At 37.3% G+C, this 144179-nt stretch overlaps 2 protein-coding genes across 3 annotated transcripts; one reads left to right on the top strand and one right to left on the bottom strand.

Moving 5' to 3' along the window:
- Window positions 1-10753: 10753 nt before the first annotated feature.
- Window positions 10754-17453, bottom strand: LOC109076573 (AP-1 complex-associated regulatory protein). 2 transcript variants are annotated; one of them, XM_042737993.1, is made up of 10 exons: window positions 17098-17446; window positions 16088-16136; window positions 15941-15967; window positions 15827-15852; window positions 15620-15716; window positions 15313-15411; window positions 14559-14626; window positions 12465-12538; window positions 12243-12350; window positions 10754-11113 (listed from the first exon to the last, which is right to left on the bottom strand). In XM_042737993.1, the coding sequence occupies exons 1-10, from the start codon at window positions 17178-17180 to the stop codon at window positions 10836-10838; spliced, it is 909 nt and encodes a 302-aa protein (XP_042593927.1). In that variant the 5' UTR covers window positions 17181-17446; the 3' UTR covers window positions 10754-10835. The 2 variants fall into 2 exon arrangements, with proteins under 2 accessions (XP_042593927.1, XP_042593928.1); XM_042737994.1 differs by lacking the exon at window positions 15313-15411 and having other exon boundaries at window positions 17098-17453.
- A 59567-nt stretch (window positions 17454-77020) lies between these two features.
- Window positions 77021-118476, top strand: LOC109096045 (gamma-aminobutyric acid receptor subunit alpha-6-like). The gene is made up of 9 exons (XM_019109718.2): window positions 77021-77668; window positions 77848-77966; window positions 81846-81913; window positions 84343-84563; window positions 84938-85020; window positions 93540-93683; window positions 97831-97983; window positions 105798-106069; window positions 116136-118476. The coding sequence occupies exons 1-9, from the start codon at window positions 77583-77585 to the stop codon at window positions 116667-116669; spliced, it is 1680 nt and encodes a 559-aa protein (XP_018965263.1). The 5' UTR covers window positions 77021-77582; the 3' UTR covers window positions 116670-118476.
- Window positions 118477-144179: the final 25703 nt, after the last annotated feature.

Here is a 144179-nt window from a genome sequence, read left to right as displayed (position 1 = left end):
CGTTCCTACTGGATCTGATCTCTCAGTCAAAGCTAAACCAGTGTGGATGGCTGGCATGTGGTAAAGCAATTAGATGTATTCAGTGCATACATGCATCTGCCAATATGTAAGGACACTTAGAATTTTTTATTTTATTGTTTCTCTCAGACAGGTGTTCTTTATTCCATCATTAGTGCTTGAAAAAGAAGCTTCTTTAAATCTAACAATTTGTGTAAAAATATAGTGTCTGCCAAATGCATAGAAATTTAAACGTAAGTAAGTATATATATATATATATATATATATATATATATATATATATATATATATATATATATCAATTTAATTCAAACATATAAAATACATAGGCTACATACAAAATTATATCATTATTTATTTTTATGTGATATTAGAGGTAGAGTATATTTAGTTATTAAGTTATTATTTAGTTATTAGAGTATCAGAACTCCAACAGTTGTTTCAGCATTTTTTAATCGTATCACTCCGCTTGCGGTACTTCTTACAGTGAGTGTCATGGCGGACGCCAAAATCCAGTATGATTTTATAAGTATTACTGTTTTTGTGTCACAGAATGTAGTTTTAAGAGGTTTTCAGGTGAGAACGTACTTGTCTGTAGTTCAAAAATGCAGTTTTTATAATAAATATAAAGAGTCGTTCTGAGCTCATGAAGCAGCCCTAGTGTGCCTCACCTTGGCTAGATCTTCTGGAATTTACAGCTGACTCTGATGTCTCTGTAGTGGTTACACATGAGATATAATTTGTTTTGGATAAATCTAATGGGCAGTCTTTGGTCTCATTAATCCAGCATTTCCCAATCCAGTCCTCATGCTGCATATTTCATATGTATCTCTTATCATGTATGACGTTTGTTCTATTCGACCGTGGTTTTCCTTTGCTTCGACCGTGCCCTGCAAAGTAGACATCACCGGATATTCCGCCATGATTCCAGTTCGAAGCGAGTGTGTATATGTTCCATTCAAAAGGCAAAGTGAATGAGACGTGAATTTAAATTGTATTTATTTACAGAGGTATATGATGTAACACTCTTGTTGCACGGAGACTGGGAACCGCTGCATCAATCTATTATTTTTTTCCAGACAAGATAGTTTTGGCAACATTTCATGTTTATGTAAATTCAGTGCTGTATATCAGAGCGCTGCCTTTGTACTTTTGACTGAATTGCCTAGCAACTTTTTTGATGGCTGTTGTTGTTGTTGTTGTTTATTAAATATTATTATTCAATAAATACTATTTTATATAAATAATAGTATTTAATAATACTGTTTAGTATTGAAAAACGTTTGTGATGGTGATTTTAGTTATATTGTTCCAACATTATATGGTGACAAGACACTGTTTTTATGAGTGAGTCAGCAGTAAAGACTTTCACTTAAAAATAAAAATAAAAATTGGATGAAAGGATATTACCATTATGACAAAGATAAGGCTTTCCTAAGCAGATATTCAAACTAATGTTTATTGTGATATGAGACTGATCTGAAGAATGAATGCTGTATCAGATGCAGATAATCACACTCGCTCAGTTCATCTCTCTCACAGTATCTACTATACATAATACACTGCTTTTAAAACAGTAATACAATAAGCTTTCAATGAAGCAGCTCAATGTTACTTTGTTACTAGTTCTAAAGTAACATTTTGGAATCAGTAACGGAGGCTTGGGCTCAGCTTTTTAACTGTCAAACTAAGATTTGGATTGGCGAAAGGAAGTAGTTCTGCACAAAAGAGGGCTTTTAAAGACACTCTGTTGTTATTTTGTTTACTTGTGCTGTCAAACTATTGTATAAATGCAATATCACACTCGTAGATGTGAGATATGGCTGTATATTGGCACACTGTGATTACCTACGGCTAAATAACAGCCATATCTCACATCTACAATGTTGCACAGTGAAAACCCAAACACTCAGTATTAACTGGAGCCAATCCAATGTCGCTGTGAGCAGGATTCGAACCTGCACAGGGAATCCCCATTGGATCTGAGTCCAAGGCCTTAACCTCTCGGCCATCACAGCTGTTCTACTCCAGCCTCATCCACATGGTTGGATTTTCAGAACCCATCAATATTTAATCCAACACAATAGAATGAAACTGAGGGAAGGACAATGAAGCTGAGAATGTCTGACTGCCGACATTATAATGGATCTTAGTTATTACAAGATCACAGACATCAGCAAAAACCCAAAGGCCCAAACACCACTCCTTTACTCTAGCATTACAGACCCTTTTACCTTCAGCAGCACATTTTAAGAGAAGGAACATAAATTCATTATCAATAGCGATTAATCTTTAAAAAGAGCTGAGGCAAGAATACAGCACCTGAATGTATGAGTCCTACAAGATCCGTTAAAGGGATAGTTCACCCCAAAATGAAAATTAATTACTCACCCTCATATCGTTCCAAACCCATAAGACCTTTGTTTATCTTCAGAACACAAATTAAGACATTTTTAATGAAACTGGAGAGCTATCTGACTCTCCATAGACAGCAACACAACTGAAATGTTCCCAGAAACTTAGTAAGGACATTGGTAAAATAGTCCATGTGACATCAATGGCTCAACTTCAATTTTGCATAGCTACGAGAATAAATTTTGTCCTCAAAGAAAAAGAACAAAGAAAAAAAAAAAAACATAATTTATTCAACAATTCTTCTCCTTGAGTTGCTGTCTTCCACCATTTCAAAGATTTCCACGATGTATTTACGCGCTTTCCCCAGAACGTAATCAACGTAATCAGCATTGTTTACGTTCAGGAGAAAGCATCCGCATGCTGAACATAAACAACAATGATTATGTCACATGAATGTTTTATCAAGGACTGTTAGGACTGTTTATTTAATGTCCTTATCACATTTCTGGATCTGGGAACATATCAGTTGTGTTGTTGTCTATGCAGGGTCAGAGAGCTCTCAGATTTCAAAAAAAATATCTTAATTTATGTTCTTATATTAAACCTTTTAAAGGGTTAGTTCACAAAAAAATATAACATTTATGAAAAATTATGATGATTTTTATTCATTTTAGTGGCATCCTATGCATCGTATGTTTGTATGACTTTCTTCTTTCAGACAAATCCAGTCAGAGTTATATAAAAAATTGTCTTTGATCTTTCAAGCTCTATCGTTGCAGTTAGTGGGTGTTGCATTGCTAACTGCAATGCGCCCTTCCATAAAAAAAAAAAAAAATTCTCACACGGCTCCGTTGGGTGAACAAAGGCCTCCTGTAACGAATTAATGTGTTTTTGTAAGAAAAATATCCATATTCAAAATGTAATAATCACTTGAATCTAGTTTGCACTCACTGTTGAAAACGAAAGCAGTTCCGGGGGTATTACGAATGAGGTCAGTTTTGCGCATGCACCACTCAGAAGTGACACGGAAATGCACCGGAGAGATCAAAACAACGATCACTAATCAGGAGCACAAAACGAGGATTTGTAAAGAAGAATGTCGGAGGATTTCGATATAAACCAAGAGGAGACTGGTTTTCCTTTGCTAAAGTAAGAAAACTTTTGCTTCTTTTGATCCTGCAAACAAACGTTGGTTTTCACGACACTTATCGGCGCAACGCTGACCTCGTACGTAATTCCCCCGGAACTACTTCCATTTTCAACAGTGAGCGCAAGCTAGATTCAAGTGATTATTATGTTTTGAATATGGATATTTTTCTTACAAAAATGCATCGATTCGCTACAGGAGGCCTTTGTTCACTGCCCCCTGAGCTGTGTGAGATACTTTTTTTTACGGAAGGGTGCTTTTTATTTCACGTCTTTTGGACTGAAGCAATGCAACACCCACTGATTACAATGATAGAGCTTGAAAGATCGAAGACCATTTTTAATATAACTCCAACTGGATTCCTCTGAAAGAAGAAAGTCATATACCCTTGGGGATTAGTAAAATGCAGCCTAATTTTCATTTTTGGGTGGACTAACCCTTTAAACAACATTAATTTACATACCGAGTGACTGATACCATCTTTGATATGGAATACACTCATTGGTTCAAGTGAGTTCACAATTTTTTAACATACATCTTTAATTTATTTTCAAGATCTGAGGTAAACGATCTGTTGTTGCTTTCAGGCTAAAAATGATATATAAACTCATATTAGACTTTAAAGACTTTAGAAATTTAACTTTAAATAAAGCAAATAATCACCTGAGATTATCACTGTCGTATAGTTTTGTGCTCTTGTTCCAGCCACTGCATTGGGGAAATATAAACCATTTCTAAAATAGAGATTTTGTGTGTCGCCTTGATTGTTATTTTTGGTTTGGACTAAAATTAAAATTGAAATTGTAAATTTTTGTTTTTTTGCGTCGTTTTGTGTCATCGCGTGTAGTTTGGTGTAGTTTGGACACGGTGTTAAGTTATGTTAAAAATAAGGTAAATATTGAAAAGGTGGATTCCAATGGCCTGACTTGTAATTAGATTAAATTACATTTTAAAATACTTGTAATCAGACTGCTGTTACTTTTTTTATTGTGTTGTGTCTATGTTGGTACCTATAAAAGGTGTAGAAAAACAATTGAATGTGTGCAGCCATGTGGCATGCTGGCATTGTTTGCTGCTGACCCTTCTGTAACCTGTACCTTATCCCATCCACGTCACCAAATTATTTTATTTTTATTTATTTTTTTGTTTGCTGCTGACCCTTCTATAACCTGTACCTTATCCCATCCACGTCACCTAATTTACAAAAGTCAATGCAATTTTTCCACTGCTCCGGGCATTTTTATGATTTAATTAATTATTAGCTTTTCATTAAACTCATGAGCCCCTACAGTTCATTTACAAACCCCAGTTTGGGAAACCTTAGTAACGTTACAAAAGTAATGCAATGTTTAATGCATTCATGTTATTAATTACAACGAATTCTGAATAGGTTATATACTTGGCTGTATACACGTCACTTTTTTTTTTTTTTTTTTTTTTTTTTTTTTTTTTTTTTTTTTTTTTTTATATCAGTTTTTTATGAGTTTTTTATTTTTAAAATTCAATGTGATAAATGTTATAGTTGACAAGTAAACTAAAAGACATAAAAAAGAAGTCTGATTGCATTACCTTAAATGTGTAATGTAATGGATTATGTTACTAACTACAATTTTTGTCATGTAATTTGGAATCAGTAATGGACTACAATTTCTAAGTAATCTACCCAGCTCTGACTGTATTGTTTAAGAATCAGTTATTGGGCACAAAAAGAGAAAAACACACAATCCAAAAGAAATATAATATTATTTTTGGATTAAATCTCATGTGTGTCCCCAAGCTATCTATTAAACAGATATGATCTTAATCTTAAAATCCATAACTGTTGTTGTTAGCTGGGTGATAATGCTTTAGGCCAGCACACTGTTCTGCTAGCTTATATATTGCATAGTAAATCGACCTAGACACTAAGGAAAGGCTGTCGTATACCAAACACCAAAACCTTCTTTAGTGGTTAAAAGCTAAATTGAATCCTGCTCACATTTAAGAAGGAATGGGATGGTGGTTATTATAAGGTGAAAATTGTTCTCAGGTTGTTCCTTGGTAGACTCTGATGTGTGACACTTGAGATAAAGGTTGTTTGAGAGAATTCGCTCAGAGTTTAGTTCTTTAGCCCAAATTTGACCTTTAACCCCACTTACCGCCACATTGAGGTTTAAATAACTAATGAATTGCCTATTAAACACCCCTAGATTCCTGTAAAATGAATTTAAGCATCACACATTGTAAGCATTCTTGTGACTCTGTGTCTGTTTAGATCTCTCATGGACAACTTTTATGCCACACCAAGCAGATCAGCTTCACATAAACCCATCAAAACATCTTTATTGATTTATTGTCTCCAAAGTGCGCTTTTGTATTCCAGCCAGCTTCTTTCAGTGATAGGTCAGTCGGTGGTTGTTATTTTCCTCTCCATATAATTGACGAAAGAACTCAGAGGAGGATCAAGAAAAGGGAATGTTTATTTTCAATTTACCAAACTTAACTGTAATATATTTATATTTTATACCAGGAATTGTAACAAGAGACAATTAAAGTGAAGAAGAGAAAGACATCAAAACACATGTTCGGCTTGTAAGTTAAAACTTTGAGTGTTTGTTGAAAATCCTAAATATCTTCTGCCTCACATCATTCGTGATGACTGAAAGGTTGTGTGTTTGGAATGACAAAATTGTGAGAAAATATTGTCTGAATGGCAGAATTTTCATTTTTGAGTACTATTAATAATTTGTAGTCTTCAACAAAGATGTCAAACCAAGCAAAGCAACTGAAGGTCTTCATTAAAGTTCCTTAGTTTTTTTCACATCACTATTAAATCATTAGTCATATTCAACAGAAGGAAATTATAAAACCGTAACACATTTTTATCTCTACCGGTACATTTCCCTTCCTCAAGCTCTGATCTTAGGCTGTACACTTTCATTAGGAAGAAATAAATAACAGATCATAAAGTATCTGTTACTGAAACTGGCGTTGGTTTCATTTCATTAGACCACAATGATGCTGTTGATCAAATAAGAGCATTAATGGCAATCTCTCTCTCTCTCTCTCTTTTTGCAAATTTGTGTGTGTGTGTGTGTGTGTGTGTGTCTGTGTGTGTGTGTGTGTGTGTGTGTGTTTGTGTGTGTGTGTGTGTGTGTGTGTCATATATCTTCATTTTGGTTTCCCTTCTGAGCGTGTGTTGTTGGAGCTGCAGACAGGAGAGAAAAAGAGCAATTTATTTTTACCTCAAGGCTCTTTCCCCTGGGCTAATGCTTTCGTCTTGTGAAAGAGACAAAAATCCATGTATCACTGCACTTGTAAGATAAGAGAAAACTCTATGACCTCCAACCGAGAACCCTCAATACCCTGCAGAAAAACTGCCTATAATTCATTTACACTGAGTTAGATACTATATTTTGAAGTATTGCACATCTGAATGAAATGCAGAAGAAAGTGTTGTTTTTGTGGTTAACCTAACTATATTATTTATATATTTGATTATTTACAATTATTTGCATTAGTTTTTATACCATAGCTACTCTAGGGATGTCCAGAGCTCTTGACATCCTGCAGGTGTGTTTGATTCATTGATTCGATTTGTGGAAGTACACCGCCACCTGCAGGTTAGTTTGTGCCATTACACTGAGTGTAGCTCCACTGGAGAAATGTTTCGGTTCACAAATTCAGATCACTGAGTATGAAATGTACAATTTATCATATTATGATAGAAATCAATGAGAGGACAAAATATTACTGCCAGATCGTAATTATGGCGCAAAATGAACAGGCATGAAATAAAATTATTATTTTTTTTTTCTTTTCTAAATGTATTTATTTTATTTTTTGTATTTTTTTAAATGTGAAAAATCATTTCCGTTTTATTTTCTTTATAAGATTTTGTATACGTAACTAATGCAATATGAGAATATGCAGGAAAAAAAAAATATATAATACAATACCTGGAATGTGAAATATAGTTAACAAGGCAAAGAAACGAGATGAATATGGATAAAATATGCAGGAAAAAACTCTAAAAATAACTGAAAGAAACTAGTTTGTCAAAGGTGTTATGCCAACACACACCCACTAGAGCCTGAAATTAAGACTAAACTAATAAAAAAAGCCAAATATAACAGAGTGAAAACAGAAACAGAAAAGGCATGAGATTAAAAGGAAATTAAATTACCATTTTTAACCGCAGGAGAAAAAAATACTTAAGAAATTTGAGAGAGAAAAAGAATATATAGTCTGTCCCCAAACTAAACAGATCAGCATATTACATCAAATAAATTTTCCCTCATATAACAGCAAACAGACAGGATGCAATGACGTTATTTGTTTATTAGCAGTCAGATCTAATCCAAGGTTTTATGTAATGTAGATTCGAATTATGAAAACTGTAGTTACATTCGGTTTATCTGAAATAAGACAGGTTCTTCACAAACACTCATGTTCAACAAAGCTCTGTTGAAGAGTTGGGAAGCGCTTTGGAAAAATTCCAGGCCCTTTCTTGGAATGTTCAGCATTATCCTTTTTATTTTCCTTAAATTGAGAACATCTACTGTATTACTGATCCATTCACACTTGCTCTAATATACCAAAAAAAAAAAAAAAAACCAAGGCCAGGTTATAGTACCAATAGTCCCAAATTTTAACTTGGGAATCTGTTAAAGCTGTTGCTAACCCTGCAGTAATTTAGATACACCAGCAAAAACAAATGTCATCATTTGCACACAATAGCTATACAAGATATTTATGGGCCTGTTTAACTGACCAGTGGACAAACATTCATGTATCTTTGCATACTGTATGTGCTCCCAAACTCTTCAAACAGGACAAGTTACATGGTCAACTCAAAATACAGAACGAAAAAAAAATCAAACACTGAATTGATCACACATACTTTACATTCAGATGACATGAATACATCTCTTTTGAGGTGTGCTGGTAGAATAAGAAAATAACGTGACGTGATTGTGCTGTACAGAAGCTCTTGTGCACTGATGTTCTAGACAACACTACTAGATTACAGACCTCGGCCTCGTCAAACACGAGTCTCCATTGCTCTTATAAAGGCCTTTAGTGTCTACTTTACAATCCATTACATACAGATCAGCATTCATTTAAAAGCATTAGGTTGAATTCAGACTCCAATCCGATGGAAATATGGGGATCAATGGATGAGGTTGTTCATTACGGCAGACAGGAAACAAGATGCAGACGAGTCAATTTGCATTCAGCATTCAGAGACTGACATAAAGCTAATTCCTTATTGAATGATGAATCATTCTATCATTCTAACAAAACAAATTTACATTAGCTAATACCATTAGCAATTAAGATTGTTGGGTGAACAGTGAAAACTGTCCAGATCATATGCAACCCCAAAATCAAATAGAAAAATAATTTAATACCATAAACCCCCCCCCACACCGCCACCCACCCATTTCATGTCCAGGTTATATTTCACCTCCACAATAAATGAAATAATAACAAGCATATACACATTTTTTAGATCTACTGTGATTATTTGTGTGTTATTGAAAGTGACAGTATTATTCTTTTTCACATTACTGGGGAAAAAAATAAAGATGTTTTGGAAATACAGTAATAAGACCTGGTGATCAAAATGTGCTTAATTTTTATAAAAATAATGTCAATCAATGGAAAAAAAAAATGCATTCATTCTTTTTTTAATATTACTGGGATGCTCATTAATTATTTTTTTGATTACAAAATGGAATTGCTGTTAATTTTTAGGAGTGTATTCATTTAATATCATTGGTATTTTCTAGGCATGAGTTCATTCAATTTAATATTTGTTCCACCATTTTCCCTCTTTTAAAGACCCATTTTGTTCAAAAATGCAGTTGTGAATGTGAAGAACAGGCTCATTCACTAAGAAGCATCCACCACAAACCCTTTAACCCACAGACTCATACAGGCAGACATACAGTGACCAATTTAAAAGCACTTATGGAACTTAAATGTGTTCCAACGCATTTTAGCCTTGAGGCAATACATTTTTAGAGAAAAGGTCTTCCCCTTAAAACTGTCAAATGTCTCATTCCCTGACAGTCACACATTAAATGAGAGATGGCCCATCTGATATGACTTATCAGAATAACCACACAAATAAAAACATATGATGGTTCTACAAAACATCTGTGGCTTTTGAGAAACTTCCTTAATCTTCTAAAATTGCACTTGATTCAGTTCCCCGATAAAAACTTCAGAAATAAGGCTGAAATATATATATTTTTTTAAATCACATGAAGTATTAACGCACGACATTTCCAGAGCTAATTTAAAAACTCAACCCAGTTACCCAACGGAAATTAATATAAATAACAGATGCATCTAATAACTCAAAAAAGGAGCAAATTAACCTGTAGAATACAAATCCTAATGAATCTGTGACCTAATGGAGTGAATCTCATGAAAAATGTCAAGAACATGACCAGGTCATATTTCATCCCAAATGAAATTAGATATTGCATAAAGAAAATGAAGCCTTTTGTTAGGTCCATTAAGATTTTACTTTTCTGGACCACTGATTTCATTTCCCACACAGTTCTCATTACTATAATGTCAACCTAATATGCCATTTTTAAAGACAAAAAAGGTTTACCCAAAAATGAAAATATTGTCATTATTTACGCACATCATGTCATTCCAAATCTGTAAGAATCGAACACATAAGATTATATTTTAAAATTTAATAATAGCCAAAAACTTGCTGGTAGCCTTTGACTTCCATAGTATTTGATCATATTATGGAGGTAAATGGCTACCAGCAACTGACAGGTTACCAACATCCTTCAAAATATCTTTTTTTTCCTGTTAAACAACATCAGGGTGAGTAAATGATAATTTTCGTTTTGGGGAGAACTAATTTATTAATTTATTTATTGTATTGATTTTTTTGCCCATTTAAAAAAAGTAAGAAATTCTTGTATTAAATTACTCAAAATTTGAATTATAAATCTCAAATTAAAACATTGACTTCATTACAGTAATGAGAATGTTAATGTAAGAAAAAAAAAATAAAGAATATGTTTTTATGAAAACACGTGTGTGTGTGTGTGTGTGTGTGTGTGTATATATATATATATATGTGTAATAATTTTGGGATCAGTCATAACTAGATTTTCATGACATTCACAAACATTCATGAACCCATAAAGTAGAAATCATATGAAGCATTTTAGCTCCTTGTTATGAATTATGAATTTAGTTTTCTGCATTAGGTTAACTGGACCGTCTGTAGTCATATTACACTGAATCTGAATGAGGCATTTGAAGTTGCTGTAGTCTCATTGTCTCTTGCTGTAGACTATCTCTCCTGTTGGTCAGAGCTGGACTTTTGCTCCGCCTCCTCACTGGGTGTGTCCAGTACTGGATTAACAAATCCCTCAAAGTCTTCATCACCGTGGTCACCGCTGTCTTCTGGATGTGCGCTGACAAAGTCGTTCTCCCACTCCAGAGCGTTGGAGTCCTCCGAGGTGGAGGTGGGGCCGCTGTCCAGCTGTTTCCCGCCGGGACGAAGGGCCGCGCGTAAAATGTCCTCCTCCGTTTTGGAACGCTCCCATGCAGGATCCATCCGATTCATTCCTGTATAATACCACGTATTAATTCAATTATTAATTACGTTAACCTCATAGGCTCTGCCAACATGCTACTGGTCAAAAGTTTTCAATAATTTTGATAATTATGAATTGCATATTAGAATGATTTTTGAAGGGTCATATGACACTGGAGTAATGATGCTGAAAATCCAGCTTAGCATCACAGGAATAAATTACACTTTAAAACATATTACAATAGAAAGTTTTTAATTGTAATAATACTTTAGAATATTACTGTTTTATATAATACAAAACTGCATAAAGGTTTTCTTTAAAATATCTGAGAACATTTGAAATGTCCACAAAGTCTCATGTGTAATATTTAATACAGTAGATAATAAACTAAGATGCATTGATGTTATAAGACAAATGCTGATTTCATAAGTGTATATACACTGTTTTTATTAATTATGTATTGGTTTAATTATTTTAATACTTCAGGTTAAAAAGAAAAAAAAAGTGAATGAAATATTGCCTTGGCAACTAGTTTTTTTTTATTATATATTTTATAATATTATTATTATTATTCCAAGCAAGGGTTTTACTTTTAGCTTTAGTTAACTATAATAACCCTGACATGAACTAAGATTAATAAATGCTGCATAAGTACCATTCATTTATGGTTCGTGTCAATAGAGATGCACCAATTGCAATTTTCTTGGCCGATTCCCCATTTTTTGTAAGTGCGACCTGCCGATACCGAATTTTGCTGATTCTGATTTTCTTTCTAAAAACTATTTAATGCTTTTTAATGCAACAACAACAACAAAAAATTATTTACATAATAAATTATTAAACATTACGAATCCCCCAGTCTGGACAAAGTAACAGATGTTCTCTCACCGGTCCGGGCCGCTCATGCGGAAAATCGGCTAATTCTAGTACCTGGCCAGTCAGTCGGTGCATCAACTAACTACATGTCAATTAATTTAGTTAACCAATCCCGACAAATGAAACCATAATGCAAAGTGTTACTGAAATGTCGAAAACAAATGCTTAGCCAGACCTGACTTGGAAGTGGCATTTAAAGCTCAACTAAACTGGCATGTTTTGACTTGACTCTTGCATATAATAAATGATTACTGAACGCAAGAAGGTTCAGTGAAGTGACTCACCCTCCTCATCCTCCCACTCCAGGTCCAGTGAGGTGGCATCAGTCTTACTGGTGAAGTCCCAGCTGCTCTCCGTGTTCGGAGTCACCACATTCGTCTCAGAGCTGAGTCCTAAACACACACACAGAAAAAAGATCTGATTTTACCATTTAGAGATGAATACTCTTTCATTTAAATTCATGTGTTCTGTAATATTTTAATTGAAACGTGTTAATGGGAACTCACTGTTACTGCGAAACGCTTCAGATTGAGCCTTCACACTCTGCAGGTACACCTCAAACTCTGCATCCGAAGCTTTGCTGCAGGAACACACACAGATTATCAAATCCCAAAAAGCTCATTAAAAATATGTAATGCAAGTTAAATTATTTTATTAATTTTCTTCTTAATTTTTTTTTTTTTTTATTTACAGTTAAATATTACAAGTCTGATATTTCTTATTTTGTCTTAGTATTTTATAGATTTATTAAAGGGGTCATATGATGCGATTTTAAGTTTTCCTTTCTCTTTGGAGTGTTACAAGCTCTTGGTGAATAAAGAAGATCTGTAAAGTTGCAAAGACTAAAGTCTCAAATTCAAAGAGATATTCTTTATCAAAGTTAAGGTTGACTAACCACGCCCTCCTAAAAACGCTTCATTCAAACACGCATAACGCCGCCTAAATGTTCACGCAAAAAAGGCGATACTTTATTGTTGCTGCCACCGCCATGTTGTGGAGAGGCTGTGTTTCGTTGCGAAAGTGAAAATGGTTTGTTTGGCCTTCCAAAAGAGGACATGACTAGAAATCAGTGGTTAAGTTGTATTTACAACACTGTTCTGGAACAGTTCAACCCAAATGGAGGACTGTTTCCTGATCCTGGGAGAGAAGACTACAATGCCGGCTGTTCTGACTCACAGTCTGGAAGTACTTTTTGAATTTGAAAGGATTTGCCACTGATGATTCAAACGAGTTTTGAGCAGTGTAGAGAGTAGTGCTTGTTTGTGGTTTCTCCGATCACAAATGCAGACACAGTTTTATATTTACGCGGTGCGATGCAACGCAATGCATAAAAAGACAGTACAAGTCATTATAATCAGTAATTATGTCCCCACTGAATACAACAAATGCCTCGTTTGTAATGGGCTTTCTTGGATTTGTGCTACCCGGTCAGATTTTGCTACCCCCCATTAAAACAGATGGTAACATAATTTGTAAGCAAAATCCTTTATTAACATATACACCCCTACCCCAGCGGTTCTCAATTCCAGTCGTCGCGCCCCCCAGCTCTGCATATTTTGCATGTCTCTCTTTGTTAACACACCTGATTCATATAACCAGCTCGTTAGAAGTTAGCTCCGTGCATGAACTGTATTCCCATTGACATGGTCCCTACACAGTGTTCATTTCTCCCTACTCCCTGAGCAGGGGAAATCTGTTGAAGTTTACTTCACTTTGGGTCAGACATTCACGGATTTGCACTGCGCAACGTCTTCACACACGGACAAGTGTGACATCATATACCTCTGTAAATAAATACAATTTAAATTCACGTCTCGCACACTTCAATGCACTTTGAAAGAAACATATACGTTCGCTTCGAACTGGAATCATGGTGGAATATCCTGTGATGTCCACTTCACAGGGTACTTATGTTAGAATAGAACATACGTCTGAAGCCATAAGAGAAACATACAAAATGTGCAGAGCAGATTCAGATTCTGGCCAATCAGAGCACACCTTGCTTTTCGGACCGATGAGCTTTGTAAAAAAACAATGTGTTTCAGAATGTGGGGCATAGAGGAGAAACAATAATGTACAGTATCTGGAAAATAATGTGGTTTTGAACCTTAAACCGCATAAACATTTCATTACACCAAATACACAAAATAATGTTCTTTTTAGCAGTATTTAACAGTATTATCAGTACAAATAATAATAAAAATAATAATAACAATAATAATAATTACTACTATTACTATCATTATTATTTTTATAATTTCATAGCAATATTGAAAATATAAATCACAAAAGTTTGGCCAAATTGTGTATCCCTACAAACAAGCACAGCTAAACTGGATGTATTTATTTTTAACTAGTATTTCAATCAGACTTTTTGTCAGAAAAATCGCAAGTAGATAATATAATACTTTTCAAAAGGTACTAAAATAAATGTTATAACAAACATAATATAAATTCTATATACGCTCAAAATAAAAAGGATGCTATTTTTAAAGAAAATTTCCAATTTCATTTGTTTGCAATGCAATGACACTCATACTTTTTTCTTTTTGGTGTCACTGAATATCATTTACATTTATTTCAGAGTAGAATGAACTCACGGTTTGTGCCGAGGGTCATTGCTCTCTGGTTCTGATCTGGGTTTGGTCCTCTGCAGCTGCTGTTTTCCCTGAAACCACAACATTTTTAAAATGACAACTGACTCACTTCCACTAATATTTCACCAAGAATTACACTATCTCTCTGATTTTCAAAAAAAAAAAAAACTGCATTGCTAAAATTATTTCTAACTGTTTGTGCCAAAGTTTAGTGCCCTACTGGGAAACAGACACCAAATGTAATATTAGCAGATGGTCAAACACACAAATCATGGTAGAAAGCAAAATAACAGGAAATAAAAATGAACATAGGACATGAGGGCAAATTAAGAAGAAAAATGCTAATAAAACAGGAAGTTAGAAACATGTTGTTTAGTTAGTTTTAAGTGGAGAAGGTTTTCTTGGAAGCAGATCGATTTTACTTTTATCTGCATTAAGTGCTGAGTTTATACACAAGGCGTTGATCAATATTTGACGATGGACCAATGTTAAGAGCCTTCAATCCTGTTTATAACTATTGATTGCAAGTCATAATCTATATATAGCACATTACAAAGATGAGTCTAATAAAAAAAAAAAAAAAAAAAAAAACATGATATACAATGCATAACTTACAAACTCAAGTAACTATTCCTGTTAAAATCAGAATTTGTTATTACACAGAGCTGAAGGCGTGTCATAAATGAAAGGGGTGCGGCTGAAGGTCAATGGGCGGGGTTAAGAGAAGGGCTGGGCGTGCTCAGTGCGAACGCCTCACCTCCTTTAGCATTTGTTCCTTAGCGAGCCGCGCTGCCTCGCGCTGGGCTGCAAAAACAGCCTCCTCTTCTAGCCTTAACTTCTCCTCTTCTGCCACTAACTGGGCAGAAATCACAACAGAAAGGGAAGGTTAACTAAACTCAGTAACAAAAGCAGGGGCGAAAAACCAAAGCAATGGAACACAACAAATGAAAGCATAAACTCAACATAAGCTCTAACTTAAAGGTAAACATTGTTTTGTGGCAACATGTTCTGAACTTGACCATTTAAAAGTCAACATGAAATTCACATATGATGATCTGCTGTACCTCTGCATTAAGCTTTTCATCGATCAGCGCCTGTTTGTCTGAGATGGCAGCGTAGCGATGCTCCTTCAAGTGATTAATCTCTTCTTCGCTCACAGGTCTGGACCAATGACAGGAGACAGAGTTGAGTTCACAGCCTCCATCGACCAATCAAAATGCTGATCTGAGAGGAATGTGACTAACAACAGATTAGATTAAATTATATCGTACCTGGGGCAGCTTTGTGAACTCTCACCCTGAAAAAGAATACAAAAGTCTTGATGTCTAAGCAAAAGAGGAATATTGTAAAAAATCGTGATTGTGGTTCTGTAAGTTTGTCCTCACCTCATCGCTCTCCACAAGGTTCTCAAACTGTAACCAAATGCATAGAAATCACTCAAACTGCACAGAGATTATTATTATTATTTATTTATTTATTTATTTTTTAATAAAAGATTATCTTCAGTTTTAAATTAATTATGGTGGCTGCACCTCAATGGTATAGTGTTCCCCAGCAGTGCTGTTTCTGAAGTACTTTGACCTAATGTTAAAAAAGGAATAGTCATTCATCAGGCCAGGCATGTTATATGTGAGGTAACATTCACTTCCTCCTGGCAGAGTGTATTAAAATACTTCAAAACACGATTTAAGTAACAGTACTGTCAAACATCATCATCACTTTTAGTTAATTACTGTAATGTTGTATTTAATTATCACTTTTAGTTAAAAAAATAAAAAAAATAAAAAAACGATTCTAAGATTCTATTCTGAGAATACATATGACTATTAAAAACTACTGAGTGTAAAATGTATCTGGTTCTATTTTAAATCTAATATATGAATTCGAATAGAGACAAGCATGATGACAAGACTGACGTCCCAGGGCGGATTCACAAAAGGACTCTGGGCGTGGTCCTGAGATCAGACATCATAATATCTGAACTATACAAGTAGCAATTGATGAAATCTGAATCATTTAAGCGAATCGGTTTCGTTCGGTTCGTTCGTTTCAAAAGGATTCGGAATCATCGCTCAAAATTGTGAAAATGAATTTATGCTATTTTTATATATTCATAAATTTGCAGTAGTCGTTATATATTCAGTAAATTTTGCAATAACTAAGTATGTGTAATTACATATTTGATCACAACAGGAGTCAATTAATTCTTCTAAAGAGTGAAGTGATTCTCAAACACAAGGCGAATCGACTCAAATGAATACTTAGAAAGAATCATTTCAAAAGAACAATTCGTTCTTGCTATGAACATCACTAATGGGACTGCTATCAGTTACTTTCTACTAATACAAACTCTGCGCATTTAATGTAACTGTAAAGTTGTATTAATTGTTTTGAGTCGATTGTTTTGCGTTTCTCAACTGTTCACTGGCTGTTCGATGGTTTTGTTATGTGGTTTTCCTGATGAGATGGAGATTAATGCTGGCGAATATTGCAGCATAACTTTTTTAGATACATTAAATAACACTCCCCATGAATGACTCACCCTCCTCCTCTTTTCACTGGCTGTTCTGGCTTCCCTTCTAAAAGAGCCCAAAAACATCGAGCCCAGCGTTCCCCCCATGGCATGCACGGATCAGGTGTATGTATCAGCTACTCTTCCATTCCGGATCCGTATCCTGCTTCTTTGCGCACTGCTCTGGACGCGAGGACTTTATTCTGCATGACTCGTTTGAGCGCTGGCACGCGACCGGTTCGCGCAGGTGGATCACCTGCGGACACTTCGCTCTCGCAGCGGCATCATTCATCGCCCATGGCTGGCATTCTCAGCTCTGGCCTAAAACCCTTTATTGTTTCTTCTTCCTGACAACTCATACATGTGATTAATGTTTAAACTACGGCAAGCCGCGAGGCTCAAGTGCTGTAATGACGCGACCGAAACACTGGGGGCCGACAGAGATCATCCGTGCTTAAAATTACACTGGTAACCAGAGTTTTCTTTAATAAATCATAGTTAGGATACTGCAGGTGGTGCTAATAATGAAGATCCTATGATAAAGCATATAACTATTACAAAGCGTATCTTTTTTTACATCAGACTAGCCTGTGTAGGCCTATATACATGCATGTTGTAATGATTTTATGCTAGCTGCCATAAAGTATGCCATATTTGTTTTGTGCCAAAATGAAAATTTCTTAAATTGTATGTCTCCCCCTTTTGTCAGTTCAAATTGCTGGCATGACTTTTTCCTTCTGGTTTTCTTTGTAGGATTTCTTTCTAGAAATCTACTGTCTGTCGTCCCCATTACCTTTGACTAATTTCATAGTATAGACTGGCGGTGTAAAATATCTGTGAAATAAATTGTGCGATCAAACTTCATGCTTCACTCTGTAGTTAAGATGTGTAGTTAAACAACCCTGAGGAGTTATGGATATTAAAAAAAATAAAAAACATAACAATGCTAATTTAAGTGACAGCATCTCTATAAATCATTAAAAATGTTCCTTACTGGCGTTCAGGAACAAATCCAGAAATTGAATAAAGTTATCAAAGACTAAATCCAAATTAAATATAAAGGAATCCTAATGACATGAATGTGTCTTTATCATAGTGAGGGACCGACAACAACTTGCAGATGACCAAAAACGCGAACATGACACACTAGAATCAAGCAAAAGCCAGTAGGCTGCCCAACTCATCGATTATTTGCTAATCGATTAATCGGTCAGATTCTTTGGACGATAATCGAATGAATCGGTTTATGTTACTTATATTTTAGTTTTGCAATTTTTTCCCAAAGGTAATTATTAACAAAGGGTCTTTATCCATTAAAATTAGACTTTTTAGAGATTTACACATTTTGCATTGTCATATCACTCATCAAAAACATACTGGAGGTTGTGTGCTGTGTTTGATGATGGTGATGGTTATCCTTTGTCAAACCTTCTGCAAATCAAAACAAATGACCATACATGACTATGCAAATTTCACAAGGAGGTTTACGTAATGTTTTCACCATGGCAGTCCTTAGGTGCTCTAAAGTCGTTTACAACATCCAAACAAAGCTTATTATTGAAATCTTTCAGAACAGATTTTACAAAGAATAAGAATAAAACAGAATAAAATTGAAAGTAACTGCATTTATTTTAGTTTTTCCCTGTAAACACACAGCGTATACCTGGGAAACAGCTTTATAGCTGCTGCTGTGAAATTGGAAACAATCCTTCGAATAAAGTGCCAATGGCATGAAACATGAATGGAACTAACATTTTAAAGAAAATTTAAAGTAAAAGACATCATAAGGTTGTCCAGAAAAAAAATGGGACACCACACAAAAAAAAAAAAACCATGCGTGTGAAAAGAGCAGTGATACTTAGAAAAAAAAGTGGATTTCAAATACATTTAAACATTAAATCTCATTCAGTCATGCGCCAGACTGAATATGACTGGTTACACGGACAAAGCTTTATGTTAATTGTTAAAACGCACGGTTATCAGCTTTACGACTAAAAATTTGCAAAAACATTGTACGCAGAATCTGCACTAAATAAAAGTCTTTGCACACTGTGCAATTTCTTCGGATTTTTTTAAATTGTAAGTGTTCCTTTTAACAGGCAAAATTCAAAACTGTAATAAAGCGATAAAATGTTAAAACAAAACAGCTTCGGCCTGACCGACAGGAATTCTACTACTGTGGGAAATGAAGGCAGAACACTATTCATCATGATTTGAGAAACACCTTTGCAATGCAGTGCAAAAAAGGTAAACCTGTAAATGTTCAGGGCTAGGCTGCTCGTTTTAGAGGATATTATGTTCCTGCCGCAGCAAACAGCGAAGTTACAGGTACTCTCTTTTTTGACGGCTCAACGTAAAGTGCTCCCACACTTGGCTGACTCGTTCGATTAGTTTTATCTTAGCTTTTTCTTTGTTCTTTCTCGAGCTTACCTCCACTGCCGCCTGGCCTCACCCATCACGCTGAAATGCGCAGAGCGGCAGAGAGCTGTGCGGGAGCACGGACCATAAAACGAGGCCAGCTATTGGCTATCGTGATATGTCTCTGCTGTACTGGCTGAGTACACCTCCGGTGGCTAATTACTGCCACACTTTGGTCACCGCAGATTTAAAAATATGCACGAAATGAGCGCTTACGGCAAATAAAAAACTTTAGCCACGAATCGATAATAAATAGTTGAAATATTTTAATAACTTTTTAATCGATTGTAAATCGATTAGTGGTTTCAGTCTAAAAGCCAGCATTATTAGTTCTGTGAAACAAAGCAAAAACCAATGTTTACCACTATTGAGGACGACACAAAGAAATCAGCATCCAATCGCAGGCCTTTCCGACTGATTCTCCAGCCAGGAGTAGACATTGCCCATTACTGTGAATTGGCTTCACGTGTATTTTGTACTCGGCAGCTGAAGAGCATGCACAATGAAAGTATTTTGCAGTGAAGAGCAGCACAACAAGCAGACAGTAAGGCAGCTGACAAGACAGGAAAATTTGGTTTTACTGAATGATGTGGTCGTAAAGACATTCTGCGTCTATATAAACCCAATTCTTGTCAAAATAAAAGAGAAGCAGCAGTTATGGGTGGGGTGGCCAATCCTAGCTCCGCCCTGCGTTAACTGCATTAAATATTATGAACACGTTAAACTGCTAAATTTGATTTTGACGCAACGAATACAATGTATAATATGCTATATTGGCTGTGTGTGTGTGTGTGATGTAAAGGTATCCATATATACATATGATATATATAATATATATATAGTATATATATATATATAGGGTCTAGTATATTATATATATATAAGAATCGAGAATACATCATATTTTAAATATATATTTGGACATGCAAATGAATATAATATATAATTAAACATAATAATATACATGTTAGTGCATTTACAATAAGCAAAAGTAGGCCTAGATATGCTTTTCCCCAAACTATGGTGCCTTGGCAGGTGTTTGGAGTTACCATGGTTTCATTTTTGTATGTTACATTGTTAATACTGTATGTAGGTGTCCAAGAGTTCTTTGGATTTCTTTGGATTATATGTGGAGTATATTTTGTGGGTCTCTTTTTATCTTTTGAATATTGGGGTATTGTGTATTTATTTATTAATTCTGAGGCCCTGCTGGTTTTTTAAGGTCAAGGAGGATTAAAATCATACTAGCCAACGTACTTCGATGCTTGATTTCAGGGAGTGCAAATTGCTCCTACCAGCAGGTAAAGCCGTGCGCCCAGATTGCACGCCAGGCACAGCAATCCCACCTTTACGGGCCGCCGGTCTGAAACCTTCACGTATGATTACGCTACACGTTTCCATGTGCATAACCATACAGATAAACCAACACATACTGTACCTGTACACCTGCTCCTGTCAGCAGGCCGGTGGGGCTCTTAATGAAAACTAGATTATACCAGTAGACAGACGACCGCTGTACTCGTGACACAGGTGGGATAACTGTTGTGATCCAAAAGCTTGGCAAAGGTGCTGGAAAAACAGTGTCAGAGTTTTACGGATGTATGTGGAGCTGGTTACCCGTGGTCATTTACCATGAAGGTTAACCTCTGAACACATAAAATGACTCATTGCTTTCTGCCGTATAGAGCTAATGCTCTCCATATGGCTGCGTATGGAAGCATTATGAGGCTTTTTGTTCAACTGGATTTGCTAAATGTCTCTAATTCTTCACAGACGCAAACTAAATGTGTCTGCAGGCATTAGAGCATGTGTGATACATTCTGCAATTGGTGAAACGTCCCGTGTCATTTAACCTGCAAAGACTAATGAGACCTTCCTCAGTTTTCCAGCCTGCAGCCGTAGCAGTTGCTTTTTCATCCTTTTGGATTCTGTGCACTAGCTCAAATCAGATTTAAGATTAAAAAAAAAAAAAAAATGCTAAAAATACTTTTTTTTAGGGAACCATTAAAATTTTTTAGGGGAGAAACTAATTAGGGTCGCAGCATCATGCCAGCACTGCGTAAAACAAGAACTGCTGTTTCTTTGGAAACTGGAGAGAGACTTAAGTGTTTCCTGCTGTGGGGCAAAAGGCATGCTGATGTTATTCATTTTTTTATTTTTTTTGACTGCATGGGATGGGTGTGTGTCAGGGATGGTTGATCTAGCTAGAAGAGAACAACTACTGTATTATGAGGAATAATTATCTTTTATTACACCATCGTTGGAATTCACTATGACTGGTCAATCGGGCATTAACATATCTTTGTATTATGAATGCTAAACTCTATAATCTTACATTCTAAAGAAACTTTTAAAAATAATTTGAAAGTAACAAGAATTCAAGGATTTTATTAATATTATTGTTGTGTTGTTGTTTTTATGTACATATATTACATTGTATACTATATTATATATACATATACCCTTCGATATCGCGGAGGTGCGTATATTATATATATATATATATATATATAATAGATTTATATATATATATACTATAAATACTTATATATTAAACATACACTGCCCATGAAAAAGTTTTTTAAATATATTTATTTATTTATTAAAAAAACTGAAAATTGTTTCACTGTTTCCACAAAATCATTTAGCTGCACAACACTGATAATAATAACAGTTTCTTTGTTAAATAAACTAATAATTGTTTGTTGATTAAATTTATAGTTACTTGTGAGCAAGTCAAATGATTAATCACGATTAATCACATCCAAAATAAAAGTCTTTTGTTTACATAATATATGGCGTGTATGCTGTGTAATATTTCATTATGTATATATAATTACAAACACATGCATTTATACATTTAAAGAAAATATGTTATGTTTATATATTAAATCATTATTTCTATATATAATTAAAATATAAGAATATAAATAGTAAGGATGTATATACATGTAAATATTTTCCAAATATTTACTGTAATGTGTATGTTATTTATATTATACATAATAAATATAAACAGTACACATACATATAGTATGGTAAACACAAACTTTTATTTTGTGATGCGATTAATCGCCGATAAATCATTTGACAGCACTAAGTTATAGCTCACCACGTCCTCCCTACCTTGTGAGCAAAATAGTTATAGTTATAGCTCAACACTCCTCAATAAATCATATAATTTTTATGGATGTGTTATTTTGTTTTTTTTATTGTTGTTTTATTTTCACTGAAATACCAATATAGTTTTTATTCAGTTAGCTTAAAATGCTTTAGTAATTTTTGTTAATTATTTTTTGTGTTTCAGTTTTAATTTTATACATCAACTTATATATTAATATATAGATATATATATATATATATATATATAATTATGTATATATATCGATATTATATATATATATATATATATATAAATATTATTATATATATATATATATATATATAAATATTAGCTGATTTAAAAACCCTAATGAAAATATATTTAAGACTGCAAAAAAGTTCAAATAATGATTCAAAAGATAGTGTATTGGTGCACTTTTTTTCATTTAAAGTTACTGAACTTATTCAACTTAAAACATTAATGTAATCAAATGTAATATAAAAACCAAGCTGGTTTTTGCCACTGCCAGGACATTAATGTTTTTATAGAAAAATATTTAATAGTTTTTGTTACAGAAAAACAAATGTTATGCTCAGAGTCCAGAGCCTTGATCATAACATTACTAGAAACAAGATCGATCATAACATTATAACAGGTGCCTTCAGAGTAGAGATCTGCATGATCACGGGACCCAACGCAACAGAGTGTGGCATGGGACAATCAATTAATGCATTAAAAGGATAATAACGTGTTAACTTCGATCATAAAAAATGAAAATAGAAAATGTAAAAAATATTAACTAATTCAAATATTAATAAAAACTATATTGGTATTGGATCTCCATGCTGCGGCCCCTAGGGGGCACATTGGGGATTAATTCTTTACAATTATACGCAGCCTGAATAACCGGTGTCTGAAGCATGTGAGAAGCAACGCCAATCTATTGGTCCACCTGGCCCATGACGTCATAGGCGAGGTGCCCAGGTATGAAAGGGCACCTGCTGAATACGCCATCCACTTAGCTGTCTGAAGGAGACGTAACCAGGCAGGTTGAAGGCATGGCAAGGGGGCGCAGCGTCTCGCTTTCCTCCTCTCGGAGAACCATGGTTACATGTGACAACAATAACCTGTTTTTTTTTTTTTTTTTTTACTTTTTAATAGTTCTTTTAGTTTACCTACTAACCCCCCATAACCCGGTTCATAGCACAATGCGAGATAAATTATGTACTGAAGGTTAATATGTGTGTTAGGAGTTACACACCAGTAACAAGGTCTTGTGGCATTTCCTAACTGAAGTGTTTTGGGTGATTTGACCTCAGGGAGATGACAGATGGAGAATGTGGTTAGACGTGGTGTGAAAATGTCGTTAACCCCGCTGAGACCCACGGCCCAGCTGATGTCTAATCCTGATGCACCAGCAGAGAGGCTTCTGAACTGCTGATTATAGTAAATCTCACAAAAGCCTCCAAGAACAGAGTGACGTGAAGTTTAAGTTTGCTCGTAATATTCTGCGGTCTGTTGCCATAGTTACTTAAATCGTTCCTCAAGCACACAGATCCTGATGTAATCAAAAAAGCTGACATCACAACGATCACAAGTATCTAACCGGAGCACAGGGGGTAATGAGGGTAATAAAGTTCAGGTTGCTCTTTTCATATTTCAGGAGATTTCACTGTTGTATAACTACTATTATAGTTTTATATATATATATATATTATATATATATATATATAATATAATATATATATAATAGATATATTTTATTTTATCCTAAATATATTTAAATTATTTATATATATATATATATATTGTTTTTATTTTTCTAAGTTTTAATATTTTTTTTTTTTCTATATTAGTTTTTATACATTTTTTTTTTATTTTTAAGTTTTAGTTTTATTTTTTTTTGTTCATTTTTTTTATTTATTTTTTTTTTGTTTATTTTAGTTATAGATAAAAAAAAAATTAATTGAGTGATTAGTTATGAATGTAGGTGAAACAAGATATATAAACTATAACACTAAATAAACACTAAATATATTTATTATATAAATATCATACAAAGGTCTGAGGTCAGAAAGATTTTTTTTTTCCTTTGAAATAAATTAATACTTTTATTTAGCTAGGATGAATTAATTTATTAAAAGTGACAGTAAAGACATTTATAATGTTACAAAAAGTCCCTGTTTCAAATAAATGCTGTTCTTTTAAACTTTCTATTTATTAAATAATAAAAAAATGCATGTCAGATCATTTGATTTGTTCATATTTAGATCTCTGATATGCAGTTGACCCCGAAATTAAAATTCTGTCATCATTAACTCATCCTCTTGTTGTTCCATGACTTTATTTATTCTGTAAAACAAGAAAGGAGAAATACTGTCACACATCCTGTTTTTTTTCCTGTGCAATTAAAAAGCAAAGTCTTTTGTGAAAATTCTCCCTCCTAAAAGTGAAAGATCATTGAGTTAGTTGAAATTTAAAACCTACTCAGTACTATTTCCATTTTCTGTTCATTTTGCTCTTGTTGCCTGTCCAAAAGTGAGAGAAAAACATTTTGGCTCAAGAAAACTTAAATATGTACCTATTCAATAACCCTCAGGACATGCAAACAGGATCAAACAACCATATTTGATGTAATTTCCAGTGTGCTGATGAGAGAAGGTTCTGATGTGAATTTGTAAAAAGAGAAACTCTGTGACACATATATGTTTAAAGTGTCCTTTCTCTTTCACTCCCTCATGGATCAGTATATGCTGAGGGGAGCATAGAGCAGATGTGACATATTTCAGCAGTCCTCCTGTGATCATTTTTCATGGCTTTTTATCACAGCATCCCACAGATCTGGGTTGGTCTCCTCCTCCTGTGCTACTCCATGCACTGATCCTCCTCCTCTGGTCCCTTTCACACACAAGCACACACACACCAGCTTGCATCATGGAAAAATATCCATATATCCAAGTTAGATTTCTCCACTGAACCTACAAAACATCTCGTAACTGCTCTCCTACTGTAATCTTCATCCTTGAATGGTTCTGTCAGAGGGAGATCGCAGCAGACAGCCGACGATTACAGTAAAAAAAAAAAATGATTAAAAAAAAGACTTTTTAACCAATTATTAGAGTCAGGGTTTGGTTGCAGGCTGTTAGTTCTTGTGCAATGGTTTGTTTTTCCTTTCTGATCATTTGATCATACTATTACTATTTTTTCTCCATCTTAGCTTCTAATATATAAACACATATATATATATATATATATATATATATACATATATATACTATATATATATTATATATATATATTATATAATAGAAGATCATTTCGCCATTTCCATGGCAACTAAATCCTCAGTTCAAAGGTAGCTGTGGGATAAAAGTGTTTTGGGTCTTTATGAAGCAGGATAAATACTGTGCTGCTACTGTACGCAGTCTGAATAACAGGGTCGTGGAAATGAATGGCTGGATGGTCATTAGTGAAAATGTATTTGTGCAAAGTTGCAATCTACCGGTCTGTATATCTATCAGCGACGTGTGTATAAACATCTGGTGCTGTAGAAGGGTATTTGTGAGGACACGGGGATGACACGGTCTGATGCCTGAAGGCACTGCTGGAGACTTGGACAGGAGGACAATCGCTCTGATAACTTCCGCAGCGAGCTGGCCCTCGACTCTATGAATAAATAGTGTACATTTCCTTACAGAGTTACACATATTTCTGATGATTGATTGACACATTTTGAGATGCTGCATTGAAAGCATATGAAGAATATGATGAAACTGTTCATATTCAGAGAAAGAAAGTACTTTAGGACAAGCATTACATTTATAACAAGCTCACACAGTACAAAAGGTTTGTTGAGAGAAAACATTATGCTTAGATTTGTGAGTGTACAACTGTCCTAATAACTGTCCTCAGTAACACTAAAGCACACAATTCTGAATTTGTTCAATGATTGCCCTTTCTCAGTTTGAATTTATTTCATGAATTAAATTAAAATGAATTGAGGAAGCAAACAGAAAGCAGAATTGTAACTGTAAATTGAAGCTGAATATAAGGAAGTACAATTGAATAAAATTCGAAGGAATTCATATAAATAATATTAAACTAAGATTTAGTAATATTTAATATCTAATAATATTTAACAAATATTTAAACATAGATAGATAGATAGATAGATAGATAGATAGATAGATAGATAGATAGATAGATAGATAGATAGATAGATAGATAGATAGATAGATAGATAGATAGATAGATAGTCATTGAATCAGACACTTGTACTCAGGTCGTTCAGAGGTTTCTTCCTGTAATAGTTAAATGCACTGTGAGTCACATTGGATAAAAGCATCTGCTAATTGACAAATCATTAATCTGTTGAACTTACTGTCCTTGTTTATTGTTATTCTGTTGATCCATTTTTAATGACACCACCACAGACTCAACATATCCACATCCTCATATTAGCGTCTCCTTCTGCTCCCTGTCTGGCAGTGGCAGACATGGTCACTGCAAGCCTTGTAAACAAATGACAATATAAACAACTCTCATTACCGCAGTCAGTGGCACATAACGGAAACCTGGAGAGATGCCACCACCCCACATCGGAACGACAAATCTGCGCAGAAGGCAATCCACATCTCCTCTCGTTTAGACAGGCCAAATATAACCCTGGCTCCCTCATTCCTCTCCTCTCCCTCACTGTCCCTGCTCACTCTATGCTTCTGTCCTAATCCATCAGGTGTACTCGGCTGCAGACCCCAGCGCACAGAGTTTAAATGTCTGGGTAAGTGGGCATGAGAGGTTTAATAACGCATGCTAGCCTGATTGATGACAAAAGAGAACTAAAACCAACTGTAAGTTTACTTAATCATCAGCCAGCAGTAGCAAAGTTTAGAAGCCCATTAGTATGTAGAAAACAGGATCAGTATTCTCTAAAAAATATAATGAAGTTTCAAAAAACTAAATATCTCCCATAGCGAATTCCAATCACTTTGTAATACATATTCTGTATTATTACATTTTCTAAAGACAATGTGAATAGTGCTTGCACCCTGTTGCAAATCTCACCACCAGGGTGTTCTGGGTGATTACCATTGGCGCCAAGGAAACGCTGCCAGGGTCATATTTTCACCACAAAATGAAAAGAAAGAAACAAGAACCATTATTATGCCTAAGAAAATGAAGTATTTTTTCCTCAAATTCATCTGTTAAAAAATTATTTCAAAAATAATTTTCAACAAAAGAAATTACCATTGATTAACAACCGTGAAAAAAAAAAGAACTCACCATAGTAGGTCATTTTTTTTACGTTTTCATTAAAAAATCAATTTCTGAAACATTGTTTTTTACTTACAGAAGCATTGCACTCTGTGAAGTCAGAGGAAGTCACATGGTCTGTCTCCTGTCAGCAGACAAAATTTCACAGATGAGACGTTAATATTACAGTGAGTGATTTCACTGTTCCATACATCATTTCAGCTCCACATCTAGCGTTATCATAAAAAAATGATGTATGGAAAAATGTCAGAAACCTTAAGCATCCTGAGTGAGTTTGATTCATGCATTGATAATAGTTCATCTTGTTCATGATAGGCCAAAAATATATTATGCGCTACAGCAATTTACATACAAACAATTTCCCTTACATGATGCTCATTTTTAGCAGCAATAAACCTGATTTATGGTTGAACTGAATAATGAATGTTTTAGTTTTACCAGGAGTAGCCATTTGTAATCAGATATCAAAAACTACATCCACATTAATGTAAAGGGGTCATGACATGGATTTTTGGATAAATAAATAAATATGTGGAAAAATTATTATTTTCAACCCTCGTTCTGACCCTCTGTCTAAAATGACTTGTTTTAAGGGTCATGTACTTTAAGGCTTGTCAAGAATCAGCCACTTTGTTTATGATTTTCTAACGCCATTGCAACATTGCACAACGTAGAACCCCCTCGCCAATTGCATGTGAGTGTGTTTGACAACATGATCAAAAAAATTAAAAATGGTAATGTCCAGACAAAGCATTATGAAAGCATTTACTTACTACCGCTTCATCTTTTAACAAACGGTCAGGGATAAAAATAAACTATCCATTTGTTCCTTACACTGGGATCCTTCTATACAACATCTGTATAAAAGATGCCAACGAGCTGTTTAAAAATCAAATGCGTCAAAGCAAACGTTCGTTCAACTCCATTTTGTCTTGACGACAGACGAATCGAGTGCGTGGACTGTGTTAGAAAGTGATTAATAATAACTATGAAGTGATATTTGCTTTAACAGGTACTAAAAAATGAATAAGTTACATAAGGACAGCAGATGGACTTCCTTCTATATTTTGTGCCCATAGAGGTCATCCTGTGAGCGTTTGGGGAAGGTACCAGACTGATTCATCGGCTCTGGTTTGTCCTCTCTGCTCTTTGCGGCCTGTTCAGGGAGAATGTGCGGAGTTATGATGTTACCTCCAGCACAGTTTAATGGGGGGTCTCAGGGGCGTCGCCACCAAAATTGAGCTGTCAGACTGTCGTCCCCTCCTCAAAAGAACAACCTCAGGAAATCTGTGAGGGAGGGGGAGCAGATTCAAACTTCAAAATTCACAATAATCGTAATTATGAAAGACAGAGTCACACACCTGCACACTGGTGAGGAGAAATTCTCACTTTACAACCTTTTTTCTTGTGAACCTGAGCACTTAGTAAAGAACTGGCAAACCTGATTTAGTCTGTCAGTATTTCTTCTGTTCTTCAAATATATTAGTAATGAATTATTTGAAATATTTAAATTTGCGCAATTTGGGTCTGAGCATAAAAACCAGCAGCCAAAACACCCGGATCACTTTGAAATGAGAGAGATAATATTTTCCTATAGTCAGACTTTGAAAGACATTAAACACTCTTTCTTGGCAAACAAATGAGTATTATGCCATCCCAGTGTCCCTCAACTCTACATCAAATGAGGTTTTCATGAGAAGTACATTTAAAATTCTAGCAAATGGTTTAACATACAAAATCCTATGTTTTGAAAAACGGATAAGGGCCTATTTAACAATTTGAGAATGAAATAGACTTATAGGTGAATCTCACAAACCTGTCAAGCATTTTCTCAGAAATAAAGAATAATAAGCTTAAGCTGAATATATACAGACCAATGTGTGCCATAGGAGAAATGAAGCCTAGGTCATTAATTAAGCATAGAATCAAAATAAAGAACCAGGAAATGTTATTTTGCTTTAGAAAAATTAAAAGTCTTTTTTCATGAATATTACAATTTTCATTGCATTGACTATGACCAAGTCTCAGTTAGCCTAACGCAGTAACCGTAACAATTGTTTTTTATTTTTTTTTTTATTATATTAATACATAAAAAGAAAACAGATAGAATAGCAAAATTGTTAGAGGCCTTTTTTTTTTTGCTTTTTTGTTAATTGGTAAATAAATAAAAAATAAACAAATATATAAAACCACAAAAAGAATAGCCAGTTGTTATTTTTTTTATTTATTTTTTTTGTTATTTTTTAGAAAACAAGCAGTTAGTAAATGAATAGAGTGTCTAAAGTCATAAAAGAAGAAGTTTTTTTTTTTTTTTTTTTTTTTTTTTTTTTTCAAAGTTTTTTTTCAAATAGATTAGAATAGAGAGTGCTAGAGTTAGAAGGTCCAATAAAGATGAAAGAGATGTGTTTGTTAGCCGATTCTTGAAGCTGCTCGGATTGAGTTGGGCAGTTCCCCCATTCATTTCACCAGGAGTGAACATTTAATATAAAAGTCAATGACGTATTGATTTTGGGCCTCTTTGGGATGCACAATAATGCACCGTTCACTTGCAGAATGCAAGTCACCCCCCCAGTTGCGTCATAGTTGCATAGTTGCATCTTTATCTGAGGGGTCTGGTTTGTGATCAGGGTTTGATCTATGATGGGGATTTTAGAAGCAGAAGTGTGGGTGCCTTACCTCTTTCTGCAGAAATTTGCCATCAGTTGAATTTCTGATGCGTTTGTGGTTTCATTCTGAACAGTAAAACAAAACAAAAACACTGTCCAAAAGAATACTTTCCTGCTTGGATATTGGACTTTATTAGCTCAATTTGAATATCAACTTTTAAGATTCTCTAAATAGATGCAAAGGTCAAAGTCAGTTTTATCAGGAGTTTTTATCTTAGGAGAAACATCTGAGAAGCAGGACATTTCTTCATATGATCTCCATTTAAACTCATTGCTCTTTAGGAGCAACTATTGTGATCAAATGCATGCTGCAGATGTGTGTGTGTGTCCCAGTTGGATTTTAGCTCTTTAAAACAGTCTTCACAGCTCTACCATGTCCAGTTTTCAAAAGATGTATGTTTGGTTTTATGAACCACCCAAAATTTTCCTGATTGGACGACCAAAAAGTGGGAAAATCTTTTCACACCCCCAACAACACACATACACACGCGCACAGAGTTTGGTTTTGAGAGGACTCCATGCTGCTGGTTTGGCTGTTCTGGGCTGCAAGAGCAGAAAATGAAATGTTTATTAGAATAACTGATGTCTGATAAAAACAGTGCCGTTTTTTTCTGGTGTGTCATTGCCAGTACAGTCATAGTAAATTTAGCGGCACAATTGGAGAAAATGCAAAGATTTTTGTCACTGTGCTGATGTTTTGCTGTGCAAATATATGTTTTAACTGTTCTTAAAGTCAACATGACATCAAAATCGACTCTTAAAGGAGTAGTTCACCCAAAAAATGAAAATTTGCCGAAAATGTACTCACCCACATGCCCATCCAGATGTACTGTTAGATGGATTTTTTTTTTTTGATTCTTTATGGGAAAGGATTTGGAGAGAATGTAGCATTACAGAACTTGCTCGCCAGTGGGATCCTCTGCAGTGAATGGGTCCTTGCCGTCAGAATGAGAGTCCAAACAGCTGATAAAAAACAGCAAACTACAATATATTATATCCACATAATAATGGTTCCTCCGTGAAAAAGTCCCATCCTAGTTGTCCCGTCCCCAGCAAAATCAAACCTCCATTTTACTTGTTTAGAAAGGGTTTTTTGGCTTTGTAAACAGGAGACAGTAACTGTAGACAGGTTGTGATACTTTTCCACTGAAAGGAAAGCAATATTATGGATTTAATGGACTTTATTTGGAAGAATTTTAGGTTTCTCTGGAAGGATTTGTTTCTTACAAAACACACATCTTTTCACTTTACAAACGTTAATGAACTGGAGCCTTGTGGGTTACTTGTACTTGTTTTTATAAGCTGTTTGGGCTTCTCGTTCTTACGGCACCCATTCACTTTGTGCAGAGGATCCACTGGCGAGCAAGTAATGTCAAAGAAGAGTTGCATGTTACTTCATGTTATTCTAAATTTTGTCTGATTGAAAATCCTGTTTACCTCAGAAATACATCACATTACAAAAGCAAAATGGATTGTGAACAGATTTTTATGTTGACTTAGAGCCCCAAATACATGTAGAATCAAGTTCTGGTGTTATTCTTTGCCTTTTTTATTTTTAGTATTGTACACACACACACTGCGTTTTTTGGGGTTGCGCTGTGATGATGTCATTCCTTAATTCTAGAGGGCACATATGTCTGAAGTAACTGAATTTAGTTAAAGGGGTTGCAGAGCCAGTGGTGGTTTTGTAGACAAACATTAATGCCTTGAGTTTTTATGTGAGCAGCTATTTGGTACCAGTCCAAATTGAATAAACAGAAGGGTGACGTGCATTCTTTTCAGCTCATTTCGGCTCATCGCGTTGTAGATAATTTGTAAAAAGTTTGATAGAAAACTGGGCTGGAAGACCTGCCACAAGAGAGCACTGCAAAAATAGTCCATTGAGATTTTTTATTTTATTTTCTTTTTTTATTTTGGTACTATATATTGTCTTTATTGTGGAGCACAGTAGAGAACCAACAGGTAAACAAGGGAGACAGAGGGGGAACTGGACTGGGACATGACCTAGAATGAAACTCAAAACTTACATGTCAGGTTTAACACATTACTATCCATGCCACAGCTCCGGCCTGGCCATTTTTTTTTTCAAGAAATTCACCTTGATACAGGTATGTCAGCATTTTCTTTCAATTATACCACCGCTAAATGTTTTTACAGACTGCAATAACAGCATCGGTGTAAAGTAAATCTGTGTCTGGTTGTGTGATGACACACATCCATCATAGTTCAATATCAGAGAAATTTAGGTTCCCTCTGTGTGAAAATATTCCAACCTGCACTGTTTGAGGATTTCCAGTGGCAACCTAATTTACACAGTTTAATTTTACCGCCTTGTGTCTATGTAAAGATCTGAAAGCCCCCCCTGGTGGCAGTGGTGACGTTTAATTTTAGCTGCGCACATAAGTGGAGCCACGCAGAGACATTTGAGACAGACACCGTTTTACTGAGTATATAGGTCATTTAACACGGGGACCTAATGTTCATGGGGAAACTCCATCCCTTTCAAGGTGCTCTTGAACCCCTAACATGCTCACAATGCAGTGTCTGCTGTTTTTATTTATCATTTGCATTCTGGCGTTTTATGGATATAATAAGCTGCAAAAGTGAATTCTGAGGGAATGTTCTCAATCTTGGGATTTCTTAAGATGCATTTGAAGACCTCCAGTCACTAGAAAAAATGCCAACTTTAGAAAAACAACATCTTCTCTGCTTCATTGTGGTTTCCATGGATACAATCAATGGTCTGAGGTATGTGGAGCATGAGATCTCTTCGTTTTGTTCCTTCCTTCTCTCCTCAGTCCTGCCCCGTCTTTATGGCAGATGATGAGATGGGGCGGCAGTGAAAGCCCCTCTGACGCAGACTGGAGATCGTTACACCCAGGTTCCCAGCGGTGCCGGTAGCCTACTTTGCGCAATACAGGGTCAATGTGAGTTGTTCTCTCAGTGCGAAGCAATACGCCCCTCACATTCAGGGTTTATATAACTCACACAGAGCACACATCTACTGTACTGCCCTTACTGATCACTAAACGGTTTAGTATAATTACATGCAAGCAGCCGGGGCGAATCTTTGCTTATGCCTTTTCGCTCTGACACTAATGACACTAAACAGCCTACAGCTAAACTGTAATGAACTACATTATGTGGCGTAAGAATTTGTGTTGTTTATTCCCATTATTAATGGATTTGGAAACTATTTCACAAACATCTATGACTTTCATCATCTTTATAGAAGCAATAAACCACCTGAGGCCTTGCATTACTGTGATTTTTAGGTATGTGCTTTCATATGTAAAAACACCATTTACTTTTGGTGGAAATCACAGTAATGCAAAATCTCTCATGTGGTTTATTGCTTTATTACATATCAATCGTTTCAGTGGGGGTAAGAAGAGTTAGTTTTAACTTGCATTTTTTTTTGCTCCAGGGGAGGAGGAGAAAGGAGACTGAGGTAAAACTAATTCACCCAATTATATTTCAGAATGTCTCCTATCAAATTAAATGATAAGGATCTAAATGAACAGGTCCAGAGAAATGTGACTTCTCGAAATATTCCAGCGCCTCAACTTGCCCTGAAGCATCTGGCTCACTTGCCAACACAATTCTGTAAAAAAATGAATATTAATCAGTATCAGAAAGTTTTAAATATAATATATATAATTTTTAAATATAATGACAGTATATATATATACCTTAAATTAAATATAATTATATTTAAAAATTAAATATTACATATTTATAGGTCTATATGTCCCATAAAATGGCATAATGGCCATAAAATGGCATACCATTTTACTTGCTTACTTGCAGATAGTTTCCTAAATAAATGGTCAGTAATGAGCAAATATTGTCCCTAAGATTGTTGATCAAAAGTTATAATAATGACATATATAAGATTATAAAATTATATTTCAAATCAATTGTTGTTGTTGTGTAACTTCCTATTCTACAACATAATTTAAAAAACAAGCAGCAGTTTCTATTAAAATATGAACCAACACTAGTGAAAGAAATCAAGAAATTCTCCAGCAAATCTGCATGTTAAATGATTTCTGAAGGGTCATGTGACACTGAAGACAAGAGTAATGATGCTGAAAATTCAGCTTTGTATTACAGGAATAAATTGCATTTTAAAATATATTGAAATAGATTTAAACAGCTTTTTTAAATCATAATAAATATTTCACAATGTCACTGTTTTACTGTATTTTGTCCAGACTTTAGTGAGCACAAGAGACTTGTATCAATATCATTAAAAAACTCCTAATGATTTCGAACTTTTGAATGGTAGCATGTATACACTGTCCACTGTCAGAAAATAATACTGCTGGTGAGAGTAAATTATACAGCCATTTTTCAGCCAGGCCTAACGACTTAATTACATCATCATATTGCTTTAAACACACGGCCTCTATCCAAAACCTGACCCTAAAAAAAGACAAATAAATGACAAGAATGGTGTCAGCCAGCCTGATGTCAACAACGTGCTAAATAAATTAACAGACTGTAAGCATTGATTGGCTAAAAAGGATGTGCTGTTTTCCCATATGCTTTTTTAGCTGTTTACAGAGCCTCGCGACAGGTGTGATTTCTCACGACACCTATTTCAGTGATATCTGTCATGTAGTTGGGATATTTTTTACGTACGTGGCATCTCAAAAAAAAAAGCATCCTAAAAGGTATTTAAATTGAATGGCAGATTTCTAATTTATGGTCCAAATCAGTCTATGTCTTCTTGTCTAAGCTGGACACTGATCCTTGCAAACAAACTCTATTATCTGTGCCACATGCTCTTTTTGAACCTGAGTGAAAGCTACACATTTCTTTACAGACTATCCTTAATATTATATAATAAGTCCAGGTTTTATTAAGAACCAAGAATCTCCTTCAGTCATAATTCTGTGCAGTTATGAGTGCCATTTATGAAAGAAAAAAATATTTTAGAACCATCAAAAACCACCCACATTGTGCTCTGTTCAACTCCATTAGCTTTAGCTACATCTCTCAATATGCTGCTGCTGAGTCTCCATAGATTGGTGTGTTCCCATGCTAGCACCGCTCACGGCATACATTTTTAAAGGAAATAGTTCACCTCCAGAATGAACATTCTGTCCAGAATTTACTCACCCCCTTGTTGTTTCAGACCTTTATGATGTTATTGTTTTCTGTGGAACATGAAGGGAGGGTTTTTGAAGAATCTTCATGTGGCTCTTTTCCAGATAATGAAAGTGTGACTATAACTGTGACTATAAACATTTTAATAATCATTCTTCTTTGATATGGAGGTTGTTAATGCCACAGGGATCTATATATGTATGTATGTATTCTGTCTTGTTCTTATAATTTCTGTCCCTTATGAAAATTAACCATGGTTTATTGTAAGAGTATGATGCATTTATGTAGTTTCCCCGTTTTCACTGTTGAGCCTGTTTCATCTTCAGGAACTCAAGCTGCGTCAGAGGACGCGTTTGGGAACGCCCTTCAGTGTGACCGGCCCTGGAATCATGTGTGTAATCAGTCCAATGGATGGTGTGAGGACATCATAGGCGGATGACGTCAGAGACCAGGAAGCCTAAAAAGCATGTGCGCCAAAGCCTGTGTCTTTCAGCAAGCGCTCTGTGTGTGTGTGTGTCAGTTGCTATCATATTTGGTGTCGTTTGTCCACTGATAAGGTCCATTATGTCAAAGCCTTCAGTCATGAGAAGTTTTTGGGCAAGAGCAGGCAGCATTCAGGCTGTGTGTTTTCCCTGCCCTGCAAAGAAAAAGATATTGGGGTAGGGACACACGCAGTATGTGTGTTGTCTGCAGTTGAGAGTGAAGCACGCAGAATCAGCTCTCGAGGGAGTTGATGGCTGCAATGCGAGTGTTTGTTACTGCTTTGCTTCACTCTTTCACTTTGAGGAGGGAGCCTTCACTGGCATTTCTCGCGGTGCCAGCCCCGCTTTCGCTGAGGCGGGAGTGGTGGTTGTGCTCATGGGTTTTTCGCTTTTTGGATCCGGTGGAAAGGAATGTAGACTGGCAAGTCCCTATCTTCTTCCTTAACCACCAGATCCGGCGCCTGCTCTCGGGGTTTCGGAAGCCCTCGTTGCGGTACTTTCATCCCGGTGAGAGGGCGCGACGCTCTGCTTTTCTTTCTCTGAGGAGATTGATGTGAAGGGTGTCGATAAGCTCGCCAGTTACACAAGCATCAGTTGCACAAGCACCAGTTGCACAAGCATATTATGCCTGATATTATAAAGAGCAGCATTAACGGGGAGTGGAGCTCGCACAGTCGGCACTCGGGGGGCTGAGTGTGCTTCTCCCGCTGTTAAGCGCTCCTCTCTAGCAGGGCACGCTGCGAGGAGTGTGTCCCGTGTGGGTGGTCTTTGCGATTGTGGTCCCGCTGCTGCTGAGGCACAGCATTGACCGAGATCACTGGGATTGCACATGATCTGGCGGACGGGTTGGAGATGGCTCTTCCTATCTCCACCCGTGTTCCCTAGATCTAGAGCTCGTTGTCGAGGCTTGGAAGCCCACGCTGCAGTTTCTTCCCCCTCTGAGTGAGAGCTCGCTGCAGCGGCAATCTTTCTCTGAGGAGACTGATGTTGTTTGTGTGACTGAGTGGCTCGGGCAATGCCTATATTACACCATTTCGGTTTTTAATGTGAATCTTTCTACTGATGTTTGTTTGACTACATTTAATTTGAGAAATAAAATGAAATATTTATCTGACTATGAGAAGTTAGATATACATGGGCTCTTGGGATAAAATTTACCTCTCTTCCTCTGAGAAGGTTGAGGCGGTCAGCAAGAGCTGCTGAGCGGGAGCAGTCACAACCCTACCGTGTTCCAGCCCCTCGTGCTGGGGGTATCACATCTCATACTCCGGAGAGTCTAGAGCCAGGGTGGCGCTCCCAGGCCGAAGGATTCTAGCGAAAGGCAGTTCTGTGGACTGTCATTCTCGCTGGATAGTCTTCGTCATAAATGTGCTGATGCCTAAGGCCTAGGACTTTTTGAGGGCCAGCTCCCTCTGGGAAAGAGCGGTGTACACCGCATTACATGGTGCCCGTCTCTCCTCCAGTGCCCCTCAGGAGATCGATCTGCCAACCCTGCCGTTGTTCCAGGGTACAGCGGTCTCCAGCAAGTGCTTGTCTCAGTTACTGCCCGGAAACATAGGAGTACTAAGAGGCTCGCTATCTCTATGGAGGTCTCTAGAGCAGTTAGTACGGTCGTCCCCTGCTGGTCTGCAGCTTCAGGGCACCTAGCTAGCTGCTCTAGGCACACCAGAGGCCGGTCTCGCGAGACTGGTTCCCTTAGGAGGTCACAAGGCAGTGTGGGAGCCCCTGCTAAGTGTGCTTCATTGGGTCCTGTCCCGAGCAGGCTCTGGTCTAGTCTTCCTAGCAGACGATGTGGGTCTGAGGGCCCTCATTTTTAATAGCAGACTAAAGCTTTGAGAGTTCTGATGCTGTGGCTCAGGACCTCAGAGGGCAGTTCCCTCTAGGGAAGAGCGGTGTACACCGCATTACACGGGGCCTGTCTCTCCTCAGTGCCCTCAGGAGATCGATCTGCCAACCATGCCGGTGTTCAAGGGGTGCAGCGGTTCTCAGACGAGCACTTCACTTACTGCCCGGAAACTACTGCCAAACGTGTCTCAGTGGGTCCTGCACACTGTAGTGAGAGGCCACAGAATCCAGTTTGGTTCTCCTCTGCGTCAATTCAACGGGGCCTTTCCCACACTGGTGGGCCCCGAGCAGGCTCTGGTAATGGAACAGAAGTAGACACTCTCTGAGGACGGAGGCCATCGAGGTGGTCCCCTCCTCGCGTTGTAGAGTCTGGGTCCTACAGCTGGTACTTCACCATTCCTCATCATAGGAAGTTCCTGAGGTTTGCTTTTGGGGGCAAAAGCCTACCATTACCAGTCATTCCTCTGCCCTTGCACTCTCACCCCACACTTTCACGACTCAACCACATCGATGATTGGTTGATATTAGCTCAATCAGAGTGGATGGCGGTTTGGCATCACGGTGTCGTTCTCGCTCACACGAAACAGCTGGGGTTAAGACTTAACGCCAAGAAAAGTGTGCTTTCTCCAGTACAGAGAACCACTTATCTGGGCGTGGTGTGGGATTTGATCATGATGCAGGCACGATTGTCACATGCTCGGATCAAGTCGATCCTCACTGCAGTCATGAGAGTGAGAGAAGGCTGGTCACTCACTGTCAAGCAGTTTCAGAGACTGCTGGGTTTGATGGCAGCTGCATCCAATGTGATACCTCTTGGTCTGCTGTACATGAGACCCCTACAGTGGTTGCTCAAAACCAAGGGGTTCTCCCTAAGGGAAACCCCACTTTGCATGATCAAGGGGCTGAGGCTGGTGGAATGGATGCTTCACCCTGAGGTGGTGAAGTAGATATGGAGAATTTTTGACCAGACTCAGGTGGACCTGTTTGTGACTCGAGAGACATCACACTGTCCCCTCTGGTTCTCTCTCTGACTCATCCAGCTCCATTGGGGCTGGATTCCATGGTACAGACGTGGCTAAGACTTCGCCTGTACGCCTTTCCCCAATTGCTCTGCTCCCAGGAGTTCTGGAGAGAATGCCCCGGGGCGGGGTCCTCCTGCTGTTAGTAGCCCCGCTCTGACCAGGCCAAGTATGGTTCTTGGACTTGATTTCCCTCCTAGATGGCTCTCCAGGGGAGATTCCTGTCAGAAGGGACCTCCTCTCACAGGCGGAGGGTACGCCCTGGCTCGGAGTCTCTCAACCGAGGTTGCTGAAACCATCCTCCAATCCAGAGCTCCTGTATGCCTGTAACTGTATGCCTTGAGGTGGAAACTTTTTCACCTCCTGGTGCAAAGACCGCCAGCTCGACCCAGTTAACCGGCTGGTTGGTACAGTTCTGGAGTTCCTGCAGGCCCTTCGGTGGCCAGTCAGTGGGCAGACACCCTCTGGTTACACGTTTCCTCTGTGGTGCGCTGAGGCCTCTGGCCAGAAGAAGCTTATGCTAAGCGGTGGATCAGGATGCTATCCTAAAGCTTTGAGTCCTCTGATCCCCCCTCTCTTGGAGGTGGATGAGTATGTTATTCTGAAGTTTTGCCATTGGGCGGGATGTCCTCGTTTACTTGTCAGGCTCCTGGCTCTTTCTCTCACTTTAGCTGTGCTCTTCCACACTATGCAGAGATTTGAAAGTCTGGCGGCGTGGGCATTCTCGTTCCCAAAGCGTCCTCCGACGCAGCCTGAGTTCCAGTTATACAAATGGCAATCAATATGCCAAAAAACTTATCAGGTTACGCATGTAACCATGGTTCCTCGAAGGAACAAGAAGCTGCGTCACAGTGCCACACTTCTGGCATCTCTGCTGCCACTTGCTTCATTCCTAGAGGCTAAATGCCTGATTTGCCGCACATGCTTTTTTAAGCTTCCTGGTCTCTGACGTCACCCGCCTATGACTCTCGCCCATCCATTGGACTGATTACACACATGATTCAGAGCCAGTCACGCTAAAGGGCGTTCCCAAAAGCGTCCTCCGACGCAGCGTCTTGTTCCTTTGAGTTACCATGGTTACATGCGGAACCCTGAGACATTTTTTGGCATATTGATTGCCATTTGTATAACCACAGTTTAACCTACAAATACCATGTTAAATATGCTTAGTGTATAGCAAAGCCATGGTTAATTTGTGGTTAACTTTTTTTTAATGATAAAACAGAATGTTATCCTCACCTGGTGTGGACACTAATACTTATCATTAAGATTATCCTCATAGTTATCTTTTGTGTGTGGGTGTAAACAGGCCTTTAGAACAACATGGGGCTGAGTAAATGATAGAACATTAATTTCTGGTGTACTTTTCCTTTAAAGAAACATTTTAAACATCTAGAGTTAATCCTATTTAAAGCAGTACAGGGGCTCATGGTCTGTCAGATAATGTTTTTTTTTTTTTTTTTTTTCATTTATGTTTACCTGTGAGATCACCTGAGTATCTCAGCTTAGTCTGAGTGACATCCTATAAACGTACAAATTTACATTAGCTGTATTCCTCAGCGGTTGTCATTCTCATGGCCTAATGTCATGCTGTCAGGGAACTGTTAGCTCGCAAGACTGTGTATTGCTCACAAGTTTATGGGAGTGTGGTGTAAAGGAATATTTGCAGTAAAATAAGTGGATTTTAAAAGTCTAAATAAAGTTTTGTTAATCACCTGTACACACTCATCATATGTCTACCTCTCATCTGATGGTAATAGAGCGCTTAATTTAGTACAGCTCACTAGCAATGCATAACAGACAACACTCAAATGCCTCCTTCCTACACACGGCTCTCGCATTGTCTTTTTTTTTTTTTCTTTTTAATTGGTGCTAAGTGAAATCTCGGTTGACATGCATTGTGTTTTCAGAATCTTGTCAGAAAAATTAAGCACTTTCTTTTCCATTTGCAGAAAGACAGATTGGCCCAAAGCTTTCATGATGGAAACGGGCCCTGAGATTCAAAAATGTGTTAGGAAACCTCTTCCTGTCAGCTGATGGCATGATGCTTATGAACAGATGGAGCCATCTGAACCAACAAAAATATGTACATGCAATTAATTTGGGGTACAATATTGCTTTAAATGAGGTTTGCCATTCAAATGTGATTATTAGAATACTTCATTTTGACATTTTCTGGTGATTCTGCATATGCAAAAGTGACCTACATGATGCCAGGGAGTTCTGGCTTGTTGCTAGGTGATCCAAGTGAAAAGAAACAACCTCAAATGAAATTTTGGTAGACTGGAATGGTAAATTATGACTTCCATCAATGTAAATTTCTGTGATTTTTGATTATTTGGATTTTAGTAACATGTTGATTCAGACTTGTGGAAAGTATAAATCTAAAATACGCTTGTTTTTTACAAGTGCAAATTGCAAGTGTTTATTATTGCATATTTATTATCTATTTCCATCTGTATTACACCTTAAAGGCTTTTTTCATGCACATGCACTCCTTACAAACACCAAACTTTACATTTTTATTCCCTTCTATTCTGATGATTTTCACAGAAGAGTTTGTTCATATATCCTTTGCCTTTTTTCATTTCTAAAAATATGGTGATTTTCTTTTTCTTTATTTCTTTTTTTTTTGTCTTTTTTTTCTGGCTGTTGACAGTATTTTCTGATTTATGGCGTGATAAAAAGACGAATCCAAAATCCACTCTAAACCTTTGTCTTCAAAATGTCAAAAAAAAGAAAAAAAAAAAGAAACTTTGAACATGGCTTTATTCAGTGTTCAGGTTTTTGTTCTGGAAAAGCATAAAAGTTAGTGCATACTTACTTAAACACTGACTCATTTGCATATTTAAACATAACTTTTCAGAATTTTTATTCTGAATATGGTGATATCTATTAGTTGAAGTTTGTACCTTGTTCACCTGTTAACCTAGCACACTCCCCATGACAAGACATGTAATGGGACATGTTAAACCCAAATTTACTCACCCTCAGGCCATCCAATATATAGATGAGTTTGTTTCTTTGTTGGAACAGATTTGGAGAAATGTATAATTACATCACTTGCTCATCAATGGATCATCTGCAGTGAATGGGTGCTGTCAGACTGAGAGTCCAAACAGCTGATTAAAAACATCACAATAATCCACAAGTAATCCACACCACATCAGTCTATCAATTAATGTCTTGTGAAGTAAAAAGCTGCATGTTTGTAAGAAAACAAATCCATCATTAAGATGGAATGGAGTTATGTGGATTACTTGGGTATGTTTTTTTATCGGCTATTTGAATTACATTTTCAACAAATTTTTATTTTGTGTGACCTTTGCTTTAAGTGTAACTGGGTTAGGTGTTTACCAATCTCTAACCCCAAGTATAGTATGTTTTCATCATATTCTTTCAACGCAGTATCTCAAAATGCACGTCAGTGTAACTCTGTAAGGGAATGTATGCTGTGTATTCATAGAGTCAAGGGCCAGCTCGCTGCGGCAGTTATCAGAGCGATTGTCGTCCTGTCCAAGGCTCCAGCAGTGCCTTCAGGCATCTGGCCGTGTCGTACCCGTGTCTTTCACAAATACCCTTCTACAGCGCCAGATGTTTCTACACACGTCGCCGTCCAATCGGAACACAAGTTTTCCCTCCCTGAATCGAGTCCACCAGGTGGCATTGCCAGATATTTGAGCGCGCTCCACATGTTACGTAAGTCTCCTAGTTTTCTCGAACAGGTTCTAAAAAAGTAATTTCCATGTCAATAGAGAGTAATTACTACTGATGCTTTAAATAACACAAATTATTTATTGATATGCTCATGCATATACAAGTATTTTTAAGGGAAAATAAGAAGATTCATCATAAACGCATCTACTCTCTCTCTCTCTTGCATAGCGAGTACAGTGCGGTAGGCAGAAACAGAGAGACAGATATATACTACCACCCACACATGCATGTATGACCCTGTACATATCACAGCAGCGAGTCGGCCCCCACATCCGTGCACACACCAGCGATTTTAACATCCAAGGGGTCAGAGTCACTCCCAGAAACACATGCATGGGCTGGCAGAGGGAGTCACACTGCTGTTTATCACATGGATGGAGGGCCGCTCCACAATCACGGAGATCAAAGTGTGAAAAAAAGGGTTCATACTCACAAAAACATGGCTATATGTAGGTTGGGAGAGAGGAAAAAAAAAAAATTGTGTGTGCTGTATTTAGCACACTGCCTGTTGAAGAGGTCTTTAAAGAGTCTTCTTGTACAGTGCGCTGTCAGTTGTGTTTAGAGAGCGCTGCTGTGTAGCTCTGCCTGGGATTATAACAAATCTGTCATGAATTTTAGATGCTACTAAACGAAGGGATTCAGCAGCCCAAGAGACGGCAGTTGGCTGTGAATTGTAATTAGCGGCTCCCTCCGAGGCTGCGAGTGGTGAAGCCGTACTGGCATTGAATGTTCTCTGGTGAGAATACTCACTTCCCCCTGCTGATCTGGGTCCATATGGATATCTAGAGTCTCAGATGTCTGTTTCAGGATCACTTCCATTCTGGATAAGGTGAAACTGACCCTAGATTAGCCCTCAGCGGATTTAGAGATGTGATGCAATTTACCCTTAAAAAAGAAAAAAAAAAAGATATGCTTAAGAACATTTCCATATTTTATAAACAAAATGTGAGTAGTGCTTACCTATGTAAAAGAGGATGTCACTATGCAGTTGCTAAGATGTTCTGGGTTGTTGCTAAGATGATATAGTTGATTGCAGCAGGGTTGTTAACTAATACTTAAGTGAAAACAAATATAATTATATTAGAATTTTATATTATATATATATATATATATATATATATATATATATATATATATATATATATATATATATATATATATATATATATGCCAAAGCAAATTTTTTCATTTTAATTTATTTTAACTTAATATACTAAAATAACTAAGAGTGAAATAAAAATGGAAAATAATAATAATAATGACAGAACACACAACAAAATTACTAAAAACTTTACTAAAACACTGATTGCTAAGTCAGGACCAGGGTTATTTTCATTTTCTAAAACTACTAAAACAACAAACTATTTTTGTTATAAAGATAAAGATAAAGATAAAGATAAAGATAAAGATAAAGATAAAGATAAAGATGAAAAATAAAATAATATAAAAATAAAATAAAATAAAATAAAATAAAATAAAATATGAGATGAAAATTTTAAATGTTCCTTGTCAGCTACAAAATGTTTAAACTGAACCACTAAAATTACTAACTAAACTGAAACTTAACAAAAAAATAAAACTGAATATAAAATAATTACACATACTGTAGTAAGAAACAGCACATAACCACAAAACTGCCACAAAAACATAATACAAAATTAAAATATAAATAAAATATATATAAAAATAAAAAGCCATAAGGTCCTTTCTTTAATGTAAATCAGTGTTGTTGTTGTTTTTTTTTTTTTTTGCTTGTTTGTTTGTTTGTTTGTTTGTTTTTTCCATTTCATTGTCATCAAGCCACATAATTTGATGTTTCATTTGTGTTTACACAAACATTGCAGGATGAATTATGCTTAAGAAAAATCCCTTACAGGAAGAAAAATTAATTGTAATACTGATTTTTGCCTCAGCAGCACCACTAAAAAGCAAGCATAAAGAACTTGTTGTAAACCAGTTAAATCTTTCTGTGAGCAGATGCTCTAATGGGCCTATTAACCCAGAACAGGCCTGTAAGGATTCCTGGAGTTTCTTCTCAGTAACTTTAATTCAGTTTTTCCTTTCACTTTTTTTTCTCCTCTACGCAGAGGGTCGAGAAAAAGCTTTGAGAAAATCCTTGTGAGGGTGTATTCATTCATAGATAGAAAGCTCAGATATATTAATTGATCTCCTAGGAGAATCGTAGTAATTATTGGCGGATTAGCTGAGAATCTGGAGTTCCTCTTCAGGAACTCGAGCTGCGTCGAGCGCTTTGGGGAACGCGTCTAGCGTGAGCGACTCTGAATATTGTGTGAAATCAGTCCAATGGAAGAGCGTGACGTCACGGGGGCGGGGGCGGGGTGACGTAAGCGACCAGGAAGCTATAAAAGCACATGCCGCGCAGCTGGCATCAGCTTCGCGTCCTTCAGCAAGCGCTCTGTGTGTGCATGTCATTTTGTCTTGTGAGTCTTATTTACTGTTGTCTGTCCAGTAGAGCTCCAAGCAATGTCCAAGTGCAAGGCGAAATCTAAACATTCTAAAGGCGAATCCAGATCGCGTTTCAGACTGTGTGTCCCCTCCCTGCCCGCGCTACATTACGAGCGGGGGATACACACATTCTGTGCGTGGTCTGCCTGGGTTCGATGCACGCCGAGTCGGCTCTCGAGGGGGCCGACTGTCCGCATTGTGAGAGGATGTCGGTGCGCGCTGCTTCGTTCCCGGAGGGCTCTCTTTGAGGAGGGAGCCTTCGCCAGCGTTCCCCGCGGTGCTGGCCCCGCTTCTGCCGAGGCAGAACGGCAGCTGCACTCGTGGGGTTCGCAAGTGGATCTGACAGAGGGAATGGAGACGGGCGAGTCCCTATCTCCTTCCACTTCTGCCAGATCCGGCGCCCAATCCCTGGAGTCGGAAGAATGCTCTGCGGTTCCTTCCACCCAGGGAGAGGGATCGACACTCCGCCTCTCTTCCTCCGAGGAGGTCGATGTGGAGTCTGTCGACAGGGATTCGCCACCCCACTCGCCTAGGTATGAGGAAGCTCTTGGAGGTGGTGACTCGTGCGGTGGCCAAGTTGAGTCTTGACTGGCCCGCCGAGAAAAAACAACCGAACCGCAGAAAAGCAAGCTCGACGAACGCTTTCTGCGGGCGAGTCAGCCACCTCCTTGCCGGGGCCTTCCTTTTTTTCCTGATCTACATGAGAAGAGATCGCTAGATCGTGGAAGAGAGGCCATTCTCAGCCCGCCTGTATATCCCCTCTTCAGATTACTACGGCAATGTAGTGGGGATTACAGAGCGCGGCTACAGAGCGATGCCCCGGGTGGAACAGACGCTCGCGAGCTTTCTGTCCCCCGGTACGGCATCGTCTCTGAAGGCCCCGGCATTGCCCTCCAAGCCGCTCAGAAAAACATCGGCTTTGGTGGGCAAAGGGTATGGTGCGGCAGCAGGTCAGGCTGGTGCGTGTCTGCACACCATGGCGGTGTTACAGGCGTACCAGGCTGACCTGCTGAAGGAGCTTGATGAGGGAGAGGAGATCAAGTCCGATGACATCACTGAGCTCAGAAGGACCGCTGATCTCTCCCTCCGCGCCACCAAGGAGACCGCCCGAGCGATTGGGCGGTCCATGGCAGCTATGGTGGCTGCGGAGAGGCATTTGTGGCTGACCCTGTCTGAAATGAAAGAGCGGGACAGGGTCTGCCTTATGGACGCCCCGATCCAGCCTTCTGGCCTGTTCGGCGACGCAGTCAAACACTGTCGTCGACAGGTTTCAGGAGGCTCGCAAACAGGCGGCGGCGGCGTTCCATAAATTCCTCCCTCGTCGCTCCCTCGGGGCATCTGGGCGGGAGATGCCCCAGCCGCACCCTAGCTCCTCATACCGAGAGGCTCAAAAGCAGAGCGTCGCCTCTCGTGCTCCCCCGCAAAGGGAACGGGAGCCTCAGCGACGCTCTCGGCCGAGGTCTTCGAGGCCCAAACAAGATTTGAGGGCAGTCATTGATGCTAAGAAGGCCTCGGCCAAGAAGCCCTGACGCCAGAGAGCCAGGGCGTCAGAGGGCATCCTCTGCTGGGGTAGAGCGGTGCACACCGCAGAACACACAACAAAATTACTAAAACTTTACTAAAACACTGATTGCTAAGTCAGGACCAGGGTTATTATCATTTTCTAAAACTACTAAAACAACAAACTATTTTTGTTTTATAAAGATAAATTAAGATAAAGATAAAGATAAAGATAAAGATGAAAAATAAAATAAAATAAAATAAAATAAAATAAAATAAAATAAAATAAAATAAAATAAAATATTAGATGAAAATTTTAAATGTTCCTTGTCAGCTACAAAATGTTTAAACTGAACCACTAAAATTACTAACTAAACTGAAACTTAACAAAAAATAAAACTGAATATAAAATAATTACACATACTGTAGTAAGAAACAGCACATAACACAAAACTGCCACAAAAACATAATACAAAATTAAAATATAAAATAAATATATATAAAAATAAAAAGCCATAAGGTCCTTTCTTTAATGTAAATCAGTGTTGTTGTTTTCAGTACTTTTTTTTGCTTGTTTTGTTTGTTTGTTTGTTTGTTTGTTTTTTTCCATTTCATTGTCATCAAGCCACATAATTTGATGTTTCATTTGTGTTTACACAAACATTGCAGGATGAATTATGCTTAAGAAAAATCCCTTACAGGAAGAAAAATTAATTGTAATACTGATTTTTGCCTCAGCAGCACCACTAAAAAGCAAGCATAAAGAACTTGTTGTAAACCAGTTAAATCTTTCTGTGAGCAGATGCTCTAATGGGCCTATTAACCCAGAACAGGCCTGTAAGGATTCCTGGAGTTTCTTCTCAGTAACTTTAATTCAGTTTTTCCTTTCACTTTTTTTTCTCCTCTACGCAGAGGGTCGAGAAAAAGCTTTGAGAAAATCCTTGTGAGGGTGTATTCATTCATAGATAGAAAGCTCAGATATATTAATTGATCTCCTAGGAGAATCGTAGTAATTATTGGCGGATTAGCTGAGAATCTGGTTTTCCTTTAAATTTTCTCGAGCTGCGTCGAGCGCTTTGGGGAACGCGTCTAGCGTGAGCGACTCTGAATATTTTGTGAAATCAGTCCCAATGGAAGAGCGTGACGTCACGGGCGGGGTGACGTAAGCGACCAGGAAGCTATAAAAGCACATGCCCGCGCAGCTGGCATCAGCTTCGCGTCTTCAGCAAGCGCTCTGTGTGTGCATGTCATTTTGTCTTGTGAGTCTTATTTACTGTTGTCTGTCCAGTAGAGCTCCAAGCAATGTCCAAGTGCAAGGCGAAATCTAAAAACATTCTAAAGGCGAATCCAGATCGCGTTTCAGACTGTGTGTCCCTCCCTGCCCGCGCTACATTACGAGCGGGGGGGGATACACACAGTCTGTGCGTGGTCTGCCTGGGTTCGAAGCACGCCGAGTCGGCTCTCGAGGGGGCCGACTGTCCGCATTGTGAGAGGATGTCGGTGCGGCTGCTTCGTTCCCGGAGGGCTCTCTTTGAGGAGGGAGCCTTCGCCAGCGTTCCCCGCGGTGCTGGCCCCGCTTCTTCTGCCGAGGCAGAACGGCAGCTGCACTCGTGGGGTTCGCAAGTGGATCTGACAGAGGGAATGGAGACGGGCGAGTCCCTATCTCCTTCCACTTCTGCCAGATCCGGCGCCCAATCTCTGGAGTCGGAAGCACGCTCTGCGGTTCCTTCCACCCAGGGAGAGGGATCGACACTCCGCCTCTCTTCCTCCGAGGAGGTCGATGTGGAGTCTGTCGACAGGGATTCACCACCCCACTCGCCTAGGGTATGAGGAGCTCTTGGAGGTGGTGACTCGTGTGGTGGCCAAGTTGAGTCTTGACTGGCCCGCCGAGAAAACAACCGAACCGCAGAAAAGCAAGCTCGACGAACGCTTTCTGCGGGCGAGTCAGCCACCTCCTTGCCGGGGCCTTCCTTTTTTTTTTTCCCGATCTACATGAAGAGATCGCTAGATCGTGGAAGAGGCCATTCTCAGCCCGCCTGTATATCCCCTCTTCAGATTACTACGGCAATGTAGTGGGGATTACAGAGCGCGGCTACAGAGCGATGCCCCGGTGAACAGACGCTCGCGAGCTATCTGTCCCCCGGTACGGCATCGTCTCTGAAGGCCCCGGCATTGCCCTCCAAGCCGCTCAGAACAAAATCGGCTTTGGTGGGCAAAGGGTATGCGGCAGCAGGTCAGGCTGGTGCGTGTCTGCACACCATGGCGGTGTTACAGGCGTACCAGGCTGACCTGCTGAAGGAGCTTGACGAGGGAGAGGAGATCAAGTCCGATGACATCACTGAGCTCAGAAGGACCGCTGATCTCTCCCTCCGCGCCACCAAGGAGACCGCCCGAGCGATTGGGCGGTCCATGGCAGCTATGGTGGCTGCGGAGAGGCATTTGTGGCTGACCCTGTCTGAAATGAAAGAGCGGGACAGGGTCTGCCTTATGGACGCCCCGATCCAGCCTTCTGGCCTGTTCGGCGACGCAGTCAACACTGTCGTCGACAGGTTTCAGGAGGCTCGCAAACAGGCGGCGGCGTTCCATAAATTCCTCCCCCTCGTCGCTCCCTCGGGGCATCTGGGCGGGAGATCCCCCAGCCGCACCCTAGCTCCTCATACCGAGAGGCTCAAAGCAGAGCGTCGCCTCTCGTGCTCCCCCGCAAAGGGAACGGGAGCCTCAGCGACGCTCTCTCGGCCGAGGTCTTCGAGGCCCAAACAAGATTTGAGGGCAGTCATTGATGCTAAGAAGGCCTCGGCCAAGAAGCCCTGACGCCAGAGAGCCAGGGCGTCAGAGGGCAGCCTCTGCTGGGGTAGAGCGGTGCACACCGCATTACACGGTGCCCGTCTCGCCTCAGCGCCCTCTGGGGGCCGGTCTGCCAACCCTGCCAGTGTTCCAGGGCGCAGTGGTCCCCAGCGAGCATCATTCTCAGTATCTTCCGCCCGTGCGCGTAGCGGGGCTGAGACGCTCTCCACCCCTGCGGGGGCCTCTTACACCAGAGGTCAGTCTCGAGAGACTGATTCCCTTAGTAGATTATTTGCCAGCGTGGAAACTACTGCCAAATGTATCTCAATGGGTCCTGCACACGGTAGAGAAAGGTTACCGTATTCAGTTCGGCTCTGCACCGCCGATGTTCAACGGGGGTTACTCCGACGATAGTCGGCCCCGAGCAGGGTCTGGTTTTGGAACAAGAAGTGAAAGCCCTATTAGAGAAGGAGGCCATCGAGGTGGTCCCTCCTCAAGACAGGGAATCCGGATTTTACAGCCGGTATTTCATAGTTCCAAAGAAGGATGGGGGGTTGCGTCCGATCATAGACCTGCGGGTCTTAAATCGATCAGTTTATGAGACTGAAGTTCAAGATGCTCACGATCAAGCATGTTGTAGCGCAGATCAGGTCCGAGGACTGGTTTGTCACAATAGATCTCAAAGATGCATACTTCCACATATCCATCCTTCCACAACACACAGGAAGTTTCTGAGGTTTGCTTTCGGGGGCGAAGCTTACCAATATCGAGTACTTCCCTTTGGCCTCGCACTCTCACCCCGCACGTTCACGAAATGTGTAGATGCGGCTCTGGGTCCCCCTGCGCATGCAGGGCATCCGCATTCTCAACTACATCGACGATTGGTTGATTTTAGCTCAGTCAGAGCAGGCTGCGGCTCGGCATCGAGATGTCGTTTCTCGCACATATGGGGGAGCTGGGTTTGAGACTGAACGCCAAGAAGAGTGTACTTTCTCCAGTTCAGAGAACCACCTATCTAGGCGTAGTATGGGATTCGACCACGATGCAGGCACGATTGTCCCCTGCTCGTATCGAGTCGATCCTCATCGCAGTCGAGAGAGTCAAATAAGGCCAGTCACTCACTGTCAAACAATTTCAGAGATTGTTGGGTCTGATGGCAGCTGCGTCCAACGTGATACCTTTTGGCCTGCTGTACATGAGACCCCTACAGTGGTGGCTCAAGACCAAGGGATTTTCCCCGAGGGGCAATCCACTTCGAACTATCAAGGTCACGCGGCGCTGCCTCCGTGCCTTAGACATGTGGAAGAAACCTTGGTTCTTGAATCAGGGCCCAGTGCTGGGAGCTCCTGGTCGCCGTGTAACACTAGCGACGGATGCTTCCCTCACTGGTTGGGGTGCGGTCATGAGTGGCCACCCTGCCCGTGGTCTGTGGAGTGGTCGCCATCTGACATGGCATATCAATTGTCTAGAAATGCTAGCAGTTTATCGTGCACTGAAGCACTTCCTCCCAGACCTAAGGGATCACCATGTGTTGGTGCGCACCGACAACACATCGGTGGTCTCTTACATCAACCACCAGGGAGGTCTGCGTTCGCGCCCCTTGTACAAGCTGGCACACCAGATCCTTGTGTGGTCCCAGGGCAAACTCCTCTCACTCAGAGCAGTATATATTCCTGGGAAATTGAATGTGGGAGCAGACATACTGTCGAGGCAGGGGCCGAGGCCCGGTGAATGGAAGCTTCACCCCCGAGGTGGTGGAGCAGATATGGAGAATTTTTCGGCAGAGCTCAAGTAGACCTCTTTGCAACTCAGGAGACAGCACAATGTCCCCTTTGGTTCTCTCTAGTTCATCCAGCTCCCCTGGGACTGGACGCTATGGTACAGACCTGGCCGAGGCTTCGTCTGTACGCATTTCCCCCTATTGCTCTGCTCCCGGGAGTTCTGGCGAGAGTACGCCGGGACGGGGTCCGTCTATTGTTAGTAGCCCCGTTCTGGCCGGGCCGAGTATGGTTCGCAGATCTGGTCTCGCTCCTCGACGGCTCTCCTTGGGAGATACCGATCAGGGCGGACCTACTCTCACAGGCGCAGGGCAAGATAATTCACCCTCGCCCGGAGCTGTGGGAAGCTGTGGGTGTGGCCCCTGACCGAGGTTGTTGAGACCCTCCTCCAATCCAGAGCTCCCTCAACGAGGAAACTGTACGCCCTGAGGTGGAAACTCTTCACCTCATGGTGCAGAGACCGCCAGCTAGACCCAGTAAACTGCCCAGTCGGTACAGTTCTGGAGTTCCTACAGGCCAGGTTCTCTGCAGGGTTGACCCACTCCACGTTGAAGGTCTACGTGGCGGCCATTGCGGCCTACCACGCCCTTCTCGATGGTCAGTCTTTGGGAAGACACCTATTAGTTACACGTTTCCTCCGCGGTGCGCTGAGGCTGAGACCTCCAGTACGGTCCCCGTATTCCCCCGTGGGACTTGGTTGTGGTGCTAGAGGCCTTGTGCAGACCTCCATTTGAGCCTATTCAAGATATTTCAGACAGACATCTGACACTCAAAACCGCCTTTCTGTTGGCCATTACCTCTCTGAGGAGAGTAGGAGATTTGCAGGCCCTCTCAGTGGCCCCTACATATCTGGACTTTGCACCTGGCATGACCAAAGCGTTCATATACCCTCGAGCGGGATATGTTCCTAAGGTCCCCTCTGTCACACCACAACCTGTAGTGCTGCAGGCTTTCTGTCCTCCTCCCTTTCGGGAGCCCGACCAAGAGAAGCTAAACTGTATGTGTCCAGTTCGAGCACTGGACGCATACGTCCACAGAGCTGCCCTGTGGAGAAAAACAGACCAATTGCTTGTATGCTATGGTCCCCCCCAAGAGGGGTTCTCCTGCTTCTAAACAGTCTATTAGTCGTTGGATAGTCGAGGCTATCAACGCCACCTATGAGTCCTCTGGTCGTCCCCCGCTGTTGGGAGCCAAGGCTCACTTCACACGGGGTATGGCGGCCTCCAAGGCCTTTTTGGCAGGTGTATCCATGCTGGACATCTGCAACGCTGCGGGGTGGTCCACGCCCTCTACATTTGCAAGATTTTACGGCCTAGACATGCCGGTCACTCCAGGCGCATCCGTCCTCTCGTCCTAAGCTGTGCTCTTCGGATACACACTAGGCAGGGGTTTGGGAGTCTGGCAGCGTTGGTACTCGTTCCCCAAAGCGCTCGACGCAGCTCGAGTTCCTGAAGAGGAACGTCTCTAGGTTACGTATGTAACCCTAGTTCCTCGAGGGAACGAGACGCTGCGTCTCGGAGCCATACCCCCCGGCACCCCTGCCGGCGCTTGCTGGTACTCGAAGCTGATGCCAGCTGCGCAGCATGTGCTTTTATAGCTTCCTGGTCGCTTACGTCACCCCGCCCGTGACGTCACGCTCTTCCATTGGACTGATTTCACACGATATTCAGAGTCGCTCACGCTAGACGCGTTCCCCAAAGCGCTCGACGCAGCGTCTCGTTCCCTCGAGGAACTAGGGTTACATACGTAACCTAGAGACGATTTTTACTTTTCAGGAATTTGGAAATCTGTTCTCTTAGAAACCTCATGGTCATTCCAGTTACTCCTTTTATCGCATCAAGAGACAATGCAACTTTTATGTGCATTTTTTAAACAAATGCTAGATCAATAACTCATTAGCAGGGTCATGTAGTTACAACTGCTATAGTTTAACACTACTACTGGATAAAGACAGAGTCAGTATTGATAAAGGAATCAGTACATCACCTGGTCAAAGTGTAAATGAACCCAGTGTGTGTGTTCACATTGATTCTGCTCTCATTATCCGCATGTACTGTCCTGTCTCATTGACTGTGTCCTATTGTTATAGTGGTCAAAATTATTACAATTACACTGTAATCTTGTCCTCTTACAAAGCTTTGTATAAGCATCTCCAGTTAGAACATCACAACATAATGTGTGCCATTGTCCAAGCTTGACTTACTTTCCAAAGCCCTTTAGCTGACAATCTGAGCATAAGACACTTCTATATAATTTCTATCTTCCATAACGCTCACATCATCTGCTTATTGGGTCTTGGCTGTCTGATTGTCCTTCTGCCTTACTGTCTAGAGACTAAGAGGATTCATAGTAGTGCAGGAAATCAAAAATCTGGTCTCTAAAATGGTTATCCTCAAGTCTTGTTTCTTCATAGGATCAGATTTGGAGAATTTGTATTTAGCATTTCATCGCTTGCTCACCAGTGGATCCTCTGCAGTGAATGGGTGCCATCAGAATGAGAGTCCAAACAGCTGATAAAAACATCACAATAATCCACAAGCAATCCACATGACTCCAATCCACCAATTCATGTCTTGTAAGCAAAAAGCTGTGTGTTCATAAAAACCAAATTCACCAGTAATTTGTTTCGCTTCTGGCCAAAATACTAGTCCATAATCCATAATAACCAGTGGTGGACGAAGTACACAAATCAAGTACTTGAGTAAAAGTACAGATACGTATATTACAATATTACTCCAGTAAAAGTAAAAGTACTCCTTTTTCAATTTGTGAAAGTATAAAAGTAATCGATCTTTTATGTACTTAAGTAAAAAAGTACCAAAAGATATATTTTGCAATTTTATATAGGCTACTTAATTCAATTTTATATTAACAAATATATATATATATATATATATATATAAAAAAAGTGCAAGTGACGTGACATACAGCCAAGTATGGTGACCCATACTCAGAATTCATGCTCTGCATTTAACTCATCCAAAGTGCACACACACAGCAGTGAACACACACACACCGTGATCACACACCTGGAGCAGTGGGCAGCCATTTATGCTGCGGCGCCCGGGGAGCAGTTGGGGGTTCGGTGCCTTGCTCAAGGGCACCTCAGTCATGGTATTGGCAGCTCGAGACTCTAACCCACAACCTTAGGGTTAGGAGTCAAACTTTCTAACCATTAGGCCAATAACCAGTACAGTATATGGAGTCAAGATATATTTTTGTTGTTGATATGGACTACATTTACATTTGGTCATTTAGCAGACACTTTTATCCAAAGCGACTTACAAATGAGGACAATGGAAGCAATCAAAATCAACAAAAGAGCAATGATATACAATTGCTATAACAAGTCTCAGTTAGCTTAAACGCAGTACACGTAGCAAGGGCTTTTAAATAATATAATAAATAAAAAGAAAACAGATAGAACAGAAAAAGAATAGAGCAAGCTAGTGTTAGAGGTCTTTTTTTCTTTTGTTAATTGTATAATAAATGAAAAGAAAACAGATAGAATACAAAAATATTAGAAAGCTAGTTAGATTTTTTTTTTTTTTTTTTTTAAGAATAAAATTAGAATAGTGATTGTGAAAGTAAGAGGGTCAAATAAAGATGGAAGAGATGTGTTTTAAGCCAATTCTTGAAGATGGCTAAGGACTCAGCTGCTCGGATTGAGTTGGGAAGGTCATTCCACCAGGAGGGAACATTTAATTTAAAAGTCCGTAAAAGTGACTTTGTGCTTCTTTGGGATGGCACAATCAAGCGACGTTCATTTGCAGAACGCAAGCTTCTAGAGGGCACATAAGTCTGAAGTAATACTCTGACTACGTTGACGAGAGTAATGTAGTAATGTTCATTGTGCAGCTTAAACTGCCATGTACCTGAGAGAAAACAGAGTTGATCATCTGATTTTCACCAGGAAGAAAAAGGTATTTAAAAGTTTGTTGTTTTGCAGAACATTCACAGTTATATATGATATGAGAATAAGGCCTGAAGTTAGGAAGAACATTTTAAGGAAAATATAATTATATTTTCCTTAAATATTTTTTTCTTCTCAAACCTTGTGTGTGGTGTAAAAACATCCCTGGCCAAATGCCCCCAGAGGGCATCACTCTCCACTTTGATAATTACTGTAGTTACCATGTTCTGAACATCACATGCTTTCTTTTCCCCCCAGATGTAAACTATCTAGATGATTGAATAAAAATATTTGAAAAAAAAAATCTAAAAAATCTTAAATCTAAAAATGACCTCAACTTAGCACCAGCAAGCTTGTTAGCTAGACAGTTAGCATAAGCTTACAATATACTTACTATGAATAAACATTCATATCTGTCTACTCGGCTAGTTAATCCAAACAATATAAAAAATGTATACTGTTGATTAACAATATATAAAAAGGACGTCACATACGGCTAAATGCGTAGCATTTTAATAAAACTGTTAACATCACTGCAGCGGGGAATTTGAACGTGCATGAGTTATTTTATTTAATCTGTGTTATTTTAATGTATCGTCAGCATCAGTCGCGCGCGCGCGCTCACAAGATCTCCCGGTTGTGAATTCAGTTCACTGGAGACTTGCACTAAACACTTCATTCTGCGTGTCGGAGCACGTGATATATTATAAGGAGTAACAATATGTTTTTTGAAATGTAGTGAAGTAAAAAGTACGATCTTATGCTTTGGAATGTACAGTAGTGAAGTAAAAGTTACTCAAAATAAAACTACTTCAGTAAAGTAATACTTGAATGTTTTGAATGTTGAATGTTCATTTTTTACTTAATTACAGTAACGAAATAAAGCTACTCCGTTACTGACCACCACTGATAATAACGCTTCCTCCTGTAAAAGTTATTCACCTATTGTCCTCTCAATTCAAAATCCACTAGCATATGTGTTTAGAACAGTTTTAGATTTTTTTTGCTAGTTTGATTGATCTGTGCATATTTCTCTCCTTCTCATCTTCAGATGAGATTAGTTTTTTAATGGAGAAAGTAATATTATGGATTATGGTCTCGAATTTTAGTTGGTAGCAGCAGTTGGAAGTTAAAAATGTCTTAATAATGAATTAGTTTTTACAAATATGCAGCTTTTCGCTTTACAAGATTTTAATTGATGTCGTTTGGATTAATTGTGGATTATTAGGATGTTTTTATCAGCTGTTAGGACTCTCATTCTGACGGTACCCATTCACTGCAGAGGATCCTTTGGTGAACAATGACATAATGCTAAGTTTCTCCAAATCTTTTCCAGTGAATAAAAATAATATTAATAATAATAATAATAATAATAAAAGCAATAAACATTTTGGATGGACTGAGGTTAAGCACATTTTCAGCAAATGTTCATATTGGTATAACTATTCCTTTAAACTAAGATTACAAAGACAAACATTTGTATGGTTCATTTGTATTTCTTGTTGACTTGGATCGTGGTGCACTTTATCCTGCAAAAAGATCCAGATTCCACCTGTACTGTGCCTTTGGTTTCCAACCTTCAAATTTATTTAGAGTGCCAGTCCACAGTATCCCACCTGACTGACTGCACTTCAAGCCTGTGCCAGATCCTGGTCATGCAACCTGTCTCTCCAGCTCAAATCCTGATCATTCCAACTACTCACTGCAGCCCACCTAATGCCCCACGATGCAACGGCCGCTACCCCATAGTCCCTGCAACCTCAAATACACCACAAATCTGGATAAACACACATATATTTGTAATAAAACATCCCCTTTAGGCTGTCAGATATGAATGTTCATTTTTACATAGATCAAATCCCATAGGAAAGAATTACAAATTAGACATCTTAATATAAAATAATATCTTGTTTCTCCTAGACAGCAATGAGTTTTTATTATTCCTGCATGAGAAAAGGAGCCAATTTAACTCACAGAGATCTCAGCAATGTTTTCTCAACAATGTGAGATTTGCCAAGACTCCAAATGTGCAATCAAAAGTCAAGAGATCTCCATATGAACTCTCATCAAATTCTTCAAAGACCAAATGTTCAATGTGAAGCTTTCCACGCTAAAAAGAAATGGGTGTCAAAAAAATATATTTTAAGAACTGCTAGTAAATTTCAAAATTATAAAGAAACAGCAAGTGACACACTGAATTAAATGTGAATTTTGAAGTATTTTCTTGTAAAACATACTTCAAGAAACGTTCACATCCACATTCATTTTATAGACTTAACAATATTTAGGAGTAAAATAACTTTGGGGTAAAATGCTATACTGTGCAAACAAATGCGAGAATGTTTGCATGTTGAAATTCACTGAATTTATTCACTACCTAAGACCCTAACATAAGTAGCACAACATTTTTCATGTAGGACATTTGCAGCATGTTATTAAATTCAAATGTTGTTTATAATCTCATAAGATTAAGAGTCATATAGTACCAATCTGCCAAAAAAAGAGTCTTAGTAGTTCTCATCTCCCAAACAAAACATAAGGGTTAACAGAAGCATTTTGACTATCCTCAGACTTCATAGAAATATGAGCTACATATTGAAAAATCAATTTTAAATATTGTGTAGTAAATAAAATGTAAATACATTTCATCAATATTAAATCAGCAGAGATGCAAAGAAAACAAATTCTTACCTCACTGGATAGACAATGATAATAAACCTCTGCTTGTTATTTTGGGCTTCTATTATAAGACCCTCCAAAATATGCACAGAAAATAGTGACAGGAGGTTAAACCGGCACAAGTGACTCATGGACGTCAAACTGATCAGGTTATTTTTAGAGGACATCACGTTTTTTATGGTTTTAACCTCATGTGACTGTGAGCTGAAATAATGGGATAATAATACAAGATAATAATAATAACAGAAAACAATGAGAGCTCATTTAATATTTGACCTTCCACAAATTGCCTAGTGCCTTACCGTGAAACTGAGTGCTGAAAATGGTTTTAAGTTGGAAACATTTAATAACACTCTGCGAGAAGATTAATTGCCATTGAAGCTTATTATGCCAAGAACCGCTCAATTTCCTCTGAGCTCGAACACAAATGAGACACACAAAAGAAGCTGTTCTTATTCACCTTGACATATTAAATGTCCGCACTGACAAGGACTCAGTCAAATGGCCGTGTCCTGGAGCTATGAGAGCTTTGTGCTGTATGAGTTTCAGCTTTGTACTGCGCTAAAGGTGACCTGCTGAATGATATAAAAAAGGCAATGACATAAAATGACATAAGAATAATAAAAACGAAATGTTAATTATTATAATAAAAGTAATTGAAATATTATAAAATATTATATATTATATAAAACATTATATATACAAGTATATTTATATTATTTAATTATAAAATATTCAATTATTCAATATTTTTTATTCAATAAGAAATCCTGATCAGGTTTATATATATATATATATATATATATATATATATATATATATATATATATATATATATATATATAAGATTGTAAGTTGCAGTAAGTTCATAAGCAGACGTTCAAAGTCCCATATGTGGTTTTAATACTGATTTAAAAATAGCACCCTATTTCATTAGGCTTCATGTAAATCTGTCCCACTTGAAGTGTGTTCAAACCCTGGAGACCAGGAGAAACAGGATACTGGAGCCGATCCCTCTCTCCTCATGGAAGCAAGCATTCTTCCTCTTTTTTATTTCTATATTATGCCTGATTTGCTGTCGTAAGCTATGACTCACCATCAAGCATATGAAATTTGAGTCAGCTGCCAATATATCACTGTAAAATGCCTTCATTTGGTTAATAGGAGAGCGTGGTTGTAGGTCAGATTGACAGGCTGCTAATGTGTCTTTACCATTCCAGACAGATTTGGGAATGGTAAAAGGGTCATGTTAGCAGATTTTTGAAATAAAAATATATATTGCCGTAATATTACCGTAAATATTACCATACAGACATCATCGAGGTTATGACGATATACACTGAGCCCAACAAAAAACTTCCAATTGGAAAATTCATTATTCATTCATTCTGTACATGCAATAAAGTTAGCAAATCATATTAGGTTTTTTTTTTTTTTTTTTTTTTTTTTTTGCGTACATTTATAGGTGCAGAAGCAAAAAGTTAAGAGGAATGTGAAAAACGGTAATGTAAAGCATTCTACCTCTCAGTCATTTCTGCACATTCACAGCAGGCAGTCCATATATGAAAAGCCATATATTTAAAAAAAATGCATCAATCTGTCAACAACTATTTACACAACCAAAGACTAGAAAGAAATAAGAAAATAAATAGACCATGGGACCAAAAAAAAAGATGCAAGACGAGAGTGAACACTAGAAACATCACTGGATAGAGCTAAGATTTTCAAAGCACTTGAAATTAACTGCTGAGCTTGCCTTGCTTTTGCTTGATAGGCTATAGAATATATGTCTAATTCATTGGCAGATGTTCTACAACACTTAACATTACTTACTACATTACTTGCTCCTTATGCAAGCACAAAAGCATTATTTGCTATGATTAAATCACAGCAGCCAGTTTACAAGATGAAGTTTAAATTAGAGATTCATTTTAGAGTATGCTGCCTTCAACGTCAAGTTCATGGGTTTGATTTCCAGAAAATGCATGAACTGATTAAAAAAAAATGCAATGTACTGTAAGTCGCTTTGGATAAATGCATCTGCCAAATGCATAATGTAAATGGTTACCTGGAAGATTTCTAAATTTGATCCAGCAAAGGCGTCAGTAGGCGGTAACCAGGTTGTGTGCAAGGAGGCCTGGAGAAAGCCATCCATTTGTATTCCTTTTTATCTCAATCGCGGCTGTTTGGCTGCCACAGGACATCTACTGAAACATAATGAAATATTAGTGATACATACAGTATGTTGCTTGCAGCCAGATAATGTAGTTACAGCATCTACCAGCAGGGGCTAATGGGTCCATGATTATTGTATTACTAGCCATGTTTTTGTAAATATTTGTGAAATTTCCTTAGTTGGAGGGACATTTGCATGAAAATGATAAAAAGTTATTTCCAATTTTGTTATGGCACATTTTAGAGTGTGAGCTGCTGTTGTATGTAGTTTTTGTCTAGAATTAAGATTTTAAAAAGCATTACTTATTTGCAATTCTGCTGCAATGTGTCCAGTTTATAACATTCAGTTTCACTCAAGTCATCCATGAGTGAATACTATTACTATTGCTTAAAACTTAATTAAATGCATGGTTGCAAGATAAAAATCTAATTTATTGATTTAATTAAACCATGATTAAACCAAGTTGCAGTAACTTAATGAAATTGTCTTGATAACTTAGGAAATTGGGCAGCGGAGATTTCCAGTTTCCAGCATGCTTTGCATAGGAATGGAAAGGGAGAGAAAATTATGTGTTATTTCATGGCCTGTTGGTGACATTTAAAAGACTTTCTGTTATGGTGAAAAAAAAAAAAAAAAAAAAGGTTTTGCGACCTATTTTTATTTCACATTTCTGACTGTTTTTCTCAGAGTTGCAGGTTTATATCTCACAATTCTGACTCTTTTTCTCAGAATTGTGAGTTTATATCAGAATTGTGGGGAAAAAGTCAAAATTGTGAGATAGAAATAAACATCTCTGAGAAAGAAGTCTAATTTTGTGAGATGTAAATTTATAATTATGAGGGAAATAAGCCAGAATTGTAATGCAAAAAATAATAAATAATAATAATTCTTAATAAAAAGTCACAGTTAATTTTTTTTAATCCCGTGGCAGAATCAAGCTTTCAGTTTTTAGGTTGCACAATAAATAGGGTACTTAAACAAATACATCGACACTGCTAATGTTTTAAACCATGAGAGATTTAGAGGTTAAGTTCAGCTGCCGCAGCCTCAATCACAGCCACACACACCTGCTCTCTTAACTGAGGTGTTTACCTCATCTGACCCTGTATTATATCGTTCATCTTTGCAGTTGTCTCCCTTGTCTCCCATCCCCTAACTGGGAAGGTGGCCTGCGTTGCCCACGGCGCTGCCGGTTGGTAATTATCAGTGTCCTTTGCCCCCATCTGGTCCTGCTGGCCGGACAGCCGGTCAGAGAGTAAGACAAATAGAGATAGACAGACAGACGAAGAGAATGAGAGTGAGACAGAAAGAGAGAAAGAGATATGTGGTCTAATATCAGATTACAGGGGCTCTGTAATGTCATGTCAAAACAAACACACTTAAAGTCAAAAAGTGTTCACAATTTGCAACCCATTTTACTTTCGCCATGTGACATAAAGTGTAACAGTGCAACCAGGTTTTCTGTAAGGGTTAGGTTTAGGGTTAGGTTTGGGTTAGGGGATAGAAAATATTGTTTGGTAAGTATAGAAGTAACAGAAGTCTATGGAAAGTCCCCACAATTCAAAGAAACAAACATGTGTGTGTGTGTTTGTGTTTAATTGTACTATAAAAAATCCTTTTTAACATCGACAGATGAATTATTCTCAATAAGGAGTCAATTTTGATTTTATGTTGACTTTTAAGGGATAGTTCACCCAAAATAAAATCTAATTTTATAACACTATACTTTGTTTATTGTTTTTTACCTTCAATCTAAATGAATACATAAAGAGATGTAAAACAGGAGGGGGGGGGGGGGGGGTAGTGTTTCAGGTTGTTCGTAAAATTGATGGATAATGTTTTTGCAGAAAATTTTACAGTGTTGGCATTATTTGCAGAAAACTGTGGCAAACTGACATTTTTCTCTTTCTCTTTTTTTATCAAAATGTGAAAGTAAAAGTTATATTTATTGTAGTTATGTTATATTATATTGTACAAATTATATTATTTATAGTTTTATATTTATTGTGGTTTATATTTATAGTCCATTTTACCACTATAGAAGTTTATCCAACAATGAGAACTTTTGCTTCTGAGAACCCTTGTAATATGAAAAGGGTCTATAAAGCCTTACCTAAACAAACCCTAAAGTCTCTACAAACAAACAGCAGATTTTATTTTCATTCAAGCTTTTTTCTTAGAGGCAGATTACATTTTTTATCAATCATAACAACCCTTTCTATTCATCCGTGGTGTGAAAAAGCTGCAAGTTTCCAACTAATCTGCTGAGATCATCACGACCTTCAATAGAAAAATAACGAAACACGGAAACTGAAAACACACCTATCTGGCAAGCACTTATGATAAATTGCTTGTGCTGTTCCTGATTTTTAAGTCACTTTGGATGAAAGCCTTTGCTAAAGGGCTAAAAGTAAATTCATATCATGTTTATGTGGATATTTTTTATGCAAATTGATTCCTGTCACTTTGTTGCATTGCATCTTCCTTTGTTGATTGTAATTTGGTGAGGGGGTGTGTGTGTGTGTGTGTGTGTGTGTGTGTGGGGGGGGGGGGGGGGGGGGGGGGGGGGTAGTAGAAGTTGATGTAAATTCATGTTATGCTTTATGTGAATGTTTTTGATACAAATTAGAAGAAACTGGCAATGATTTGCTGCATTGCTCTTGGTGTGAATAGACTTTTTGTGCGTAACCACACTAGCCTGTTACTAACACCATGGGCAAAAAAAAAAAAAAAATGTTTTGATTATTTTCCTTTTTTATCTTTTTTATCCATGAGCCTAGTGAACTAAAGCAGTCAAGATAAAACACTGTTGTCATTTATTAAATCAAATACGCAGCAAGTCAGGAAGTCTAAAGACCCTCCATTTCGGCTCTTAATGACTGAGATGCTTTTGCCTTTTCCTTTGTAATTATTAAATGAAAGTTGCTCCTGTATTTTCAAGGAGTTTCTAAGCAACAATAAAATGCATTTGTGTCTCCTGTGTTAGAAAAGCAGCAGCTAGTGGAAATGACAAGAAAATAACACAGCTAAATGTGTCTGTGTTAACATGCATGCGTGTTTAGAGGTTTACTGTACATTCATGTGTGTGTGTGTGTGTGTGTGTGTGTGTGTGTGTGTGTAGTTGCATATGTATGAATTTGTGCATATCATTGAGTTTTCTGAAGCTTTACATAATGGGGCCCAAATTAATTAATTTATACAGAAATTCGGGAATTAAATGATTAGATATACATTTGATTAGATTTCCTCATGTAATTTACATAAACTGAAACAAAACAGCAAAGGCCATTTAAATTATTTGATTAAATGATTAGATGTACATTTGATTAGATTTCCTCATGTATTAAACTGTAAAAATGATATACATTTGATTAGATTTCCTCATGTAATTTACATAAACTGAAACAAAACAGCAAAGGCCAATTTTCAAGGTTGTAAATTTATTTTGTGTACTTGGGTTATGATTTTTAAATAAAATAGTGAGGTTTCTAATAAAATTACCAGCAAAATGACCAATAAATGTATCTCAACAAAGTTCAATTTTACCAGCATTTGACGATAAATGCATGTTAATTTTGCAACATATTTACAACAAAAGTTTTAGTGCAAAGAGGCAGCATAAATGAACTTAAGAATAAATCACAATTATTTGGAGCTACAGTATGTACAACATGCTTGGAAAAGACATGAACTGATTGTCATGACAACGGCAAGGTTTATGACGCAGAGCGAGAAGTGTAGACTCACTAAATTATATATTAATTTGGTTGTAACTACAGTATTCTGTCCATAAAAACAATGATAATACAGTCATTTATTGGTTATATGCTCAAACAATAGCAACCCCAAACCCCACTTTTGATGCATGTGTGTGTGTGTTTATGAAGTGAGAGGAATATGAAGTGACATCAGTGTAAACATTCTCTCTTAACATATACATCAAACGCTATTCAGGCTCCATTAAAATAAACTGTTTTGCGGTTTCAGAGTGATTATCAGGGCAGGAGGGATCATCACATCTGTTTGGCAGGTTGTTTTTGCATGACTGTCCCCAATCATACTCAGTTCTCTTTTAATTTAGGAATGAACAGAAAGCAAACAGCTTTCTCTCCTTGATGTATGTTTTTATTGCTGCATTCGCCCTGCGGGGACAGCATGAAACAAGTGAGCTTTTTAAAAAGGCAACACTCATTGATATCATTTCAGCTTGTCCAGCTCAGTGAAACAATGAATCTATTGCTCACTTCAGCATTTTTGTTTGGAATGGGGTGAGAGCCTTTGGAAAGGGGTGACAAAAAGCTTTGAATAGACACAAATTGGAGCTCTAAACAGGGCTGAAGTGTTATGTGAACACATACAGAATTTTCTTGCAAATAGAGATGATAATTGAGAGTCACAGACTTGGACATATTGCACTGTAGTATATTACTGTAAAAAAAAAAAAAAAAAACATATACCGTGAAATTTATGGTAAAAAAACTGGCAGCTGTGGTTGCCAGAATTTTACCTTTAAAAATATGGTACCAACATTTTTGGGTTTATGAATTTAACTTGAATTTACAATTAAAAACTGTATTTCATTAACTGATATAACGTTAATATACCAACCTATTGAAGTTATTGTAGTTTTAACATGAAACTGAAATATGCATTAGATGTAACATGCAACCCTAATAAACATAACTGATAAGAAAAACAACTAAGAAACATAGTTATTTCAAAGAAACAACATCAAATTTGAAATGCAATGCAGGGAATTCTGGGAACGTCAATTTATGTTTTTTCACTGTAAATTATACATTCTTTTTCACTTCCAAACCGGTATTTTACTGTAAAATTGCCTGAAATGTCTATTATCGTTTGTTACTCTATCTATATACAGTACCATGGAAACTTGATAGGGGATCTTACCATTAACCATTTAACAGATTTTTACTGTAGCATTTTCACAGTTTTTACCGTTAAAATCATGGTAATTTTTTACAGTATTACAGGCCTGCACAATTAACACAAAAATACAATAAAATAGATTATGCTTTCGACCCCCATCAAATCTACATTTACAGTAAAACTGGAAAGATGGGCAAAGTACAGTATTGTATAAATTCATAAATAGCCATGAACATAAATAGAAATAAACAAAAATAAACATCAAAGTACCCTTTTTTTACTTGGGGGCTCGGGATTAAGGTCCCCCACAGAAAATTGCATTTGATTTAAGCATTTATAATAATAATTTTTGGAGCATAAACTTTTTATTTAGTTGCCTTTAAACATGTAAATAACTTTCAAACATGTAAAATACTTTAAAGTACCATGGTAAAGTGGCGGTATCTGAAGATAATACCATGTTACTTTGACCTATACCCTGTTATGTAATGATTACTGTATTCATGTATGTAAGTCATGTATACAAATGGAACGGGTTGGATCGCTGAACTGTTGTCACTGTTGTTCTCAGATCAGTATGTACGAAAATCTTCATCGCCAGAGAAGGATGTTGCATTGGGGTTCGTGACAGAATCACGAGAGGCACAATTTGTTGGACATAATATACTTTAATATGTTTAATTGGCTTGGTAAATCATTGCCCCAAAGATGGCACCCAATGATTAGCGGTACTGTGTTACTACTGTATGTCACAGAAGGGACTCATTTAAACAGCCTGCTATTTATAAAGGTAAAAACTCTGCCAGTGACATTCAACCATCATTCTATACAATGATCACCGGTCAGTACAATGAACCAGATAAATATCTTGTATGATTTTTAAACTATTTATAAGTGAATTTTAGGTGTTTCATGTTCAGTAAAGTTTTAAAGATTTACTTAATTAAAATGATAATCATGAAGGCATATTACATTTCAGCATTTATTTTAATATAATATTCCAAGATTCACAGTTATCCACAGGACTTACACAAAAGTCTCTGTTTGCTCTCGGTTCAATCTAATTGCTTTTGTACGAACTTACAAGTTCTCTCTTTTGTATAGGTCTCGTGTGTGTGTGTGTGTGTGTGTGTGTGTGTGTGTGTGTGTGTGTGTGTGTGTGTGTGTGTGTGTGTGTGTGTGTGTGTGTGTGTGTGTGTGTGTGTGTGTGTGTGTGTGTGACCTTTTTGGAAATTTGAGCGGCTGGTTGGGAACATGGCCATCCATGAGTCCATCTCCGGAGAGCTCCCTGGGAGAACTGATGCTTATTTTCGGAGCTCCTATTTATACTACAGGACCCTGAATGAAGAAGAGCTGGTAAAGGGGACCAGCGTCCCGACCGGAGAGATTATCAATGCGGCATGGTCCAGGGTTGATTTTCAAAGAGATGTCCACAAGTCAGTGTAGACTAACTACTGCAGACTCTGTTCCTCTAAATATTAATAATTCAGTAAGAATAAGTCAATAATTTAAAGATAAGAAAATTTAAGAAAAAGGAATAAGATAAAATATGTTTCCTACACAACACACTTGACAGATTTTTACAAGCTTTCTCCTTATATTTTTTCCTCACTTTGTTCTTTTTTTGTTTTCAGATATGGCACCACACATATATGCTATTAATACATTACTGTGTTTTTTTTGTATATTCTTTGATGTGCCTTGTAGTATCATGTACAGTAAATGCTATGGTACATAAATATGATATTTATGTACTTCTTTCAGTGAATTTTTTTATTTTTTGGGGGGGAAATGGTATAAGTTGTAGTCCAAAGTAAACTGATGTAAATACGTAAATCATGGAAATACCATGGTATATGATTATGGTAATCATTCAGTGCCATAGTATATAATGTAGTGCTATAGTTTTACCATCTAATAAGATCATAGTACTTGTTTTATAAGGGATGAAAATAATTTTTTTTCTGTGTGATTCATGGTTGCAGTGGTCCAATATTGTGTGCTGTTGTTAACTAACACAGGTTCTTGTTTGCTACTGCAGGCTCATTTGAAAGCCTACTGCTTCCTCTCTGTGAATGTGTTCTGCTTCAGTCCCCTCCGGGTGAACTTCCTAATCGCTCGCTTTTTGTAATGAGAGGTTTGGTCAGTTGGCTGCACAGTGCTGTAAATGAACACTTATTCCTCCCTCAGAAATTACAACAATCTTCCACAGTCGCAGAATGCAGGAAGAACCAGGTGTTGAGATCTCAGCAGGTGTGAGGACAAAGCCACCTGATGCAAAGGTGTTTATTTTGTCAGTTTGACTTCAGCTTTTAAAATTGTTATAGATAAATGTTTCAATTTCTATTTTTTTATTTTATTTTTGTTCTTATTTGTCTTTGTTTCCTATCCCTGTCATTATTTTGAATTAATTTGCCTTGAATTTTATTGTTTTATTTCAAATATAACCTATTCATTTCATACAAAGCATATACAGTGAGGTTTAAAATTCTTTTCATTTTATTTAAAGCATATACAGTGAGGTTTAAAATTTTGCAGTTGGGGGTTCGGTGCCGTACTAAGTTATTTTTCCATTAAAAAATTGTTTTATCAGCATAACAATTGATGAACACTTAATTATTGAAACAGAAGATTTTCCCTTTTACCACATTTTGCTTTAATGACGGCAGAACCCAAGCTGATGTGAAAAAAGCTTGAAGATCATGTTTTCCAGCATGATTTGAGAATGTTTTAAAGAGCATCTTGAGCTTTAAATGGGATTTGCAGTTCCAGATTTTCAGTGTGAACCCTTGAACCTCACTTTACGTTCTTTAGTTTTCATTATTCATATACTCAACATTTGTATTTCAGCTACTGTATCTGTGCACACCATTTTTTAAAAAGCACTTTTTATTATAAATTTAAAAATCCCTTCCGATCATGTTTTACAATGTACAATATGGCACTTTGTTTCCATAGGGATACTGATGAATGAGTGTTGATTTCCGAGCCTCCTGATAATGTAGTTACTAACATATTTCCTATTTTCATTTCCCCCTCTTCCCACAGAGATTAAAGCATCTTTTTAGCGGCGCAGAGCGGAGCAACATTGCACTTCCTCATACATCATGTGTGTCAACACTCAAATCTACTGCATTGAAAATTGCCCCACAAATCAGCAAGCAATAAAGGAAACAGAGCGTTGAAAAAACACATTTTTACAATTACGTGCAGCTGTTTGTGGATCTGTGTATTGAGCATAAAACAATTTAAGTTTGAATGTCTAATAGAGAAAAGAAAAAGCAAATCTACAGTTACTCAAATTCAGATGAATCCAAACCAACACTGAAAGCTGTTTAAAATATGTCTGTTAACCTTAGCGCAGGTTATCCCATCGCGTGTCTGGCCTGGTAACTATACAATGGATTTTCATTTGCTGTGTGATCCAGTGATTTACAGTACGCACAGTGTGTTTGACCTTAATACAAACATCTGGCCTCTGTGGATATTATATCAGGTGAGAAAGTTACCACACACACACACACACACACACACACAAGCACATTTAGTTAAGCCCATGCATTAAAGAGTACATTTAGATATGTGTAATAGCATTAAAGGAATATTCCAAATTATGTCATCATTATGTCATTCCAAACCCATGTGACTTTCTTTTTTTCATGGAACACAATCAAGAAAATAATGTACTTATCTGACTTTTCCGTGCAATTACAGTGAACAGAGGCTTGCAAAAAAGAATGCAAAAGCACCATTAAAGTATCATTAATGTAGGCAGTATGACTCGTGTGCTCTATTTCAAGTCCTCTGAAGTCATACAATAGCTTTTTGCGTGGATCAAAAATGTATGTTATTTTATGAAAATCTTTTTTCCAGTGACCTGTTAAAGGAATAGATCATACTAAAAGGAGAATTGGAAGAACTATCCAAGATTAAATGTGTTTCTTCATTGGAACAGATTTCGAGATATGTAGCATTACATCACTTGCTCAATGGATACTCTGCAGTGAATGGATACCGTCAGAATAAAACTCCAAACAATGGATAAAAACATCACAATAATCCAAAAGTAATCCACACGATTCTAGTCCATCAAATAATGCCTTGTGAAGTGAAAAGCTGTGCTTATTTTTATCAGCTATTTGGAATCTCATTCTAACGGCACCCATTCACTGCAGAGGATCCATTAGTGAGTGAGTACATTTTCAGCAATTTTTATTTTTTAGGTAAGTTATTCTTTTAACCACATCAATACATGTTGCTCTTGTTAACTGAAACAAAAACTATTAAAATAAATGCTTGTCATTAACTGAAATAAAGCTGAAATATAAATATCAGCTTAAAACTTAAACTTAAATGTAAGCAAACATATAAAATGTTGTCTTGTACACTAACTGGAATAAAATAAGTTTAAGATAAAGTACTGAACTGACTAAAACTAAAATAAAACTAAAGCTAAATAAATATGTTCAAAAGCAAGAACTAAAAAAAATGACAAAATCACATACATATTTTTTTAATTAAGCTAAAATTAAAATGAAAATAAATTATATAAACATAATTATCAAAATACTGTTATAATAGTATATAAATATTATTAAAATTAAACTGCTGCATCATTGACTGATTTGTGAACAAATTTTTCAGACCAAATCTGTAAAATGGTTAACCAATAGCCAAACAGGCATTTTTGCTACCTGGTCTGTCTCTGTTATGATATGGAACATCCCCTCTCAGTCTAATCAAATCCCGCTCTATATATATATTTTTTCCTCATTGAATATTCAGTTTCACTCAGAATACCATCAGATTATGTGAATATAAAATAGGTCACGAACACTATTTCAATATAAGGCGTTTTTAATCCAGAACATTCATTTAATTTTGATTGATCTGTGTAATACAACAATATCACAAAGTCTGTTACAGTCTGGTCCGACAACACATACTCAGCAGAGAATCTCTTGATATTTTTTGCTCATAACACAAATCACAAATGCTTTTTGCTTTTCTCTGTCTACCCCGAGTGTCAGGACAGAGCAAAGTCTACAGACAGCTGAATTTCAAGACGTAGTGTAAGAAGGGGGAAATAAGCTGGATATAATCCCAGTGCAGTGAAGTCTCTGGATCTGGTCAGAGTTGAGCTGTTACTCTGGATTTAGACTGACTGATGTGCACAGGGCGCTCAACACAGCGAGTGATCTTGCGTATGTTGCAGGGGCTGTGTAGGTGGCAGGTATTTATTGCTTTAACATGGGCGGAAATGAGGCGTCAACGAACACTGGCCGTTTACATACAGTGAACACTCTTGCCCCAGGCCAGAGAAAGAGAGATGGGGAGGTGGAAGAACACAAGGCTGAGATGATGCTGCTGGATGAAAGGGCAAGAGATATAAGTCTGGGGTTACACTTGTGTACAATAGGGATTCTTTCTGTCTTTTTTTTTTTTTTCTTCTTGTTTTCATCACTCTGTCTCCCTCCGCTTTTGTGTATTCGTACACAGAGTCTGAATATGGCAGCAGAAGACAGCTGGAAGCAGCCTCCTGTTGATTTGGGGTTATCGAGTTAAGTTCTGATGTTTGACAGTATCTTCATCACTACCGCTTTAATGCGCCCGCAGGGATGTACAGGTGTCAAGTGGGTCCATTTCTAGCCTTGTCCTGAGGCAGTTAGAGTTAATTGTTTAAACTGTAAAAAAACAAAGCAACACAACTCTAGACCAGAATTCGTCCTCTTTGACTTTTTGTTTGACATGCTCTCCTCTTCTTTTTTTAAACAGAATTAAATATTTAGTCTTGCAGGCTTTGCAGTTCTGTTGTAAATCATCCAGTAATCTCCACACACTCCTGCAGCACAATATCACAGCTTTACGTCTTGATTTCCGAGCAACTCTTTTTAATTAGGTGACATATTTAAGCACCCCTCCCCCCGGTTTTACATCCATGTCTTCCATGCCGTTTTTCTCTCATGCTGCGCTCTTTTCCTGAGGTTCCTGTGAGGAGAATCAACACCCCTAATGAGTTTCATCAGTGTAATTGATGCTGTAGGGTTGCTTTTACAACCATATAGACCACTTAGATCCCCAGGGTTCACAGTCTAAGATCTATCTGGGTCTGAAACCACTTCAAGCACGCACAGAACCATCTAATCTGTGAAATTACACACACTGGGCATGAGACACTGTATAGGAGAAATTGTAAACTTAGGCAAGTATGTATAAGTAGGCAAATACAGATGGGTCTTTATTTACTTATTTATTCTGATGAAGGTAATGTATGATTTAATTAGATTATTTAATGCTTCTTTAATATACATATTTATATGCTATATCATCCAAAAAGTGTAATTTTGTTAAATAGTATTACAATCTTAAATAACTCTTTTCTATATTAATATATTTTAAGATATGTGTTAAGATCCTGTGATGCAAAGCTGAAGTTTAGCATCATTATTCCAGTCTTCAGTGTCACTGATATGTTGCTACTGAGGGAGCATGGAGCAAAGAACAAGGAGACCAGGAGTACATCAACGCAGAAGGCTTTAATAGTATCATCCAAGGGTAAAAAAAAAAATTGTATTACATTGATTAAAAAAAAAAAAAAAACGGTAAAAAGCTCCCAAGACAGCTGTAATATGGCTGTTATATTATCTTCCAAAAATTCAAAGATGTTGAAACACCCATATTTAAAATAAGTTGAAAACAACTGATATTTAAAATGTGAAATTAACTGCAAAGAATCATATTCCTTTGATTAGTTATTTTATTCTATTAACAGCCCTAATTGCAGAAGTTGTTAAGACTTTTGTGTTTTGAGTGTGTCTCTCTCTGAAGGTTACTAATATCTATCATGCTTCATTTCAGGTGGGTGGTGTTTTCGATGCCCTTCAGTGTGGATATGTCTCTTCCTTAATTGTTCCCTGCGTGGCCATCTCTTTCTCTCCCTTTTTTAGAAATGAAAAAATACTTTTTTCCATTCCTTCATCCTCATGGAAAATTTTTCTCTGTGTGCTCCCACATCACTTCCTCAGCGTTCGCTATGGCGACACCACCCCCCGCCAACAGCAGCAGATGTAGCCCCAGCACTTTTCTGTGGCTTTTGCTGAGCCGAGAAAACAGCGCTGAACCCTATGGAGCAACATCACCCATCAGAAAAACCCTCAAAACAACATACAGGACAATGTCTGTATTCTGTTTTTGTTTTTTATGGTCTCTAAGAATTGTTTTGCAGGTTTCAGCTGAGCATATTGTCCTGCTGCTCGATCTTTGCCTCAGGCCAGATCACAGATTGTTGATGCAGTGTGTCCACAATCCCACCTTTTAGATGTTATGGAGAAATTCATAATACAACAGTGGCTCTCAGTGGGTTTTGCTTCAGGACCCAGATGCAGAGACCAACACAGCTCCAAAAAAGCAGACAAAAATACCCTTAAAGCCAATTGACAAGTGATGATTTTGGTTCCTAAATGTGTCTTGAATTTTAATGGTTTCATGCACTTGGCAGCCAGTAATTCACTACACAAAAGAGGTTGTGCTTGACACACACCATGTTTATCCTTGCTGCGATCTATTTTTAATATGGTCTGGGTTGTATTTTTGTAACTTGTGAAGTATTATTCATGGTTTTCAAGGATAAGGCTGTGTCACGCAACCTGTCCATGTTGGCATCTGTCTAGTTTGGCTGCTTCTAACTCTCAGATCAATCTGTGCCAAAATACTGTAGAGTTTGATTGGACATGCAGCCAGTGATGTCAACAACAAAACATATGGGAATCATTTTCTATTGCCTTTTAAAACTTGATAGGCTGGCTTTGTATAAGATTAGACTGGTTAGCATGACCTTGCTAGCCCCTGCTGTTACAGTAGATACCATAACTGTACCATCTGGCAAGAGCATCTTTTTCCACTGATGGTCATTCAATAGCCATGTATTCTCTTCTAAGCAACAAATGTTTGATTATAGTAGACGCTTCACCAGAGCATAAATTGTTCTGGAGGCTCTTAAAAGCGTGAAATAGATTTATATTTCTCACTGACGGCTGTTTTTGACAGCATAGAAGAGTTGTTTCCCATTAAGATCTTGGAGTTCTTATGGTGCCATCAGTCAATCAATGTTTTGATGATGTCATGTTCCTCTGTCTCCAGATTGAATAATCACGTTTATGCCCATTATGCCATAGATGATAGCTGAAAAATAAACCTGGTGAACTAAAGACCCATGAACAAAGATGCCATGTTTTCAAGGGCTCCTACGCCAGCTGAGACGAATGTGTTGCTCATGGACAGCTTTATCCAGGTATCTAATATGCACCTAATATGCACGATTACACCATTCTGCATAATTTTTGCTGAATGAAATCCAGTGCTTCTTTCAAACTAATGTTGGGCTGCTGATTCCAAAAATAGTGCATGTCACACTTTCTCACAAAATATGATGTTTTGATATGACGACCATTGTAACCACTGTATTATCCCGTAATCAACAGAAAAACTGCCACAAAGACATGATTTCTATCTTCCTCTGAGCCAGATTACAACAATTTGTTTAATCCCCAGCCAGTGTTTGAATGATTCTGATCACATGCCTATTGCTGATTTACACTTTTTCCACTCTTTTGCTGATTATAAGTTAAATTATGCATTTTTGCCATTTTACTGTACATGCATTAAAGCTGATACATACAGTATATGTGACCCTGGACAACAAAACCAGTCATAAGGGTAAGTTATTTGAAACTGATATTTATGCTTCATCTGAAAGCTGACTAAATAGCTAAACTAGCTATTAGACTAGACTAAAAGCTGACTAGCTTTCCATTGATGTATGGTTTGTTAGGATATTGTCCTTGGTATAGGACGATATTTGGCAGAGATACAATTATTTGAAAATCTGGTATCTGAGGGTGCAAAAAAATCTAAATATTGAGAAAACTGCATTTAAATTTGTCCAAATGAAGTTCTTAGCAATGCACATTACTAATTAAAAAAAAAAAAAAGTATTGATATATTTATGGTTGGACATTTACAAAATTTGTTCATGGAACTTGATCTTTACAACATGCTATTGCTACAAATATACCCATGGTAGCCTACTTATAACTGGTTTTGTGGTCCAGGGTCACATATATAATTTAAAAAATCCTCATTCTTATTTTGCTAAAGAAAATTTGCTTGATGGAAAGTTTGTATTCCTGTTTTTAAACTCAGCATCATGAAATTAGGTACTATTTTTCCAAATCAGCAGAATCAAGATGCAGGGCTGTGTTGTGTGGTTGCATTTTATGATTTACCTTTAGCATATTTTTTTTTTTTTTTTTCCTGTTCTAAATGACTTTATCATGACAGACCAGTGGTCTGTTTTTGGGTCACAACCCATCAGTTGAGAACCTCTGCAATAAAACACATTAAAACACAAAGTGGCTGGAATAAGCATCTGCCAAGAGCCAGAGCGCAAAACACCATGAATCTTACAAAATGAGCTGGACAAACTGATAACATGGTGATGGACGCCATGCCATGAGAACAGAGGTTGGGATAGGATGTCGGAAATGCAAGCAGGACAGCTGTGAAGCTGTGAAACGCTGGAGCGTGGCTGTAAGAGATTGTGTGTAGTGTGGGAGAACAATTGTGGGCAGCGGATGGGCTTTTTCAGCGCAATAATACAGGGATTTGTCAGGGGCAATGGTGATCACAAGAAAATGTGGCATGTTTTGTGTGTGAGCGTCTGCGTGCGTATGTTTGCTCATGTCAAGTGCTTTTCTGTGGATAGGATTTGATTACCAGACAGTTTGAGTCACAGTTCTGAGTCATTAGTTTCATTTGCCAGTCCTTCCATAAGAGCTCGGAAAACATGCAGTAAGAGGGCCCTCTCCTATCTCGGCCTCTCTCTTTTTCCCTGCTCTCGTTTCTCTCTCCTCTTCTATCCTCGCTCTCTCTGGCTCTCTACGCTCTCACACTTGCTAACACCTCTATGTGCCGTTCCCTAAATGTTCCCCCAATGTTCCTGCATGTTCCTGAGTGTTAATGCACATCATTTAACAGTGTATCTGTTATCTGCCAGCTAAAACTGAAGCAAATCAAATCACTTAACACAACATGATGTAAACTGTGGGGGAAAAAAAGTGGAAAATTCTATAATATTCTTACTGTTTATTTATAGTAGAACACCATCTAAGTTCCGCTTTTTTTGTTTGATTTTATCTTTCTCAGATTCTCAGTTTTATTAGAGTTTTCTGCAATGTATATTCCAACACAGTATAAGCCCAAAAAACATGAAAAGTTAATCAAAAAGAATCTGTGAATTGTATTTGACATGTTAATCTTAATTAACCATCTAAACAAATGAACTGAGTCACTAAAATCAGAGCTTTAAGAGTGATTATTGACTAAAGAAATGTTTGCACAATTCTATGGGACATAAACATCAATACAGTTTTATTTTTATTTATTTTTTTCATTATACCACTAATTGTTGGGAACATGGTACATGAAAAACTGCATTATGAAAAGTGTTAAGCTACTGCTCTGCTACTGACAAAATGTAGTTAAGTTAGTAGTTGTACTCTGTGTACTAGAAGATGAATTGACTTCTACAGCAAAGGTAGCCTATAATATGTCTTATCCTATTTCTGCACAATTATGCACTTTAACTTATTTGTAAGGGCAAAGTGTGTAATTTCTGTCCATCTAGTCCCACCAAATGGAATTGCATAAATAACTACTGTTTTCAAACAGGTTTCCTGAACACTCACCCTATCTGTCATTTGGTGACCGCACATTTAAATATTACTCTTTGTAATTTCAGTTCCATCATGTGCTAAAATAGGATGGGATTTCATCCGTTTTTTATGATTTTAATAATATTGTTATTATTTTTCCCCACACATGCAGCCTTGGTAACATAAGCAGAACAGAACAGAACTTTAGTGTTTTAATGAAGGTTTACAAAAATATTTATAGTACTTGTGCAATGTGTACAATGTGCACTGATGATCAATGCAAAAATTGCAGTTACCTAGATAGAAGTTGTTTGGCTGTTTCACTATTAGATTTCTGTTGTGCGCAGACTCTTTGCTTCATGCTAAAGATAATAGAATAGTTTGTCCAAAATTAGGACAAGCCTCCAAAGCCTCATTCTCTTCAAATTATAATCAGTATAGGAGAAAAAAAAAGAAAAAAAAAAAGCATTATGACATGAAACTATAAAGTGTAGCGCATTTAAACATTTCTCTCTAATTAATAATGAAGATGACAACTTTGCAAACTCCTAGCTGGTTTCTTCACTAAAAAGCACATGGAGGACTAAAATAATAATTTGTTCTTCATTATTTTACCACATATTCATAATGTGATGTTACACTAGAGTGCCACCTCTAGCTCACTATGTTTAGTATAAGCTTTTCTCGCACGCGAACAACCTGTGAATAAGGCCGGTGAATACGCCACCAGCTGCCCACAGATCATACACTATAAAGCAGAACGAGAGTGCTGATTGAGGATAAGTTTTTGCTTTTTATAGCCAACTAAATACAACACAGCAGCTGATCCTGGATCAGCTCGAATCTGATGCTTTATATAGGCTGTGATAGTGACAGACTGGAGTTATTATGCATGTGCAGTGTGTCAGCTTGTGCTGATAAGGATCGCTGGGTATGATTGCTATCAAAAACAATTGGACAAGTTAATTAGCTTTTCTTTTCACGGTTACCATCGAGTGTGGGACCAGGAGGGAAACCAAGCATGTTCTTCGCAGGACATTACGCACGGGCAATACATTTACATTTATGCATTTAGCAGACGCTTTTATCCAAAGCGACTTATAGTGCATTCAGGCTAACATTTTTTACCTAACATGTTTTCCCTGGGAATTGAACCCACAACCTTTTGCGCTGCTAACGCAATACTCTACCACTGAGCCACAGGAACACCACATAATACATCGAAGACTTTGTCCTGTCCCAGGTGTACAGGAGCTGCGTGTGGTTTGTCCTACTTCCTGTACAGTGTACCTCGGATTGTGCGCGAGCATGTGTGTAACGTTGCGACAAACACTGACCCATTTCAATATGCTGTAATATTTACACTCCCGGGTAAGTTTGATCTTTTCCGAGAGAGCATGAGCTGTTAATCTTGCAATGCAAGCGGGTTTAATTATAATCCAAGAAAGGCAGAATACAAATTTGCACCTTTTAGTTGCCAAGATCAATTAACACCCGTCCCCCAAAGTCAAAGTTTACCACGGGCAAGATTGGACATGAGAACTGCTTCGTAAAGTGAGTTCATGCGCAATGCCGCCACTACATCACCAAAGTGATTTTGCACAAACGTTCGCAGGCAGACTTCTCTTAAGTGCGCTCGTGAGTGTGTTGAGCGTCGGACGCATGTCCCAGTTTTGGCACTGAGGCGAGTGTGTAGGAACCAAGCGCGTCCTCCTCTCTCTCCTCTAACCTCCTCACAGCGAGACGCACGATTCCACAGGATGCTTCACCATATGCTTCTCTTAACCACTGAGTTTGGGGTTTGGATGTAGGCGATCAATCGGGCGCAGAGCGAGTTCTGGATTTGGAACCTTCGCTGGCACGGATTTGCGGGTGATGGTGAAGCGCGTCTTGCGCGCTGCCGCACGTTTCCTCGATCTTTCCTCGGGACGTTTGGCGAAGGGAAATGTGAAGAAGGCTTAAAGAATGGCATGTAAACATGGTTTCTGCCAAGAAGGAGATGGTGACTGCGATGTACCCCACTTCTATTTCCACTCTCCTCTACTTTCTCTGTGTGGCGGCTTGGTGAGTTCCAACTGGATGTGAGCGTTGCGCATGGCATCTCTCCGCCTCGAGGTTACAAGCGACAAACCCGGGCGTTTTTGAACTGTTTGTGCAGTTGATTGATACGAAAAATAGGCGTTTATTTAATGTGTGCTCAATGTTAAAATGCTTCAGTTTGCTCTGTGTTGTTTTTTTTTTAGCATAAAGAGAATATCTGGACAGATCAGAAAGGATGAGAAATTATATCCGGAAAATTTCACACGCATTCTGGACCGACTTCTGGATGGATACGACAACAGACTCCGACCTGGATTTGGGGGTACGTGCCAAAATCAGCCCAACATTTGGCCAAAAATAAAGCGCACGTTGCTTTTAAAGCTTCTCGCACAAAGCGAGCTCTCCAAATGTTGTGTTTTTACGCAGGTCGCATGCTGTTTACCAAGTGTTGTTTGTTTGGTGAGGGTTGGTGTCCTCTGAGGGGAGATGGAGGTGTATGCCAACTCCAAATGTCCCTTTGCTGCCCACTTTCTTTCTCTGCTCTCCATGTATCTGTTAGATCGGTGCCTTTTGTTTGTTTAAGCGAATCTGGTTATGTAATCGCGTCGAGAAAGCCGCTTAATGCACATTTTAAGTAGGAAGAGTACAGATGTTCGCTCTGTGTGCGTAAACCGCTCACATTCCCACGCTCTTCTATCTTTTAACAGCGCGCATCAGCGTTTTAACCTGTTTTGCGAAGCCAAATGGTTTGCTGCTGTATAACTGGTGGTCAGCATCGACTAATTTTACTGTAGCTCTAGTTTTGAGTACAATAGCGTGGAAAAAAATTACTGTGGTCATAGTGCTTGAAACTTCTGAATTAACCCCTTAGAGTGTGCTTGAAAGATTTAAAAATAGATTTTAAACTTCGCGTGTATATTTATTAAAATCTAACACTTTATATCGTCATTAAAATAATTTGCCTCAAATATCATTAGTTAGTGTGCATGCAGAAATGGAATAAATGTGTTCAGCCTATAGCTAGTAATGTATTAATCATTATATAATTTTGATTAATGACTTATTGATGAAAGTTACTATATAAAGAAAAACATCAAGACTTGCTGCACACGTCACAGTTTCCGCTATCCCCTTTTCCTCATTTCCTTTTTTTTTTTTTTAGTCAAGAAATAAATAATCAAATAAAAGCTTGTGGATCTCTATGCGTAATGCCAGGATGTGATTGGAGCTCAGGGAATGAAGCTCTGGTTTTTTATGTAACTTTAGTGAAGAGGCAGAGAGAACATCTCTCCAAACAGAGCAGCACACCCACCTTCACATGACAAGAGCTCTCGAGCGGAGCTGGATCAGGCTGGAGGGGCTTGATCAGCTCTCAGCTAGATGGTGTGGGTTCACAGTTCTAGTAGGATCGCATGAGTTGCCCTTGCCAAAGAATGCAGTGCTTCAGAGATGATAGATATCAGGGCTCGGGCGCGTCTCTTATCACTGGCCTTCTAGTTGTCGTCTGATTGTTGCGTCGTGAGGACTTGGGTTTGAAGAAATGCACTTTTCAAAATACACTGTATTATGTAATTGTTCACCCAAAAATTTAAATTCACTCTACTTTTTGTTTCGAGTTTGATTAATGTTGCATGTGACAAAAAAGCAACATAAAAGTAGTCCATACGAATTGTCCACTATAAGTCTTCTGAAATCATTGGCTCAAGAGAACGATTTGTTTTCTTGTAAATAACAAGCTAAATTTTGAGTTTCTGTTTTTCATACAAGCTGTATTATGGATTCAGATGGCTTGGAATATAGAGCATGAGTCATTTTATGATACTTAAAAGGGTTATTTTGGTACTTTCTAGAGCTTGACTAATGACACTACTAAAATTATGAAGTAGGATTTACGTTGAAACAATTTTCTCACAAATTATTCTCAAAATTTTCAGGAATTGCTAGTAATTTTTGCAAATAATTACAAAGAAACAGCAAGTAAGACTGAATCAAATGTGAAATTTTGATGTAGAAAGACTGAAATAGTATTTTCTTGTAAAATGTACCCCAATAATCTTTTGTTTTATTTATAACTTCGAAAAAAAAAAAAAAAATACACTGCATGACCTGTTGTTATATTGGAAAAAAAAAGAAGAAAAAAAAGCTGTGTAAAAATTTTCCTTCTGTGTTTCACTCAAGAAATAATGCATGCTATGGAATGACATTTTTGAGAAAAGAAAAATTGCTCGGTGGTTGCTCTTTTATAGCTTGAGAGACTGAGTGAAGTTCTCTGTTATTTTTAATTAAAATTTTAAATCTAAATAAATAACTATAGAAACAGGTGAGATAATTGTCATGCAGTAAGTGTATATATCTATAAAGTGAATGTGAACAGCAGCTTGGTATTCAAAGAATTTGATGAGAAATGTTTGAGTTCATATTGAGACCTTTTGTCTTTTGATTGCATACTTTGGTCTTTTGGCAAATCTGTGCAGTTTGAGGCACTGTTGAAATATCTTTTGAATCTCTAAAGGAGATGCATCTGAAAACAGGAGACCTGAGAAACCTTCATTTACTCTCAGTTTAATCTCATTTGTATAGAAGCAAGTTTTGAGATATTAAGATCTCTTTTTTGATTGCTATGTGCAGTGGACTGAGTTTGTGAGATTGTTCTTGTCTTTCATACAGTATTTCTGTAGGATTCATGGTTGTCAGCTGTGAGAGATGCTCATGGTGTCTGTTTAATGACAGATAATCCATTTTCTTGTGTTTGACTGAAGGCACTTCACTCTCAAGTGATTTACTCAAGCATCTATCAGAGAGCCTCTAGAACATTAGGAGTTCAACCCTCTCAAGTTCAACCAATGAGACGGTTCAGTGATTAATCATGTGATTTAGAGCTTTGAGTGCCTGAGTCTGTTTTCAGTGACACTTTTGGTCTTTATTTGTTCATTCATTTTTTTCATTTTTCCCTCCACAAGAATTTTGTAAAAGTAGATACATAAATGATAAATGGCTTTAGTCAGAGAAAAGTAAAATCCAACCTGTGCCCATTTCCTTTCCTAAAACACAATCATGGCCATATTGTACAGTATATGACACCATATGTATTTTACGAAAAAAAAAACTGCATAATCTGCCTTTCCTTTTGGCTGACGTCACATCCAAGATGTATCTGTAGATGAGTTTGTGTCTTCATCAGAACACATTTGGCAAAATGTAGCATTATATCACTTGCTCAGCAATGGGTCCTCTGCAGTGAATGGGTGCCGTCATAATGAGAGTCCAAACAGCTAATAAAAACATCGCAATAATCCACAAGTCATATACACGATGAGTCTATCAAGTGAAAAGCTGCATGTTTGTAGGAGACAAACACGTCATTACTATTTTTTTATAACTTCAAACTGTTGCTTTTGGCTAAAATATAAGTCCTCTATCCATAAAATAGCTTCATCCAGTGATAAAAGTCATCTTGTCTGAATCTAGAAATGAGAAATATGCACAGACCAAGCACTGTTTACAATTTTGTAAACAGTGATACAACAGTGATATTACAGCTGTTTGGACTCTTATTCTGATGGCACCCATTCACAGCAGAGGATCCATTGGTGAGCACATGATGTAATGATAAAGTTCTCCAAATCTTTTCTGAATAAACAAACGTATTTACATCTTGGGTGGCCTGAGGGTGAATTTTCAACAAATTTTCATTTTTGGGTGAACTATTCCTTTGATTTTAACCAACAGCCAAATAGCTGTTTATGTGTTGTTTTACAGTACTTTAATACTGTAGGTAATGCAGCCTTTCTAAAATCTTAATAGTAGTTATCTAACACTGTGTAATATTGTCATAAAGGTTACACAATATAAGCAAATAATTACAAAGTTTCCACTCCACTGTGACTCACATTTAGCTGTGATTCCATTCTGACACCTGACACATACTTTACACCATCAGATAAATTCCTGATAGATCAAATCAAGTCCTGGCCAATATTTTTTATATCAAAGTCAAATAAGTCAAGAATGTGGATTCATGTTGACTTTGACAGCAAAAACAAAACAAAAACAAAAGCAAAAGCAATCCTGTGTTGATCCATTTATTTTATTCGTAATACCTGGTTTGAGTTGCATTCATATATCAGTTCTGTGCATTTTTTTCAGAACCATTTCTAGTCATAAGGGGTTTAATGTAATTCTGATTCCTGTGTCTGACCAGGTCCAGTGACGGAAGTGAAGACTGATATTTACGTCACAAGTTTTGGCCCAGTTTCCGACGTAGAGATGGTGAGCGATCTGAGATGTTTATTATTATGTGTAAACACGTTGGATTTGTGTGTGTACATGTATGTGTGCACAAGCAGCTGTTTTATAAGGTATCATATCCGTCCGCTGAGATACGATTAAAATAAATTATTCAGCCAGCTTGCCATTTACTGTAGATCATTGCAAGGTGCAGTTGTCTGCTTAGTCAGAGTGAATCGAGTAGAACAAAAAAAAAAGACAAAATGCGATTGAGTCAACAATTTCAGCAGGTATTTTCCCCTGAGAACAATATGAGGTTCAGCACCTCGCACAAGAGCAGAACAGCACTAAATGTGACCAAACTTACAGTGTTTAGCTCAGATTGGTACAGACTGTAATAAAAATAATCACAAAATGGCATTCTTAATACATTCAAATTCTGTAACGTCATATATTTCCAGGTGTGAAACTGAATATTCAGCTGGTTTTCTGCAGTACACTAACTACAAATAATTACAAAGAAATGGCAAGTAAAACGTTTAATTAAATGTGAAGTTTTGAAGTAGAAATATAAAATAAATTGTATTTAAAGGTGCCTTTCAGAGCACTCAAGGACACCATACAGTTGAGTGATGATGATAAAATCAAGACAACAATTCAACAAACAACAAATATTGACATGAAATAATTTAAAATTGATCAGAGAAAGCTAATTTAAACAAGTAAGTTTTAAGAAATCTTTTAAAAGTAGTCAGACAGTCACTTTCTCATATAGATTGTGGAAGAGAATTCCAGAGATCAGGAGCAGCACAACAAAATGCCCTAGACCCAATAGTGGCTAAACGAACAGAAGGTACAACAAGGGAAACAGATGAAGAAGATCTGAGGGTATGCTTCGGGATGTAAATATGAAGCAAATCAAAGAGATATTGTGGTGCAAAATTATGAAGAGCTTTAAAAGTGAGAAGTAAAATCTTATAATCTACTCGATATTTAACAGGAAGCCAGTGAAGATGGTAGAGAACCGGAGTGATATGCTTGATGGAGGAGGTTCTGGTAATTATATGGGCAGCTGAATTATGGACCAACTGAAATTTGTGAAGGAGTTTGTAAGGTAGCCCAAAGAGAAGAGAGTTACAATAATCAATGTGCGAGGTAACTAGAGCATGTACAAGAATAGCTGTGGAATTTGGTGTGAGAAATGGACGAAGGCGACTGATGTTCCATAAATGGAGATACGCAGACCGAGTGATATTGTTCACATGCTTTTTCGAAAGATAAAGAACTATCGAGGACCATGCCCAGACTTTTAACCTGAGTAGATGGGGAGATTATAGTTATCAACAGAAAGTGAAAAACTGTTGGATTTTGACAAATTAGGTTTGGTACCAACAAGGAGAACTTCTGTTTTGTTAATATTCAGCTTTAGAAAGTGATGCGAAAAAAAAAAAAAAAAAAAAAAAAAAAAAACAGGATTGATTTAATCTCTTCTAAGCAGCCCAAAAGAGAGGAAGAAAAAAGGGTAGAATTTGGCTTAGAAGACAAGTAAAGTTGAGTGTCGTTTTTGATGCCATAATTCCTAAAAAAAAAAAAAAAATATATATATAATATATATATATATATATATATATATAATATATATATATATATATATATATATATATATATATATTGTTGGCTACTTTTATTTTTCCCTGCCCACATAACCTTGATTACATTAGAAGAAAAGAAAAAGTTGTTTCACATGTGAAGAAAGTTTGATCTTTGCTGTAAGATTATGAAAATAAATGTTATTTAGCAGAGTAAAATCAACTGATTAATGGTGTAGAATACTATAACAGACATTTCTTTAAAAAGAAAATAGAAAATAAATGATTTCACAATGTTTTTAAGAGTTACAGGAATGTTTTACAAGGTAATACAAGGATGTCTTTAAAAAGTAAGCATACTTTATTTTGATTTTATGTTAGGGTTAGGGTTAGGGTTAGGGGGGATTTTTATACAAGGAAATTCTTCTTGGAGGAATTTGATTGAAAATGCTAGAGTTCATGAGATGCATACTTTGCTTTTTTGGTGAATCTGCACAGTTTAAGACATTTTAGTAAATATTTATGTTGTTTTTTAAGGGGTTAAGGGTTACAGAGGATTGTTTACAAGAAATTTCTTTCTTGGAAGAATTTGATGAGAAATCCTTGAGTTCATATCAAGATGAAAATGTAAATAGGGTTTTGATGTTATGTTGTTTTATAAGGGTTACAGGGGAATTTGGCAGGAGCACAGTTTGTCAGTGTGAGGAGAAGTGTTTATTTAAATGCCTAGACAGAGTTTTTGCAAGATTATGGTGGATTTTTTTTGTTTTTGTTTTGAGAAGTTGCTTTTTACAGAACCACTCTAATGAAGCGTTCTGTCAGGAGTAAGTCAGATTGATTTGCATGCAGTTTTGACTGCTCTATGTCTGTGTTTTTTTCCAGGAGTACACCATGGACGTGTTCTTCCGCCAGACGTGGGTGGATAGGCGGTTGAAGTATGAAGGCCCGGTGGAGATCCTCCGGCTAAATAACCTGATGGTAACCAAAGTCTGGACCCCTGACACGTTCTTTAGGAATGGCAAAAGATCTGTGGCTCACAACATGACAGCACCCAACAGACTCTTCCGAATCATGAAGAACGGCACCATCCTGTACACTATGAGGTACAACATGCATCTGTCCAGTCCTGAGTCCAATTTATGCTGAAAAGACTTTGGCAGGCTATGTTTGCTCGTGGGTGACCATCGTTTTGCCAAGTAGGATGTGTTCCTGGATCATCTTTTGTTGGTCCTGCAACAGCATTTGTGTTCAGTGGAAAATGGCAGGTTGATATGAATGTTGTTGAAGCCTCAAACACCGCCCTTAGGCTAACACTACAATACTAGCTGGTTGATAGAAATGGATGTTGATCCAGGAACATGTACTACTTGGTGTAAAGTACTTTGAAGGCATTGGTGGACATCACATCCTCAATATTTTAACCATTTTATCTGTTTTTTTGTTTGTTTGTTTGTTTGTTTTTGTGTTTTTTTGACAGGTTGACAATCATTGCAGAATGTCCAATGAAACTCGTCGATTTCCCCATGGATGGTCACTCCTGCCCTCTGAAGTTCGGCAGCTGTGAGGATTACTCTTTATATATGTTGATTTTTTCATCCCACAGAACACACTAAAGCATGATTTGAGCCAGTATTTCAGAGTAAAGGAACATGGCATTTTAAATTAAGCATTTGGAGTGAAGAGAAGAACATTACTTACGAAGCGTTTCTTGAAGAGCACAGAAATAATCCCTTCTTTAAAAATGGATTTTTCTCTCTCTTCACTGTCAGATGACAAAACAATTCAAACGAGAAACAGAATTGATTATTTAAGGGTTTATTTTGTGTGTAGAGAGCCTACAAATTCAGAATTGCAGTTCATCTATATGTTAGTATGCTTCTAAAAGCTGACAAAATTCACTTCTAGCATACAAAATTTAAAATTTACAGGCTTTCTGTAGCAGAAAAAGGCCAAAACTGTTAAAAGGGTCATATGATGTGATTTCAAGTTTTCCTTTATCTTTGGAGTGTTACCAGCTGTTTGTGCATAGATAAGATCCCTAAAGTTGCAAAGACTAAAGTCTCAAACCCAAAGAGATATTCTTTATAAATTTTTGTTTCATGTGAAAGCAAAACTACTTTGTTTGGCCTTCCAAAAGAGGACACAACTAGAAATCAGTGGTTAAGTTGTATTCGCAACACTGTTCCAGAACAGTTCAACCCAAATATACAGATGTGTGCATCGCATTTTACGGAAAACAAGGAATTTTTCCTAAGAGAGAGGCCCACAATGCCAGTGTTATGACAAATAATGCTGACTCACAGCCTGTAAGTATGTTTTGCGATGCAACGCAACACGTAAAAAGACAGTATAAGTCATTATAATCAGTAATTATGTCCCCACTGAATGCAAAAAATGCCTAATTTGTAATGGGTTTTATTGGTTTTGTCTCGTCACACCGAGACACGGCATCACAGTATGGTAAGGGTCGTGCCATTTCCGTCACACACTTGAGGGATTTGGCCAATTACAACGCACTGGATAGCTGGCCAATCAGAGCACGAGTTTTGTAAAAATCGACGCATTTGAGAAAGGCGGGGAATAGAAGAGACACAATAATGTACAGTATGTGGAAAATTGAACCTTAAACCGCATAAACACATTTCATTACACGAAATACACAAAATAGCGTTATTTTTTAGCAACATCATATGACACCTTTAATGACTTGCAATGTGCTCAACTTGCCAATAAAAGTAATGTTACAAGTTTAAAATAATTTTTGAAACATTTAAGAAATAAACAAATAGTTTTATTTATTTAAATTTAAATAGCAGGTGGTATTCAGTGTACAATGTGTAGTATGCAGTAAGCAGTATGCTAGTATTGCATTCTTAACATAGAATCTTTGAGAATTTATGGTACAAAAAAATTATTTCAGCATAACACAATATTGTTGCCCTGGCTGCTAGTTTAAACACTGAATAGTTCTTCATCTAGAATTGCTTTTTCATAGTCGGTTAAGCAAATGTAAACTCATGACGTTCATCCTATTCTTTGGGATAGAAAAAAAAATACATATATAAATATATACACAGTATATAAGCTACAAGTTTAATTTAAGAGCAAATACCTTAGAGGTCTGAAAAACAGCTCTTCTCCACAAGGAGAAATTACTTTTTCCTCCGAGTGTGTAAATACAGAGTTGGTTCATTTTCTAAAAACTGAACAAAGAATCTCTATATCAGCAGGACTGTCATGACAGTCGGTCAGCAAAAATGAAAAGGAAAACGTGAAAAAAAGTTCAAGAACAGAAAGAGAAATCAGAAAAGAAGGCGTAATCTCAAATGGGAATATGTGGCAGGTGGGTAGGGCTCTTTTATGGAGACTGCTGGAAGATCTGGAGATAAAATCAGTCCAGAGAGCTCATGTTGGCGCATTGTGACATTGTGATGGAGGACGATCTCAATGTTTGGGTTTTTTAGTGGTGGCTGCGCTAATGTGCTGACGGATATCTCGCTCTCTCTTCTTTGTCTTATACTGTACATATTCCTGTCCTTTCTTTGGGCCGGAGGGGAAGCATCTAGACAGAGAGCTATTCATCCCCTGTAGAGCCGAGAAGGTCACCACAGCTTTCCCTCCTGCCCCGGGACAGTGCAGACCTATAACAGATCTCGTTTTTACTTTACGCTCTTTCCTTTGCACTCTTTATAGTTTTCTGCTCCTCTCTCATGTCATGCCATTCTCTTTCTTCTGTATTCATGTATTAGTGATGTTTGCTCGGGTCACAATCACTCAGTGGGTTAGTGATTTGAACAGTACTAAATCTTACTGTGTAGTCCATTCTGCACTGTAAGGCTGCACGATTAATTGAAATAAAAGTACAGAATGATTATCAAATCACAGAGGCTGTGATTTAATTAAATAAATATTGGGTTGTGTGTATCAGGGTGAAGCACGGCATTGTTATGAATATACGGCTTATATTCAGGAGTTTTCAGTGTTGCAGTTTGCAGTAAATGTTGCACCACTTGAATGCTTATAATGTACATTAATGTACATTTATGAACACAACTATACGCCATCCATCTTCCTAAACTTGTAATAAGAAGCACTTATCCACCTTATTTTTAATGGAAGAGTGTTGCAGCTGTTTGTAACTTTAATGTGCAAGGCTTTCTGTGTCATCCACTTCCAGTTATTTTTAGCCTTACAAAACAGCTTGTTACACTGCTTGATATTGCAAACTGGTCTTTATCATACTAGTTTTATGTGTTGTCACAATTATAAACACACTGGTTTGTAGTGTAAATAGTTTTGCTGTTTACTGGGCTTCCTTACTTCCTTTCTTCTGTGTTCTTACTTTCCACCACAGTAAAAACTCATTGGTTTGAAGGGGTCATATGATGCTATTTCAAATTTCCTTTCTCTTTGGAGTGTTACAGTCTCTTGGTGAATAAAGAAGATCTGTGAAGTTGCAAAGACTAAAGTCTCAAATCCAAAGAGATATTCTTTATAAAAGTTAACACTCGTCCATGCCCCCCTGAAATGGCTCGTTCTAACTTGCCCTCACATATCTACATCAATATGTGGGAAGATTTGCATAACGCCACCCAGATGTCTATGCAAAGAAGGCATACCTTTTATTCTCGTTGTAGTATTGTTGTTGCCACCGCCGCCATGTTGTATAGACGCTGTGTGTTTCACTGTGAAAGCGAAACTACTTTGTTTGGATTGTTGTTACTATTATTATTATTATTATTATTATTATTATTATTATTATTATTATTATTATTTAGTACTCAATTTATTATTTTACTATTTATTTTGTTTAATGTTTAATTTAGAAATTAAATATAATAATAAACTGAATAATAATGATGTTTTGCCTGCAAAATCTTGCTGGACATTTTAGAAACCACCAGTATTTTTTTAGTAACGTTGATAAAATACAATTTTATTTTACTATTTTATATTTTATATGATATATTTTTTCTTCATTTTTATTAGTTTTTTTTATACAGTTTTTACTAATTTGGATTTATTGGGTTATGTTTTAGTTATTTTGGTACTTTAAGTTAAACTAAACATGAAAGAGAATTGTTGCCTTGGCAACTAGCAGAAATACAATTTTTTTTTTTTTTTGTTTTGTTTCAGTTAATATTTATTTTATTCCAAGTAATGAAAATTGCTTTATTTTAGTTAACCATGGAAACCACTTAGCAATGGCCTGGCAGCTAGAAACCAAACATCAGCATCGTGACAGAAAGTTTTGTGCTGACAAGTTTGAGTCATCAGAAAATAGTTTGTAATTATACTCATGTTTTACTGATCTGTCTCTCTCGCCCGCATGGGTTCATTCAATTCCCCTCGAAAGATTCTGTCATGCCCAGCGTGACTTTGGATCAAAACTAGCTTAGTCTCTCTGTCCCCTCTCTCTTCTCTCTTGCGCGCTCTCTTTCTATTTTCATGGGGTTGTTGGTGGGTGTCTTGGAAGCCCTTCCTCTGCTCTATTTCCCAGTGTGTGGGGGTTCAGAAACAGAAATGGAGAAAGAGACAGCGAGGAGGAGAGAAAAAAAAGAGAATTAAGGAAGATAGAGATGATGATGATGACGATCTCAAAGGAGGACAGGAGCACAGGGAACATGCCGATGGACTTCTGGATGTCAGTCTTTACTCCGAGAGCATGAGCCATTTGATGTGTAGATTTCTCCTCCATAAATGAGATCTGTCTGATTCCAAGCAGGAGAACATCTCAGCGGATCTGATTTCTGTTTCAGGATGATTGTTTTGCTTGGCTCGGATTTGAGATTGGCACGCACAGTGGAGGAAGTGGGCAGCAGTGAAGAAAGATCAGTGTCTTAACGGTGACCGTTCGACCCTGAGCTCACGGACTAATACGCACAGTTCCATGCGTAGGCATACCCAGAGGAAGATTTATTGCTCAAAGATTGCTCTTTCATCGCTTGGGAGACATAATGAAGTTTTCAGATATGTTTAATTGAAGTATTAACTCCTTTATTGCCTTTGGTGAAATAAAAATAGAAAAATCGAGACAGTTGTTGACATGGCAGCAGTATAATTAGATCATAAATGTTGGACTTCGGTCTTCTGATTTCCAAATTGCATCAGTTCATGGAAAGAAATTCACAGATGGGACCTTTTTATATTTTATTTGTTTCTTTCCAATAACATATTGTTCCCTTTCAGTCAGTAACTCTCAACGTCACGATGGTTACCGACGAATTGGGATATCACTTCGATAGACCAATCTACTTAGAGTGTAAACTAAACGAGCCAATGCACAGAAGGGCAGAGTCCCGTTGCCGCTGCTGCGATCTGGGGCTCATTCTGGTGGCCGACAGACAAGAACCACTTCCAGCAGTGGCACGGGAGGTTTGAGGGTTACAGTGGTGGCAAACCTCTCAGGGAACCAACCCTCGAGGGACCATCAGTGCTCTTGCATGATCCAATGGAGTGATCCTCGGAACGACCTGGGCCCTCTTCAGTAAGCGTAACAGCGGTACCTAGTGGACCTCCCCCCCAACCAGATGTCGATCTCAGCATCAGAGGGAGAGATCTCTGATAAAGATTCGGCGGCGCTGCCGCCCTCTGGGATGGTGGCAAAGCCTGAATCGGATCCAGAGATAACAGCTATGCTTTCCCGGGCTGCCGAGAGGGTAGAGGTTGAGTGGAGACCTCCACCGCGTCCTGAGCCCTCAAGGCTGGATGATTGGTTTCTCGGGGTGGCTCACGCTGGTTCTCATTGCCCTGGTGCCTTTCTTCCCGGAAGTGCATGATGAGCTCACCAGGTCATGGACGGCGCCTTTTACTGCCAGAAAACTGCTGGTATGCTCCTCCTCCCTCAACTCCCTTGACGGCGGTGCAGCGAAGGGGTATTCGGCGATTCCGCTGGTGGAGCAGTTGGTAGCGATGCAATTGTGTCTTAAGTCTGTCTCCTCCTGGTGGGGAGACCCGATGCTCCCTTCCAGGGCCTGTAGGCATTTGTCTTGTCTAACTGGCAGTGCCTATATGGCTTGTGGGGAAGCTGCTTCCACTTACATGCTAAGGTGTTACTGCAGGTGCACCAGGCCAAGGCATTGAAGGACCTGCACAAGGGTGGTCACGATCCGGAAGTTCTGAAAGAACTTCAAACCGCCTCTGACCTCACGCTCCGAGGTTCGGTTCCTCAATGCCCTTGTGTCCCAGACCGGCCTCTTCGGTGACACAGTCGAGAGCTTTGCCCAGCAGTTCTCTGCTGTCCAGAAGCAGACTGAGGTGATCCGACATATCCTGCTCCAGTGGGCAGCTGCTGCCTCCACCTGTCAACCGGCTGCAGCGCTGCATCCGCAGCAGCCTCCAGCAAAGCCTAGCGGCAATCGGAAGAGCAAGCGACCCTGGGACAGGCTACCCTGAGATGGAGGGCTCTGCTTATCGGGAGATGGTGAATACACCATTACCTCCCCCGGAGGAGGGCTGGGTGGAGAATCTTTTGTTTTGTTTTTTCCCGCCGTTGGCCTCACAGCCGACGGTACCCAAATTCTTGACGAAAGAGCAGTTTCCTTTATCTCTGGGTCCCAGGAGGGCACAGAGAGTTGCGGATGGCCAAACACCGGACCTCACTCATCCTCCTACTTTGCCAGATGGCAGCAGCGGGCGGTTCGAGAGCGTCAACAAAGGCCCTACTCACGCAGCCTCTGCCAACCTGTGGAACCAGGTGAGCCATGCACCCCACACTCACACCCCTCTTCGGTCAGCTCACAAGCCACCCGAGTTGGGTCCCTGTGTTCCACCTCGCTGCCCCATTGCGGGTACGACTGTGGTTCTGCTGGTCCTGCTTGTACGGTTTCTGGGTGCCTGGTCAGCACTACCCAGGCAACCTTGCTGGCTTCTGCAGACCATCAGCCTTGGCTATGCGATTCAGTTCACCCGGCGTCCCCCCAATTTCAGCGGCATCTGCTTCACTACAGTGAAGGCGGCCGATGCTCCTGTTCTGTGGGCAGAGATCACAGTCCTACTGGCGAAGGATGTGATAGAGCCGGTCCCTCCAGCCGATATGAGGTTGGGGTTTTACAGCCCTTATTTCTTTGTTCCCAAGAAAGGCAGTGGGTTATGGCCAATCTTGGATCTGCGAGTCTTGAACTAGGCCCTTCATCGGTTACCGTTCAAGATGTTGACACAGAAACGCATCTTCGTGTGCATCCGTCCCCAAGATTGGTTTGCAGCAATCGACCTGAAGGACACATACTTTCATGTGTTGATCCTTTCACGCCACAGACCATTTCTGCAGTTCGCGTTCGAAGGGTATGCATATCAGTACAGAGTCTTGCCCTTCGGGCTGTCCCTGTCTTCACGAAGGTCGCGGGGGGGCTCTGGCTCCCCTCAGAGAGTTAGGTGTTTGCATCCTCAACTATCTCAATGATTGGCTTATTCTAGCACAGTCTCGAGACCAGTTTTGTGAACACAGAGACTTGGTGCTCTGGCACCTCAGCCTGTTGGGCCTTCGGGTCAACTGGGAAAAGAGCAAACTCTCCCCGACGCAGAGGATCTCTTTTCTCGGTATGGAGTTGGATTCGGTCGAACAGACAGCGTGCCTCACAGAGTTTGGGCTGGCTGACTCCCAGGTAATCCTGAGGCCCCGGCCCAGCTACGTGCCCAAGGTTCCCACTACACCCTTTAAAGACCAAGTGGTTAACCTAAAAGTGCTGCCCCCGGAGGAGGCAGAACCAGCCCTGGCTTTGCTCTGTCCTGTCCCAGCATTAAGATGCTATGTAGACCAGACACAAAGCTTCAGGACCTCAGACCAGCTCTTTGTCTGTTAAAAACCAGCAGAAGTCTCTAAGCAGAGGATGGCCCACTGGATTGTGGTTGCCATCGCCCTGGCTTATCAGGCACAGGGTGTGACCTGCCTGTTCAAGTTGCGAGCCCACTCAGTTGGTGTCGGCTTGCTAAAACTGCTCCAGAGTGTCCGTACTGTAGACCCTGTTGAGGTCCTCCATCACCTTCACAATGAATCCGTCAGAACCATGAAAGGCAGGGTTCCATATTGAGACCTAAGTTGTACTCATATGTGTATAGTCCAAGGTATAGCCTTAGAGCCCGTGTTTACCCGGCAGACTTCTGCCTTCCCAAGAGGGTTAAAATCACCTTCAATTTCTCCATATACACCTAAACGGATGCTATATGTGTATTTGCTTCCGAAAACTCCTCCAGGAAGGATAGGGCTTCCGCAGCATCCCTGTTCCAAGTGGAATGGGTATGTTTTCCCAGTGTTATCCAATCTCACTCAGTGAGGTAGTGCTTTGACAATGGTGAGTGGAACTACTTGTTCCGAGCCCAGGCCCACACCAAATAGGGGTGCAGGCGGCTCACACAGGGCACTGGAAGGGGCAGCACCCATGGAGCTTTGTTAGGGATCCCAATTCATCGGTAACCAATGTAACGTTGAGAGTGACCGACTGAAAGGGAACGTCTCGGTTCCGTATGGTAACCCTCGTTCCCTGAAGGAGAAAACGGAGACGTAACGTCACGTCGCCACAGTTGCTGTACCACCGCTGAGCAGCCGGGTCACCTGCTCGGCTCCTCAGCGAAAACCTGGTATGCATTGCATCTGCTGCCTTATTACTACCAATGGCAGATAATTGTTCTTGTTTTAAGCCTAAACTATCTTAATTGTAAATGCATTGTCATGTTTGTTCTGAAAAAGAAGACAAAATGCCGAGTTAGAATAAAAATGTTTCCAGTGTTAAAATTAAATTAAATTCTAATCTCACATGTAACTATAGAACAATCTCACCATCATGTCTCAAACTGGGCTCAGATTTGCTAAAGCTACCAAAATCTGATCATAAATCTCAATGCAAACAAATATTTTCCTCTGATCTCTAGTTTCCAGCAATATGCCAGCAATTGCCTCATTTGTTTCCATTTTACCTAAGGCTTTTTTTCTCTGGAGGAAAATAGGAGCATCAGGAGACTGCAGCAGAAGTGTCCATTTACTCTCTGTTTAATCTCATTAGACTTTTTCATTTCCACTGGAATACACACAATGCTATGTTATGCACACATATATGTTATGATGGCTCTGTTTTTTGTGTCAGATGCCTACCCAAAGACTGAGATGATCTACACCTGGACTAAAGGACCGCAGCATTCTGTGGAGGTCCCACCTGAGTCGTCCAGCCTGGTACAGTACGACCTGATCGGACAGACTGTGTCGAGCGAGACTGTAAAGTCCATCACCGGTACAGACACATAACACACTCATTACACATAACAGTGACACCAACATTTTTGCTGCAAATATCTTGAAATATACAGTATACGACTGTTCACATGTTTGGGGTCTGTAAGATTTTCTGTGTTTTGGAAAGAAGCCTCTTATGCTCTCCAAGGCTGCATTCATTTGATCAGAAATATACTTAAAACAGTAATATTGTAAAATATTCTTACAGTTTAAAATAACTGTTTTCTATTTGAATATATTTTAAACTGTGATTTATTCCTGTGGTGAAAAGCTGAATTTTCAGCATCATTTCTCCAGTATTCTGTGTCACCTAATCCTTAAAAAATCATTCTAATATGCTGATTTACTGGTTAAGAAACATTTCTTATTATTATCAGTGTTGAAACAGTTGTGCTGCTTCATATTTTTGTGGAAACATTGTTTCAGGATTCTTTGATTAAGAGTAAAGTTCAACAATCTTCCATTGTATATATCTTTACTGCCAGTTTTGATCAATTTAATGCATCCTAACTATTGAACCCCAAACTACTGACCAGTAGTGTAGTGCTTGCAGTGTATTAATATTCCTCAAACACTGTGGTTGGGATTTGGTGTAAACACATATCTCTACAGTACATGTTAAATTTCTGTGATTAATTCAGCTCAAACTATATAGCTCATTTCATATATTTAAAAATAAATCTCATATCTATTTTCATGTTAGAATTGTGATTGGTCAGGGTTTTTTTTTTTTATCTCCATATTTTCAACCATTTATAGCAACATGTCAAAACCAGCCCTGATCATGACAGGACATTTTGTCAGTTGCTTGTTTTCTATGTATGTGGGTCATCCTACGGTAAATCAGTAGTCCAAAATCCTGCTCTCCATAGACCATATATTAAAAATAATAATAATAAAAAAAAGTTCTGACTGGTTGTTATTATGTCACAATATACAGCACTTTCAGTACAACAAAATGTCTTGTTGCTGTAGACTTACCATGTTGCGCCTGGTTAGAACACAGTGTTAAGCCCCGTTCACACCAAGAAATATAACTATAAAGATAACGATATTAGTATCTACACCAGAGGATGTGCGGTTCTGGTCTACACCAGAACCGCACGTTGGTCTGCCACTTTAAATTCTCAAGCTCGTGATAGCAGGATGAATTTTGTTTGGATGTCAAAGTTTGAATCGTTCATCAGCTGGGAATTTTTTTTTTTTCTGAAAGTGATTCCAACGATATTGTTTCTCTGTGGCTTTATCATTATAGTTGTGGTGTGGACTCTGCTATTCTTTAATATTGAGAACGTCTCGGTTACGTACGTAACCCTCGTTCCCTGATGGAGGGACTCCGGGCATGCTAACACCAGTACTAGGCCTGGTGTCAGACTGCTCCACCAAGTCTGACTGCCGAGGGTGCTGGAGGATGCTAAACCTGGGTTCACCAACCTGGGAACTCTACTGGGAGAAGAAAGGTGCTTGCATCATTGTGAGGGGGAATGGCGCAGCAAGCAGGGAAAGAAATCACGGCTCTAATCAAGCATCTCCGGAGGTCTTCTCGGTGAGAAGAACACTAATTCGTGAACAGACTCCACTTCAAAGCATAGGCAGGCCTCGCAGAGGGAGCTCTAGCCTGAGTGATAGTGTCTACTACCGCTGGAGGTAGGTCACTTAGGTCTGCTGCATGCCATCCAGAAGCCACACATGGAGGTTCCAGAGATCTGGACACAGGTGCCAATGGTGCCCAGCCCCTGAGAAAGGAGGTCCCTCCTCAGGGGGATGCACCAAGGAGGGGCTGTCACGAGGAGCATGAGTTCCGAAAACCAGGTCCGCGTGGGCCAGTAAGGCGCAACCAACAGGACCTGTTACTCGTCCTCTCTGACCTAGCACAGTGTCTGTGCGAACAGGCTCACTGGGGGAAATGCATACTTGTGTAGAGTATGAGGCCAGCTGTGTGCCAGTGCATCCATGCTGAGGGGGGCCTCAGTCAGGGAATAGTACATCTGGCAGTGGGAGGACTCGTGGGAAGCAAACAGGTCCACCTGAGCTGGACCGTCTGGGGATGGAGTCACCATTTTCCTAGGAAAGTGAGCTGTCTTGAGAGCGCATCGGCTGCACGATTGACCTCCCAGGAATGTGGATGGGACGTAGCGACTTGCGCCGCGTCTGACTCCAGAGGAGGAGATGGCGGGTGAGTTGAGACATACCACGTGATCGTAGACTGCCCTGCCGGTTGGTGTACGAAACAGCCACAGTGTTGTCCGAGCGGACCAACACGTGCTTGTCCAGCAGCAGTGGCCGAAACTGCCGCAAGGCTTGATGCACTGCCAGCAACTCCAGGCAGTTAATGTGCCAAAACATTTGAGGTCCTGTCCAGGACCCTGAAGCTGCATGCACATTGCACGTAGCGCCCCAGCCGTGTTGGAGGCATCTGACAACGACATGCCGGGACACTTGTTCTAAGGGCACCCCGGCCCGTAGAAAAGCAAGGTCCAACCAGGGGCTGAATAGGCGGCGACACATCGGTGTGATGGTGACACGATTTGAACCACAGCCCCATGCCCATCCTGACACACAGTAGATGAATGGCTTTGTGGAGTATAACAGCTTTTCATACAACCACTCGGCTCCTAAGCAAAAATCTAATGAGTGGATGCACCTGTCGCCTATTTATACCCGTATCCACTAGCCAATTTTCATTGGTGTCTTCTCTTAAACTCAGATGATTGGCCTCCCAAGTGAGACCCCATATGTCATTCGACATAACTCGTAGTGACCAACAGATAGGGAATGATATCAAGAATTGTATCTTTATCATTGTCTTTATAGTTATTGTCCTTGGTGTGAGTGGGCCTTTAATCTTAAAGGGATAGTTCACCCAAAAATGAAAATTGTGTCAGTAATTATTCACCCTCTTGTCGTTTCAAACCCATAGGACCCTCTTTCATCTTCTGAACGCAAATCAAGATATTTTTGATGAAATGCAAGAGCTTTCTGACTCTGCATAGATAACAATACAACTGAAATTTTCCCAGGCCCAGAAAGGTATGACATCGTTAAAATAATCCATGTGACATCAGTGATTCAAGTTACGAGAATATTTTTTGTGTGCAAAGAAAACAAAAATAACGACTTTATTCAACAATTCTTCTCCTCCGCGTCACTGTCCTCTGCCATTATCAGGAGTATCACGACACATGCATAGCTTCGTAAAATTACACTGTCACATGGACTATTTTAACAGTGTCCCTATACTGTATTTTCGGGCCTAGGAACATTTCAGTTGTGTTGCTGTCTATGCAGGATCTAAAGCTCCCAGATTTCATCAAAAATATCTTTATTTGTGTTCCGAAGAAGAACGAAGGTCTTATGGGTTTGGAACGACATGAGGGTGCATATTTAATGACAGAATTTTCATTTTTGTGTTAACTATCCCTTTAACAGTGTTTAAATGTGAAACAACATAGTATTTAATTGACACAGAAAACTTACCTAAAACTCAAGAACTGCTGTTTCTTTCTGGGAATGCAAATCTAGTTTTGTTTATACTGCTTACTCTAAAGGAAGAATTACATTTTAAACATCAAGCTACCACAGATTTGATGTCTTAACAGTTTATCCTGTGCGTAAAAAATAACAAAAACCCGACTGGCTCTTTAGGCTACATTACAGTTCATACTGTTCAGAGACACCTGGAGTCACCTGATCAACGCATATGGAGAATATCTGATAACGATGTAAGCTAAATTAAAAGAAAAACCTTTTTTACTCATGCCACAAGGCCTAATGTCAGCTTAAATGTTAAGGTCAGCATGAGTGCTTGCAGATCAGCTTGTTTTTTTTTTGAGCACTCAGTTAAACAGGGGGGGGGGCAATGGCATTTGTTTATTTATTACGTCTTTTTGATCAAAATTACATAAGAGATTTGGAGCATTCAGTGTGTGTTTTGATTACTGGAGCGCTGTTTCCCAATACGGCTGTGAGCCTCATTCTGTTAAAATAAGATGAATCTGCCAGCGCAGCTTAACAGCCAGAAAACTTTGCTGTTCAGCCAAAATAAGTCTGCCGTTGTGACAGACTGTCATTCTGACCTTGTTCCTTTGCGTGTCCGCTTTTAGGCTAATAAGGCACTTCCTGTTTCTCTTTCTCTGCTCTTTCAGGTGAATATGTAGTAATGACGGTCTACTTCCACTTGAAACGGAAAATGGGCTACTTCATGATTCAGACGTACATCCCCTGCATCATGACTGTAATCCTTTCTCAAGTGTCTTTCTGGATAAATAAGGAATCCGTGCCCGCCAGAACTGTCTTTGGTACGTGTTACTCTCAAATCTTCTGCACCGTTTCCCCTTCTGAGCTGCCAACACCATTTTCATGCAAATACGGAGAAAAGAGCTGCTTCCTTCTGTCATATCTTCCTCCCTCCTTCTATCCGTTTTTCTTTCTTTATGTTTCTCTTCCTTTTTTCTTTTTGTTTTATTCTGCTGTGGTTAACCCAGGGTTAATGTCTTTTTTAACCCCAGGTAAAAGCTACTTTTGAAAGTGGGTTAGTATCAGTTTTTACCCAGATATGCAGTGCTAGAGGTATTCTGTGTGGTGCATGAAATGCAATGATAAATTGTTTAGCAAATGACAGCCTGCCTTAAAGCTGGCATCATTAAATATTCATGCACTTTGTACAGTCACAGAAACTTTAACACTTTCACACAGCGGTTAAAAATTTTGGATATTTGCTCTCTTTTCTTTTTTTTTTTTTTTTTTTTGCAGTTTTCTGTAGAATGATCTTATGACAACTAGAGCAGATTTACATGCTCACATTCGCAAGTCAATAGGTGCACTATTGTTCAAAAGTTTAGGGTTAGACTGTTTTTGAACTTTCTATTCATTAGAGAATCCTGAAAAAAATTATATATCATAGTTCTCAAAAATATTAAACAGCACAACTGTTTTCAACACTGATAATAGTGTGAAATGTTTCTTGAGCAGCAAATCTGCATACTAGAATGATTTCTGAAGGATCATGTGACACCAAAGACTGGAGTAATGATGCTGAAAATTCAGCTTTGCATCAGAGGAATAGATTACATTCTAAATTATATTCAAATTGAAAACAGTTATGTTAATTTCTAATAATATTTCACAATATTACTGTTTTTACTGTATTTTTAATCAAATAAATGCAGCCTTAGTGAGCATAATAGACTATTTTAAACCCAGAATAAGTGTGAAACAAGATAACCAACTATCTATCTGAAGGAATTTTCTGTTTGTGTTAAAGTGTTAGTTTGTTGCGACTTTAGTCCTGATCCAATTATGATGTCACAATGGCTCACGAGCTACTGAATCATAACATGTGTCACCATGTGTATCGTATCATGAGGTAATTGGCGAATCCCAGTACTATGAAAACGAGAAAGAGTTATCTTGTGTGTTCGTTGCAGGATCAAATGAACACAAAATGTAAGTAAGCGTATGCCTATTATATTTTCAAACTGAGTTACACGTTTCATAAAAAATGTTTTTCCCTAGTCGGTAAAAGATTTTGAACCATATTTTCAAAAAATGGTTCCAGTCAATAAAAATACTAATTAATTTTGTCTTGTTTTTCAGTAGAAATATCTAAACATTCTTAAATGAAGATACAAATGAATTCTTATTTTCTGAACTATTTATCAAAATTAATTAGAATTTATGCTTAAAACAAGAAAAAAATCTGTCAGTGGGGTAAGAAAAATAATCTTGTTTTCCCTTTGAATTAAGTCTACTTTTCTTACCATGCTGACAGCTATTTTCTCATGTTATAAAAATAAACTCACTTAATTTTGGGGCATTTTTTAATGACTTAATATCTCAGTCATTTTGCTTTTCAAGTAAATATATCTAGATTAAAATAGGTTTGGATATTTGTACTGGAAAACAACTCAAAAAATAACAAGTAAGAACATTATTTTAGCATTAATTGTTTGCTTAATCAATAGTTTGGCCATAGTATGTTGTTATTTATGTAAATATTTATCTAACAGAATTTACATAGTATTTTTTTCATTAGAAACAAGCTTGTCACATTCACTATACACACAAGAATGTCTTTTTCTGTGAGCAGCCAAAAGCACAACACAAAAAGAAAAGGCCATTCTCGTGTGTGGTGGATATTTGGAGTTTTACACTACTAGACTCTTATCTTCTTCGCACTGAAGTGTCTCGTTCATTTCCATAGTCAGACATTTTAGCACCATGCCTGATCAGTGCTGAATGCCCTTATGTGCTACGACCTTATCTGTCGGCTGCAAACACAAAATAACACTTTTACATCCACAGACACTCGTTCACGCTTGTGCACACTCGTGCACGCACCTCCTGTTTCCTTCCACACTTCACCTGGGGCACTAGAGATGCTGAGAATAGCACGCTCTCATTCTCCACTGGAAAAGTGTAACAATGACCCACCTTCAGATGGCTACTAACAGAGCTATGCGCTTGGACCCGGGCCAGAGGAGCGGATTTTCATGTCCTAGATGGAAGTGTGCTTAGTGAAGGGGTTTCTGGGTAATGACAGAGTGGGTTTTTGATGTCCGGTGCATGTTCAGAATGGACACAGCAGGAGACCACAATGATCTGTTGTTTATCTGTTCTGGGATGGCTTCCACATTTCGTTTTCTCTACACATGGCTCTAGTGTATTTTGGAAGGATGCTGGCTTCCAAATGGCTCACAATTTTTTTTACTACTTTTGTCAGCACAATGTAGTTTGAAATTAGTTTGGGAGTGTTTAATAAAAGGATTTGCTTTGTTTTTTGTCTACTCAGACTGTTTAAGATACGAAAATGGGTCTGGATCAGAAATAGTCAAAGTTATGATGTCAGAACCATGAGTATATTAGCATATGTATGCCAATATTTGCATAACCATAACCATACACTGCAAAACAAACAAACAAACAAACAAACAAAAAACTTGTTACTCAGTACAAATATATAAACATTCTTAAATCAAGATTTACTTTGGAAGGTAAATTGCCTGAGACATTATGCTTTCTAAAAAATAAATAAATAAATAAATAATGATAATAATCAAAATTAAGTATATGCTTGAAACAACACCAAATATCTGCAAGTGTGGTAAGAAAAAATAATCTTAGTTTCCCTTTAAAATGTTTTTTTTTTTTATCCCGTTTTCTTGTTTTAAGCTTAAAAAAGAAAACAAGACTCAAAGCTATAGTTCACACAAAAATGAAAATTACCTCATGATTTACTCACCCTCAAGATATCCTAGGTGTATATGACTTTCTTCTTTCAGACAAATACAATCGGAGTTATGTAAAAATATGACCTAGCTCTTCCAATCTTTATAACAACAGTGAATTGTGGTCAAGATTTTGAAGTCCAAAAAAGTCCATCCATCCAACATGAAAAGGACTCCACGCGGCTCCAGGGGGTTAATAAAGGCCTTCTGAAACCAATTGATGCATTTGTGTAAGAAAAATATTCATATTTAAAACTGTATAAACCACAATCTCTTGCTTCCACAAACTCTCATACACAGATTTTAATATAAACCAATCTCATTTTCTTTTGCTTGAAACAAAACTTGGTTTTCACAAGACTAGCATATTCTCACCGGAGCTTATCCTTAACCTATGTCATCCGCTGGAACGCCACAATGTGTGTACGACAGCTAGCAGAAGTTAGAGATTACAGTTTATAAAGTTTTAAATATGGATATTTTTCTTACACAAATGCATCAGCTCGCTTCAGAAGGTCTTTATTAACCCCCAAAGCCATATGGAACACTTTTTATGATGGATGGATGCACTTTTTTTGGGTTTCAAGATCTTAACACCCATTCACTGCCATTATAAAGCTTGGAAGAGCCAGGACATTTTTGAAATATAATTCTGATTGTATTCATCTGAAAGAAAGTCATATACAACTAGGGTGGTTTGAGGGTGAGTAAATCATGGGGTAATTTTCATTTTTGGGTGAACTATCCCTTTAATATCTTAGTCACTATGCATCTCAGGTAAATATATCTTGATTTAAGAATGTTTAGATATTTGTACTAGAAAAAGAAGACGAAAATACTGAAGAAGATTATTATTATTTTATCATATTTTTTGCAGTGTATAAAGTACCTCATAAGTGACATACAGTAGAGGAAAAGTACATTTAGTCTTAAAGCAGTGGTACGTTTAATTTGGAGAAAATAGTCATGAAAAAATGTAATTTAACAAACTGTTTTTCTTGCAAAAAAATGGATAAAAAGAACTGAATTATAATTCACCTAGAAATGTAAATGTCATGCTGTCATTATTTACTCATCATTCACTACCTTCAGGTTGTTTCAAACTTGTTTGACTTTCATTCTTCTGTGGAAAGCAAATTAAATTTAATGATATAATGAAAACATATATTGTATGGTGAAAAGGTGCTGTCAGTCTCATAAAACCACTGTGAAAGTAGTCATTAAGGGAGCTTTTTGTGTGGAACAGATCAAATTTTAAATGATAATGGGCTAAAAATCTTGCAATCTGCAGTAGCTCTCAAATCGCATTTGTGTTTTTCTATATTTATACATGGCAATCAGTTCCTAAACACAAGAACCACTGTCGTTTGGTGTCATGAACATCAAATCTGTCATGGTGCATCTTCACATTCCAAGTTCACAGACTATCATAGAAAAATAAAAAATAAAACAGGTTGACACAAGTGTTAATAAATGTTGACAGAATTGTCTTTTAGGGTGAACTTTTACTTTAAATTTGTTAGTCTTTCTATTAGTTAGCAACTGATTGAAGGCCGTGTCCTGCTTTGTAACCCCTTCTGTTTGTTCCATTGTCCGTCTTTGGTCATTTCGGTGACAGAGCTCTTTCATTCTTCTCAGTCAGTCACACAAGAGCACTACAGCAAAGCTCTTACAACACTGTGGATTCGGCAGTGCAAAACACATCCAGCACCCCTGGCTAAATGTAGCCTGTGATGTACCTATTGATCGCTTCAGATTGGTCTGCACGTGGGCGTTTGTGAGTGCGCTGTGTTCGTGTGAATTTTTCCAGAGAGTGTGGATTATTCTCCAGAGCTGTATGCTCATATTATAGGCAGTTCTACCATAGGTTTGATTTGGCTTGAACCCGAGGCCTGCCCCCGCAGGTCTGAGAGCCACCGTGAGCACAAGCAGCACCTGTTTACCGCTGTAGCTAGGTAATTCAGATGGAGATGTTAACTTCACTGTTTTATTCATGGTTTTGTCCTTTTGCTGTTACTAACAAAAATTAACATACAAGGAACAACACTTGTGTTTGTCTATCGCAGGTGTGAGGAAAGAGATGCAAAGAATGCTGCTCCCCCAAGGCATTTTCTGCAGATACAAGCAGCTTTAAAACATCTATCTATCTATCTATCTATCTATCTATCTATCTATCTATCTATCTATCTATCTGTCTGTGTCTGTCTGTCTACATTTAACCTTTTTTGTTTTAATTAAAATAAATAAATTCAATTGAATAAATGAATTAATTTTAAAATAATTTAAATAAAATAAAGGTAATAATAAATTAAATTACATTTTATTAAATTATTTAATATAACAAATATTAGGAAAATTAAGCCTATTTTAGTTAGGTATTATTTCTCAATATTTGTGAAAATGAAACCTAGTACCCACAAATTTATATTAATAATTTAAACTAATATTTTTTTCACTTTTATATTTAAATATATATACAAGATTTTTTTTTTTTTTAAGAAAATTGAACACTTTCCCACATATTGATACTAAATGTAATGTTTATGTATTAATACTAATGTTAATGATTTTGAGGTGAAATCTGGCCCAGACACAGTATTGACAGGTTTCATTTCAAGTGGACAGAAAACAGCTGTCACGCCAACCAACAACCAACAAATGTATAGTGTGAAAGCACCTTTTTTTGTCCATGTTTATTTCTAACGTCTTGCAAACTCAAGAATACAGAGAAAATATGTAGGAGAGCATGTTTGTCTTGTGTGCGGGGTTGGCTTGATGTGCTAGAGGTTTGTGTGTGTTTTCTTATGTTTTGTTAGTTTGTGCGTGTGGGTGTATGTGTGAGTCGAGAGAGATTCTGTGTGTGTGTGTGTGTGTGTGTGTGTGTGGGAGGAGAAGGGATACTGGCTGCCTCCGTGATTGTGTGTATTTGTATGTTGGTGTATATGTGTGACTCACGTCTGGCATGCTCACTGCTCTGTGGCAGGGTTTAGTTTCAATGAGAGAGAAACACTTCCAACTCAAGACATTCAGGTTAAGAATGAATTCCTGACTCCCCCTGGTGGTTCAAAGTGTTACTGCTGGAGAAATCTACTTTGTTTTGCATTTGACCTTTAACATTTATTTATCAAAGGAGGATTTTCACAATGCCATAAAAGAACCACTTTTTGGTGCCCCAAAGAACCTTTGATTCATAAAAGAAACATTTTTTTTCTTAATGTGAAGCAGGGGTGTAGCGTTTGGGTATGCATTGTATGCAGGTGCATATGGGCCCAGGGGCCCACCAAGGGGAAGCTTTCAATTAAAACAATTTATGGCCACGATAAATATAAATATATATAATATATATATATATATATATATATATATATATATATTATATATATATATATAATATATATATATATATATATATTTCATGTGCAGGGCTCTGTAAATCTTGTGTGCATTCATTATATTGCTGTCGTAGAACTGCATCTGCATCTTCAAGTTTATTTTTTTTATTTTTTTATTTTATTTTTTTAACTACGTGCAAGTGCTGCATAGTCGAATAAAACAATAAATTATTATAATATTAACATATAATGATAATTAATAAAAACTGTGTGAGGCTGGTAGCTAGCTGGTAGCTAGCTGAAAACACTGTATCACAACAGTATCATATCTAGCTTCATCTAGATTCTCTTCTGTTACTGTGGCATCAGCAGAGCGATCATTTTCAAAAGTTAAAGGTATACTCCACCCCAAAATGAAAATTTTGCCATTTATCACTTACCCCCATGTCGTTCCAAACCCGTAAAAGCTCCGTTCATCTTCGGAACACAATTTAAGTTATTTTGGATGAAAACCGGGAGGCCTGTGACTGTCCCATAGACTGCCAAGTAAATAACAGTGTCAAGGTCCATAAAATATATTATCATCGTCGTCAGAATACTCCATCTGCCATCAGTCGTGCAATCTGGGTTATATGAAGCAGTATTTTTGTAAGCAAAGAAAACAAAAATAATGACTTTATTCAACAATTCCTTTGTCAACAGTCTCCTCTGTGTCTCTCCATATCACCATATGCTGCATATGTTCTTCTGTATCATCCGCGCCACAAGAATGCGCTGTTTCTATGTGTATTTAGCTTTGATTTGAAAGAAAACAGTGAGTGGAAAAATCAACAATAAGTTAAGTTAACCGAGTTGGAGCTCACTTTAACCATAACGTTTGGGGGGGCCTGTACAAGTTTTACACATGGGCTCGCCATTGGTGTGAAGAACATTTTAACAATCTGAAGAACCTTGTTCTAATATACCGTTTACCCTTAAGTGGAAGACCACTTCTATAGAGTGGCTTTTTTTGAATTATTGTTTCATTGTGCTTTAATGTGTCTTAATAACAGATTGCTTCTGTTAGCCTAATGTTTTGGACTTTTGTGGTAAACTGATGGGGCACTAATAGTTTTGCTCATCAACTTTCCTTGATGTTAAACTCTCAGCAAATTACGCTCTTGCACGGTGGTCAGTTTAAAGCACTCCTGAGGGAATAAAGAGAATAAGAGCATAATCACTAATGGACACTTATGGACGATTGGAGTGATACTCAAAGAGTTTGTTTACATTCATGATTTTCAGTCAGAGGTGAAGCATTTTTAATTGTTTATAAGCACTAAAGATTTTGAAACACACATTACATACTATCATTTAGTAGAAGTTACCATTAAAAAGCAGTATGCTCATCACAGACCACCTTAATCATCAAAAGCAAAAATAAAAGTGGTTCACAGGTCATGTGAATGCATACATTCATACACTTTTTTTAAAATACACAACCATAAACACACACTAGTAACTTTGTTGTTATTTATTATTCTCATTGATATTTTTAATGTGCGTTTCTCACAGGAATCACCACTGTTCTCACGATGACGACCCTCAGCATCAGCGCTCGGCACTCTCTGCCCAAGGTCTCGTACGCCACTGCCATGGATTGGTTCATCGCCGTGTGTTTTGCTTTCGTCTTCTCTGCTCTCATCGAGTTTGCGGCTGTGAACTACTTCACCAACGTTCAAGCAGAGAGAGCCAAGAGAAAACAGGCCAAAGCCGCTGCTGCCGCAGCCACTGCCAGGAGCTCCACCCCGTCAGGCAAAGCTAAAGACACAGAGGAGGTTCTACAGGTGAGATGATGTTACACACATTACAGAGACTACATATACATTATAAAACACATAGCTCTGGCTTTAAAATTTGATCTGATGAGCTGTTACGTTATACAGCAATTCAATTATTAATGCACCACATTGCACAGTTTTAATGCTGCCTTCAAGTCCTCTTGAGAGGTTCCTACTTACTTACAAGCTCCAAAGACATTTTCAGTGGAAAAAGTGGACGCATTGGCAAATGTATTTATTTATTTTTTTCTTTTCACTTACAAAGCCTTCAGTGCTGCCTTCAAGTCCTTTGGAGACATCCCTGTACTTAGAAGCGTGAAGGACATATTCAGTAGAAAAAGTGGATGCTTAAAAATAAATAAATAAATACATCTTTACACTTCCCTTACCAAAAAGTAGTATACTTCAAGTTTATTTTATTAAGTATACTTAAGTAAAGTTCAATTATATTTTTAAGTATACTGTATGTAGCAAGTATACAAATATCAGTGTTCTAGTAGTATACTTGTAAGTGTACTGTTTCAATACTCCTTGGGACTAAATTGGCCCACTTTCTAGTATATAAAAGTATACTTTTAAGTATACTTTAAGTATAACAGTATCAAACTTTGAGTACACAACTAGTTTACCTCTGTGTTTGTAGTTTGTACTGCAATTATACTAAAAGTGAACTTATAGGCATACTGATAGTTTAATAATTAAATACTTTGAAGTATAGTCTCAGTAAACTACTAGTTTAGTAGTTTTATATTGCAAGTATACTCATAAGTTTTCTTTAAGTGAACTTTACATCATACTTTTACGTATACTACTATGTCCCTATTTAGGTTTTAATTTGTATATATTTTGTTATATGAATATCTGAACATACAAAACATCTAAAGAAAGAACAGGGTATCTGCTTGTAAGCAAAAACATTTTATTCTAGCTTCATGCATTCTTTTTTAAACACTTTAATGTGGGTAAGTTTCATAAAAAATAAAGAAATAATATTTTGAACAAAAAGCTGAAAAAAAGACTATGAAATGGATTCAGAATGATAATCAAAACGTAGATGGAGTCGATCAACAACCCAAAGCTTGACTGTAATTATTACCTCTTCATCGGTCGACATTTTATTCCATAACGTTACAGTTTTGATGCTGTTTCATGTCAGATGATTATGTTAGATTACATGTGTTAGTATGTGTTGCTTCTTTTTCTTCTTCACTTGTGTTTTTTGGGAAATTCTGTACAGAAGATGTGTACTAGCGCCCCCTACCGTATAACAATGAAAACATGGATTCTAGGAGCACAAGTATAGCTCAGATATATTTAGACTTTTTGTTAGTATAAGTCAAGTATACTTAACTGTCATTTTATGTACATTTCTGAGGAGTACATAAAGCCCATTTCTGAGAAGTACATAAAAAGTAAACTAAAAGCATACTTTCCTATTTTTAGTTTAAAAGAAGTATACTAATAGCGCACTTGAATAAACTTCTTTTTCGTAAGGGTTACCAACAAAAGCAAGAAGGTTTTTCAGGGTTGGTGCAACAAAATGTGCATTAGATTTGTAATTGATGCTTTATGTATTTTATTATTCTGCCAAATTAGACTGATGGAAGTGTAGCTTGCTCACCCAAGTCTTTCAGCCTGTTAAGGCCTATATGTTTAGTATTTTATGGCAAGATTAATCACTATTTTTCATTAGCAGAACACCAAAATTAATTGTATTTGTTAAATTAAGTATGAAAATCAATTCTCAATATTTTTCATTTTGCATTAAGACAATGAAATTTATTTCATAAGCCATTCATATTTTTGTTTGCCTCACTGACATGACAATTAAGCACAAATTTTTATAAAAAATCATTAACGTAATGCATAATGTAATGCAACTTTTTTGGGTAATATTATTCTTAGTGGTGATCCTCATTCATTTCAACATTTATTACATACTTTTTTTACCGTAATTACAGTGATGCACAATAGTATTTTGTTATTAATATAAAATCTATTTTATTTAAAGGTATTTTGTTTTTAAATCCCCATAAATTAAATGCAGTATATCAAATATAACATGATGTATAAATACTTCAAACTTTAAATAATGTTTCATTATTTTTTTCCACAGTACGTTAATGACAATTTGTGGAAAACTGTCATAGTTTTGATTTCTTAATGCAAAATGTGATTACATTTTGATTTCGGGATGAATTTTGAAATGGACCAGTTCATGACAGGTTTTCATGAGATTGCAGCCGGATGTTTTATTACATTTTGATTTCGGGATGTTTTTTGATTTTGTTCAGTTAGCTTTATTTGTATGATGATGTGTAAAAGCAATATGCAAAAAAGAAGGAATAACACCAAGTTAAGTCATTTGTTTTCACATTTTTGTGTTTTTTGTATTGAGTAAGAAGACCGTTTACAGCTAGAGTTTCATCATGGGAGTTTTGCATCACAAATCGTCACAAATCGTATGTTAGTTTAATTACAGCTGAAGGGACAGCACATTGAGAGTGTGCATGTGAGCTGTGGATTTGGTCTTTTGCTGGGACATTGTGCGTAAGCTGAGATGGCGGATTAGAAGTGGCACATGCTGACAGCTGTGAGACTTAGTGAGAGTGTGTCTGTTGACTGTTGACGTGATGTATTACAGGCCTGTTTTTTATGTCGTTTATTTCTACAGGCTGTTAAAGATGTTAATGTCCCTTATCTAATGGTGGCTCTCTGTAATTCTTTCAAATCACCAATATTTCTCTTCCCCCTTTTCTCCCTCTCTGTCTTCCGCTCATCATAACACACATTTCAATTTGCAGAGTAGAAGGAAGGGGATCTTTACGGTGAAAGTCTCAGCAGATGCAGGTTAATGGAGCTCGTATGACTCACGCAGTGAGCACAGCGCAGCAAGAACTACTGTACGTTCGACTTCATACACGTTACAAATAATCCAGCCTGGGAATTCATAACATTCTTCAGTGCTCACATCCCAAATGTTCAGTGCTGCTAGAGTTTCATTAACAACACCAAGAGTTAATAGTTTAAAATGTGTCTGATAGTTTCTTATGCTCACCAAGGCTGCATTTCTTTAATCCAAAAATACAGTAAAAATGAGTAATATTGTGAAATATCATTACACTTTAAGTTAAATGTTTTCTAGTTGAATATATTTTAAAATGTAATTTATTCTTGTGAAGGAAGCTGAATTTTCAGCATCATTACTCCAGTTTTCAGTGTCACGTGATCCTTCAGAAATCATCCGAATATGCTGATTTGCGGCTCATAAGACTTTTTTTTTTATTATCATGATATACTACCATCCAAATGTCTGGGGTCAGTAAGAGTAAAAATTAATTAACTAATTAAATTAAATTGCTCAAATGTGACAGTAAAGACATTTTAAAATACAAAAAAGGTTTCTATTTGAAATAAATTCTGTTCTTTTGAACTTTCTATTCATGAAAGAATCCTGACAAGAAGGAATTACAGTTTTCATAAAAATATGGAGCAGAACTGTTTTAATAATTTATATTGATAATAAGAGCCATTATTAGTAATTGAGCACCAATGATAATCAATATCAACTGAACTCCAAATTACCATATTAAAATGATTTCTGAAGGATCATGTGGCACTGAAAACTAGAGTAATTATGCTGAAAATTCAGCTTTGCCAACAGAGGAATAAATGACATTTTAAAATATTTTTGAACAGAAGAAATACAGCCTTGGTGAGAATAGCGCCTCCTTTGAATATATATATATATATATATAATATATATATATATAGATATATATATATATATATATATATATATATAATATATATATATATATATACAGGTCCTTCTCAAAAAAAATAGCATATTGTGAAAAAGTTCATTATTTTTCCATAATGTAATGATAAAAATTAAACTTTCATATATTTTAGATTCATTGCACACCAACTGAAATATTTCAGGTCTTTTATTGTTTTAATACTGATGATTTTGGCATATAGCTCATGAAAAACCCAAAAATCCTATCTCAAAAAAATTAGCATATCATGAAAAGTTTCTCTAAACAAGCTATTAACCTAATCATCTGAATGAACTAATTAACTCTAAACACCTGCAAAAGATTCCTGAGGGCTTTAAAAAACTCCCAGCCTGGTTCATTACTCAAAACCGCAATCATGGGTAAACTGCTTTCCAGAAGGCCATCATTGACACCCTCAAGCGAGAGGGTAAGACACAGAAAGAAATTTCTGAACGAATAGGCTGTTCCCAGAGTGCTGTATCAAGGCACCTCAGTGGGAAGTCTGTGGGAAGGAAAAAAGTGTGGCAAAAAACGCTGCACAACGAGAAGAGGTGACCGGACCCTGAGGAAGATTGTGGAGAAGGACCGATTCCAGACCTTGGGGGACCTGCGGAAGCAGTGGACTGAGTCTGGAGTAGAAACATCCACAGCCACACGTGCACAGGCGTGTGCTTTTGAACCAGAAACCGCGGCAGAAGCGCCTGACCTGGGCTACAGAGAAGCAGCACTGGACTGTTGCTCAGTGGTCCAAAGTACTTTTTTCAGATGAAAGCAAATTTTGCATGTCATTCGGAAATCAAGGTGCCAGAGTCTAGAGGAAGACTGGGGAGAAGGAAATGCCAAAATTCCTGAAGTCCAGTGTCAAGTACCCACAGTCAGTGATGGTCTGGGGTGCCATGTCAGCTGCTGGTGTTGGTCCACTGTGTTTTATCAAGGGCAGGGTCAATGCAGCTAGCTATCAGGAGATTTTGAAGCACTTCATGTTTCCATCTGCTGAAAAGCTTTATGGAGATGAAGATTTAGTTTTTCAGCACGACCTGGCACCTTCTCACAGTGCCAAAACCACTGGTAAATGGTTTACTGACCATGGAATTACTGTGCTCAATTTTCCCTGCCAACTCTCCTGACCTGAACCCCATAGAGAATCTGTGGGATATTGTGAAGAGAAAGTTGAGAGACGCAAGACCCAACACTCTGGATGAGCTTAAGGCCGCTATCGAAGCATCCTGGGCCTCCATAACACCTCAGCAGTGCCACAGGCTGATTGCCTCCATGCCACGCCGCATTGAAGCAGTCATTTCTGCAAAAGGATTCCCGACCAAGTATTGAGTGCATAACTGGAACATAATTATTTGAAGGTTGACTTTTTTTGTATTAAAAACACTTTTCTTTTATTGGTCGGATGAAATATGCTAATTTTTTGAGATAGGAAATTTTGGGTTTTCATGAGATGTATGCCAAAATCATCAGTATTAAAACAATAAAAGACCTGAAATATTTTCAGTTGGTGTGCAATGAATCTAAAATATATGAAAGTTTAATTTTTTGTCATTTACATTATGGAAAATAATGAAGTTTTTCACAATATGCTAATTTTTTTGAGAAGGACCTGTATATATATATATATATATATATATATATATATATATATATATATATATATATATATATATATGATTAAAATATATATATTCCAAACTTTTAACTGTTGTGTAAGTCTTAATGGATGTATTTTTAAGTATTTGTATGTGTTGCATCTTATTGGGGGTTTGTTTTGTTTTTAAGACAGTGCTTGCAAATAAACGGCACTATCAGTGAGCGCAATCCATTCTAATAAAATTCCCTCTTGGGTTTTTATATGCTTGATCTGAACCCATTAAGGAACATTAAGAGAAAATCCCAATATGGAGTAATTTAAGTCTGTGTATGTACACGCTGACCACAGCACGGCCACGGATTAATGAGCCGCCTTTAATAGTTTTTTCTGTTCCGGAAAAAAGAACGGAAGAGAAAATTTAATTTTCCTAGACAAACTGAGAGAGAGAAAAACAAGTATAGTATACAAATTATCAGGGAAATGACGTGAACTCAACATTATGGGTTTGATTCCAGCAATCCTTTTCAATCCCTGTGTCCGAGTACTACATCTGCTGAGATTCAATCTTTGCAACACTTTACATGAAGGACTGTGAACCAGGAGGTGTAAGTGGCTGTAGATACCGAGAGAGTTGTTTCTTGAAGTTAAAAAGGAAGTTTTTGTTTAACAGCACCACAGATTTTGCTCTAAGAAAAGTGCCATTGTTCTTGTGGGTCTGAAGTGTATTTATATTGCACTCATTCATACCTACAGAATGTATATCAATAAACAAGAAAGTCTTCATCAAATGTATATTGAATGAAGGTACAGGAATTCAGACGCAGTTTGATACATAGAGCTATGTATTAAGTCTCTTTCTGTCTCTCCTCACAGCTTGCGCTAACATATTTTCCACACACCACGAGACACCAATTACACTTTGCCAACCGTTCATTTCTCAGAGGAAATGGTGAAAAATATCAGGGTGAAACTGGGCTATCAGGTCCAGTGAGAAAAAGAAAGATCTCTCTTCACTATAATCCCAGTATACATGTTTATCTCGTTTACAGAACAGCACTAAGTATATAAAAACACACATTCACCTCTGCATTTTCTATTCACATTTTATATGCTGACTTTGGGTGAGAATCTGTAGAATTCTGTGGAATGTACAGTATTTAATTTAGGACTGAATTAAATAAATTAAATAAAAAAAAAATAAAAAAAAATAATTTGCATGTTATGTATTTAATTATGATTTATGTGATACTTTTGAGTTTGTCTATATTATATAAAACTATATTACTATAACTATAACTATATATATACTGTATATATATATATATATATATATATATATATATATATATATAGATAATATATATATATATATATATATATATATAGTACAATATAGACAATAAACTCAAAAGTATCAAAGAAGACAGACAGAAGGTCACTGATGTGTTTGAACTGTCAATGCTGTGATGAAGAACTCATAAAAATGCACTTTCAACCATGAATTCCCATCAGCCCCTGCTGTAAAATCTCCTTCCTTGATATCACTGGGATCTGTTACACTTGTGCATGCGCATACAAACAAACACACACACACACACACTAAGTGGACTCATCTCTCTTGTCCTTGTTTGTATGAAAAAAGCTGTTTATAGAATAGCTCCACCCTCCTCCTCCTCCATACACCCACAAACAGAAAACCATCTGATCATAAAAGCTCCTTACAGCCTTGAACGTTACTGCAAGCGGGACGTCTGTTCGGTTGCACATTACAGGCACATGCTCACTGCATGGTGCACTTCATTTGGCTCCTAATATCTTATTTAAAATGGTTTCAATCATGCATATTGTGTACAGAAATATTATTTATGTAAATAAATATAGTGTTGTTATGGATTTGCTATTTTGATCGTATTTTATTATTTAATATGTTTTTGTGGTTTTATTATGTGTCTTCTCATTAAAAACGCAAGTTTGGCAGCTAAGATGTGGCAATGCAATAGTGTCATCAACACATTTATAAAAGATTATTAAACCAAAACTGGGTTTTATATTGCTTCATATTACAGAAGACAAAGTTTTTTGTAGCACTGCTTGCTTTAATGTTTTAAAGGGGTCATATGATGCGATATCAAGTTTTCCTTTCTCTTTGGAGTGTTACAAGCTCTTGGTGCATAAAGAAGATCTGTGAAGTTGCAAAGACTAAAGTCTCAAACCCAAAGAGATATTCTTTATAAAAGTTAAGAGTCAACAGCACCCCCCTAAAACGGCTCGTTCTAACACGCCCCAAATGTTCACGCAAAGAAAGAAGGCGTAACTTTTATTCTCGCTTTTGCTGCTGGCACCATGTTGTGGAGATGCTGTTTCGTTGTGAAAGTGAAAATACTTTGTGTGGCCTTCCATGATGTCCCCACTGGATGCAACAAATGGCTCGTTTGTAATGGGCTTTATTGTTTTTGCCTTGTCTCACTGGTGTTCTGACCGGGACACGCATCACAGTATGACAAGGGGCGTAACATTTCCGTCACACACATGAGGCATTCAGCCAATCACAAAGCACTGGATAGCTGGCCAATCAGAGCACACCTCACTTTTCAGACCGATGAGCTTTGTAAAAAAACAACACGTTTCAGAAAGACGGGGCTAGAGGAGAAACAATAATGTACTGTACAGTATGTGGAAAATAATGTTTTTTGAACCTTAAACAGCATAAACACATTTCATTACACCAAATACACAAAATAATGTTCTTTTTAGCAACATCATATGACCCCTTTAAAACTACTGTCAGTGCTAATTTTAAAGGAATAGTTTACAACTAAATAAACTTTTTTTTTTTTCTAAAAATGTACTCACCCTCAGGCCATCCAATATGTATATGAGTTTGTTTCTTCATCAGAACAGATTTGAAGAAATTTAGCATTACATCAATTGCTCATAAATGGATTCTTTGCAGTGAATGGGTGCTGTCAGAATGAGAGTCTAAACACCTGATAAAAACATCCCAGTAACCCACACGACTCCAGTCCCTCTAACATCTTGTGAAGTGAAAAGCTGCGTGTTTGTAAGAAACAAATCCATCATGACAGTTTTTCTCAGTCGTTTTGGTGCATTTTTCAGATCAGAAATGAAATTCTCAAAACTCTTGTTCAACCTCCACCTCAACTAGTAACAAGTTGTGATTGCTTTGGTACTTTCATGCAGTTGATTATGTACATTTGTCTGCGGTTTCCTACATTAACAATTGCTAATGCCATGTTGTTCAAAATGTATTATATAGTTTTCTGTGCAATAGTCTTACCCCCCAAAACATCTAGTTATTAGTTCATTGTATGAGTCATTAAAAGCAAAATGGTTGATCTAGTTGTCATAAACTGAATAAAATCAAATTTTCTACACATTTCTATTAGACTTTTTATAAATTTGCCATGAATTGTGCAGGTGAATCTTAACTTTTACTGATGAAGAGAATGTAGGTAAACCAATGATAAACCCGTCCTCTGAAATAGCTCAAAGGTACATCTCATGAACCTTTCATTTGGGAAACATATAGACAGAGGACAACACAAGAGTTACAAATTCTGACAATTTTTGCCTTTGTGCCCATATTTCTTTATCTTTTCTATATCACAATGACGTTGTAAGGAAGGTTTTTTTTTTTTTTTTTTTTTTTTTTTTTTTTTTTTTGTCAGACTAATAGTAAAGGTGTAACTGTGAATCCTATCCAGTCTCTTTCAATGAATATTCCACTTACATTAATGTGTAAATTTGTACTTTTGAAATGCATATATGGCATACATAAGTGCAGCCTTCTGCATTTCAATACAGTAACTGTCATACAAACTGCTGACATAGTTTACATCATTAATAGTAACAGAGTGCAAATGACAACATGACTAAGCATCTTGTTTGTAAACAATGACACAAGGACTTTTCATTCTGATGTAACAGATATGTTCATTGACATAAATACTTTTGAGAGATGAAGATTTTCAGTAAGTTACAGGCTTTTGCAGGTCATCCATGTGTGGTGCTGTTTGTACTAATTATTTTGAGAAATGCACCAAAGTAACTGAGAAAAACTGTAAGATGTTTTTAACTTCAAAGTATCCATTATATTGTTTCCTCCAGTGAAAAAGTCATTGCGTCTGAATCAGAAGAGAAACATGCACAGATCACACACTATTTACAAGCAAAAACGGTTCTAAACACATATGTTGGTGGATTTTGATGTGAGAGGAAACAGGGGATGGACTTAACTACCGGTGGAAGCATTATTATGGATTATGGACTTGGCCAGAAGCTTCAGTTTAAAGTTAAAACACTTTAATGATTAATAATTGTTTATGACAAACATGCAGCTCTTCACATCACAAGGCAATAATTGATGGACTGAAGTGGTGTACATTACTTGTGGATTATTGTTTTTATCAGCTGTCCGGACTCTCATTCTGATGGTACCCATTCACTGCAGAGGATCCACTGGTGAGCAAGTAATATAATGCTAAATTTCTCCAAATCCGTTCAATAAAGAAACAAACTCATATACAAGTTGGATGGACTGAGATTATTTTCAGCAAATTTTCAGTTTTGGTTGAACTTTTTTTTTTTTTAATTGCTACTTAAACAGCATTAGCTGAGAACATCTGTTGTGCATTATACTTCTACTTATGTTTTTCTCCATTTTACCCAACAGCAAAACTCGGACACCAATGGAAACTTACGAAAACGCATCAACTCCAATGCCCAGTCTCAACCAGACTCCAAGAAAACCCAAAGAACCGAAACATCTAGCAAGAGCGGTGCATCAGCTGCATCCAAACCAACCTTGACCAGCCAATCATCTTCCACCTCAGAGGGTACCAGCAGTTTCTCCAGCCAATCACGTCTCAGCCCCAGTTCCGCCAGCCAGTCAAATGCAGCCGCTTCATCCTCTGCCGCAAAGACAACACCGCCGGCCCCACCCTCTACACCAACAGTTCCCGAGAAACCGTCGCCCAGCGCATCCACAGGCTCCGCCCCTCTTCACCATCTCCTCGGGCCTAAATTAGAGAATATTAAAAAGAAGGAAGCCAAGGTTGCACCTCAACCTGCCGCTCCTCCAACCGGAGGTGCCAGCAAGATCGACGAATACGCACGTATTTTATTCCCAGTGTCCTTTGGGGCATTCAACATGGTGTACTGGGTGGTTTACTTATCCAAAGACACCATGGAGGCAAAGGGAGGTTAACAAGAACAGGATTGGTTGTTTGCACCCTTTTTTCTACAACTCAAATGAAATAAAGAGCCCTCTTAAGGATTACGTCAACAAGCAGTTCCAAGAAACGAAATTACATTACAGCAGACAAAACTGCACAAGCACACAGAAGAGATTATCTGGGTGAAATAATATTAAAACTTTTTTTTGTTGGGAATCAAAAGGGCCGTACACAAGATTAAGCATGTGGATATATTATAATAAGTCAAAATAATTCAATTTAAAAACAATCCAAGCAATCTCACAGGAATGAATCATAGATTTATCTGTTGTCTGTTTGAATAGCCATATTTCCAGTCTTTGTCCTATTTATCACCGGACACACTGAAGAAGGAACAATGCCACTGAATAGAAAAACCAATATTAGGGTTGTTTAGTCTATTTTTATATAGAGACACTTCCGGAAAATATCCTTCATTCGGAGAAGTGGAATTTTCAGAAACCTGACAGATCTTAACTGACCTTGCCGATGTCTGCTAAGAAGACGTATTTCTGACATATTTCTTTCAGTTGTGATGAAATCTATTTTAAACCACATCATGGTGTATGTAAACTATCAGGCATGAATGGTATCTATCCTGTGTTCTCTCGCCGAGAGAAAATGATGGAACGGAGCACGTCCTGATCGGTGAAAAACACATGCATGTCTTTTATTTTTTAAACAGACTATAAGAATTTCAGTCGTTACAAATTAAGTCGTTAAAGCACAAATTATGATTTGCTCTCTTTGTTTTTGAAGTTGAATGGCTTGTTTTTAGTTCAGTTCGATTTGGGTTTCATTTTCATTATTGCAGTATTTTTTGTCTTATAGCTGATATGTTCTCTGCTATAAAGAAGGAAGTGTGACACGGGGAAGGAGTTTTACCATACGAAGCACACAGCATGTGCTATCGGGCCCCCTGGAGCCTGGTGCCGTGGGAACCGCACAGGGGCCAGATGGTTCAGGAGTCATTTAGAACAGTAAGAGGGTTAAACTGACTGATGTTGTCAGACAAGAGCCAGAGGACGATGAAAACCTCCACCGATCCACATAGGGCTGTTTTTGTATTTGTAAATTGGATATAAATAGTGATTGGTTGAGGTCTTCATTATCCACCAGTCATTAGTTTCCACAAAAAAAAAAAAAAAAAAAAAAAAAAGGTAACGGTATAGATCACTCAAAAATTGTTCCATGGAACAAGAAAATAACCTTTTTAGTAGAATGTTTGATGTCTAAGTTCAAAAAAAAAAAAAAAAAACACCATTAAAGTAGCCCAAATGACTTAATAAAGTCATATGATAACTTTGTATGAGTTGTCATTTTTTTGTATTGCCATTTTTTAAAAGATGAATGGGTATAAGATATTCATCAACAAATAATTTAAATGTTGGCTTGTTTAACACACAAAGCTATTGTATGCTTTTAGGAGACAGCATATAGTACATGAAAAAGTCATATGGGCTATTTTAGCTTTTTTTTTTTTTTTTGAGCTTGACAGCTCTTAAAACTAAGGGTGCGAAAAAGGGGTTTTCTCAGCGATGTCACAGAAGAACCATATTTGCATCCCCAAAGAACCAGTGAAAGTGTATCAAAAGAAAAAATATTTAGTGTGACAAAGCTTTTAATATTCAAAATTTTTGCACTATAAATACCCTTTGGTGCATTGGAAAGGTTCCTTGGATGTTAAATGTTCTTCATAGAACCATAGATCCCAACAAAGAACCTTTATTATTTAGGATGGCCACCTTTTGTTTTGTTTTTTTGTTTTTTCTTTTTACTGAAAAGATGACAAAAAAAAATAGAAAGAAAGAAAGAAAGAAAGAAAGAAAGAAAGAAAGAAAGAAAGAAAGAAAGAAAGAAAAAAGAAAATCTGTGGTAGTATTAAAGAAAGAAAGAAATTAAGTTGTTTAATATAGGGTTGAGGACAGAAAGAAAATGTTAAGTTAGTACTGAAAGTTTGATTTATTTGACTCATGGTGTTTTGCTGTTCAGTATTAATGTGCTGGAAACCGCTGAACTGATTCTGTGATATTTGGGGTGGTCTTAGCAGACAGCTTTTCAATGAATCCATTCCACCATTCTGTTAAAATACGACATAAACATAGCATATATGGCAAAAAAAAAAATTGTTTGATTTAATTGAATATATACATTTAATTAAATGATTATTTGATTATTTCGAACAAATGTACATGTGTATTATTAGACCCGTGCATGACTGTGGACTCGAATTTTAATGATCGCTCAACATGTTAAGAAAGCAGCTTCATCTAATGAATCATTAACTTTACTCTCCCTCTATCACATTGTCTCCAACATAAATGTATAAGAAGGCTTTTAAATTTACTTGTCAAAGAGAGAAAAAACTAATTTTAATAAGAATAATATTTACAACTTATTGCTCATTATATACTGTATATTGCCTATTTTATTTAAAATAGTACAGCTTGTTTTCTTTTGGATTTCTAAGTCTAATATGCAGTATACATACACTACTAGAGAAAAGTTTGGAATAATTAGAAGTTTTATGTTTTTGAAAGACTTTTACACAAGAATATTAAGACGCAAAACCTGTATTTAGCATTAATAATAATAAAAGAAAATGTTTCTTGAGCAGCAAATCAGCATATTGAAATGATTTTAAAGGATCCTGTGGCACTGAAGACTGGAGTAATGATGCTGAAAATTCAGCTTTGAATCACAATAATAAATTACATGTTAAAATATATTCAGATCGAAAACAGTTAATTTAAATTGTAATATTATTTCACAATATTGCTGTTTTACTGTATTTTTGATCAAAAAAATCTTGGTAAACTTCTTTCAAAAACATTAAGAAAATTTAATGAATTAACATTTTTGCCTGGTAGTGTATATGGATGTCTTGTCTTGTCTTGTCTTGTCTTGTCTGGTCTTGTCTTGTCTTGTCTTGTCCTGTTTCAAGCAGCTCAATTTCATTGTCATACAACATGAGGGACTGGGAATGTCTGTGTGCTTAATAATTAATATTTGAAAGATGCTGATCTAATGCTTTGAGAAGACAGCAAGACAGAAAATAAATCTCTGAATTTGGCCTAAATATGGTTATTTTGCTTTTTCAGTCCATTTTTGTGCCAGTATTGTCTCCAAGTGGAATTGCAAAAATAATTATTGTCTTCAAACAGATTTCCATAATACCCAAAACTCATATCATTGGTTGATCCAGTGTGGCTGAATCAAGGATGGTTGTATTTGTGGTTGACTTTGCTACAAGTTCTTTTGGCACACTAGTAGTTTCATGGTGTGTTTCATTGTGGGATAGATACTGCACATTTTTAAATATAGTAGGCCAATGACCATTCACCAGGAGATTGATTGACAGGTGATCTGACCAGTCATAATGGTGAATCTGCCAATTTGTCTGACAAATAAACCACAGGAGAGTAGATTAACGTCGGTGGACTTGAACATGAAAAATGGCGTGTATTGATGTCTTTCTGCTGTTGAAACAAGATACCTTCTGGTGTTCATTCATGTTTATTTCATGCTATAAGTAGTAAACATAAAGAGATGATCGGTTCACTTGCAGCTTGAACTACAGAGGTGCTACAGTGATCTGTCATGACACATTAAAAGTGTGTCGACTAAAGACTAAAGCATAAAAATACCATAATATGTTTGCAGATATTTAAGAAACATGCTAAGTTAACTCTTGTTACTCTGAAAAACAATGCTACAGTCAGTTATTCTCCTTTGAAAATGTGTGTTCCGGGCCGGAATGACTGTCTCTGTTTTGGTTTGTGAAACTCGCCCACTGCCAGTTTATCCAATTGTATTTCGGCACCCCAGGTTGCCAGTTATCGGAAAACACAGCATTAATTTCATTCATCGTCAAGTGCGCTCATTCCTGTTGGTGTCTGCAATCTGGCAACCTACGTGTGTGTCAAATCTGAGAAGGAGGGGCCTGGTGAAAAAAACCCTCTCCAATATTTTTAATTTGGACTGCTATACCTAGTTCAACCACTCGGTGTCAATCCTACATCCAGCACCTTTAAAGAGCCAAAAAATGGTATTGCTGGAATGTCTTGCAAAATGACAAAATTTGAAAGCTGAGACTTTGTTTCATACCAAAAGAAACCTGCTCTGTCTTGTCTGTTGGTGCGTTGTCAGTTTTCTCTTTGCTCCGCAATGTATGTTTCACTGCGTGATAACATGATGTGTGATGTGAGAGTGCCATGGCTTGTCAGACATAGCAATAGTAATGAAAGGGGGTGGGTCTTTACAAAGGGTCAGTTGGAGTCTGTGTTGAAAATTAGCATATTGTGCACAGTATACTGCATACTATTGCATATTAATTTCTCACTTTTGGTCTATGTGTTAATGAGATGCTCTGTTTGTGTGTGTGTGTGTGTGTGTGTGTGTGTGTGTGTGTGTGTGTGTGTGGTGTGTGTGTGAGAGAGAGAGAGAGAGAGAGAGAGAGGGAGAGAGAGGGAGAGAGGGAGGGAGGGAGGGAAAGGCTATCAGAAGCATGATGGAGTGATCAAAATGTCTTGCTTCCCTGGAAACTCAGCCTAGTGTGAAATTGACTCTATACATTCATCCTCCATCACACACACACACACACACACACACACACACGCGCGCACAAACACACACACACCTCGTTAACCTGCCACTTTAATGGCCCTGTATATTGTTCTCTCTCTGACAACATAAGCAATTCAGGATGATGAATATGTGTTTATATACATTTATACTCACAAACATGAGTCCATGCATGTGTATCTCAGTCCAATTACGAGCAGTAGTTGAAATAAGAGCTAACTTGAGCTACGGTTTTACATTTCAAATATATTTAGGCTTAAATTTAAGGTGTATTTGAATTTCAATTTTAAATATCCATCCGGTTTTAACATAAACTAATAAACTGAGAGTGATGCATATTTATCAGTCATAACATAAATGATAAAGGTAGGATTTCTTTAATAGTACTAATAAAGTACTAATAAAGATTTCTTTAATAGTACTTAGAATACCAGATTTCTATATTTATCATCAGTAAATCCAGTTTGTTTAAATCATATACATTTTAACGATTTGGATATCGCTTGTTCCACAGGTTGGCCATATTTTAATGATAGTCATTCTTTTTAACAGAATAAATGTGGTTGTTTTCACAATGAAGAGATTTATGCTGATTCTAAACAATTTGAAATTTGAAAATATGATTATTTAAATAAAAATCAAATTAATGCAAATAAATGTCCTGATTTTCTGAGTCCATTTTATTTTTGTTTTTTATGTTTGGCTGACAAATATGTGTCACATTTTGCTTATTAGTTTGTTTATGCTAACACTGTGTGATCCTAATGGGTGGAAATTTTACATGCAAATCAAATATAAAATATCAAAATTAGGCTTAAATATTTTGTGAGTGTGGGTTTGTATTTAGGTTGGTGCTGTATGGGTTGAGTGTGTGTAGAAATGGGAGAAGTGCATGACTGTTAACTTCCCACTTTGTGTCCCCACGGGCCGTTTGCCTGAACACATCTCCTCCGGCACACTGCAGCTTATCGTTCAAACACAGAAGACTCTTTTGCTCCAGTGAGGCATTGCTTTATTGGACATGTTACGTGAGACACCCAGAGACCAGAAATGTCCTGGCCTGTACTGAGCACACTAATAGCCTTAAGAAAAACCTAAGAGTTTCAAAGATAAAGTTCATCTGAGGTACAACAAAGTACATTTGTCTTAAAAAAAAAAAAAAAAAAAAAAAAAAAAAAAAAGCCCTTTTCACTGTACAGTATATGGTTCATGAGTTGCTACATAGTCGTTTGGAGATTTGAAACAAGGCAGGAAAAAAAACTTTCAGGTCACATTCACCTCAATATCACAGGGGAAAAATAAAGAATTACATTTTGCATTAAGAAAATAAAGCCTGTTTTTTTAAGACCTCTGATATTTTTGCAGTTAGCATTCTCACTGCTATAATTGTTACAAATTGCTTTTGTTCCTCTTTTGTAAGACACTTTGGATAAAAGAATGTGTAACTGTAAGTAATATATACTGATGTTTTTTTCATTCATTCATTCAGTTCATCCATACATTCATTCATTTTTTTATTATTTCTTTTTGGGTTATTCCTAATATGGTGATTTTCATTATGTTTTGTTTTATTATTATTATTATTATTTAAGTCAGCATGAATTAAAAAAGGCAGTACAAATAAATATAATGTATGCATAGTTAAATATTAAATGTATTATTATTATTACTATTATTCTTATTATTATTATTTAATACATTTAATTTTTTTTTTTTTTTTTTTTTTTTTGGAAATCACACAAAAATCATAATGACTGCATATCTTTCTTTTGATTTTATGAAATGTGACAGACATGTTCATGGCTTTGTGAGATTCATCCAGACAGTTAAAAGTTCTTTGAGGAACTTAGAAGTTTTTTCTTAGAACGTTCTTCTATGGCATCAAACTGCAAAACCCTTATTTGTTCTAAGTAGACCCTTTATTTTAAGAGTGAATCCAGTGAACACAGATCTGTGTGTGCCACGTGCATCTAGAAAGGAAACTTCAGCAGGCTTACTTTTTTTAAATTCAGTTTCTTTGTCTTTCTTTAATCTGCAAAACCATTGTGATCAGTCATTTTCTAATTATTGCTTGTTATCACAATGAAAAATCGGTTTTATAAGACTTTTTGAACACAGAAAGAGAAGTCATATGTATTGCCGCTCAAAAGCCTCCACAGAGTGGATGAGAGTGTCTCGGGGCCTGTAGCTGTCTAAACTGATAAACTAGAGTACATCATGTATTGCTGGAGACAGAAAGGCAGAGAGATTGTGTTTATCATGCCCTACAGAGTTTATCATGTTGGCGGTGATAAGAACAAATATCCATAATCTTCCTCTGGATGAAGCCCAAAAAGAAAGAAAGATGTAACACAAAGAGAGGGAAGAAAACATGGACTAACAGCTATTGAGTGGGAAATGGATTTTGTTTGGATTCATTTGTCAAGCTCCGACCTGAAGGAAAAAAATCACACTGCTTCCTCTGTATATAACTCATATAAGTAAATGAATGTCTGTTTATAAAAATGAAGAAAATATACAATCAGTGTTTTGTAGTGTACATATTATTATTATTATTATTATTAATATTCTTTACTTACTGCCCTATGCAAGAAAACTACTTCAGAACTGATGAACAGGTGCCTGTGATCTCGCAATGATGAGGTCATCGCTCACAGTCCAATGTGGAAAGAGAAAAAAATAAACATACATCTGTCTTGTATAATCAAAACGTCCTTGTGTCTTTATTTGATTCTTATTTCTATATTTTTAATTTCAACATGTGAGCTTGTGTGCTGAGATTTATTCTCTAGAGACTGTTTTGGGAAAAAAAAAAAAGGTGTAAAAATTTTTTCTCAAAAATTGCAGTTTAATTTCACAATGACCATTTTTCTCAATCGCTTTGGCTCAATTCTTCTCGAGTTTTCCCTCAAAACAATAAGTTTAGATGTCTAAACAGTTTTCTGTTTATCACTGTGCATTTAGATTTCAACAGTAAATGTACTGAGAAAAGTTAATGCTGTACACAAAAAGTACACAAAAACAAACTGAACATTTTATTTATACAGTACATTTATTTTGTAGGAATGTTTTACGTCAACTGAAAACTCACCGTTGCTTGCTCATTTTTACACACTCTATTATCGTCCCCTTATACCACCACCACCACCGTACATTAATATTTATCTTCCTACTGCTCTTCCACAACAAGATATTAATTTTCAGTTTACATGTAACATATTTCTTCAGATAAATGTGATATACAAATATAAATGTATTTATGCAGCGCTGCTGCTGTTTAGGGTTGTGAGAGTCTGATTCCCTAAAAACCTTCCCAAAATTCCTAGAAAGTAAAAAAAAAAAAAAAAAAAAAAAAAAAAATTGTAAAGTTTCAGGAAATTTTCTGCCCCATTTTCTGCCAACTTAGCAGACATTACAACCACTCCAAGTCAGGTATTTCTGGAACATACACACATATCTGAAAGATTTGGATAACTGAATTGGGTCATTTTGCATGTGATGGCTCAAACAATGAAAAAAGGTTTAGAAGGTTTAGAGTTTGACAATTTCACTGAGAATTAACGTACCAGTTTTGATCAACAAGCTAAACGCCTTTAGTTATTGTGCAAATTGTAAACAATTGTACTTAATCATCTGCATGCATGCCAAAACACATGCAATTTGCCTAAATCAATAAGAAATTCAAATCTGATGTGAACATGAAACTGACATTCTTGTAAAGCATACAAAGAGGTCTGTCTATATATATATATATATATATATATATATATATAAAATTCATATGACAAATATTAAATATAATTGCATATAACTAAATTAAATTGACATATAACATGAAATGAATATTTTTATTTCATATAACAAATATTTCTATGGTAAAAAAAAATGTTCACATGGTTCACACAATGTCAAAATCACTTTTTATTTTGGTGGCATTGGCCAGGTCGCTGACACATAGCATGAATTAAATATTTTAGATGAGTTACTAGATTTTGCAGTCATGCAACAGAGTTCTGACGTTTCAGCGAAGAGTTACGACGCTTGAAATTACAGGCACTTGCAATTAGAGAATGTTAAGGCTTCGAAAAGTGTGCCAAAACAACTGAGAAACAATGTAATTACAAAGAAACAGCAAGCAGAACATTAAATTAAACATGAACTTTAAAAAAAGACACTTGAATAACTTTTTTTTTTTTTGTCCAATAATCTTTGTTTATTTATCTTTGAAAAAATTTTTGAATCCTGTTTTCAAAGTTTGCATTTTAAGGTCCCCAAAACACTGTTGTCTTGTAAATTAACGGGCAATGTGCATTAAAAAAGTTTTCTGTATAGTTATTAAGCCCAACAGAGACCCCAGTATCTCATGTGTCACCTTTAGAGTTTCAAAAGATATCTCGACAACATGTCAAACTTTCATAATTTAGAGATTTGATTTCAAACATCTCTCTTCAAATTCATCTAAGACCAAATTATGTGAGCTGGTATCCACACGTAGCCTACTCTTAATGTACGTCAACAATTGCCTCATTTGAGTCTATTTTTATTCCTCCAAAGAAATTTTAGAAGTAACATCTTGTAACTTCACAGAAACCTAATTGAGAACCCCATTAAGCCTCCTGAGATATGAAAGAACAACCTCTGAGCAACAAAATGTGCCTCTGGGGAGTTACGACAAGAAAAGAAGACAAGGATTTGACAAATTAGAGTTCATGTTGAGAGGCGAACCATTTCATCTGATAAAACCAGACAGACGAGCATGTTCACGGCATCAAGCTTTCGACAGAAGCACGCTTCACCTCCATAAAGAGACATTAATCAAACAATCATCATCTATCATAATTCCTGAAGAAGAATTATCACATTAAAAATATTCTCAGGCAAATCTGGCCTCTTTATTACAGTCAACCTCCCTCCAAAAATAACCGCTGCTGCCATGGCAACAACTGCTTCAAAGTAATAACAGTAAATAGCTTTTATTGTGACTGTTTTGAATGGGCAGTTTGCGGGAGGCAATTTTAAGCCAAGCAACTATACTCTGATAATAAGATTTGGCCTCAGATTCAGACAGCGGAGGACTGGGCAAATACACATATGCACTGCAGGCACTTTCTTGTGTTTATTGTTGTCTCTCTCTCTCTCTCTCTCTCTCTCTCTCTCTCTCTCTCTCTCTCTCTCTCTCTCTCTGTGACTTAGTGTAATTACTTTAATAATGAATTGAATGTGACAGTATCTCAGCATCAGTGCTAGTGAGTGAGATTCACCTCAGTGCAGTTAAATGAGTACTTGTGACTATACTGAACAATCACCATAATTTCTTCTGTTTAATGAGTTTATTGTCTTGGAGAATATGAGTTTTATGTTCAACCTGACCAATCAGGGCCCGTATTCATAAAAATTCTTAGTGTAAAGAATTGCTCCTAGTGACAGATTTCTAAGAGATGTCTAATTCTGGGCATTTCCCCTTAGAATTAAAGAGAAGATCCTAAAGATATCTATCTATACAGTGCTTAACAAATTTATTAGAACACCACCCAATGCAGGGTTTGTGCCACAGTTGCCCTAAAAAATATTTTTTTCTATATATGTAATCCACCAGTATGTGTAAGTTCTTCATTCACAGTTGTTTCTAATACTAAGTCTTTTGTCTTTCAAACACATTTAAATGCACAAATTCATGTTATTTCTTATTTACTCGTAATGCAGACATTCCTAAACTTTTTTTGTTATCTGAACCTCTTTAGCCTACTTGAAGCATCCCTGAGATTTACATATAAATGTGTTAATTATTGTGAGAGTTTTATATTAATATAATATGTTTATATTTTAATAATGAGTTTTTTTTTTTTTTTTTTTTTTTTACACAACTACACAGCTACACTCTTAATATATACTGTAGATATATAGATTGCACAAATGTTTCATCAAAAGCAAGTCTTTCGGACAATGAGAAACTATTTGGAAGTCAATAACAATAGAGACTGTGGAAAAGTACATAAAAACAATGGCATCAAGAATTCAAGCTCTTATCATGTGTGATTAGGGTGAACTAGGAAAAAAAATAGGCTGTATTTAAAAGTGCTCTTTTTTTCTTTTTGGACAAACACAGTCTTCAAAAAAATGTATCCATATCCTAGCAACAGGGTCAACCCCGCTTCCTCAGTAAGATGAAAGTTTTTGTCTTTTCCTCACTCAGAACAGCTCTCACATTTTGATGAAACTTTTGTGCATCTATATAGATATTGCTGTTTATTTAATAAGATCGGTCACAAACATGATCCCTGCACAAACTAATCTAGTGTCTTACTAAATCTCTGCCATCCATTAATTGAAGGGGAAACGTCCACCCTTCTAAGAATTTTCATGAATATGGGCCCTGATCACACTGCATTACAGTTTACAAAGCAGTGAGAGCTCTACTGGTGAAAGTTGGTACTGCAACAACATTAATTCTACCATGAAAGGCTTTGTGTGTGTGTGTGTGTGTGTGTGTGTGTGTGTGTGTGTGTGTGTGTGTGTGTGTGTGTGTGTGTGTGTGTGTGTGTGTGTGTGTGTGTGTGTGTGCACTATATAAACTAAACTGACACAAACTACAGTATGTCCATAAATTAAGCAATAAGATAAGGATGCGGATGTGCTATAGTGGATAATAATCACATTAAAGAGCTTTGAGTGCTGTATTGCTTTTGTAATGTTTTCTATATAATAAAAATACTTAAGAAAAAAAATCAATTAAAAAATAAATAAATAAATAAGTAGGCCTAAATGAACTTGTGTGATAACACTTTATTTTAAGGTGTCTATAAAAATAAATTATGCATAATTACATGCATGTATCCCTAAGCCAAACCCTGACCAACCATAGTAGGTAGGCCTACATGTAGTTAATTAATATTTCTCAGTACTTAAATGTATAATTACACTGTAACAAGGACACATTAAAGGGTTAGTTCACCCAAAAATGAAAATTCTGCCATTAATTACTCATCCTCATGTCGTTCCAAAACTGGCAATGTTTTAGTTCATTTAAACCTTCGTTTTTATTTGTTTCTGATGAAATCTGAGAGCTCTCTGACCCTCCAAAAGACAGCAAGGATATTACCACGATCAAGGCACAGAAACGTAGGAAGGAAATCTGTAAAATAGTGCATATGTTACATCATGGGGTTCAACCTTAATTTTATGAAGCTACGAGAATACTTTTTATGTGCAAAGAAAACAATAATAACATAATTTATTCAGCAATTCTTCTCCCCGAGTTACTGTCTTACTCCATTTTGGAGAGTACCCCAGAACGTAATCAACGTAATCAGCTTTATTTATATTCAGTACAAAGCGCACGCATGCTGAACGTAAACACCGCTGATTACAATGGAACAATGGAACAACAGGCCAAGTGCTGTTCAAACTAATATACAAACTATACACATAAGTAGTAAGATAGCATGCAAGCACAATGTTTCAATGAGTGTTATTTATTCTGTTTTGTGAGTGTTTTATTTTGGAGGGTATAAGTAAGATGTTTCACACTGCAGTTCAGTTTTCACAAATGTAAACAACTAAGCACTGCAACAATATTAGTTCGCCCAAAAATGAGAAATCATAGTGCAGTCTTTAAGACAATAGAAGACAAGATAATAATAATAATAATAATAATAATAATAATAATAATAATAATAATTGAACTTTGTGTATTTCTGTCCACATAAAAATACATGGTGTTTTTTTAAAAATCATAATTATGACATTAAAAGTCTTAATTACAATTACAATGACTTTTCACCATAATTGTATTTTTGTCATAATTTTAGTTTTACCTTTTTATATCATAATTATGCTTTAGTTTCTCATAATTTTGATTTTTAACTCATAAATCTGACTTTTCATTTTATAATTTATACTAACAATAGTTTTCATTTAAATCTTATTTCATTATTACTTATGAAATAAAAGTTATAATTATTACATAATTATTACTTAATATCTCATAATTTTGACTTTTAATATCAAGATTATGACTCTTTATATTATAATTTAGCTGTGTGTCATAGTTATCATTTAAACCTTATTTCATTATGACTTTTCAATCTCATAATCTTTTTTTATTATTATTATTTTGTAATCTAATTTCTGACTCAGTATATCATATTTTTGACGTTTTCCCTTATACATATGACTTAGTATATACTAATTTCACTTTTTTTCCTCACAATTTTATCCAGCAAATAATTATTGTCAATTTCCGTTAAAATATATCATGCCTAACACGAGAAACAGTTGACCTCTAGAATATACACTGAGATCTGTAAATGTATTAAGAACATAAAACACTAAATTCATAGGCAAGCATGACAGTACAGGCTAAAGTTACCTAAAGGTAAACCTGAAAGCATGTTTTCTCACACAGGCCATGACAGCAATCCGGCTGAACATTTAGATGTTAAAGGGCTCTTGGGATACAGCTGTGAAAGTTATTTTTGTACTATAAATGCTCTTGGTTCAGGCATCTGAGGGAGAGGAGAGTGGTGGGCGTTTGCCTCTGTTAGATCATATGCTGAGCTGTCAAGAGTAGGCGCAGGTTGGCTGCACTTCAGATTGTGTCTAAATCTCAACTCACTTACGGTAATTATGCTCTATGCAGGAAATGTTTGCTGTGGCTTCTTGCAGAAGTGCAGGAATAACGCACACACACACACACACACACACACACATACTTAAAAGCACATGTTCTCACATTCTGCACCCTCATACACACATATTCTTGTGGATTTTAGGATAACCTCACTCACAATCGCACACACATGCACACACAGTCAACTACCCACACACAGAAGACAGCTCATATATCTCCTCTCTACTCATTTCGTTGAATGGCATCTCCATGGCAACACTTGTGCATAAAACCATATCAATTTATAATGCATATTTCAATAAGATCTATAATACAGCAGCAGATGTGTCAGAAATTGTGATATTCTAATGTTTTACAGTATGTGAGCATGTTTGTTTCTGACGGTCTGTTGCTATCATGTGATGCAACGTGTAGCAAAGCTCGATAAACTCTGACAGTCGCAGTGAGTCCGTAGTAACTGTTTCCCTGGAAACCAATCTGAAGTGAATTAGCAATTAAAAGTGCTGAAAAAACCCCATTGGTGAAAAGGACCTGCATATTGTTTGTGTGGATGGACATGGCTTTTATTAGCTAACAATAAGGAATTGTTCTGTGATTTTGACCAATCAACCACCATTGTTGTAGACGCAGGAATGTTTTTATATTTTCCATGTTTTTCTTTGCTTTACCAGGTTGTTCTGTATGTCATATGATTAATACGTGTCAAAATCTTGTATATATGAAAAAAAATAATAATATTTTGGTGTATGGATGTACTTTCTTTGTAAGGATCTAAGTTTTAATCAGAAATATTTAATAATTAATTACAAAGAAACATCAAGTAACACATTTAACTAAAAGTGGAAGTCTGACTTTTTTAAATGGTAAAGATTATGGGAATATGTTTTACAAGAAATTTATGATTTCAAACATTCTTTTTTTTTTTACTTCAGCATTTCTATTTCTCTAATTTGTTGTTTCTTTGTAATTGTTTTTTTCTTTGTAATTGCTTTGTATCCAATTTCTGAGTGAAAATTATACACCATATTTTCAGTGTAGAAATGGGCTTAATTGTATTTTTCTTGTAAATTGTACTTCAATAATCTGTAAAAGTAAATCAATAATAACAACTTCTATTGTTATTTAGTTAGTTGGTTAGTTAGTTTGACCTAAAAGTTATTTTATTTATTTATTTAGAAAGAATACGGGAGTATGTTTTTCAAAAAAACAAATAATAATAATAAAAAAAAAAAAACAATCAGTTAGTTAGTTAGTTATTATTTAGTTAGTTGGTTAGTTAGTTACATTTGGCTTAATTTAGTGTCCACCAGGAAAAAAAATCATAATTCTGCTTGCTTAAAAAAAAAAAGTGTGATCACTGAAGCCTGTCAGAGCACTGATTTTTAAGATGCTTGTTGTATTAAGCAAGGAAAGTTATTTTAGATTTATTGACTGCAACGTTATTTTTATATGTTCCTCTTGAGTACAGTTTGAATCTGAATTACCACTTGTTTAAAAAGTGTCCGGTAACGCTTTATTTTAAGGTGTCCTTGTTACACGTTACATGTACCTACTATTATAATAACAATTATTTATGCATAATTACATGCAAGTAAACCTAAGCCAAACCCTAATCCTAACCCTAACCATATAAGAACATGTAGTTAATTCATATTACTCAGTGTATAACTACACTGTAACAAGGACACCTTGAAATAAAGTGTAATCAAGTGTCCTTCTGCACATCAGAGTAAGCTAAGTATTATTCTGTGTGGAGAATGATTATTTGTAAAGCAATGCATCATGAAAAAATAAATAAATAAATAAAATAAATAAATAAATAAAAACAATAAAATAAAATAAAAATAAAAAACAACAAAAAAAAAAAAAAAAACAAAAGGGCATGTCACAAAAGGTCATCTATATCATTTTGAACTAGAAATCAATATACAAAACCACTGCTAGAGAAAAGCATTTATTGTATTTTGATTCAAAACCTTACAGTTACTGAGATGCAGTCCGTGTGACAACTATTCCCAGTCCTCTGCCCTTCTATGCTCTCTTCAGTGACTAACCAAGATTCCCTGCTCCATTTGATCACTACCTTTTATTCCTACTTTATGTTATGCATTAAAATGACAAAGTACACATGTATCTTGAATGAACACAGTCGATTATTTCTTGTGATGATTTATAGCTTTTGTTAAGTACTTAGGTCTGAGCAGAAGGGCCGTTATGGTTATTTGATGATGGTATAGTTTATCTAACGCTAGTTTAATGGGAGATAATGCATGAGTGATTCTTTCTTTCTCTCCCCTCCTCCTTCACTCTCTGAGTGATGCTGTTACCCGGGCAACGGAGCTGGAAACAGCAGCATCAGTAGCAGAGATCAGCTGATTGCCATGCTGTTCACATGAGCATGTGATGAGAGACAGACACACTGGATCCTTCACATTTGTCCTGATGCTCTGATTGGTGTATGACGGTGTGATTCTTTTGTAATGCAAAGCATTCTGTCTGCATTACATGTGAGTTTGTTCATGAGTGTTTAATATATTGAAGCAGCTGAAGTCCATTTTGTAGCCCAACAGTCTCCTGGAAACCAAATGAATGCAGTGTAGAGTGGCTCTCCATGAATATATATGTGGCAGCCTGTCAGAACATCACTAAAATCAAACCAACTGGCTGAAGGAACATGAGTGCTGTTCATGCAAAGATCACCACAGTGTCACTGTGGGGGGTTGCTAGGGTGATATAGTAGGTTGCTAGGGCGTTAGACTGTTGCTAGGTGTTTTGGGTTCTTAGATTGTTGTTAAGGTGTTCATTGTGGTTGCTAGGGTATTCTGGCTGTTAACTAGGGTTAGGGTGTTTTGGTTGTTAAATTGTTGCTATGTGTTCAGGGTGGTTCTTAAGGGGTTGTTAGGGTATTTTGAATGGTTGTTCGATTGTTGCTTGGGTGATTCTGGTTAATTGCGGTGGTGGTTGTCAGGGTGTTTTGGGTGGTTGTTAGGGTGTTCCTGCTGGTAGCTAGGTGGATGTTACTGTGTTTTGGGTGGTTGTTATATTGTTGCAAGGGTTTTCACGGTGGTTGCTGGGTTGTTCTGGTTGGTTGTAATGGTGGTTGTCAGGGTGTTCTGGGTGGTTGTTAGATTGTTGCAAGGGTTTTCAGGGTGGTTGCTGGGGTGTTCTGGTTGGTTGCTAGTTGGTCATTAGGGTATTTTGGGTGTTTGTTGCTAAGGAGTTCTGGGTGGTTTCTATGGTTTCATTGTTAGTTGCTAGGTGGTTGTTTGGATGTTTTAGGTGGTTGTTAGATTGTTGCTAGGATGTTTCGGGTGGTTTCTACGGTGTCCTGGTTGGTTGCAAGGTGGTTATTAGGGAGTTTGGGGTAGTTAGGGTGTTCTGGCTGGTTGCTAGATAGAAGTTAGGGTGCTTTGGGTGTTTGTTAGATTGTTGCAAAAGTGTTCAGAGTGGTCGATAAGGTGTTCTGGCTGGTGGTTAGGTGGATGTTAGGGATTTTTGGTGGCTGTTAGATTGTTGCTAAGGTGTTCAAGGTTGTTGCTAGGGCATGCTAGCTGGTTGCTTGGTGGTTTTTAGGGTGTTTTGGGTAGTTGCTAGGATGCTCTGGCTAATTGCTAGGTGGATGGTAGGGCATTTTGGGGGGTTGTTAGGTTGTTGTAAGCATTTTCATGGTGGTTGCTGGGATGTTATTGTTAGTTGCTAGGTGGTTGTTTGGGTGTTTTATCGGTTTGTTAGATTGTTGCATGGGTGTTCAGAGTGATTGCTAGGGTCTCCTGGCTGGTTCCTAGATGGACGTTAGGGTGTTTATTGGATTGTTGCTAGAGTCTCCAGGGTGGTTGCTATGTGGTAACTTGTTAAGGTGTTTTGGGTGGTTGTTAAATTGTTGCTAGTCTGTTTTGGTTGGTTGCTAGGTGGCTGTTTGGGCTTTTGTAGTTGGTAGGGTGTTCTAGGGTTGCTAGGTTGATGCTAGGCTGTTTTGGATGGTTGTTACATTTTTGCTAGGGTGTTTAGGGTGAATGTCTGAGTGTTCTGGCATCTGGCTTGTTGCTAGGTGGTTGTTTACTGTCTCTACAATGTTAGTTATGACTCTGGTTCCTCCTTTAGTATAAGTCTATGGATTTTTTGTTTGTTTGTTTTTTACCTATTTCACTGTCCATCAGGAGATTGTAAATGATAAATCTAAGTTTAAGCCTGTCTGTTTGTAATATGCACTTTTTGATGAAACACTAGAGGTCACTGTTTCCTAATAACTGGTAGCTGCATCAGCGGAGGAGCTTGGTATGTGATTTACAGACATTTGCATGAAGCAGTTCAGTGCATGAAACTCAAATGAGAAATGTGGGCCATTATCTCAGAGGTGACCCTTGCCGCTATACTGCTGTGATCTGCTAAACTGTAACAAAGCATTTATAGTTTCCACATTATCATTCCAAACAGGTGTGTTAAGTGGTCCAGCTGGTGATGTAATGTGGTGCAATGTAAAGAGCTGAATGCTTATGATCACAAACATGTTTGAAGTGTTTGTATTCAGTTGGCGTATGCACTCAGCAGGGGCTCCTGGCTCTCAGGTGGGGGTTTGGACGAAAACACCCCTGTTCTCGTTTACAGCAACAGAAAGCCTGAGTGATGTCAAGCACTGATTGATGTCAAGCAGCCTGTCTCACTGTGAATTAGGGTAATTGGATAGATTAGAACATTTCATACATAACTGATCATTTCACGTTCAGTGTTTGCTTATGCAGTCTATTGACATTTGTGCAACAGAGCGGGAATATGACACACCTGAGCCAGTATTTAAATAAAAGAGAAACATTCAAATCAAGCAAACATGTCAGGTGTTGCTGTACTTCAGGAGATAATCATTTATTGGAAAGTTAGAACGTCATGTGTAAATGTCACATATTATTTCTAGCTGGTTGACAGGGTGTTCTAGCTGGTTGCTAGGTGTGTATGTATGTATGAATTTAATAGATTATGTTTAAGAAACTATAATAAATTATAATTTGATTCAAGAAAATAAGAACTTTATTATTTTTGGACCTATTAATTATTGTGGTTGTTGTTATTGCTGGGTGGACTATTTATTATAACCATTGTTTATATTATTATTTTTCTACTACTAGTAGTATTCTGCATGAAACTATTTAAATGACAATAAACCACACACAATTACTATTTAACTATAACTACATAAAAACTATTTAAAAATAAAAATGCTTATTTGGCATGAAAATTTGTCACAATACAACTCATTTTAATCGTAATGGTCCTAAAAAATTCTTTTTTTTTTATTATTATTTATTTATTTATTTATTTATTGCTTTGCTTTGCTTTGCTTTGCTTTTGCTTTTGCTTTTGCTTTTGCTTTTGCTTTTGCTTTTGCTTTTGCTTTTGCTTTTTGCTTTGCTTTGCTTTGCTTTGCTTTGCTTTGCTTTGCTTTAAATTGTGACCTGGACTCTTCTTGACAGATTTCTAGAGATTCACCTGATATGAATGCAAGAATAACATCCCTATCTGCTGTGTGTCCATGTTTTATTTATGTGGCTCTTCTGCTGCTCATGTCACACAGGGCATCTACTCATATGAAAGAGGGTGTAATTGTGAGAGTTAGTGGTCGAGCTAAACTCAGAACTGATGTAGTGGAGCATGAGAACTGATTGAATCGTGACTGACAGCATTTGGAATGAAGGTTCCTGGGGTCGGTGCATCCCATCCTGAGGATACAGACAGCCTTCAGGTAAAGCACAGACAACACAACACACACACACAAGCATTACAGAACCAGGACCGGATAATCAGTGCAGTGGTTCCAAAAGTGTTTTGAATGTCACTGCAACCCAAGTGCTACACTTTTCAAGCCAAACATGTCACAAAGAAAGAATTTTGGTTGGTTTAAATGGTAAGAATAATAGATATACAATTAAATATGAAAACAAAATTGTGACACAAATGTGAAGTCCTGAGGAATGACTGTAGTGTGTGTGTGTGTGTGTGTATTTGTGTGTGTGCGTGTGTGTGTGTGTGTGTCATGGCTGCTATTGATTCATTGATTGAAGTGAAGGAGCTCTGGGTTAATCCTGGCACCTAAAGACACTATTTCTTTTCTTCTGCTTCAATTACTGTCCCTCCGTCTCCTCTTATTGAATAGGACATTTAATTGATTGTGGCCTTGCATAAGCTAAACACTTCATATTTTTTATGGGACCAAAATTGATTTTTTTTTCCCCTAAAAGTGGCTGCTGGATTAATGTGTTCGGTTGTGCACAATTGGACTCAATGGTTTTCTAAAAGAGTTATCTGAAGAATTCTAAATTATTTTTCACATAATAACTGGTTCGAAATGATAAGTAGTCTGTTTTTTATCACTTTAGTATAGATTTTTAGACTTTTAGTTAAATGAGTGTTTGCCTGGTGTTGCTGTGTTGTTGCTAAAGTGTTGTGAGTGCTATGCGGTTGCTAGGTGGATTCTTGGCCTAAGTCTCTATGATACATAAACCCTGGCAAATTGTTTGAAATCCATCAGACGACAATGAATCATAAGCTTACATTTCTTATTGTTAACTAATACAATGAAAATAATTTCTGTTAATTGAAATAAAATCTGGAATAAAATAAAACATAAATATTATATGAAAAAGTTTATTAAAAAAAATGTTCTAATGGCAATTAACTGAAATAAAAAAAAAGTTTATTTTGTAAGTATATGTTTAATGGCAAAAGCACATAGCTATGGAAGCAGATTAGTCTCAAATATAATTCACGCAAAAAACACGATTCACACATGCGTAGACAATTTCACATGCATGAAAAACCTAATTCACGTACACACAAAAAAAATTCACGTGCGTGAAAAAAAAAATATATTCACAAAAAGCAATTCACATGCGCAAAATAAAATTATATATTCATAAAATACATTTCACAAATGCAAAACACAATTTGTAGATATACAACTGTGCACAAAAACCTTTGAATGTTTAAAAATGTACGAGTGTCTGAATGTACAAATCGTCATTTACTACGAATCCACTCGGATTTGTGTGTGTGTGTTTTTGAGACTTTCCTGGCAGAGCTCTCTTCCCACGTGGGGTCTGTCGTACTCTTTAGCCAATCAGATGCGAGCTTACCATTCAACCAATCATATCATAAGCCACTGAGAGTGCATTCAAGGAGCACGATTCTGCGCGCCCTTTTGCGCAATGTGGATTAATTAGAACGGAAATTAAGCCTTTACATCAGTAATCCCATAGACAGTAAAAGAAATGGACACAGCGACCCAACTGGAACTCAATTGAGACAAGTGAAGCCCATTTTTAGCGATTTTTTAGCACTTCCGTTTCTGACGCGCAGACTCAAACAAAGGAAGCTTCTGCCATTATTGTGACTTCATCTGAAAATGCACAAAACTACTCTCCTTGAATGCACTCTCAGTGGCTTATGATATGATTGGTTGAATGGTAAGCTCACATCTGATTGGCTGGTGTGAATCGTGTTTTTTGCGTGAATTATATTTGAGACTAATCTGCTTCCATACATAGCATACTAAAAAATGTATCTAAAATTAAAATAAAACTTAAAATCGTGGCCAAAAGTTGACAAAAAGTTAATTAATTAAATTATTTATTTATTTATTTATTTATTTAGTTTGGGGCAGATATTAGAATGATTTCTGAAGGATCATGTGACACTAAAGATTGGACTAATGATGCTGAAAACTCAGCTTTGCATCACAGTAATAAATTAAATTTTGCAACATATTCATATAGAGCACAGTTATTTTAAATTGTAATCATATTTCACAATATTACTGTTTTTACTGTATTTTTGATCAAATAAATGCAGCCTTAAGATGCATAAGAAACTTATTTCAAAAACATTTAAAAAATGGAATTATTCCTAGTACTAGTAGTGTAAAAATTAGGGCGAATATAAATATTAAGAAATTCTAAAATATGAAAGCTAATAAAAATATGTAAGATTGTTAGGAATAGTGTTTTGATATTAGTTGAATGATAATGTGCTTAGGGTTTAATGGTTTGTTTGAATCTTTAACCTTTATGAGTAATAGCAATAGTGATGCCCGTCTAAGCAAACACAACTAGTAAATCATTTGGGTTAGTCTTAGTTTGCCATTTCAGTCGATTTTTTCATTTTAACCTCTAAAATTAACTCGCCCGCCTACGCACAGATGAGCTTCACATCAAAATGGCAACAACACAAAGAACCTTTTGGCCTGTGCTTGCATATGACTTCACCAAAGAAAATCTTTCATATTATCAGTCCAAAACTGTGCATCCATGAAAATCCACGATTTCAAACCATTACGTGAGACAGAAACCAGTGAAATATTTCATATATTAGTCTTCAGATTTTGCTGATAAGAGGTATTGCTCAGCGAGAGATGGGGAAAATCAGAGAATGCAATTAGGGAAAGATCAAAATTGCATCTGAGCTTGAGGAAGGGAAAACCTTATTAGCCAAGGAGATGATGTTTGGACGCCCACGGTTCTCGCAGGAACCAAGGAGCATGTGTGTTACCATACTTCAGAGGCACGACAAGATGTTTGCATCGAGTCGTGCAGAAAAACAGCTCCTGTGGGATTTAAGATGAAATATAGAAGCTGGAATTGGATGAAGACATACATCAAACGCGCTCTCAAATGGGTTTCAGTAAATCATCTCAAAACAAATCTTATGAGGGCTGTTAAAAGCTGAACAAATGTGTCCATACGGTCATAAAGGAATATCAGATTGAAAACTGACATATTAGTATTGTCAAGATAGCATTAAGGATTCCAGTAGTTTACGACGGCACGTCTCCTGTATTCCTGAGTTACTCAGAGGGAAATTGTGAGTTTAAGTATCACTGCTCACTCCAGCAGAAAGGTGTGCAATGCTCAGAGCTCATGCATTTTAAATATATGACAGGATTTAAAAAGATATTGTTCACCCACATGGAACATTCATTTTCAGCTTATTATTAGAACTTTCCTAGTGCCAATCATTTTTAAGCTGTTTGTTTCATGATACACTACAGTTCACAGGTTTAGGGTTGGTAAGATTTTTTAATGTGTTTTGAAAGAAATCTCTTATTCTCACCAAGGCTGCATTTATTTAATAAATAGGTAATACAGTAAATTTACAGTAAAATACAGTAATATTGTGGAATATTACTACAATTCAAAATAACTGTTTTCTATTTGAATATATTTTAAAATGTAATTTATTCCTGTGATGCAAAGCTGAATTTTCAGCACCATTATTCCAGTCTTCAGTGTCACATGATCCTTCAGAAATCATTCTAATATTTTTTTTCTGTTTAAGATGATTTTTTGGTTATTATTTTTTTATTTTTTTGGTTTTTATTATTTTTGTGGAAAAATATAAATTTTTTTTTGATTTGATGAATAGAACAGATTTTTAAGACAATATTAATTTTTTGTCCTTTTTTTAATCAATTTAATGCATCCTTGATTAATAAAAGCATTTATGTCATGTTCATGCTGTTCTTTCCCAATGGAATCTTAAACTGAAAACATGCTGTAAAGCTGCAAAGAAAAGCATCACGAAAACTTGAACATGTGCACTAAATTCTAGGTCTTATTGCTTTATGTAGGAAAAAATAGACATTATTCATTGATAACGTTGTTGCAACTCTCAAATCTTATTCTCAAATGCGACTCAAAAGACTGGTTGTTAGGCTAATAACTATGTGACTCATTGCACTTTTTATATAATGTGTCTGTGTGAGCGCTACAGCAGAACACCTCTTACCAACCTCGATTGTGTTGCAAAGGTAAAGGATCCAAATAAAGCATGTTATTAAGCAGCAGTGCACCTGATACACACAACCTCATAAATTCAAATTAAACCCTTCTGTTGTGTTCCAGATGCCTCTATCTCATCGAAAATGCCCGGAAGAGTGTGGCCCGTGGCATTTCAGTGGTCAGCGAGTGGCTCTGCTGGAGTCTGTCTGGCACTGCAGGTCGGACGCTCGGTGCCAGCCATGACATGTGCATAACCATGTGAAGCTGAACACCTGAGCGCTCATGCCAGACCTGATGGGAACCGTGCTAACAGAAGATCACATTTATTTTCTCAAGTGCAGAGCTTCGCGCTCGGTTTCCAGGTGACTGTATATGATCATTTTGACTCGCTGCACCAAAAGAGAGCTTTTGACCACCACTTGTAAATACAGGCCTGTTTTCATTTCAGAAGATCACACTTTTGAATTACTTCCACTGAGGCAGCGAAGCAGAACTTGAGTGTCTCCTCTAATCGAATTTACTCAAAATGCCGCCCGTTTTGTTCCGCGAAGTCAGACATTAGCTTTCTTCCGAGAAGGCATTGTGAAGGAAAGGTCCGCGGGTCATGCTTTGTTATGTACAGTTTGAGCACATGCATTTTCCAGGTTAATCACTCACAACCAGGCAAATTCCACCCTACTAACTGCCTCAATTAAATGTAATCATCACCCATGCGGCCTTATGGGACACTTGATGTCTCAAATGGAGATGGGGTGCTTTATGACACAATAGCAGTGCAATTATGAGAGCTGAATGGGAGACAAAACTGAGAGGAAAGAAGCTAATAAGGCAACATAACAGTCATTATACTTTTAAGTTTTTTTCAAAATTCTGGTTAACTGATGAAAGCTAATCGTTACCTAATCTCGCGTAGCCAGACCTTCAGACTGACGGCTTTCACTGGCCAAGGCCCGCCCATGAGGCCGTTTGACCGACATGTCAAACAACAATCACAGTTTGTTTCGTTCAGTGTCACGTTTCGGGGCGTGGAAATGTCGCCACAATAACAGACATCCTATACCGGTGGGTAAAACTCTTGACATATTTGAAAGATTCTATGCTGCGAACTTTAAATATTTCAAATACTTTTGAAACTCCAGTGTTTAGTTAATCCTGATAAGCACTAGTTGTCACAGCTGTAAACACTATGGCTTTCTTCTTTCGTGAGGGGGTTTGGCATCATGGCATCTTTGTTTCCGGACCGAACGTTAAAGAACGCGACACACACGTCTCCCGGAAATCCTGCAGAATTCAACCAATCCGATGACGACTTTTGTGTCCCATATGCATCAGACATTTAGCCAACGGTCCGTGGCGTCTGAGGCTGAGACTAATCGTTACCCAGATAGCACATGTATGTCTGCAAGATGTCTGTTAAAGATCGCTTGATCTGGAAAGCATCTGCTGTGTAAACATCTTATAAATGTCTATTTGACATCCGATAGGAAACGTCCTATAGACGTATTGCAGATGAGCAAACACTCTAAAAAAATATGTCTTGCATATCTAAATGCAGATATCAAACAGACATACATGTGTCAGGGGTGTGCTATCTGGGAAAACACTCTTGAACTGAGGCACATTTTGGAACTCATCCAATAAATGTATAAGCTGTTTTAGATTGTCTATAATAGGCCCAATTTTTAACCATTTTCCTAAAAATGCCTCAATAAATTTATCTGTAACAACCTGAGATTCATTTTCACTGATAATATTTCAGAAGTCATGTGTTGTGTTTTCTAAAAGCTGTTAAACCTGCTGGGAGCAGGGAGCGTTCTCAGAACTTTAGCTAACCGGACGTTAGCTAAAGATGACTTAATAAAGATATAAAGATGACTTAATGGGAACATTAGCAAAACGTTCAGAACCCATTTAGATGGTTTGATCAGCCATTTGATCCAATCAGTTAAACAGGTTTGCAAAAAGCTCTGCAACTGTTTGTGATTCAGTTTGATTCATTTGGACAGTTCACTCACTCACTAAAACACTTCCAGTGGTTGCTTGCATTGAAATAGTAGTAGGATACTTTACAACACAGAAAACACAAAGAGCACTGGATGAGATGGATATTTACCTACAGTTCATTTCAGGAAACAAAATGTCTTCTATCATTTATAAGCAGTAAAGCAGATGTTTAGAGCACGTTCTGCTTGTGAACGACTACTAGGCTATACTGCAGGTAAAAACGATAAATACACTAACCTTATATCCATAAAGGTGTCCGAATTATGAAAATGGTGAAAAGCTATAAATGACTCTGCTGTCGTAAAAACAATATACAATATGCATGAATATATGAAACATTAGCATGCTATAGTTTGGGCACATTATGTTACTACTTGCAAGTTTATTTTATCATCTCCATAATAAAAATGGTTATTTGGCCTTTCAGATCCAATTTTGTGTGAAAATGTCTTTAACTCTCTGGTGAGGAAAAAAAGAGTCAAGAAAACAATATAACAAGTTTTGGCTGACATTTCCAGTGTGATGATAATTACTTCTGGTTCTTTCATCACACTGGAAATGTAAGGTCAAACTCAATGCATTGCATAGTTGGACACATGCACATTTTGGCAAATGCAGTAGGTCACCTGGGCATTTCATGCATATGGAAAATTTGCATATTAAGCATGGTATATACTGCAGAAACAGTAGTATGCTATTCAGAACAATCGCAAATGTCACCAAGAGCAGCAAAAAGCTTCTTTTGAAGGTCAGAACGATATTCTAAGGAATGGACACCGCAAAATAATTGGTATATTGAAGAATAATTAAATTTAATGGCATATAGTGAGATTTGTTCATTCGATTTTTTAAAGACGCTATAGACGATGCTGGGAAAAGTTATTGGCTGTCTCCTATTTTTATATTAGCATTGCGGGATCTCATTGTGTCTATTGGATTATTTATGTATGAATGCCACCCCAGCATAAATAAACATTACGAGGCAGATAGGGTCATAAAATATTATTGAACAGCATTATGTTTATTGCAGATTTCCTAGATTAAGATAAAGTTTGCATCTAGTTATATGATACAACATGCGCCCACATGCATACATATGGGCTGTTTTTAATGCAATACCCCCTGCTATTGATATCACAGGGGGACATCAAATATTCTGGAGAGAGAGAGAGAGAGAGCTTGGATAAAGGATGTGTTTCATGCGGAAATCATTTTATTCTGTGAAATTCTAAAAGACCTGTTCTTAGACCTCTGTTTAACAGGTAACCAGTAACTTGACATTTTTTTTACAATCACATCCTGTAGTGCTGATGAATTTAGAAGTATAATTTAGAATTTTTTTTTTTTTTGGTGTAATATTTTTCGAGATTGTTTTTCTAGATTAATCGTGTAGTGCTGATGAATTTAGAATTCTAATGTAGAAGTAATTATTTCTAGATATAAATTTTTTAGATTATTTTTCTAGATTGATTTTTCTATAATATGATAATTATAATTATTTTGAAAATAGTGGCTCAATGTGGGCTTTTCATGCTGTTTTCAGGGGTCATTTTTAACCCTAGTTAACATAATTCTGGGTCATCGTATTCTATTGTTCGCATTGCTCATGCTAGTCTGCCCTGGGGTAGTAATTAATCCTGTGTTATCAGGTTTCAAGATTTCATGTGTAAAAGCTGAGTAATTATTCTTATTTGCATGGGTTTGTGGGTTTAAGCAATTGATTGGACAAGTACAGAAGGTGAGGATGTTTATCATTCTTAACGCTATTTCTTTTTTAGGTGCAGGGCATTAAAGTTTCTGCGACTATGCAAATGCATTAATATTCATAAGGCAAGCATTGTGTACATTTATTATTTGTCCAGAACAGCACAGTTTGACAATGTATACCGTTTTGCATTTTGTTTGTTTGTTTAAATATACCAAGAAAATTGCAATTTAACTTGACAGCCAGTGATCACTATGTTTTTCCATTGTATATAAAAAGCAGCTTTGACACTTTCACAATAACTCTGTTTGTGTTCCACAGGAGAACAATCTGTGGAAGGTGTGACTTGCATGTGTGTTTTCTGCCACAATGCTTAAAGAAATAGTTCACTCAAAAATGAAAATTGACTCACCCTCAGGCCATCAAAGATGTACTGTAGATTAGTTTGTTTCTTCATCAGAACAAATTTAGAGAAATTCAGCAATTTCATTTCTTGCTCACCAATGGATCCACTGTAGTGAATGGGTGCCGTCATTGGGGGCAGTCCAAACAGGTGATAAAACATTACAATAATCCACAAGCAATTCCGCATGATTCCAGTTCATCAATTAACATCTGTGAAGTGACAATCTGTGTGTTTGTAAGAAAACAAATCCATCATCAAGGCATTTTTTTTACTTCAAATTGTCACTTCTGGCCATAATCCATAGTAATGCTTCCTCCAGTGAAACAGTCTATCCCCTGTTGTCCTTTAACATTAAAATCCACCAACATATATGTTTAGAACTGTTTTAAACTCTTTTCACTTGTAAACAGT

The sequence above is a fragment of the Cyprinus carpio genome, chromosome B14 (genome assembly GCF_018340385.1).
Source record: "Cyprinus carpio isolate SPL01 chromosome B14, ASM1834038v1, whole genome shotgun sequence".
NCBI classification, from domain to species: Eukaryota; Metazoa; Chordata; class Actinopteri; order Cypriniformes; family Cyprinidae; genus Cyprinus; species Cyprinus carpio.
Note: the sequence above shows the minus strand (reverse complement) of the source record. Positions and strands in the feature narration are given on the sequence as shown.

Coding starts and splice junctions, on each gene's coding strand:
- LOC109076573 (XM_042737993.1), bottom strand. CDS start 17,180: ATGCCATGGGGGGAACGCTGGGCTCGATGTTTTTGGGCTCTTTTAGAA. Junction 16,137..17,097: donor CCAGTGAAAAGAGGAGGAGG/GTGAGTCATTCA, acceptor TTTTAACATTAG/GTCAAAGTACTTCAGAAACA. Junction 11,114..12,242: donor GGAGTGGGAGGATGAGGAGG/GTGAGTCACTTC, acceptor GGTATTATACAG/GAATGAATCGGATGGATCCT.
- LOC109096045 (XM_019109718.2), top strand. CDS start 77,583: ATGGTTTCTGCCAAGAAGGAGATGGTGACTGCGATGTACCCCACTTCT. Junction 77,967..81,845: donor ACTCCGACCTGGATTTGGGG/GTACGTGCCAAA, acceptor GTGTCTGACCAG/GTCCAGTGACGGAAGTGAAG. Junction 84,564..84,937: donor ACCATCCTGTACACTATGAG/GTACAACATGCA, acceptor TTTTTTTGACAG/GTTGACAATCATTGCAGAAT.